The sequence below is a fragment of the Amblyomma maculatum genome, chromosome 3 (assembly GCF_055883805.1).
Source record: "Amblyomma maculatum isolate TAMU_Amacu chromosome 3, ASM5588380v1, whole genome shotgun sequence".
Classification (NCBI taxonomy): Eukaryota; Metazoa; Arthropoda; class Arachnida; order Ixodida; family Ixodidae; genus Amblyomma; species Amblyomma maculatum.
In genome coordinates this window covers 154,812,708-154,955,188 of record NC_139346.1, presented here as the reverse complement: position 1 = coordinate 154,955,188, position 142,481 = coordinate 154,812,708, and the positions used below count along the sequence as shown (strand labels likewise).

At 45.5% G+C, this 142,481-nt stretch overlaps 7 protein-coding genes and 1 pseudogene across 11 annotated transcripts in view; 4 read left to right on the top strand and 4 right to left on the bottom strand.

Annotated features, from left to right (window-relative positions):
• Positions 1 to 34,863, top strand: part of LOC146196538 (NAD kinase-like) — a 51,232-nt gene extending 16,369 nt beyond the window's left edge. The window contains exons 1-12 of one of the 3 annotated variants that reach the window (XM_084598284.1): positions 19,099 to 19,289; positions 20,199 to 20,282; positions 21,137 to 21,266; positions 21,910 to 22,018; positions 22,799 to 22,884; positions 24,582 to 24,684; positions 25,261 to 25,361; positions 25,448 to 25,477; positions 25,975 to 26,074; positions 30,065 to 30,222; positions 32,744 to 32,826; positions 33,168 to 34,863. In XM_084598284.1, the coding sequence (XP_084454410.1) occupies positions 19,267 to 19,289; positions 20,199 to 20,282; positions 21,137 to 21,266; positions 21,910 to 22,018; positions 22,799 to 22,884; positions 24,582 to 24,684; positions 25,261 to 25,361; positions 25,448 to 25,477; positions 25,975 to 26,074; positions 30,065 to 30,222; positions 32,744 to 32,826; positions 33,168 to 33,333 (1,173 nt within the window). In that variant the 5' untranslated portion in view covers positions 19,099 to 19,266 and the 3' untranslated portion in view covers positions 33,334 to 34,863. Of the gene's footprint in view, positions 1 to 19,098; positions 19,290 to 20,198; positions 20,283 to 21,136; positions 21,267 to 21,909; positions 22,019 to 22,798; positions 22,885 to 24,581; positions 24,685 to 25,260; positions 25,362 to 25,447; positions 25,478 to 25,974; positions 26,075 to 30,064; positions 30,223 to 32,743; positions 32,827 to 33,167 lie in introns of those variants that run through there. The other 2 variants (XM_084598282.1, XM_084598283.1) reach the window with 2 other exon arrangements.
• A 2,608-nt stretch (positions 34,864 to 37,471) lies between these two features.
• Positions 37,472 to 47,439, bottom strand: LOC146196537 (carbonic anhydrase 3-like). The gene is made up of 5 exons (XM_084596373.1): positions 47,333 to 47,439; positions 45,582 to 45,730; positions 42,266 to 42,355; positions 39,207 to 39,431; positions 37,472 to 37,866 (listed from the first exon to the last, which is right to left on the bottom strand). The coding sequence occupies exons 1-5, from the start codon at positions 47,340 to 47,342 to the stop codon at positions 37,657 to 37,659; spliced, it is 684 nt and encodes a 227-aa protein (XP_084452499.1). The 5' UTR covers positions 47,343 to 47,439; the 3' UTR covers positions 37,472 to 37,656.
• A 7,618-nt stretch (positions 47,440 to 55,057) lies between these two features.
• Positions 55,058 to 87,857, top strand: Snr1 (SWI/SNF related, matrix associated, actin dependent regulator of chromatin, subfamily b, member 1). 2 transcript variants are annotated; one of them, XM_084598280.1, is made up of 10 exons: positions 55,058 to 55,245; positions 55,364 to 55,469; positions 59,355 to 59,481; positions 66,054 to 66,185; positions 70,524 to 70,661; positions 71,493 to 71,620; positions 73,788 to 73,954; positions 76,369 to 76,559; positions 77,802 to 77,933; positions 87,579 to 87,857. In XM_084598280.1, exons 1-10 carry the CDS (start codon positions 55,165 to 55,167, stop codon positions 87,616 to 87,618), a joined length of 1,242 nt encoding a protein of 413 aa, XP_084454406.1. In that variant the 5' UTR covers positions 55,058 to 55,164; the 3' UTR covers positions 87,619 to 87,857. The 2 variants fall into 2 exon arrangements, with proteins under 2 accessions (XP_084454406.1, XP_084454407.1); XM_084598281.1 differs by lacking the exon at positions 66,054 to 66,185.
• On the top strand, positions 81,435 to 83,738 carry LOC146196536 (uncharacterized; annotated as a pseudogene).
• On the bottom strand, positions 87,542 to 88,802 carry ox (ubiquinol-cytochrome C reductase complex subunit oxen). 2 transcript variants are annotated; one of them, XR_014706122.1, is made up of 3 exons: positions 88,552 to 88,802; positions 88,045 to 88,184; positions 87,542 to 87,708 (listed from the first exon to the last, which is right to left on the bottom strand). XR_014706122.1 is itself a non-coding variant. In XM_084598279.1 (2 exons), exons 1-2 carry the CDS (start codon positions 88,696 to 88,698, stop codon positions 88,149 to 88,151), a joined length of 183 nt encoding a protein of 60 aa, XP_084454405.1. In that variant the 5' UTR covers positions 88,699 to 88,802; the 3' UTR covers positions 88,022 to 88,148. The 2 variants fall into 2 exon arrangements, 1 of the variants encoding a protein (XP_084454405.1); XM_084598279.1 differs by lacking the exon at positions 87,542 to 87,708 and having other exon boundaries at positions 88,022 to 88,184.
• A 211-nt stretch (positions 88,803 to 89,013) lies between these two features.
• Tfb4 (transcription factor B4) lies at positions 89,014 to 107,611 on the top strand. The gene is made up of 12 exons (XM_084598278.1): positions 89,014 to 89,206; positions 89,367 to 89,437; positions 89,836 to 89,942; positions 90,032 to 90,156; positions 95,773 to 95,835; positions 97,345 to 97,403; positions 97,639 to 97,713; positions 100,039 to 100,092; positions 104,546 to 104,614; positions 105,579 to 105,714; positions 106,462 to 106,498; positions 107,446 to 107,611. Exons 1-12 carry the CDS (start codon positions 89,197 to 89,199, stop codon positions 107,519 to 107,521), a joined length of 882 nt encoding a protein of 293 aa, XP_084454404.1. The 5' UTR covers positions 89,014 to 89,196; the 3' UTR covers positions 107,522 to 107,611.
• A 563-nt stretch (positions 107,612 to 108,174) lies between these two features.
• On the bottom strand, positions 108,175 to 110,823 carry Vkor (Vitamin-K epoxide reductase). The gene is made up of 3 exons (XM_084598277.1): positions 110,520 to 110,823; positions 110,263 to 110,372; positions 108,175 to 109,479 (listed from the first exon to the last, which is right to left on the bottom strand). Exons 1-3 carry the CDS (start codon positions 110,705 to 110,707, stop codon positions 109,268 to 109,270), a joined length of 510 nt encoding a protein of 169 aa, XP_084454403.1. The 5' UTR covers positions 110,708 to 110,823; the 3' UTR covers positions 108,175 to 109,267.
• A 5,920-nt stretch (positions 110,824 to 116,743) lies between these two features.
• Positions 116,744 to 129,500, bottom strand: LOC146196531 (carbonic anhydrase 13-like). Its single transcript, XM_084596372.1, has 8 exons — positions 129,455 to 129,500; positions 127,510 to 127,584; positions 125,758 to 125,922; positions 122,965 to 123,113; positions 120,550 to 120,642; positions 119,508 to 119,735; positions 118,145 to 118,266; positions 116,744 to 116,892 (listed from the first exon to the last, which is right to left on the bottom strand). Exons 1-8 carry the CDS (start codon positions 129,498 to 129,500, stop codon positions 116,802 to 116,804), a joined length of 969 nt encoding a protein of 322 aa, XP_084452498.1. The 3' UTR covers positions 116,744 to 116,801.
• Between the last annotated feature and the right edge of the window lie 12,981 nt (positions 129,501 to 142,481).

The following is a 142,481-nucleotide window of genomic DNA, read 5'->3' as shown; positions in this document are numbered from 1 at the left end:
CCTGCATCCAATTAGGTTGGTCGTTTAATTGCGTGCCCTTTATGAAATATATTCTATAGGCCTGACAAGGCGAGCAGTCAGACCTCTGTAACAGCTGGTCAGAGGGTGCAACGGCAGCGGCCACCTCTCGACGTATATACATATATTTCGGTCAGATTCGTCTGGGTTGCGCAGTGCACGAAGCAATCTGCAGTTTTCTAACGATAACATCTTCCTCCTGAAATGAATCACACCTTTCGGAATGCGTATTACCGATTCGCTCGGCACTTCGTCGTTGAACTCGTAGCAGGCGTGCCCCGCAGCTCTGGTTTGCGAAGCTGTAAAGTGTTGAGATAAGTTTCTCTCTCTCTCTCTCTCTAACTGGTTTGCAGAAGAGAGTTGGGGCAGGCAATCACTATAGGACTGAACATAAGTGGACATCGTCATTGCATTGAGTCTGATTGTAGCAGCCAGTTGAGCTTGGCGTTGCAAATGCAGCGTTGGAGCTTATCCTATGACCTGTCGAAATCACGCGTACACAGCTCTATCTGCACTTATACGGCCACACATAGTTCCTCCGTGACAGAATTTAGACCACTGTGAAAGGTTTTCTTACCTCAACAAAAAGTTAGCCATCAAACTGAATTATGTATAATGTCAAGAATTTGTATGTATCTGGCTTGTCTCGTATTAGTTAAATATTGAAAACTGATTTCGCTTGCTATTCGGCGGAGTAACAAACACTATAATTACTGTGATCTATATCAACCAACTGTTTTTCTACTTCTTTTTTCTTTTTTAATTTGTATCCTGCTACAGCGCCAACCGTTTACCGCAGCGACGTTTCACAATGATAAGAATTTCGTGATCTTTAGGCCAGGAAACGCGGTAACCCGTTGGCCTGTAAATTTTTGAATGACCAACCTTGCGGTGCAGATCTGTAAAGACTGTGTGATATGCAAGAGAACAAATACGTCCAGCCGGCCATCACAACGTGCAAATTTTGAAAAAGAACAAGGATAAGTTGACGCGAGAGATTTTAGTAGTCGGGGCTATCAATGTTTCTGGTGAACAATGTATCACTACGCCTTTTGCGTTTACATTGAAGAAGGAAATTCACTTCCTACGCATACCGCGACAGGACGATGGACTAAAGAAAGGATTTAGCTGCAGGTTGACGAAGTGAAGAGAAAAGACGTGTGTGGGCCTAGAATACTTCCGTTCTCAATGCAGATTCGTCCTTTTCTGTATGTGTTACTTCTCTGTCGTTCTCTGCTCTGCTACATTTCCTACCACGTTTGACCAACTATCTCAACGACCCACCGTATTATTGTATCGTTCCGTTCCTGGCATGCAGATTTCGCGTGCAGTTTCGCAACTACTTGCATGATTAAATAGGCCTATCGAGCCAGGCAGGTGCGGAGCGAAGGCGTGAACCACACCTTCTCTTCGCCGACGCTTTCATTAGTGCCTTTCGTTGTGCGATAACAGGGTTCGTTAGCGGCAGCGCCGTTCCCATTAGCGCTGCCAGACGGCGACCGTCGGCGGCGAGGCCTTGAGCCGTATTCGTAAATGGCGAGAAAAGCCGGTCAGCTGAGTAGGCTTTGCGAGCCAGGCGAACGTGTCGCTGCTGGCGCGTTCGGGCGAAGGGGAAGCGGAGGCTGACTTGAGCGACACGTGCCGACACCGCCACAAACCGCCACACGCGCTCACAGACGGCCGATCCCACCGCCGTCCGCCTCGCCTACAGCGTGGGGTTGCCGTTTCCTTTTAGGATGTGGTAGCTCGGAAAGACGTGGATGCGAACCCGCGTTTCCTGTTATAGCTGCAGTGAACTCGATATCTGCATAAATAAATAAATAAATAAATAAATATATATATATATATATATATATATATATATATATATATATATATATATATATATATATATATATATATATATATATATATATATATATATGAAGGAAAGAAGCCAACAGTCGGCGAGGCCAAGGAAAGCGTTGGGATGGTACTTTGTCTTTTTTTAATGATTACTTGGATAATCACAGAGATTAGTAATGTAATCTGTTTAGGGGAAAGATAATTAAACACAAAGTAGAAGAAAAACAACGTGCCGATGGTGGGAACCGAACCCACGACCTCCGAATAACGCGTCCGGTGCTCTTCCAACTGAGCTACATCGGCCGCTGTCCCCCCTGCTACTTTCTTGGGTATTTATGTTGTCTGTATACGAACCTTGAGAGTGTTCACCAGCGCCACCCTCAGCCAAGGCGGCGGACGTGGAACGTCCTTTGTTACCGCCAGCGTCACGTAGAACGTGATCAAGAGCGAGGGCGAAAGCTGTGCTAGAACCCTCTTACGCTACCTATGGCTTCAAGACTGCCAGAAGCGAGACCCCCGTAAGCTACAAGCAGATCAATTAAGGGGAAATGAAGGTGCTTGTTATAATACATGAAGGAAAGAGGCCAACAGTCGGCGAGGCCAAGGAAAGCGTTGGGATGGTACATTGTCTTTTTTTTTTTTTAATGTTAACTTGGATGATCACAGAGATTAGTAATGTAATCTGTTTAGGGGAAAGATAGGGAAAATCTGTTTAGGGGAACAGTTGGCCTCGCCGACTGTTGGCTTCTTTCCTTAATGTATTATAACGAGCACGCTCATTTCCCCTATATATATATATATATATATATATATATATATATATGGTGCACGAGGAACATTCTAGTCAGTGGCATCGTAATCGCTGCGCGTGTTGGACGCTGTCGCTGTGTTCACCGCTGATCTACCCAGTCCGGCTGATCGAGTCCTGCTGATCTGCTCGATAAACCCCATTTTGCATTTGGTGGAACTGCCGGTTAAGATCTATCCTCTCGCCCTGGAACTCCGCAGCCGCACATTACAGCCGCGCGCACGCACGCACACACGCACACACGCACACGCACACACACACACACACACACACACACACACACACACACACACACACACACACACACACACACACACACACACACACACACACACACACACACACACACACACACACACACACACACACACACACACACACATACACACATACATGCATACATACATACATACATACATACATACATACATACATACATACATACATACATACATACATACATACATACATACATACATACATACATACATACATACATACATACATACATACATACTGTCACGGTGGTAGCTTTTGCATTTCGCGCGCGCTTTTTTTGAAGTCCAGTAAATAATAAAGCTGTGTAAATGGTACTGCAGTGCAAACATCTCAGCCCGCTGTTTTCCACGACAATCAGCAAGTTCTGAATCGACATTGTATTTTATTTATTTATTGTTACCCTCAGGGTAAGGAACATTACAGAGGGGGGTGGGTGGAGTACAAGAATACAAAAAAATGCATTTATGAAGGCAGAATTTTAAACGTTCGGCCGAATTAGGTTTACGAATTATTAACTGTGATGCACTAAAAATATACTGCGGAAAAAGCCATACAATGTTCAACAGATTTCGATTGGAATTTCTCGCTTGCAACCCTCTCTGTTTTGAAACTTTCCTTACTTGTACTTGCGACTACCAGTATACTAACGGAAGCTACACATTGGATTGGGAAAGCTAATGAGAAAGGCAGAAAGCCTGTTTCTAATTCGTGTTAGACATGACACACGCCAGGATCAGTCCGCCCCTTATAATCATTCGAATGCCGAGGGTTCAGATTCTACCTGCGGGGTGTGGTGTCTTTTTCTTCTACCTTCTAATCATTTATCTTTCTGCCGTATAATATTTCATGTTCGATTTCCCCTCAATGCCATACAAATAACTAAATAGTCAGTTCTCTACGCTTACCATGAGGTAAGCGTAGAGAACTGTTGGCATCCGTCAAATATAGCCGAAAAAAACACGCGACGACAAATCAAGCACGAAAATAACTTCCACTTGCCACCGACCACTTGAAGCAATGAAAGACTAAATGTCTTTTTGCGTTAATAGAACATAAGTTAGCCTTAGGCGTGCTTTTCCCGCTTCACTTTGTGTGCCAAGCTGTCATTTTTGAACAGACCAGTCAGTCCCCTGTAACTCCGGCCAGTGGGGTATAGTTATTGGCTGAATGCTACTGCCGCGTTCTATTTCAAGTTGTCGCTACCTGTACATCGTAAAAATCGGTGGATGTTTTGAGGTATCAGGTTGAGGATGCATTCGTCAGCCGTAAAAAAATGACGATTCAGACCTGGTTTGCCTCGCCCCGCTGCAAACGGACTTTATAAGTGTCTGCTTGTAGCTATACGTATGTCGTGCATGTTCGATTTCGACACAAAAGGGGAATTACGCGCGAGATGGCGAAAAATGTTGCATTTTAAATAGGAAAAACGTATACCTGCCAGGCTCCCTTCGTACTTTCGCAATGTAAAAAGTTCGACTAAGTATAAAGCAAGGAGAGCTCTTTACTCCTTTCTTTTGGCGTCGTATGTGTTTCGGTGCTTGCGCTGAACACATGTTAAGCACGAGTGCAACGTGTCTTTCTTGTTTTATTTTACCACCACATTTATTTTCTGTTCTGTCAGACGATCACGTGATCGTTATCGTTGTGTATCTGCTACCTTTCCAAATTAATGCAGTGCCGAGACAATTCCTGCCGTGTGAACTTTTCTCCTTGTATTTCGTGAATGTTTTTCAACTTAAAGTAGAACTCTCAACGCTGAACAAGAGGAGAGAGTGGCAAGAACAGGCACTTACTAGCAAATGAATCCTTATTGAAGAGAGAGGGAGGAGAAGAAAAGGAGGGCGGAAGGCAGGGATGTTAACCAGAAAGAATGAATTCCGGTTGGCTACCCTACACTGGGGAAGGGGAATGGGGGACTAAAGGGCGAGGGTAGAAGAGGAGAGGAGGTGAGAAAGTCACAGTCTGTCAATCACCTTATTGAAGGGAGCGCGTAAAAATATAGGCGTATAGCGGTGATTCTACTCAGATTCACTAAACATCGCGTGGTGTAAAAGGTCTTAAAGAGGATAAAATACATGTGTGATAAGGTAAATCAACTAAATTGATGACTAGAAAACTTCATCATATTGCCACGTGGTGGTGACAATACCGTTGGCAACAAATGAGACGATTTCCATGGCAACAAACTGTTTATTGGGCTGACGTGCTTCCGCAAAAGAACTGAACAACTCGGCGGCGGCGATAGCAACAATCGTACTCAGCGGTCGTCGAAAAAAGGATGTCCGTTTTACTCGTCAGCGCTGAATTTAAAAGCGGCGTAGAAATGTCTAGATAAAACCGCGTTCAGTGACTAGCATAACCAGGAACATTGTAGGAATACAAGCGCGTGGCTGGAACTCTTCGAGATATATCTCGAATCATCTGGCGCAACGAAGGAAATGATAAAGCCGCGTCTCGCGGCAACGAGCATGAACAAAGAATACAGAAGTGATTCGCGCGGCAGGTTCACAATGATGAGGGCTCATGCCTGCGGCTGTCGAATAACAACAAATAAACGTCTGATTGGTTCGCAGCAATATGAACTGCGACGCGTATAGTAAAAGGCCAAAGGGGAAAAGATTGGTCATGCGTTCGTAAAAAAAAAGCAAAAAAAACGTGCCTTTGTATTAGATTACATACATTTTATCACTTTCATGACATTTTGCATCATGTGACGTTTACTGGACCTGAGTAGTACCATTGCTGCACGCCTATATATTTTACTTGTTCCCTTCAATACAGGTTCAGTTGCCAGTAGGCGCTTGGCATTGTCACTCTCTCGTCTTTGCCTGCGTTAACGCTTCTTCTCCGAGTTGAACATGCACCAAACATCCCAGGACAAAGTTGTACTTGAGCTCGTAGCTGCTTGCTCCAACGTCGGCGATGCTGACGTTTTCCTACCTGACCAGCACGATATGCTGCTTGACTGTTGGATAAGCTCGTAAATAACCACCGCTTGCTTAGTTTTTTTTTTCTTGTTTTTTTTTTTTTTTGCAACCATGTTTCGATTATTATATCTTCAATTTGGGCCAGAGTGACATGATAACGGATAAAGACCTTAGTGTTGAATTTGATTCAAGAAGTCCCTCTTTACCGGCGAATTTGAGCGCTGTACCATTTACATGCATGGAACGGATGCGATGGTTCTGCGTCTGTCACTGGCCGCATTCCAATGTGGCACAAAACACTTAGCGATGTTGATGAGAATACGTTTTTGAGGCTCCAAAAGCATGTAAGGTATCGGCAAGATATGGTTGTAACGACCTAGTTGTATGTTTATGAGGATATCACGAGTGGAATCTGTAAAGGGTGAAAGTTAAATACAGTTTAAAAATGCCGCCCGGCAGGAAGACGAGCATCAAGTATGCCTCCAGGTCGTTCTTTATTCGTAAGCCATGTTGGCATACTCTTCAGTTGACTCATGACTGCACGGATAACTGTAGCCAGCGGCGTCTATCTCCCAAAATAGATTATGTGCACGGCGCACATTTCTTCTGGTACATTTGGACCAAGTGGCTTGTACAGGGCGGCAGAACGAATAATTATGGACAGTGAAGTTACATTACACGCTCTGGCACGAAAGCGAACACGCTGCGTGATTTTCTGGCAGCTGATTATTTCATCCATCCATTAATGCATGCTACTGCTTCTTAATTGCATGGTTCATTAGGGCTCTTGGCTTTCGACAGGCTACCTTGAGATTAACCGCCTTTTTGCTCTTCGTGATGTCAGTGAAGGTGTTCCCTATCGAAGTACGAGCGCAGTTCATTATCGTAGAGGTCTTCTTTTTTATTTTTAGGTATCTTGTATTTTGTTGTTTTTGTTTTTTTACTCCCCGTTTTGCTTCAAGTGCGTTATGCAAAATTCCCCCCCCCCCTTTTTTTTTTTTGCATGTTCTAGCTCTCACAAAAAAAAACTTCACTGGATGTTACCAGCATTTCAACTAGTAAGGAATCCTGACAGCAAGGTATACATGACACCGTGACCATGTCGACTACGCGAACTTCACCAGGGGTTGCTCTCAGAAGCCACGCGCTGTTTCCAAACAATATTGGGTGACTCGATGCCAGCTCCGCCGTTCGGAGAAGTGACTTCTATTGCTTAGAACCAGACACGATGTCGGAATTGGTTAGGTTGGAAAGGTCCGCGGCTAAGCGTCTGGTGTCGACTTGTTGCCCTAAAATTCTATCAGAAGTAATATTTCGGCACCAATCAGTATTGTGGCTGATATGGTACGGCACGGTGAGGAGTGGTAAGGTGATATTGAACTTACCAACGCCATGCATGGTCTATAAGAGACGCCGTAATGGAGGCCTCTTTAATAAATAGACCATGTGCACTTAGTGTTAGATAACAAACAATGGCCTCGCACAGCAGACAGTGGTTTTTGCATGTCTCCTCTGTAGAAATGTGGCGGCCGCGTCAGGGATTCGATCCCGCGTCCTTGGTCTTAGCAGCCGAACGCTTTGTCACTAAGTCACCGTATACGGGTACCAGCAGTATCGTGGACCGAGAAGTCGAACCTCCCGAAGGGTATTGTAAGGCTACAACACTGAGCCTCCGCACGAAAATGTTGTAGATGCCTCCAAAGGCAAAAATGACGCTGGACATGGATATATATGCGCCGAAGCTCTCACGTACGCGCCTACACAGGAGATGAAACCCAGCCTGATAACCACTGTGTCACGCCTACTTTATTTTCCGGTCGGCCCTGTCGCAACCCGGAAGGCGCATTGCTGAAGGGCTGCGCGCGCTTCCGTTGGCGTACCACAGAATAAATTTCATGCCCCTTAGCAACTATTTTTTTAGCTGCCACATTTAAGGCTGGTTGCACCACTTTAGTGGCGACGGCACTTGCTAGCGCGAGCTCGTCGTCGTTCATAACTGAGCGCGCCGTGCTTATAACCCGAGACAATTAACGTCCTCCAAGTGCTGTCACATATTCCCGAAGATGGCGGCGAGAAGGCTGGTCCTTGATCATAATGGGCCCTTCAACGCACGACCTCTTCGTTCCGAAGCCAGGTACACCAAATGTTGCCTCCTCATCAGCTGCTGATGTGACGAATGCAAAGGCTCACGTGTGCCTTGAGAGTGAGTCTGGGTCCAGTATATATACGACCACGTCAGCGACAAACATCTCGGTTCATTTCGTCTGGGTCAGGAAATTCGAGAAATAGTACGCACTCTGCTAGGAATAACGGTTTCTGCCTGTATTCCAAGCACGCCTTTCGGAACGACCATTCTTGTCCAGCTCGGCGATTCATTGCGGAGCGCATCTCGATTAGTATGTGATGCATACGGGGGTCTTTAGATTCTGCCCCGATGCCTCTCCATCATCATCATCATCATCATCATCAGCCTGATTATGCTGCAGGGCGAAGGCCTCTCCCATATTTCTCCACTTAACCCGGTTCTGTGCTAGCTGCATCCACTTGACCCCTGCGAACTTCTTAATCTCATCCGCCCACCTAACTTTTTGCCGCACCCTGCTACGCTTTCCTTCCCTTGGAATCCAGTTTGTTACCCTCAGCGACCATCGGTTATCCTCTCTTCGCACTACATGTCCTGCCCATGTCCATTTCTTCTTCTTAATTTCCACTAGAATGTCGTTAACTTGAGTTATTTCTCTGACCCACTCTGCACGCTTTCTATCTCTTAATGTTACCCCTACCATTTTTCGTTCCATAGCCCTCTGGGTTGTCCTCAACTTAAGTAGAACTCTCTTGGTTAGCCTCCACGTTTCAGCCCCATAGGTGAGTACAGGCAAGATGTAACTGTTGTATACTTTCCTCTTGAGCGATACCGGTAAGCTGCTAGTCATAATCTGCGAGTGCTTGCCAAATGCGCTCCATCCCAATCTTATTCTTCTTGTTATTTCCTTTTCATGGTCCGGATCTGCGGTTACTACCTGTCCTAAGTAGACATATTCGCCTACTACTTCCAGTATTTCGCTACCTAATGTAAACTGCTGTTCCTTCCCGAGGCTGTTGAATATTACCTTAGTCTTCTGCATATTGATTTTCAAGCCTACCTTTCTACTTTTTCTGTCTAGGTCATCAATCATTATTTGCAGTTCATCCCCCGAGTCGCTTAGCAAGGCAATGTCATCAGCAAATCGCAGATTACTGAGGTATTCTCTATCTACCCTTATCCCTAACTGCTCCCATTCCAAGTCTCTGAATACTTCCTCTAAACAAGCTGTGAATAGTACTCCATGTCTGCGTTTTTAATTAGTGTTTCCGAAACACGGCTTTATTAATTTTGTTCGAAACTTCATGCAAATCGCTTTGTGCATGCTCACTAGACACGCCTGCAAACTTTTCGCGTAGGATATAGCAGGTGACGCACGGCCGATTTGGGACGTCCAGGATTGTAAGCGACGACGTGCATGAGTTACCTGAATTTGCTCAGAAGTATTTAAATCTTTACATACGTTTTTCATTACTCTCTGCCACGGCTGATATTTAAGACTATTTCGATCTTGACGACCTCCAATTCTTCGAGTTGTTACATACTGCTGTCGAGCTCTTTCTTATTAACACTAGTAAGTTTCGGGCGGAAAGGGCTATGCCGCATCATATCAGTAAAGTTTTTCGCCTTTAACTGAACTGTGTTTCAATTAAAGAGTTGATGGTTACGCAGGTTACTAAGAAGGTCTGAAAACAAAATGAATTAAAAAAGATAAGACTGTTAAACCAGAGTGATATCGAAAGCAACGATATTGCTGCTGCAGGTTTCTGCCATTGTAGTTCTACGTGGTAGTTTTTTCTGCGCTGCTGTCGGTACTCCCTCGATGACGACATATTTCCTGCGCACTCCCAGTCGCTTTGGTGGAGCAACTGCTGCTGCATACGTAGTTAGGAGCGAATCTACTTCTCGTGACTCTGGAGACGCTGTATGGCTATAGTATTTTATGGATTCAACCCAGAGACTTCGGCTTATTTTTCAGTTTTGAATTTTCGCGCCACGGACACCGGACCTCCTAGCGCTACTTCTGTGATGTTGCTGCTACACGTTTCTGTCATTGCAGCCCAAAATGCTTGTTGTAGCTTTTATTAAACCCAGTGACTTCGGGTTGTTTTTGCATTACGATAGGCACTCTGGCTGTGTTCAAACCTGAGGCGTGGAGGTCTATAAGCGTCTGCACAAAACCAAGCGCAGCTTCCAACTGCCACCAACCCATCCAGCGTGCTCAATTATATCATGCGATCAGCGCATCTGCACATTCGACGATGTCACGTGACCTCAGCCGCCACACCCCCGGCGAACAATCAGCGCTCGGCCATGCCACCTGTCAACACGATCATGTCGTTTGGTCTCGTGACATCATACACTTCGCCGACATGTTACATGACCATGACCGCGACCATGTTATATGACCGCGTGGCGTCATCCTCGTCTCGACCATTTGGTGACTTCTGTGATTAAACATAGGCCGACATCGCCATGACGCGAAGTCTATGCTAATTGAAACCCACAATTTTCAGTCGTTCCTAACTATGACATAACAGAGCCGACGAGCAATCCCTTTTATTAGAAGGATAATTGTGGCGTAACAGATGCGGTAGGGTCTGTGTTTTTGAGGTTGTACACCTGCATCTCACTGCAAAATTCTAGGGCTCTAAATATTGTAAAAAATATCCGTGTTCATAAAGTTAGTCTAGCCGAAAAGTGGAAGAAAATAGTCGCTGATGCGTTGCGCGTTGAATTCACTACGTTTTACAAAGGACGTACGTACATTACATTGTGCCCTAATTTATGCTACGTTTGGACTAACCCACAGCAGGAATGCCTGCATGTCGCGCCGTCCTTTCTTGCTGTGCGTTTATATTGTTACTGAGCGGTATTCGCTGGCCGTGCTGACGAAAAAGAAGTGCGACAGACTCCCAGAAGAAGAAGACGCAGACGAGTGCTGTACTGTGCGAGTGCTGCGCTGTGATCATCCTCAGTGGTGTGGACAACTGCCTTACTGTGAATATTTCCCGTAACATCTCTTGGCGGAGGTCAATCTTTCGATCCAGTCACAAGCTGGATCTCCGCAGCGGCCGACGCATTATTACCACCAGTATGACTACTGACGCCGCTACATCTACTGCCGCCGCACCTGCTCTCGTCATGGCCCATCCCCGTGACCCCGGAACCTTCTGTGGGACCGACGACGTTGATGTCGACGACTGGCTGGCTCTATACGAACGAGTCAGCAAGCACAACAGGTGGGATCCCACACTTATGCTTGCTAATATCATCTTTTACTTGACTGGGACAGCGCGGGTGTGGTTTGAGACCCATGAAGAGGACCTCACATCTTGGGACATCTGTAAGCAGAAGCTACACGACCTCTTCGGAAAGCCCATTGGCCGTCACCTTGCCGCGAAAAAGGCGCTCGCTTCTCGCGCGCAAACGTCTACAGAGTCTTACATCACTTACATACAGGACGTCCTATCCCTGTGCCGCAAAGTCGACCACGCCATGCCTGAGGAGGATAAAGTCGGTCACATAGTAAAAGGCATTGCCGACGATGCTTTCAACCTCCTTTTATGCAGGGATTGTTCCACCGTGGACTCTGTACTACAAGTATGCCGACGTTTCGAACAAGCGAAACAGAGACGCATATCGCATCGTTTCGACCGTCTACCGAACACGGCTGCCAGCTCTTCCTGTGTCGATCTTCCGCCTCCTCGACAGCCAACTAATGACACTACTTTGACCCGCATCGTCCGCCAAGAGCTCGAGGCAATGACTCCTGCAGCTTCACTCTCGCCTACCCCCGACAATACCTTGGCTACAATATCACTCATTCAGGCTGTTGTTCGCCAAGAGGTTGCCAATATGGGTTTTCCTTCTACCTGCCGCACCGACACCGTGGATTCAGGACCTGCCCCTCCAGTAATTGCAGCTGCCTCACCTACCGCCGGTTTCTCGCCCCGATATCGGTACCGCAATCCGAATGAGTGGCGTACCCATGACAATCGCCCCATCTGCTTTACTTTTTCCCGCGTTGGCCACATTTCCCGTCACTGCCGTAGCCGTTGGTACACGCCATCTCGTCAATTCACCTACGTCGACCGCCGCGGAGACTATGCCCCTCGCTATACCTCACCTCGCCCCGACCAGACCACTGTTGACCCCGGTGTCCCTGCTCGTGATGCCAACCGTTCACCATCCCCGCAGACCCGACGCTCGCGTTCTCCTCTTCCTCGCCGCCGTTTGTCCCCGTCTTATTCCAGCCACATACCGGAAAACTAGCCAATGCAGCTCCCGGAGGTGACGCTGCATTTGTGACCCGGACTGAAAAACCTCTGCTGACCCCTGCCCTACAAAATAATCGCATCGATGTCCTTGTGGATGGTGTTCCCGTTTCTGCTCTCATTTATACCTGCGCCCAACTGTCCGTTCTCAGCTCCTCATTTCGCCGTCGCCTCAAAAAAGTCCTTACTCCAGCCGTCTCGCCCACAGTTCGCGTTGCCAATGGAAGCCCTGCTGCCGTGGTTGGCATGTGCACAGCGCGAGTTACCATTGGTGGTCGTCATGCTCCAGTGTTGTTCACCGTCCTCCAAGAATGCCCCCACGACGTTATCCTTGGCATTGACTTTTTAACAGCCCACTTTGCCCTCATTGACTGTTCTACCGGCCTACTTCACTTGGACCTTCCGCTCTGCTCTGAAGACCCCTCCTGCTCACCCCGCCTTCGATCAGCACAGTTCTGCCGCCTTCCTCCTGAAGCTGCCGTCTACATCCCTATGTCACCATCCCCACCCGTCCCAGAGGGCGACTATCTCGCGTGTCCGATTACTGATGTCATCTTGCAGCGGCACATCACCCTTCCTCATCTGATTGTGCATATCTCCCAGAACCGTACCACCCTCCCGGTCCTTAACTTCAGCTTATCAACTCAGGTTCTGCCCGAGGGAATTTCACTAGCAGAGCTGTCGCTGATGACCGATTGTGCCATTTCAGCTCTGACTACCGATAATCCAAATGCCGTCCCTGCAACACCTCCCTCGTCCTCTACATCGCGCACTGATCCTGTTAAAAGCATGATTGCAGCTGATCTCCAGCCTGAATTCGCCGCAGAGTTAAAACAGCTTTTGCTCACCTACAGTGACCTTTTTGACTTCGGTACCCGCCCGTTGAGTCAAACCACAGTTGTCAGTCACCGCATTGACACCGGTGACGCCAGTCCTATTCACAGGCGGCCCTATCGTGTTTCGCTTGCCGAGCGACGCGTCATCCAAACAGAGGTCGACAAAATGTTGGCGAACGACATAATTGAGCCTTCCAGCAGCCCCTGGGCATCCCCTGTTGTGTTGGTCAAAAAGAAAGATAACAGTTGGAGATTCTGCGTTGACTATCGTCATCTAAATAAGATAACCAGAAAAGATGTGTATCCTCTTCCGCGTATAGACGACGCGCTTGATACTTTGCACGGAGCCAGCTACTTTTCGTCCATCGACCTTCGTTCCGGCTACTGGCAGATCTCTGTCGACGAGAGAGGCCGTGAAAAAACAGCGTTCATCACCCCTGACGGTCTTTATCAATTCAAAGTCATGCCTTTTGGCCTTTGCAATGCCCCAGCAACCTTCGAACGTATGATGGACTCTTTGCTCCGAGGCTTCAAGTGGACCACTTGTTTTATCTTGACGATGTAATAGTTTTCTCGTCTACATTTGAAAGCCATCTTCGTCGCCTTTCTACAATCCTAGCGCTTTCTCGCCGCGCGGGACTGCAACTAAACTCCAAAAAGTGCAGCTTTGGTCACCGACAAATCAAAGTCCTTGGTCACTTGGTTAATGCTGCCGGCGTTCAGCCTGACCCCGACAAGATTCGTGCCGTCAGAGAGTTTCCCCCTCCACGTTCATCCAGCGATGTTCGAAGCTTTATTGGCCTATGTTCTTATTTCCGAAGATTCGTCCCGAATTTCGCAGCGCTAGCTCGTCCTCTCACCAATCTCCTAAAGAAAGACGTTTCATTCTGCTGGGGGCGTGAACAAGTTGCAGCTTTCTCGGAACTTATTGCTGCTCTCACAACTCTACCCGTCTTGGCCCATTTCAACCCATCTTCCAATACTGAACTCCGCACCGACGCAAGTGGCCACGGCATTGGAGCTATACTTGCCCAGCAACAACACGGCCACAAATGGGTGATTGCGTATGCCAGCCGCCTCTTATCTACGTCCGAACAAAATTACTCTATCACAGAGCGAGAGTGCCTGGCACTTGTTTAGGCTATTACAAAATTCCGCCCTTATTTATTTGGCCGGCACTTTACTGTTATAACAGACCATCATGCCTTGTGTTGGCTTTCCTCCCTCAAAGATCCTACAGGCCGTTTGGGGCGCTGGGCGCTTCGATTACAAGAGTATACATTTTCCGTCGTGTACAAGTCCGGCCGGCTTCACCAAGATGCAGACTGCTTGTCCCGTCATCCCGTCGACTCCCCTAGCCCTACCGACTCTGACGATGACGCATGTGTCTTGTCTGTGTCGGCCTTTTCTAACATTGCCGACGAACAACACTTACATCCTTTGCTCCATTCCATTATCCTCCGTCTTACCTGCGACCGACCTGATCCATCTTTTGCCTTATATGTACTCCACGAGAACACCCTATACCGACGCAATATGCGACCAGACGGCGCAGACCTTTTGCTCGTCGTTCCTCAACATCTGCGTTCCACCATCCTTGACCAGTTTCATGATGCTCCAACAGCTGGCCACCTGGGTGTCTCTCGCACGACAGCCTGCGCCGACGCTTCTACTGGCCGGGGCTCTATCGCTCCGTCCAACAATACATTGCCGCATGTGAATTGTGTCAGCGTCGAAAGAAACCCACAATTTTGCCTTCAGGCCATTTGCAGCCGATCCCCATACCCACTGATCCGTTTTCCCGTGTAGGTGTTGACCTTCTTGGGCCCTTTCCAGTTTCAGCCTCAGGGAACAAATGGATCGCCGTCGCCACCGATTATGCTACGCGGTATGCTATTACCAGAGCCATCCCGACCAGCTGCGCCACAGACGTCGCTGACTTCCTCCTAGAAAACGTGATTCTACATCATGGTGCCCCTCGTTAACTACTAACTGACCGTGGCCGCTGCTTTCTGTCGCGAGTGGTTGACGAAATTCTCCGTTCGTGCTCCGTCCGTCACAAATTCACCACAGCCTATCACCCCCAGACCAAGGCCTCACGGAACGCCTAAACCGTACCCTCACAGACATGCTGTCCATGTATGTGTCTGACGACCACCGGGATTGGGACGTTCATTTACCCTTTGTGACATTCGCCTACAATTCATCAGTCCATTCTACCGCTGGATACTCCCCATTTTATCTGTTATTTGGCCGACACCCGTTACTGCCCTTCGACACCTCACTACCCGCGGCAGACGCCACCAGTACTTACGCCAGTGATGCCGTAGCCCGCGCTCATGATGCCCGCCGGATAGCTCATGCCAGGCTCTCTGCATCCCAAGGCTCTCAAAATTTCCGGTACGACAGTCGCCACCGTAATGTCCACTACAGTCCTGGGTCACTCGTCTTGCTGTGGCTCCCGTGCCGTCGCGTGGGCTTGTGTGAAAAACTTTTGCCCCGGTACACAGGCCCCTACCGAGTTTTGCGGCCCGTGACAGACGTCACATACGAAGTTGAATCTGTGCCTACGAAATCCTCGTCCAGAGCGCCATGCTCTGAAATAGTGCATGTGTCCCGCTTAAAGCCCTATTATGCACGTTCTGTTTCACAAACGTAGAACGCACCGGGACTGTGCTTTTCCCGAGGGGGGGTAGTGTTACTGAGCGGTATTCGCTGGCCGTGCTGATGAAAAAGAAGTGCGACAGACTCCCAGAAGAAGAAGACGCAGACGAGTGCTGTGCTGTGCGAGTGCTGTGCTGTGATCATCCTTAGTGGTGTGGACAACTGCCTTACTGTGAATATTTCCCGTAACAATATGTTGCCGGTGAGCATAGCTGACTCAGTGATCAACGTCACCTTCAAGTGAAACTACATCGACCGGTGAAGCTTCATCTGTGTTCAAATGTAACAGGGTCATGAAAATTAGCTGGGCTGCATGCTTGCACGTTCCGCCGACTTTCGTCGCCTCTAAACTATCGCCCGATTCTTGCGGAGCCCCAGGATTGTATTGTTCGCTATTGCTTCATCATGGCTTTTGTTACGCCTCGCGACACTGTCAACAAATGATACATACCCGGACTGCGCTAACCTCTTACTTTTTTTTTTCTTCCACGTGGCGAACTTATTTTCGTCGTTCGTTTCATGGGAGCTAGACGCGGAAACGTGAAACATAACCGCGTCTAGCTTTTTTATCCGCGCCTAGGTGATGTCTCTTCACCTTCGAATTACTGGCGCAGGGCGGAAATTTCCTACGAACATTTTACCTTGTCCTGTTTCTTCTTGTCCACTTTCACTTAGTTCACGTAGTTCTTGGCTACGCTTGTAGCTTCTGCGCGTTGCTTTCCTCTCCATGAAGCAGTCACGTTGAGGCGATAGAAGTGCGTTTTCAAACGTCGCACATTCTCCCTGTTGCGCATGCAACGGGCGTAGGTTCAAAACCCGGGTCGACCGAGATTCTTCGCGGTATCTTTTGTTTTTTGGAAGTGTTCTAGTTCTGTTGGTGAACGGTCGAATGAGGATTGGCTGTTAGGGATCGATAGACCTAAGCAGTAAGCCGTTCACGGCCAGGGGTCAGCAACCCGCGGACTTGACTTGCGTACCACAAAGGACGCGCTCATTACGCGCATACGCAGGACGACGCACCTGATGCGACGACGTCCTTCGAGAACTGGACGACGGAGAAACAGGAGATGTATCTCACGAAGCGGTCTGTATACATAGAGTCTGACCCCTTTTAGAGAGAATGTAACATCGAGGAAGATAACAGAAAGCTATCTAGTCACTATTTACGTAGTGAAGTAGCGCAACGGCACAAGGCTAAGGGAAGAAAGGGACAAACAAATGTTTATTCCAGATGCTATCCCCATACACACTTTAGCACCCTTGGCCTTGTGCCGTTGCGCTGCTTCACTAGGAAAATATGTCAGGCCAACTCGCCCACCAGGTGATGTTGTATAGCTAGTCACTTGTTTTCCAAATCTCGATCTTTCTCTCAAATGATCAACTCGACCCATATTCAGTATATTTATGTACACAAGGCTGTAATGACAACAGTGTATAGGCGCCCTGGAGCAGCAACATAGCACTAGAAGGCTATTTTACCGCACGGATCAGCACTACCGCGTCATCAAGACTGCAAACCACGTTGGTGAGCAAGAGAGCTCACTGCATATATGGCGACGATTCCGGTGCTTTGTTCAGCAGATAAATTAAGATTAACAGTTGTCTAGACAGTATTTTGGCTGGTCTCTATGATGACGCGAGCGTCGGCAATCAGAGGCGCAATGAAGCGCGCTTGTTGTGTTCCGAGAAGGCTTTTGGCGCTATGCAGAGTTATTTTTTTTGTACTTTGGTAGAGCGGTTCGGAACCATGTCGAAGTTATGAGAGGTGTAACATGCGCTCACTGACCAATTGGTTGGTCGTATTTCTTCTTTCGGTCCTCTCTGAATCTGGGCGGGATTTTTAGGGCTTTAAACTGAGCCCGAAAACCCGCCGGAGTTCTGTTTCAAGGTGCGATATGAAGTCTCTCACTTAGGCAGTCCTAAACCGTTAAAGGTCGTTATTCATAAATTTCTTTTTAACTGCTCAGCCCTTTCGTCTCCAAGACCTAATTCGCCGTCCCTGGCAAGTTCCGTCTGACTGGTGCATCTCTAGTGCAAAAGCTCCTGTAGCGAGGATATAAAACTGCGAGAGTCGAACCATGTTAATGTTTCCGCCGCGGTGGCACTCGACTTCTGTGCCCGAAGATGCGAGATCGAATCACGGCCCCGGATGCTGCTTTTAGACGGAAACGAAATGCAAGGCGTCCGTGTGCTGTGGGATGTGAGTGTACTTTAAAGAACTCTAGGTGATCCAAATTTCCGAAGCCCTCCACTACAGCGTCCATCGCAGCCTGAGTCGCTTTGGGACGTTCAACCCCATAAACCAAAGGAAGCTGTGACAATGTTGCGGCTGAATGTATCTTCTCGATGGAATCTCTATATTGGGATCTTGATAACATTCTTGTTTCTTATCAAATAAAAATGGATGGATTTACGAACGAACGAACGAACGAACGAACGAACGAACGAACGAACGAACGAACGAACGAACGAACGAACGAACGAACGAACGAACGAACGAGCGAACGAGCGAGCGAACGAGCGAGCGAACGAGCGAACGAACGAGCGAACGAGCGAACGAGCGAGCGAACGAGCGAGCGAGCGAACGAACGAGCGAACGAACGAACGAACGAACGAACGAACGAACGAACGAACGAACGAACGAACGAACGAGCGAACGAGCGAACGAGCGAACGAGCGAACGAGCGAACGAGCGAACGAGCGAACGAACGAACGAACGAACGAACGAACGAGCGAACGAACGAGCGAACGAACGAGCGAACGAACGAGCGAACGAACGAACGAACGAACGAACGAACGAGCGAGCGAGCGAGCGAGCGAGCGAGCGAGCGAGCGAGCGAACGAACGAACGAACGAACGAACGAACGAACGAACGAACGAACGAACGAACGAACGAACGAACGAGCGAACGAACGAGCGAACGAACGAACGAGCGAACGAACGAACGAACGAACGAACGAACGAACGAACGAACGAACGAACGAATGAAACAGTCTGGGAAAATATAACTAGTTTATATATAGCAACCTAAAACAAAATTACAAGCGCTTTGAATGCCCTTTGACGGGTGACCGCCCTGCAACAATCCGAGTCCGTTAGTCCAGTGCCCCCATTAAACTCTCTATGCCAAATAGGAAGTAGGGCGAATAAAAAAAAAAAGAAATGCAAACACGAACACGCTGGCCAGCGCGTCGGTGGTCCGAACATCGGGCCCGAACTCTATCGAGCGGCATGGCGGGGAACGCCGCTGCTCTGTCGTTGACGTCCAAGGCCGCGGTCGATACGTATGCGTCCCGTGCTGGGGACCAAGGTTCCGGCGCAGTTGTGATCAGGGCGTCGGGCTCGCAGCTTCGCGCGATTCGTACGCGCGTCAAGCTCTCGGCGGCAGAAATTCACGTAGCTATCTCCCGCCACACCGGAACAGCACCGAACAGCGAATGCCGGGGCAGAGCACGCGCTCCATCGCACTGCAAGAAGACGACGACGCGTCCAGCCGACCTCTTCTTCTGCGCTCGCTCAACTCGACGTCATGGACAGTCCTGACTCTTGCTGGTGAACGTCGCACGGTTTTTGTCTCTCATCTTCACACTGTCGTGCGTTTGCCCGTGGCCCGCTGGTCAGCCTGTAAGCTTGTAAACCCCGCTCAGTCTAGCGCAGAGGATCGTTCGGGCGCGTCCGCCCCGTCACATTCTTTTACCGTCGCGTCCGTATCGCTTTGAAGCTGTCATGGGAAACCTTCGGCCCTCTCGGCATGTCAGTCGCCGTGCTAGCTCTGGCTCTCTATGCACTACTGATGGCCACGCCTCGAGGCCGAAAAAGTGGAGCCCCACCTGGTAGGCCCCTCCGTTGCCTCTGTTTTGCCGAATCGTGTACTTACCTGAGTAACACGTTTGCGGCGTTTTTAATGCTATGCCGACAAGCCTCAGGTAAATGCACGAGCACCGTTTTCAGTAGCGTTGCCAGCAGCATCGTAGTACATTTCGAACGCGGAACAGAGAGCGAACCTGTAGCGCATTCGTATGCGTTCTAGCGCTTCGGGAATTCCTGCTTTTCACTAAGCCCTTGGTCAACGTTGTTGGTCTCTTGCCTGCATAGTTCATAGCGGTTCCAGCGCCATTTATATGACCGAAAGCATACGCTCTTTACGAAAATGCTTGCTTGCCTGTGCAGTGGGTGCTTCTCAGGAAATGTTTCCACGGACTTAGTCTACGATACCACATTGTCGTGAAGTGAGTTTTCGCTTAATCTCATGCTTCAACTCGCAGTTCTCTAAAATTTTTGAGCGGACTCTCTCTCTCTCTCTCTCTCTGAAATAATGGTTGTGAATTCTTTATTTTTGCCTTGTTCCGTGACAGCCGATCGGGGTGACAACGGAATACAGACGGCATGGAATGCCAAGCTGCACATGCTTTGTGAGCATGTGCGGCTTCATAGTTGCATATTTTCCGTCTCTCGTCGCAGGAGGACCCGGTCACTGAATGCCCCAAGTCCCGTGTACCAGTTCGGACCATGCGGCCGAATCCTCAAGAACTCAGCCATGGTCATGTGAGTGCAGACACCATTGATATATAGGAAACTGGCCTTGTGTCTTCTTGTGTCCTTGCAGCCAAGTACCTATTCGGACCTGATGTTCAGGCATCCAAATATTTAACTTACGTGCGCGACGGCCGCATTTTTTGTGCTTCTGCGCTTTAGTGCGCACAAAACTTGCCGGAAGGTCAATATTAAGTAAGGGCTCGGTGAGCATTTGCTTGTACTTGGACATTTAGCAGGTTAGTTCATCTGTAGCGCTCAGAATCATAGAAAATGCTGCCGTCACACACGCCACTTAAATATTTGGACAGCTGTTCCTAAAGTGACGACAAGAGGAACCGAAATGGTGTATCTAAAGAATAAACGCAACTACTTCGAGGGTGCTAGAAGCGAGACTTCTTTTCTTGGCATTGTCACCATCTGTGCCCAAGCATTAATGTCGCAGTTGTTTGTGTACCGGTTTCGAAGTCAAAAACTTCTTCTCGCATGATCTTATACCAAGAAAAAAATTTCCCACTTTTTCCAGTGCGCGGAAACTTCGGTCAGGGTGAATTCGTGTACGTTCCTGACGTTGTCAGAATGTGCATACGTTGTATTTTCGATCACCTCAATTTTTACGTCCCTGTTATTATGTAGAGCAGACGGGAACGGTCTGGTCAATATTAAAAATAACAACCTTCTATTTAATAACTCATTTGTCTGTTGACAAAATGCTGCGGCATAACTATTTTTGAGCTCAGCATAGCTGCTCAGACGTCTCTGGCGGCTTAACAGTATCATCTCACCTCCTGTCTTAACTCCTCTTAACTTTTCTGTCGAGAGTGGTTCACTACACAGGAGCGTTGATAGCCTTCTGTCGTCGCCAGGACCATTCAGGACCCCGCGGGCCAGCGGCTGACGTGGCACAAGCCGCCGCTGTCGGTGCTCGTCATCAAGAAAACCATGGACGCTACGGTCGTCAAGCCCTTCAACGAGCTCGTCCAGTGGCTCATTTGGGTGAGGCACGACCTTGCAGGTCTCTACACATCAAGCGTTCATTAGGACTATGAGTGCATCTACCTACAGCTAATACCATCGCTATTCTTCTGATTTGTCCCGTGTTGGAACCCCAGTACTTGCAGGCGCGTAGTAAATATGATATGATAACTCGATATGTATTCGCACGTGATTTTAAGCTCTGATCGGACATTGCCGTATGAGGCTGACCACGCTTCAAAACTTTTCATACTCTCACCTCTCTGGTGATGCTATCGCGTAACCTATACAAGAAGATAAGGTCGAAGGCGTGAGGCAGATTTTGCTGGAGAAATAGCGAACACACCGTGCAGAAAGTTATAAAGGCATGTAAGAGGGCCCTAAACAACTCTGATTTTCTACGAGGCGAATTCCTCGCACTTATGGTGCGATAATCTAAATCCGTTCAAGTTATTTTCCTCGTACATTTTTCGCGTCCTGTAGACATTGATTGGGCATACAGGTAAAGCTGAGCTCGAAACTGCAACTTGAAGTAGTGAAACAGCTTGCTGCTAGACAAAATGCCTTCGCCCAGACAAAAGCGAAAAAGTTCGGTATGCTGGCTCATAATTTATTTTTACTTCCTCGCTTCTGTTGTTTACGCTGGTCGACTCTATCAATGCAGGTCAAAAATATGGTTGTCTTCGTTGAAGACGCCATCTTGGAGGACCCATTTTTGAAGAACAACAAGTCGTTCCTTGAGGTCAAAGACAAGCTCTGCACCTTCAAAGAAGGTACTGCTCACCACCTAAAGTTGCGAACTGGACTTAAAAGGCAATAGCGCGCTGATGCTAGCGAAAGTGCTGAAGAGGCAAAAGGAACTCGCGAATAAAATATCCACACAGAAAGCTCACTTCCCATTTTGCCCAAAAATAAATGTTCTTATAAGCTAGATCGTTTTGTAATCAGGCCACGCTACTGTACGCTTCATTCCATCTTTCAAACTATATTTAATAACGACGTCCGCGATTTCTCGCCGCCAGTTCAGAAAAAAACAAAAAAAACAAAAGGAAGAGACAAACACAGCGGCAGATTTTGGGCACTAAAGGAAACGACCAACTCTAGGCTTATTTCAATGTTACCCCTATGGCCCATACTGTACCTGTCTGAAAAATGACGCATTGATGCGTCAGCGTGGAGCAACTCGCCTCCACAAGCCAAGCAAACCAAGACATTTCCCGATGCAGTAAGCGGTTGGTAGTAGCCGCAAAGAGATGCCCATCAAGTTTATTCACCCTTTCAGTCGTCAATGTTTTTTGCGGTCGGCTGGAATGTCGAGACTAGCGTACGTTTGTTTTTCTTGTCACTATGAACGAGGGTCAACTAGATGAGCTCACTGTTTCAACACGGTCTGTTGTAACTCGCTGCAGACTCTTGATCCCAAGAAAAGCGGTTGACGGAGTGGCTAACGCGAAGGTCACCATCGTTTTCGCCCTCCTAAGCGCAGGTGTGGGGATACGGGCACGTGCAATCGCTCAGAGTGCGGCGTCGCTTCTTCTTTGTCTTTCCGTCAGGCAGGGATGAACTCACAGACCGGATCGACTTCATCATCTGCCTCGGCGGCGATGGCACGCTGCTCTACGCCTCATCACTTTTCCAGGTAGAGGGCTCTCTTCGGAGGCAACAAAATACTTCTTACGCGATTTTGTGGCGCCGGCTGCATGAAAGATTAATTCTGATTAAATCTTCTCCATTGTAATATCTCGCAATTATAAACTTCCTCCTTTACTTCCTACCGAAAAGAATATAACGTAAACGGACCCGGCTCAAGCATCTAAGACGCGCAGGAGGATCGAAGCGAGAAGTATAATGCGCCGATATTGCCACGCTGATGTCACAAGATCAGCGCCGTCGTGTACTTTCCCTAGGGAAAAAACCCTATGAGTCACACTAACCTCATACAAATTCTCATACTAAACTGATACTAATCTCATACAAATCTCATATAATCTCATACTAATCTCATTCATCATATGAGAAATATATGAATTAATGAGATTTGTATGAGTTTAATATGAGAAATCTGTATGAAGTTATTGTGACTCGTATGGTTTTTTTCACTAGGGTTCACCTTTATACCCCTGTCACACGGAGAATTTCGATCCTCATTGAACTCTATCTGCATTCAACTCAATGCAGATCGAGGTTGTCACACGGCAACTTGTCACAGTGCAATCGAGCTCGAGCCTGCTTGACTTCAAGCTGCTCCCTTAATCGATCTCGAGATTTCAAGCACACTAGAAAGCGGTCATCGACACCCTCGTAGCGCACATGAGGAAAATTTCTCAATGCTCATTGAAAACGGCCGTGTAGCATGGGATGCTTCGATCCTTCTTGAAAACCTCAATGCAGATCGAGTTCAGTGAGGATCGAAAGTGACCGTGTGACAGGAGTATTAGATCTCTCTCCGCCGCGTTTCTCGTTTTTGTCACCTTCCAAGCAGACCCAATTAAGTCGACGCGCCACCTCCCGGTGTTACTGCGAATCAAAATGCAACAGAAAACCATGGTTCCGGAAAAGTGGCAATGATCTTCCAGGGCTTTTGAGTGTGTCGCTATGGGCAGGCTCAGTGAAGTCTGCTCTCTTTTGTCTGCTTTATTCCTTGGTTCGAACCATAATAAGGGACGTATGAGTCGGCTGATATGCTGCTCTCGATTAATGCACCCTAATGAAAGATAACTGAAAACTCATGTTGCTGAACGGGCGCATTTTCCCTTGCGATGTAGTACGCTGGCTTCGCAGTAGTCTCGTGTGCACTCCTCGTTATGAAAACAAAGCGGCGGGGAAGATACAGAAGCAGGGGGCAGAATGGCACACAGTGCCAGTCGAAATAAACTACAGAACTGTGTCAAAAATACGACAAAATGTCCTGTAGTTCTGTCGTAACCATCAGATTTTTCTGTAGTTCTGTAGTACTTTTCTGCAGTTCTGTAGTTTTTCTGTTGTACATTTCTGTTGTACATTTCTGTTGTCTGTAGTTCTGTAGCACTTTTCTGTTGTAACTACAGGAGTTCCTGATGTTACGACAGAATGTTACAACAGGTTTCCCGTCAAAAACCGCACAGAAAAACCGCATCAGAAAATTTTCTGTAGTTTTTTGCGACTTACCACGCGCGGAGGCGCGCGCGCCTCCGCGCGTGATAAGTTCCGTGGCGGAGAATTCGCGCCGAGCGGTTTGCACCTCTGTATTCAGAAGGAACAACTTATGTACATATTTTTATGTATGTATGCATTTGTGTTGTCTTCCGCTTTCGTCTTGAACCACAAGGTCGTGTTGTTACCCTTTTGTTTTGGCAGCAAAGCGTGCCCCCCGTCATGGCCTTCCACATGGGCTCCCTGGGATTCCTCACGCCCTTCGACTTCGACAACTTTCAGGACAAGGTCAACAACGTGCTCGAAGGTGTGTTCGCGCTTCTTTTTGAAATAATGTATACATGGAAGTAATGTCGAAAGCCGCGTTGCGAAGCGCGCGTGACCACCAGTGTCTTCGCCATAGGCTTAGGAAAGCTCGGAAATAGGTTCGTGAATTACTGGCTACACTTCATGCCGCCAGCTTTGATCTGGCGTACAGTTTTCCAACTTATTAGTAATGTCACAGGAGCGTTGACCGGGCTGTCTTTCATTGTCCCCTGCAGAACTGCACAGACGAAATGGGTGATTAGCACGCGCAAACGCACAGAGCACTCAACTGCTCGCTACGCGGGCTATTGAGCAACGGATGACAAGCAGATGAGCAGACATGAAATGGGTGCTACGTCTGCAAAACATCCGAGCAGACGACGCTGCAACTGACAAGCACTCTTTGCGCATGCGCGTGCTCTCATCCGCTTCTCCTCAGTGGTCCCGCATGTAACTGGTCGACGCTGCTGTGACATTGTTGAATGATTGCAGACTTGTAGATCAGCCGTCTGCATACCTTGCCGATTGTACCCTGTATTTGCATTGAATGGTGAGCAGACGATTTCTTCCCACGCAGGGCACGCTGCTCTCACGCTACGCAGCCGGCTGAAGTGCAGTATATACCGCAACGAGAGCGACACCAACGACAATAACCTCTGCAACAACTCGGCCTGCCTGGTAGGTATCAGGTGCTCTCGTTACGCATACTTGCTTCGAGGACGCAGAGAAACCTTTTCGGCAAATCGCATGTGCTCTCTTTGTAGGGGAGACTATCCGGGCCCTGCCAGCAGCACGTACGTTTTCTAAATTTGACCTGGCTACGCACACATTTTTGTGTCGACGTCGATGACTCCGCTGCGCGATGTGCTAAGAGTGATTGCTGCTCTCAGCATCTATGATTTTTTTTTGTTCCGACAATCTTATGTTCCTTTTCCGTATCTGCGCAAGCCATCCAAAATAAATGTGCTGCTCCCTGCGCCAGTGCGGATTGCTTCAAATCACTGATATTAAACTTCTTAACGAATACCTTGAGGGCCCCAACTCTACTCTGAAACTTCAAGATTTGAAGCCGCCAAGGTTTAGAAAAATATGTTGAACTCTTAACATATTGAATGACTTCTTTTCCGGCCGTCAGAGAGAGCCCGCGAAGTTTCAGCTGTTTCCAGTGCCGTGAAATACACGCCGTAATGAAGCAGACGTCATTCTGTGTAGCGCGCTAACACGCAACGTATGAGCCGGACCAAGCTTAAGCACAATGCCAATTTTCGTCGTCTCCGTGCTTGTTGCGCAGGTTCTTAACGAAGTCGTCGTGGACAGGGGTCCGTCACCCTACCTGTCCAACATCGACCTCTACCTGGATGGCAAGCTTATCACGACCGTCCAGGGCGACGGTGAGTCTGAGCAGCGGTCACAAGCAACTGTCGCCCATGATCACCTAATGAGCAGTCCTTGAAGTGGTCGCTTAATTTCACGCAAAAGAACAGCATGCAACAGAAGGAAGCATAGTAACGTGTTGTATGCAGGAGAGTAACGGGCAATATTACGAAATTAAATCTTGAGAGAGAGAGAGAACAACTTTTATTTAAAATGCCTGCAGAATCGGTTAGGCTCCCTCCAAGCAGGGAGGACAAGCTTTTACCGTGACGCGGCCACTACGTCAGTCTCGTGCGTTGTGCTCCTTGAGGTCTTGTTACGTCCCTCGCTACTTCCGCGGGTTCGAGAGGGCCGCCGCCCCCTTCTTGGGGGTGCTGCCCCCCCTCTCCTCGGTTTCGCTCGGTCGCTGCCTCTCTAGAGCTGCCGAGACCTGCTGGACGGCCTTGAGTTGTGTCTCTTGATCACAGCTCCTCGTTGCAGCCTCTAGCTGCGGCGGGATCGTCGTCTTCTCGCTGGCTTCGCGCGGATTTACGCTACAGTCCCAAAGGATGTGAGCCGCGGTGGCTCTCTCCTTCGCGCACAGTCTACACATGTCGCTCGCGTGCACACTCGGACACATGTGCTTAGCTAGCACCGGGGTGAGCAGGGACCCCGTCTGTAACTGTCTGTATAACACTGCCTCCTTCCGGGTAAGCCCCGGGTGAGGTGGCGGCATAGTCTGTCTGTTCAGTCTGTACCATTTCACTATTTCGTTGAAGGTGGTCATCTTGTCCTTGGCACTGCGCCGCGACCAAGACTCCGAGTCGGCCGTGCTTGCAGCCGCGCGGTTGGTTAGTCCTCGCGCGGCCGAGTTGGCCGTCTCGTTGTGGTTCACGTTTCCGCGTTCAGACACGTCACTGCCCATGTGGGCCGGAAACCACTTGATCACCACAGGACTTTTGCGTCCGATGTCTTCGGCCTTGCGCAGTATGCGCGCGGCCTCACTGCATACCCTACCCTTGGCGTAGTTCTTCACTGCCGTTCTAGAGTCACACAACACTGTAGTGCATCCAGGGTCGGAAACGGCCAAGGCGATGGCCACCTCCTCCGCCCGGTGCGCTTCTCGAGTCCGGACGCTCACCGCGGTCTTCGTTGCACCCGTCGATGCCCCGACAACCACCGCCGCGTATGCGTTGGTGTTCCCTCGATACTCCGCCGCGTCCACGTAGGCGGCGCCTTCTTCTCTGGCGTGGAGGTCTACGAGAGCCCTGGCCCTCGCCAACCTCCGCTCCCTGTTGTGCTCGGGGTTCACGTTCTTCGGGATCGGGAAGACCCTGAGCTTTCTGTTGATGCTATCTGGTATAGGTACGTCTTTCTGCTGCTTGCCTTCCCTCGGTTCGAGGCCAAGGTCCCGCAGTATGTCTTCCGGTTCTCGTTTCAGAGAGACGCTCGAGTTGCGCCATTCTCTGTGCTTCGGCTATTTCGTCCAGCGTGTTGTGGACTCCCAGCGCCATGAATTTTTCGTTGCTCGTGCCCCCGAGGAGACCGAGTGCCGCTTTATACGCCTTGCGTATGGTGGCGTCTATCTTGTTACGTTCACTCGGCCTCCAGTTGTGGAAGGCGGCCAAGTACGTTATGTGGCTAACTGCGAAGGATTGAACGAGCCTAGTCAGGCTCTCCTCCTTCATCCCCGCTTTTCTGTTGGACACCCTCTTGATGAGTCTCATTGCCGCAGCCGCTTTGCCCGCGAGCTTGTTGACCGTTTCACCGTTGGCTCGGTTTCGCTGGATGAGCAGCCCAAGTACTCGAATCTTCTCGACCTCCGGTATTACTTGTCCTCCCGCCGTCTTGACCGTGATCTTGGGACGCTCGTACTTGACTTCCATATTCTTTCTTTTCCTGCCCGATCCTTTCGGGGGAATCACCAGCAGTTCTGACTTGGCCGGAGAGCAAACGAGTCCAGACCCGTCCAGCTGCTCCTCGATGGCGTTGACCGCTTCTTGCAGCGTTGTCTCGATGTGTCCGTCGCTTCCTCCCGGTACCCATAGCGTAACGTCGTCGGCGTAGATGGTGTGCCGGACTCCCGCTACTCTTTCTAGCCGGGTGGCCACCCCGATCATCACGAGGTTGAAGAGTAGCGGGGAGATTACCGACCCCTGCGGAGTTCCGACGCTGCCCAGCTTCTTCTCTTCGAGCTGCAGGTCTCCCGCACAGATTTCGATGGTCCGTTCCGTCAGGAAGTCTTTGATGTACTGGTATGTCCTCCTGCCCATGTTTAGCCTGGATACTTGGGCCAGGATAGCCGAGTGCCTCACTTTTTTAAAGGCGCTCTGCAAGTCCAGCCCGAGTACGGCTCTGTTGTCCGTGGTGCCCGTCGTATCGTCGATGATCTCGTTCTTCAGTAAGATCATGGCGTCTTGCGTCCCGAGTTTGTTCCGAAACCCGATGATGGAATTTGGGTAAAACTCCGATTCTTCCAGGTAACGCTGCCACCTGTTCATGAGAACGTGGTCGAGGACCTTTCCCACGCACGAAGTGAGCGAGATCGGCCTGAGGTTCTCTATGTTGGGCGGCCTGCCAGGCTTGGGGATGAGGATCGTCTTGGCTGCTTTCCATTGCTTGGGTAGCCTTCCTTCTTGCCAGCACTTGTTGTAGAAGTTCGTGAGCGTTTCGATGGCCGCTTCGTTGAGGTTCTTGAGCGCTCTGTTGGTCACTCGATCGGGACCCGCGGCAGACCTTCCATTGAGATCCTGCAGGGCAACTCTGACTTCCCAGGTCTGGATGTCGCGATCTAGCGTCTCGTTCTCTTTGCCTTGGTAATCCGGGTGTCTTTCCGTGGGGGTGGTCGGCAGGTACTTGGCGTCCAAGCGCCGCTTGACCTCGTCTTCCCCGTGTTCGCAGATTGCCTTGTGTAGGATCCTGGCCAGGTTGTTGTGTTGGTGGCCCTTGGTCTTGGTTTCGTCGAGGAGGTGCCGCAGCATGTTCCACGTCTTGCCCTTGTGCATCTGTCCGTCGGCTTCGTTGCAGGCCTCGTTCCACTGTTGGGTGCATAGCACCCTGCAGTGGACCTCGATCTGCCTGTTTAGCTCGGCGATCTTCTTCCTTAGACTTCGGTTGGTTCGTCGCTTCTGCCACCTCGCCTTTATGGACTGCTTGGCTTCTATCAGGTGGGCCAGCCGACTGTCCATCTTGTCTATCCGTCCATCTTGTCTCTAGCTCTTTGGTGGCTCCTTCCGTCGTCTCAACGACGTTGGCCGCCCATTGCTCGATGTCCGTATTGTCCACTTGCACCGCGGATAGCGCCTTTCGAAAGGCGTCCCAGTCCGCAATGCGATGCTTCCTTATGCCGGTGTTGCCTTGGCCTTCGAGCGGTACGACGACCTCCACGATGTAGTGATCGCTGCCCAGCTCTGGGCCAGTGTTTCTCCATTTCGCTTCTCTTGATCCTCCGTCAGTTTTGACGAAGGTAAGGTCCGGAGTTGTGTCTCTCGTAACAGATGTGCCGATCCTGGTGGGAAAGGCCGGATCCGTGATTAGGTTCAGTCCGACGTCGGTAGCGTCTTGCATCAGCTCTCTCCCCTTGACCGTCGTTCTGTGGTAGCCCCAGTCTTGGCTCGGAGCGTTAGTCTCCGCACACTACGAGCGTATTGCTCCCCGCGACTGAAATTTGTCATGAAGTTTACATCGCGCTAAATGAGAGCTTCACTGACGCATCTTCTCCTCCTAGTATACAGTCAACACCGAGCCTATGCCACCAGCGCTGGAATTTCTTGATTGCACGCCTCGGTCGAAAACGTCAGGCGACTCTCCCTTGCGGACAAAGTTTACAGGAAGCAACGCTTCCTGTGTTTCATCGATTCTCATTCTTTTTTTTTTAATTTAAGCATTGACGAAATTAGTCATCGCAATTTTCTTAACGATCCTTCTTTCAACTTCAGTTCTTTATGTACCAAATTTTATAAGCATTGCAGGCCGTGTGGCATGCATGTCCCCTTCACGGCGCTTGTGTGCGACCCCGCCTGTTGCAGGTCTGATCGTGTCGACGCCGACGGGCAGCACGGCGTACGCGGTGGCCGCGGGCGCCTCCATGATCCACCCCAGCGTGCCGGCCATCATGGTGACGCCCATCTGCCCGCACTCGCTCTCCTTCCGCTCCATCGTGGTGCCCGCGGGGGTGGAGCTCAAGGTGAGGCTTAGTTCCGCCATTAGGGGGATGGGGAATACGTGTACTTGAAAAGTGTGGTGATTGAGATTGAGGCTGCGGAGGCAGTTGAAGCTGTGATTAAGATATGTTTTGCCTGCGCTCCCTAGGCCTTAATTCTTCCTTCTCTTCTTTTTTTACTTCTTCATTGCTAGTCATTTTCACTTATTCTCGCACTTCTAACATATCCGTTTATGCTAGGACTTTGAGCTTTCAGCGAATTTCTCGTTACATCGAAGTTTCTCGTTATAACCAAGTTTCTCGTTGTATTGAGGCGTTTCTTCTCTTCCGCCTCTGCCCTACGGTAGGAAAGATAAGGTTCCTCCCTCTTCATTTTGTCAGCTCTCGGTCGTGGCGGGCGGCTCTTTCGAACGTATCAACAGAAGTAACGGAGGCTGCAGAACCACGAGGCCAATTTTATTTCAGTCGTTCAGTCGTGTCCTACTCTTCGTGACCCTATGGACCATGTCACGCCACGCTTTCCGGTCTCTCACTATCTTCCTAACATCGCATAACTTAATCTGCAGTGCCTCCAGGATGCCATCTAACCATCGCGTTCGCCGCCTACCCCTTCTCCGGCGACCCTCAACCTTTCCCAACATCAAATCTTTCTCCAGCGACTCCTCCCTTCTCATTAGATGACCAAAGTAGCTGAGCTTTAACTTTAGAATTTGACCCTTCAATGAACAGTCAGGGTTTATGGTCGACAATATCGACTGATTTGATCTTCTGGCAGTCCATGGAACTCTCAAGAGTCTTCGCCAGCACCACAATTCAAACGCGTCAATTCTTCGTCGGTCAGCCTTTTTCACAGTCCAACTCTCGTATCCATACATCACAACTGGAAAGACCATAGCACGAGTTATACGGATCTTGGTTGGCAGACTAATGTCTCTGCTCTTTACTAGGCGGTCAAGGTTAACCATTGCTCTCTTTCCCAGAAGCAGGCGTCTCCTAATTTCATGGCTGCAGTCTCCTTCCGAGGTAATCTTGGAGCCCAAGAAGAGAAAATCTGTCACAGCTTCCACTTCTTGTCAATCGATGCTCCAGGACTTGATAGGGCAAGACGCCATGATCTTTGTCTTTTTAATGTTCAGTTTAAGCCCAAACTTCTCACTCTCTTCTTGTACGCGCATCAGAAGTCTCTTGAGATCCACTTCACTTTCTGCCATTAAAGTGGTATCATCCGCATATCTAAGGTTGTTGATACGTTTTCCAGCAATCTTCACTCCAGCTGAAGACCCGTCCAGACCGGCCTTCCTCATGATGCACTCTGCATATAGGTTAAATAGGCAGGGGGACAGTATGCAGCCTTGCCTCACTCCTTTCTCGATCGGAAACCAATCAGTAAGACCATGCCCAGTTCTGACTGTGGCCTCTTTCCCTTCATACAGGTTCCTGAGGAGACAGATGAGGTGAATTGGAACTCCCATCTCTTGGAGAGCTTGCCACAATCTGCTGTGATCTACGCAGTCAAACGCTTTCGCATAATCAGTAAAGCAGAAGTAGATGGGTTTCTGGAACTCTCTTGCTTTTTCCATGATCCAGCGAAGGTTGGCAATTTGGTCTCTAGTTCCTCTGCCCTTGCGAAACCCAGCTTGCACGTCCGGAAGCTCCCGATCCACATACTGCTGCAGCCTACCTTGTAGGATTTTCAACATCACCTTGCTAGCATGCGAAATAAGCGCGGTCGTGCGGCAGTTGGAACAATCTTTGGCACTGCCTTTCTTTGGAATGGGGATGTAAACTGACCTCCTCCAATCCTGTGGCCACTGCAGAGTTGTCCAAATCTTCTGACATAATGTATGCAGAATGCTAACAGCGTCATAGTTGAGGTTTTGAAGCAACTCAGCTGGAATGCAATCAATTTTATTTAGTGAACGTTAATACCAACATTTTGAACAAAAAAGTTCCCAGAGCCTCGAAACCTCACAGCCTCAAGAATCACAATCATATATCTGGTAGATGGTAGTTGAGAGGTGACATGGTTTGAAGTAAGGCTTTATTCAGACCGGCATGATATTTCCGTACTTTGTGCTGTGTGATCTTTCCGCACTAGATTGGTGCGATGCCACCAACCTAGATTGGCTTTATATCATATCACTGCTACGGTTGCAAGATGGTTTCTTAAAGCAGTAATGTGAGGCCTAGATATAATGACATTCTATCTTTGAGAATTTCAAACTTAACGACCAAATTACGATTTCCTAGCGGAAATTAACGGTTTCCGATTTGTTAGTATAACCATGTATTTGGAGAGTATATTCAACTTTGCCATATCACTTCACTTGCACTTTCGGGGTTTTAAAATTTTCAACCATTTTTATACCGTCATTTGGAAAAGACTTTGGAGTTCTGGTATACGTTAAGGAGCTATTCAGCGCCCTGCTGTTCTATTTAATTTTGATACTTCTGGATATTAGAACCTGTGCGAAAATTCTGAAGAAAATCCGCAACTATGCGTAAATCTTTAAACGGATGTGATGACTCGTCAATATTTGTGCAGATAATGGTTTCACCCGAAGCGCGAAGTTCAGTGTGGGCCTCGTTCGACGGTCGTCTGCGCCAGGAGCTCCAGCACGGTGAAAGGTAAGGTTCGGATTGACCCACTCGCGACAGCATCTGGAATTCCCCCGATTCCATTTTTCAAGCCAAATATAAGAGCGCCAAGCACAACTGTCATCGCGATCCCCCGAGATGCAATCTAAGTCGGCTCTCCGTACCACTCTGCCCTTGTCTGTTGCCCGTCTACTGATCTTACGTTATCAATAATCTAGAAATTAGAAAAGAAAGTTCATGGCCAGCGTTTTTGACAACGCAGGTTAATTATCGGGGCGTCATACTTAGGTCGGTGAAGTGCAAGGACCCTTGTGGTTCTGCAATGATTATGATCCCCCTTCCCCGCCCCTTCGTTTTCTGCCCCGCTGCAGCCTGCGGGTGACAACCTCCATCTACCCGGTGCCTTCAATCTGCGCCCAGGACCAGATTTCAGACTGGTTCGACAGCCTGGCCGAGTGCCTGCACTGGAACATGCGCAAGAAGCAGAGGCAGCTGGTCGACATCACGGACGTCGAAGCGTCCACAGGCGCGAAATAACCCACCGGAAATACATACAAACGCGCGCGCACACACAACCTATACGCACCGACACACACAGCGCACATACAACTGCACACATAAAGCAACGACCATGCATCCTCGCACTCCCCCTCCCCTTTTTTAACACATTTTCTTTCTCTTTGTGTGCTTTTTTTTTTTTTACTTTCAGTCGCGTATACGATTCTTATACATTCGCGATCGCATTTTGTCGACACATTAGCTTTTGCCTACCGATGATTATTTTCACGATTAATTTCTTTGCGCTTCTACCGTTGTGTCGAGGCGACTTGTGACGTAAAGATTTGACGAGCTCAATAGGTCATGTAGTTCGCCGCCTTTGGCACCGAAGGTGCAGTCGACTAATGGCGAGGAAACGAGTGGATCAATCTCGGAATGTATCGTTACAAAACACGGCTCTTGCTGTGTGCTCAAGAGATTAAGAGACACTAAATTGGCGCAGTCACTAATCACTGCTGCGCGTGCGGCTGAATGAACAACGAGGAGCGCAAAGAAAGTGTGAACCTTTTTGGCTGATTCAGCTGGCATAGGTGCTGCCTTATCGGGGACAGTGGGCTGTTGGTGCGAATTAGTTTACGTTATTGAACTCTGCGGCTGACTTAAAGCACTCGATCACACGAAGCAGTGCTATTTTTTAACTAGGGGTCCAATGTGACCGTTTCCGCCCACCTAAATGTCTTGGCCTACGAGAACTTCCTTTAACATACGTCTGTCGCTGTCCTGGCGCGGAATAGCACTACAGACTATAGGAGACTCTAAAGCGGCCTTTTTCTTGTTTGCCGTTTTTTTTTCTTATTTTATGTGGCCCTGAAACATCGTGAGCAGTTTGTGTTCGGTAAAAAGGAATTTTTTTTCTCTCCCAGGTAAAGTTAACACTAATGCTGTAATATAAACATATATTTTATGTTTAAATGCGTACGTATTCCTTGCAAACACATTTGTCAGCTTTCAATGGAACGCCATTGTGTGCCTATATGACACATTTAACGTTGTTAAACATATCTGCGTGAGCAACTGCTTCCGTCCATGTGGTGCTTCAAGATAGTGACTACTTGTAACGCGTACGCAGGTAAAGCTGCCGTTACAGGATTGTTTCATACTAACTCAGAAATTTATGCCCGTGGAATCAGTTATAAGTTGAAACTGCTGCAGTGGCGTATGTGCTATAGGGAAGAGTCTGAGAGTGAACTGGCATGTTGTTAATGTAGCTACTGGCCTGTACTGCGGGTCGACTCTGCACCGTGTGAGCTTTGCATTTGTGTTATCACAAGCAGTGTTGCTCGCTCGTGAAGAACATGGGTATGACTATTGGCTTTTCGATTGATACTTGGCGGTCGTACACTGTATCTGGCGGTCATGGAAATGATGACTGGGTAGGTACTAACGAGCGGAGTTTCAAGGAAGCTTACCTTAAACAACTTGTACCTGATGTTTAAGCGTTAAAGTTTGTATTTTAATGGTCAGAAAGGACCCGATGCCTTGTAAATAAAGCAACACATTCCTGCTGTTTCCGTTACGTTGACTGCTTTCTTTTCGCTTGTGTATTTCTTGCATCGACCAGCGAAGTGGTCCGATTTCGGAAAACGTTCGGTACTACGGGTTCCAACAGTAAAACATGCTTTGTCCATGCGTCTGCCGAAAAGTGCAATTTCGCAGAACCTGAACTGCTAATTAGCAAAGCAGCAAAAACATGCTTTATCCGTGTGTCGATTAGCGAAGTGTGCTGCCAAGGGAAAAAAAAGAGTAAAATACATGCTTTGTACATACTCCGACCAGTGTAAGGGTCCAATCCTGACGAACATGCGCTGTTTATAGGGTAAAGCAGCAAAACGCCTTTCTCATGCCTCGACCAGAAAAGTGGTCCAATTTTGCAGAACGTGCACTGATATGAGATAAATCAGCAAAAAAAGAATGCCTTGCCCATGCTTTGACCGGCGAAATGGTCTAATTTTGCAAACTTGCGCGGCTGTGGGGTAAATTAAGCAGCAAAACATAAAATGTCCCGGCATGTAGTGTTTTCCGCCGCGGATTCGAGCACCGATTCACTGTGTGGCCATTTTCAGTTTTCTTTCTATGAAAGCCAGTATATTATCTAGGCTTACGCCCATTCAAATGCTGACTATCGCATGCTGAAAGGGAGAAAGCTTTGAGAATTAACGATGTTCTTCACTTGTGCAGTGCGCAGCGATGTAGCCCGCACTTTTCGTACCGCTTTCACGAATGTGAAAAGTTCTCTGTTGTCACAGCGGAATAAAAAAAAAAAGGAAAAGAACGCGACAAGTTAATGCTGAAATAAAATCTCGCAAAAATATGCTTTTCAAAGTCCGGCCAGCCATCTTCTTCCACCTGCACATATATTATGACGGCTAGATTTCACATGTATGCGTTTTTGCAAGGATTCATAGGTTCAGTGACTACATAATCTCCCGACTACCAGTGCATCTGTTCCTTTGGAACATTTAAGATTGAAAATCTCGCAAGCCTGAGGTTTCTTTCATGCGACAGAGCTGTCGCTTGCTTCAGTTAAATAGCTCCATCGATCTGGTCTAGCGGTCTCGTCATTGCGTCCGTTCTATTTTGAACTTTAAAAGATTGATCACTTTGTGTGGCCCTGCCGCCCCTTTTCCTGTTTGCGGAGGTGGCTGCTAGATGACCCTCTTTAACGGCACGGTCTAAGTTTGTCTACCGGCGTTGGTCTTTTCCACGCAGCTTCTACGCTTAGCCGTTACAACAGGAACGCGTCATCCACCATTCAGGGCTTGCTACCGGAGACGAAACTCCTCATTATGAATAGTTCTCGAATTATAACTTCATTCTGCTTATGCTCAATACTTTTCCCGTAAACAAAACGCTTAAAAATCTATGCATCTAGCACTTTACCATATTCAGTGCCCTATTTTAGGAGACCGTTTGTTCAAATTCAGATCAGCTAATCGCCTAATTTGCGAGTTCTCTACTATCTTTTGGGGGCATTTTTCGCAAGCCGCTTGTGTCTTGGCCAATCCCCTGCAGTAGGTTCGCACTATTTTTATTGAAGAGAACAATAGCTGGCAAGACCGTTACGATTGTGTAACGCCAATGTTTAAGCGTTTTCTGCAGATTTTTGCTTTCTTTTTGCAAAGTCGGGGAACCCAAGGGCAATTCATGCTCACCCAGGGCACAAGTAAACTTCTCTCGGAAGAACGCTTACTTATACACTTGCTTCAATAGCTGTTTAGAGCGTACGAACTTGAATCCCAGTATGAACCTCGGTAACATGAACCATATTTGCAGCCTGAGGTGATTGAAACTCAGTTTGAGCCCGAACGAGCATAGCGGTGTTTGTGACGCCTATTCAGCTTACACAGCCCTAAGCCAGTGGCCGGGCTGGGTACGCTTCTGCTCATCCTTTATTGGCGGTGGTTTTCGAGACAATTATCTCTCCTAGGTGGAAGTCGAAGCCATTATGCTTTCCGGATAACTTTCTGCAGCCTCGCAGCCAAGGCTATTCGAGAAAGAGAATGAGAGGAGCTTCTGTACACTTTCTGAGGGGCGGCAGGAGGCACCATGTGTCCACAAGCTCTTCTCCAGCTATCTCCCTTCACCCCTCATGCACCTCTGACGCAAAAAATAAATAAAGAAAGAAACAACCCATTCCCCATTGCATGGTTTGGTTTGGTTTGTGGGGTTTAACGTCCCAAAGCAACTCAGGCTATGAGAGACGTCGTAGTGGAGGACTCCGGAAATTTCGACCACCTGGGGTTCTTTAACGTGCTCTGACATCGCACAGCACACGGGCGCCTTGCTTTTCGCCTCCGTAGAAAAGCTGCCGCCGAGGCCGGGATTCGATCCCGAATCCCTTGGGCACAGTAGTCGAGCGCCGTAACCACTGCGCCACCCTGGCATGGGGTTCAAATGCGTGTCTCTCTTCGTGCCTCGCCTTCACTACAGCAGAACCACAGAAAAACGTCCGGGACTCATTGCCTCCCACCGTCTCGTCACCAAGTGTGGAAAGGGAGCTTCTACTGTTTCCACTGTGACATCCGCCAACAGAGGCAGGGGGCGCTGCGGAAGCCGATGACGCAAAGCTGAGGAACTAAGAGCTGACGCTCTAAAAAGCAAATAATTTATAGGAGAAAGAACGTCAACACACAACACTCACAAAATAAAATTGGGGCAAACTCAGCAATTGCGGCATACTCTTCTGATTCCGCAATCCCGACCAACCATTTCGATGCAACTCCAAGGTGGAGCAGAAAACTGCGCTGATGATGGACGGACACTCCAAGAGATGCGTTGCAGTCTCGCGCTCTGGATTAGCTTTCACAGCTCCACAGTGGTAAGAGCTAGGCCTAGCAGCAACAGCGGAGCGATGAGCGAGTGTGGTCGTCGTGAGTCTGCGAGACTGTCGAAGTACTTGAAGGAGCGGTACACGTCCCGGTCACGCGCGTCGAAGAGGGGCCTCAGCTGGCCGGCCATGTGGTGGACGCAGTAGTTGAGCGACACGTACATATTGCGCCGCAGGACGTCCATCTGCGACGAAGAATAGGGCAGCATTGGAGTCGATTTTCCTGATTCGTGGCGTCTGTCTACTTTGCGTTCCTACACTTTAGCGCCATCGTTGGGAATCAATAGCAGCGCATCTTGCTGTCGTGGTGAGTACTAGAGGGGGAAAAAAAGCGCCCGTTCCTGCGTTTCGCTTCGTCGTCGGCGTTGTCCCTCGTATCCAGTTCCGCAGCCGGGCCTTGGGCAGCGCGCGCTATTTTTACTAAACTAATCAGCTATTTTTAATCAGTTAATATTTTATTCAGCTATTTACTAATCCTAATCAGCTATTTCTTAATTATTTCCTTGAAAGAAAACGTGTCAATCCAAAAGTTGTTATACGCCTTCAAAGGATGCTGTCACGTGACCAGCTGTATTTTTAAATCATTCGCTAAGTGCGTACAACCAGCTTCATCGTAGAGAACACGGCACAGAAAAGCGGATTTTGTTATCTCGGACGCCTCTCGGGGCTTTAAAGTGAAGCCGCAGTCACGAGGAAGTTGTTTTTATTGTGCCAGGAGTCGCTTTCGGCTGGTAAAAAAAACATTACTGTACTCAAACGCTAGCTTGATGGAAACAACGTAGCTAGCCGTTTTTCGAGAGGAGCTATAACTTCTGCTTTTTGACACTTTTTCCCTCAAGGCAATAATTAAAGGTAGCTAATTAGTCCTTACTAATTATTGAACATTTGTGAACGAAAAAATACTGCAGATTAGCATACGCGACTCTGAACAACTCCTAATTGATTTGACTGTGCTAGGGCTCACCGTATATTTAAAACCTTGGTTGCATTTAGGTGGACACCCGGTATATATATATATACAACGCACGCGCGCGCACACACATACTAAAATGAAAAGCCAACAGTTGATGAGGCCAAGGAAAACAAAGGATTGTTCTCTTTTTAATTTTTGCTGTGGACATGAATATTACACCGATGTCTTTCAATCTTGAATGAAGCAAAGTGTATAAGCCTGGATATGCAAGTGTTTTTCCCTGGAGTCAAACTGCAGTGTTTTCAAAGCCACCGTCATCTTCGCTGTCAGCGTAGCCATGTGTAGCTAATGGGCCAACAGACCGCCACGGACCTCAGAAGTACCACGGCCGCTCGATGGAAGCGCACTGCCATCGAGCGGCCGTGGAAGTACCCTACTGAAGCTTTCTTGCCGCCATTTATTCGGTTAGCTTTGTGAATGTCAGAACCCCTGCTGTACGAAATTTATCTTCAGCAATTGACTATGTGCTGTTTAATGTGGCGTATCTGTTAATCCCGTTGCGCCCTTCCATTCTTACTTAACGAGAGGACACTGGCGAGCGCCAATACCTACCTGATCTTCGCCTATCGTCGCAGCTCTGGCCATGACCAGGGTCGGTATACGGCTGGTGCAGGGCGGAAATGTGAGCGAGCCCGAGTAGACGTAGTAGTGCTGCGCATGGGGCGCCATCAGCGCGCTCAGCCGCAGCTCCAAGGTTGCCCGAGCTCCCCACACACCGCGCAGCTGGCTCGTGCTCGCCACCAGAGATTCCATGCCCGCCACGCTACCCGGCACCTCCTGAAGCATGTAGATTGGAGGGTTTTAGCGCAGCGAGTACTTTACACTACTATTATGGTGGCCGCCAGTGCATCGCATAGCTGGCCGCCTGCGCATGCGCATTTAAGGCCAGCGGCCACTGAAACCATCGAGTTCCTTACAGTAACTAGAGGGAAACCTGAGGGCGCTGCACTTCAGCCACCATGGTCGCGCTAAGAATCATGGGCTGGTGTGCTACTTGTTGCGGGACAGTCGGTTTTTCTCGGGTACGTGGAGTGGCGTTACTGCGATGTTTCTGTTTCGTCATCATCATCATCTGAAGGTGCGTACATAGACCGCGAAAGCCATAGTAGCGAATGCACAAAACCAGACGTCGCCAATAAAAAGGTTCAGTTTCCCAAAATGCCACTAAAAACTTCCTTAAGTGATTCCACAACCATAAATATTTTCATAACGTTTTTTTTTATTTCAAAGTTTGCCTATTGGTGCGAAATATTGGTATTTATGCTGCTCAAAACTAAGCCAATAGGAGAAAGAGCCATCGCTTATATTGGATAAATCTCACACTGACATGCTGTTTCTCTCTCTTTTTGCAATTTATAGTCACAATATTCAATCTTAGGGCATTATTTACGGTAGAAAAACGTTTCTCTTTGCATTAGTTTTGGCCAAAAGTTGTAGTTCTGCACTCGGTAGCTCTCCGGCCCATGATGCTTTGAGCGCCCATAGTGGCTGAACTGGCCGTCTGGAAACTCCATGTAAACTCCCATAGACGGCAGCACAGCTTTCCCTCTAGGTAAGAGTAAGAAACTCTATGACTGAAACAGATCAACACATAATAAAAGGCACAGGCCCGGTCAGGAACGTAATACGCTGCGTATTTTTGACGTTGTGAAACAATCATAACCCCCGTCACCATCATCGACTGCGTTGACAGCTCGAGAAAAAAAGGCCGTCTCCCAGGCCACGACTCCTGTTTTGCGTCAGGCACACCCATTAACGTCTTTTTCAAAACTATCCGGCCTGCCCGTAGTGCTTCCCACGCAATTAGAATTGTTATGTTCAGTTCAGTTCAGGCGTTCAGTCGTGTCCGACTCTTCGTGACCCTATGGACCATGTCACGCCACGCTTTCCGGTCTCTCACTATCTTCTTAACATCACATAGCTTCATCTGCAATGCCTCGAGAATGCCATCTAACCATCGCGTTCGCTGCCTACCCCTTCTCCGGCGACCCTCAACCTTTCCCAACATCAAATCTTTCTCCAGCGACTCCTCTCTTCTCATCAGATGACCAAAGTAGATGACGATAATAGCGACGGTGTATGTTCCCATCGGGCAGGTTATTCTCGCAGCAATAACATCACCGCTTCGCACGCGCCGCCACGAAATACGCTGCCTTCACAACGGCCTGGTTACTTCGAGCAAAGACAGTATAGTTACACCCGCTCACAGGTTGTAATTTTAAGCTGTGCAAATTAACTGGCGGATTGTAGAGTTGTTTTGTTTCCATAACTGCCTGTTACAACGTATGATGCACAGCACTGTTCTGACTGTTACAAAGTTTATAGCGCGGCTATTAAACATCCGCTCTTTGATTTTAGCGTTGTAAGTTGATGAGCGTTGTGACCATAGTGTGGTTATCGCCTCCTGAATAGTCGCCTTTGATTACAGTAGAAAGAGTCTAACTAGGGCATGGCGCCCGCGATTCGGCGTGGGTATAAGTGTGTTCAGCCAGCCTCTCAACCAACGATAACGAGAAGTAGGGCACATGCTAGGTATTGGTAGCGAATGCTCCATATAAACGCCCATACGTTCAAAACATGGCGGTTCATGGGCACCCCAGTGCCCCCTGAGAATTGGTTGGGCCAACTAACATTAGTGACGTTGAAACACGTCAAGACTAGGTGTAACATTGGCGCAAATTATAAAGTCATTTTTCTGGATGCACGCTGCCGTATTTTCGAGGCCGTTTTTCTGAAGGGCGCCTTTCTGCACTTGCAAACCTCTTTCATTCTATTTGGCTAGAATCCTGCTGTTTGAGTGCAGTTGGTAATCCAACTCAGCAGTTAGAAATCGGCACAGGAAGGAAGCGAACCAGCACCTCTTCCAAACGGAAAGGCTCAGCAAACCTTTACGGCATGAACTGTAAAGCACTGGCGTAACTTACAAAACTGGGAAACATCCTACCTATTGGCAATGATGCGAAGCAACTTTCATGCAAGACGAAAAGTCCGCAACAGGCCCATTTTTAGACAACGGAGCTAACTTTGTATACTGTTCCTGGATGCACCGTCGCAGACAGCGTGACGGCAGAGATAAGAAACTGCTTCGTTTCCTCTTTCGCAAGTGCACCCAGCGAGGCCTGTAGTCACTGCAGCCTCACCAATACCGATGCAACATTAAAAGAGCTGGGGCGCAGCAAGGGTGATGCAACATTAAAAAGAACAATGAAGGGTGTTATTAAAATAGCTTACCTCTTGCCTAAAAGAAAGTAAAACATCTTTATTATTCTTAAATATTAAACACGCGCCCTTGGTTGAGCAGTCGAGTGCCCTATATGGTCTACCGCGGTGGAGCACACCGCAAAGGATATTGCGTTTTCGAAACTATAAAAACTGATATGGCTATTACTAATAATCAGGTATGAATCTCTAAAGACAAGTTAACGCGTATCTGTAAAAGTCAGAATGTTAACTATTAGAATTCAGTTAACAGTAGGAGATTAATAATAGTAATCTATATTCTGATGTTCGCCAACATTGTTACTACTGTGCCGCAAAAGTTGTCTTACTACATTTAAAAGCCTATTTATCAGATTTAGTGACAGGTTTTTCTGGACACCTGGTATACTTACCCGATAAAGGACGGACACGATGGCAGCGCCATAGTTATCGTGCAGACATCTGGTAGGGGTCGGCTTCTTTGAGGAGAACAGCAGCTGCAGCTAGGCCAGAAGCGTACAGGAAAGCGTGGTGCGATGGTGCTCAAGTCATCGTACCTTAAAACTGTTGATTACGAAAAGTGTCTATGCAGAGAAATGCAGTAAAAGGGAACAAGTCGCACGCAACTTCCTACTTGTGTTTATAGACAAAGCGAAAACTATTCTATTATGAGTTGCGGCTGTGAACAGTGTATATTTAAGCTGCGATTGAACATAGGGATCATAAATTCCTATCTGCTTGCTTCTAGAGAAAGCTCATTAATAGCGTAAGCATTGTATGGCTATTTAGGCGGGTTTCGTGTGAGCATGACCTTGTCGACGCTGTAAAGTTGGTATATCGGAAAAAGAATGGTACTATAGGTACTAGAGACCGGAAAGCGTGGCGTGACATGGTCAATAGGGTCACGAAGAGTCGGACACGACTGAACGACTGGACTGAACTGAACTGAACTGAACTATAGGATAGAGCGGCAAAAAATATGTGCAAATGACAATGTTTGATGTGATTTAGTCAGGTAATAAATTAGAGCCAATAAAAATAATAATTGTTTCACAGAAAAGCTTACGCGCAACGTCTGTCGCACTTGTTTTGTGGACACATTACCCGCGCCATAAAAGAAGGGAGGAAGATGAGAGTGAAAGCGGAAAGAGTGAAAGTGGTGCCGTAGTGGAAGGCTCCATAGTAATTTCGACCACCTAGGGATCTTTAACGTGCACTGACATCGCACAGCACACAGACGTCTCGTCGTTTCGCTTCCATCGAGACTTAATTAGAGCTAGTTAAGTGGTTTACAGAAAAGGAAAGGCCAAGTATCTGTCACTCGCGGAAGAGGAACTAGCTGGTATATCGAAAAAGGAAATGGTGCCATTAGAGAGCATCGAGGAAAGATGTGCAAGTGACAAAATGGTTCGTGTGGGTTAATAAAGTAATTAATTAGAGACAATTCAGTGGTTTACAGGAAAGGAAAGGCCGCCCAGTATCTATCACTCGCGGAATCCCGCTGACACATCTCGCTGACAAACAGCAACGCTTAGGCTTACGCATTTCTCCGGTGGAGATTCTACAGTGATCTCGAAAAAAATTTATATGCAGATAAAATAAAATAAATTTGCCTTACAGTTTCTTGGGTTGAAATCTATAGAGATTGGTACAAGGCTAATTAAATTTGTATGCACACACTAAACATAATCTGCTGATTTAATGGGGGATGCGAGTTAACAGAAAGGAAACGCTGACGAGAGCCTGCTATTTTGTAGCTCGAAATTTGAAAACCTATGCCAAAGACTGTCAGTGTTTTTTTTTTGTTTTTTTTTTTTGTTTTTTTTTACATTCGAAATGCCCGCAGGTTTTAGATAAGACGGTATTGCCATTTGCACCAGTGTGAAACCCGTAAGCATCTACAATTATGATAAAATAAAGCTTCGGCCAAACAAGCTCAAGTCCTATCAATTAGATGGATGCGAAGAAATGCGAAAGCATACGCTTATTCGACTCCGCTTACGTAATAATGATGGTACAACGGACACTTTAGGTAACTTTATTTGGCTATCCACTGTTACCAACCTTATCATCGTATGCAGGCGACGCCATTTACAGTCCATTTTCGCATTAAAGCCCAAGGGCAAAGCTGCAAAGAAAGTCGTCATAACCTCCGAAGCGACTAGGTTATCCGTAGTCTTCACCCTCTCTGTTCTCTATTTCCTCTTCCCTAAAGGTGGGAGTGGCTTACCCTCTTCCCACATTGCCACCTACCCCCAGTGGCAGAGGGCAAGAGGCTTGGATATCCTCCCAAGCCACTAGGCCACCCGTCGGCTCCTGTGCACCCTCTCTCTTCCTTTGCGCATTTTTTTAAGGCGAAAGCCTTCCTAGGCTCATGGTGAATATCTCGCGTCTGCGAGGTGTGTCCTCGAGATTCCGCGAGATGTATCAACGAGACGTCGGAATAGGTTCTGACGTCAACATAATTTTCTCGGTAAGGACATCACGATAGGCTGTGACGACAAAACCAAATGAAAGAGAGTAATGAAATTGTAACGTGTACACAAGCATGGAATAAGATATAGGAAACTTAATAAGGCGGAAACTTGGGCGAGTTGGAAAGCATTTGAACTCATCTTTTCTAGCGCTTCTTTAACACACAAGGGACATTAGATGAAGGAGGAACACATAAGAACAGGACGGACGCTAAAATGTGAAGAAGGTGTGGCTTCTAGTCGTGGAGAAAATAATTCGTCAACAAGACATAATTTCTCATAAGTGTAGATTTTAATTTTTTTTTCTTAGAAGCAATTAACTTCCTCAGAATGGCGGAAGGACGCCTAACTTACTCCTTACCACCTGTAGTTTGCCTGCACAAGATATATTAACCATGGCTTAAATGACTCCACTTGTTTACGTTATTGCAAAATTCGGACGTGCGAAAAGTCTGCCTGGGACCTAACATCGTTCCTATTTCGTTCTTCCTTAATATTAACGTTAGAAAAAATATATAATTACACTGTTGACATATTGAATACTACGTGCGCAATATATACAAAAACAAAAGTAAATTAAATATATCAAATAATTAGGCAGTTTCATTTCTCGTGGAATTACCCAAGTGTAATACGGTAGTTTTTTTTATTAGTTTTTTTTTTTTCACTCTGCGAGATAAATTTCGCTCTAAACCCCGCAGCTAAAAACAAATTTTTATCCGTGCCTGTCTTTATACAGCAAGATACATCCGACCGTATACAGGGACACGTGTCCCTGGTGTGGACAGAAACCGACAATTTATCACATCACATGGGCCTGCCAGAAAATAGATGCAGAGCCGATAATTCACAACGCCACACCGGAGCAGTGAGAGGCCGCGCTGTACAGTTCGGAGTCGAAAGACCAGCTTTGGCTGATTGAACGGGCCAGCAGGGCAGCAAAGGCCGCGGGAGTCCTGGACTGAGGACCCAACCACGGGAGCTCTAGATTATTTTTCTTTTTTTGCATTATATAAAGTTTTTTTCTCTCTCTCTCTCTCTCTCTCTAAACTCCGCCACCTGTTCATTGTGGCAGGTGGTTAGAGGCTTCAGACATAGTTGACAGTTTTCGCCTATAACTGCTAATGCTTTCTCATGAGCTAAACTGACATTCGGGGAGAGAGTACAGAACACATGCGTTAGAAGCCTTGTCTTCTGCCCACACAGTCACACACACAGTAGTGCCAGTGCAGGCGCGACATACGTATTCAGTCACCTCTGCGACGTGCTCGAAGCCATCAATGCGGTGCTCTGAGCCACGGCTCGTGTGTCGTCCAAACCGCAGGATAGCCCGAGACAGGTTGTGGCGGACAGCCAGAGGACCCCCGTAAAGGCTCACCGTTCCGTCCACGAGGGTCAGATAGACTGCACGTAAGAAATGTGTTGTAGAAATAGAGCGATTTGGGCGAGTTGGTATCGATCCATAGCATCAAATAGCGCGAGAAATAACGGGGACTGAAGAAAGGACGACACAGATGAGTCTAAACTCCATGGGGCCTCGAAGCACGCGTCCTGCCCGCTCGGATCCCCCTCCTTTCTTTAGTCCCCGTCTTTTCTCGCGCTGTTTATGCGATAGACTACATTTTCAGAGTGTGCATACAAAACACATAGTTCAGATTTGCTCTTGTAGCGATTATATAGAGGAAGAGGAGAAACGGTTGCTTGGGAGGAACCAAGCAATTAAGGAGCCCTGTAACCTTCGCTTTTTACTTGCCTCGATCGATCAGCCTCAATTAGCCGGTTGGGTTAGGGGCGAATACAGCGCCTCCTTCCCTAGAATGGCGAGATAGGGTTGCGCGTAGGCCCACGGGCACAGATATTGGTATATGTCAGCTGTGGGGTCTTGGCATCTGATGAAGAAGGATGTGTAGGGTGTGATATGTTCAGTGTGGCTTTGCGGGTGATGTGTACGAATTTGTTTCGGGCTGCCTTCTGTCCGCGCTTTTCCTCGTGTCTAAGGTGTGGCGGTATGGCAGTTAGCGGCGTCTGTGTTCTCTGTGGTATGTGGTGACAGCGGTATAGTAGTGAAGTACACGAGGAGGACAAAACCATGTCATTGTAGTATGGGTCTGGGGGTCGAGCAGTGGAGGCCGGAGCTTCAGTCCGGTTAACTACCTCCTAGCTACACCTCTCGATCGAAGTTAACTGTCAGAGGTAAACTACGTGTCTTATAACTGTGTGTCGTACGTCGTACTACAGCGAACCTGGGTCGGCCAGGCCTTATTCAGAGAGGAAACGAGAATTGGAAGAACGTGCTTTGGAACTTCGCTCACAGAACTGTATGAATTACTGCGGTAACATCCAAATAAAAATCGTGGATTTAAATATCTGTAGCTGGGCATTATTTCCTATAGCTGCTTCGCGGCCGGCTACAGACTTGAAATGACAGGCGGTGAAAGTTTTATTGGCCGTTAAAATAATGATGGGGGAGGGGGACAGCAAGAGCTAATGCAACCACGAAATTATGACACAAACCTCGATGTCAGTGCGCCAACAGCTTACAATGTCATCGCATTGCCAACACGTAAAGTAATTAGTTGTCCCTGTGAGATTTTAGTCTCCCATTATTGTACTGCGTTTGAAAGTGACACAGAAGATGTAAATTTATACGGGCCGCTGCTTGAGCCTCGGGCGCCGCAGCCTGTCATGATCAAGGGTCTTATTGAGGTCTACCCTCACTATTGCTTTAGTGTCCGTTTTGGACACCGATGCTCTGCGTGCTACAGGCCAAATAGAAAACAGTGTCTCGAAATTTCCATGGCCTTTCATATTTATAGCAAGTTACGGAATATTATGGTCGTCGGCGATTTGTAGTTGTTGCGAAAAGTTTTTATGACTGATAAGAACCATTTAGATGGGGGCTCGTAGACACTGCCTCTCTTGCCGACCTTATTTGCTTGGTAGTTGGTCTGAGGGACGTAGCATCCTGTGACGGTGGTTATGTCAAAACAGCACGGCAGTGCTCACTGGCATGCATGCCATTCTCGACGACGTAGTTGTAGTGGTTCTCGAAGCCGGCGAAGTAGAGCGGCTCGAACTGCACGAACCGGGTGTCCAGGTGGTGCACGTGTATAGGCGACTGCTTCGCGATGTCACCGCACTCCTGGTACCTTTTGGGCCAGTCGTTGTGCTCTGCGAAGGGTGGCGGGAAACAGATCTAGGCCGCGACATTGAATCACGCACCGCCATCGTGGTCAAACTAACGGGCCAATCGAAAGGCGAACGCAATGCTAAAGCAGTTTTGCTTCATGTACAGCAGTGAAATATGTAATAGAGTGGTTAACTATCATTTACGTCACATTTACGTCGCAAGGGAGGACGACTTCTTCGCTATCAAGCACGCAGATCACATTCACGGACGGGCAACGACATCGGCCTCACAAACAAATTTGGTATAGCTCTGTACGGTCAGAAAGGCAAGATTTAGTCTTAAGTAACAAGTGTTATGTCACTCAACACTTGTCACTTGTACCGTAAATAAATATTGAGGCCTAAGAAATCGCCTGTACCCGTACGAAAGAGAAATTGCTTCATAGGTCCCAGAGAAGCTATTTATCGGCAGACAAATTGCCTTTTTACTTCAATATTTTCTTATGGTCTGGAGTGTGACCACGAATAATTACCTCCCTTAATCGAGTTTTTCGCATCTATTGTTCATAACATAATTAAGGTTAATATTTCACGCAAATTTTATTCGTGCAATTGTTTTCATTGCGCTTTCTTTTATTTGGCTGATCTTTCGGATTCTGGATCATGTATAGCTTGAAGCGCGCATGTCGATAAACAAGGGAAGGAGATAAGGCATCTGGAATTCGGCCGTCATTTCACATCCTCATAACTTTATCACCGAAAACATAATTTGGACAGTCCCTCAGAGCTGCGTGTAGTACTATACTTTTATCTAAATGTGCTCTTCACTACTGGTTCTTCGATAAATTTTAATTCAAATCGTTTGAGGGTTAAAAGACGGCCTTAGGTGTCTCGGTTTGAACCAAGTATAGTCCAACCGTATACGCGATGTTTTTCCCCATATCGCGCACATGGCGGGCAGCACCCCGTTTTGCAATAATGCGACGGTACCACAATGCTGCAGAAGCATGGTAGAAGTCTGATAAACTGCGACGCACCCAGCAGAACATATTCGGCCTTCCCCTTCATGCAATCCGATTTCGTGTGAATCCACCTGAATCCGTCACAGTACTCTTCGTCGACGTTGTCTGCAAAAAAAAAAAAGAAGAAATAGCGCGCTTGCTGCACTTATTTGCCTCCTTCACATTGCACCTTACGACAAAACCTGATAAAGCAACACGTAAGGCAGAGCAAGGTCGCCTGACTAGACTTGCTCACCAATTTTCTCTCCTCCCAACAACCTACATGGCAAACATTTCAGCCGGGCTCACCCTTGCAAAAATTCGTCCTGGTCACGTCATTGTGCAATCTTACACATTTTTTCTCGAAGATTTCTCATCGCGGGGAGTCGCGTTTCCGTCAGAGCATGACAAAATGCACTATGAAAGAAAGCATCACAAATGACGTCGAGAAACGTACTAGGGGAGTTCGTGACGTCGTGAGCACGATCCAGTAACGCGAACATTAACGGCAAAAAGGAGAAAAGTTCTGCAAATGACAACATCCTGCCATGCACCATCCTTCTTCTTCTTCTTCTCCCTCAGTGCATATGTCACATATATGTCACATACGTGGGTATGTGCTATGGCACATACCCACAGTGGGGAATTGGCCAGAGTTCATTGAACGTGTATGAATAGAATTCATGATATCGATTTAGACTGTGATAAACAACTTATTAATTAGAAATTAGTGCTGCTAAAACAATTTGGATAAATTTTGAGGCACTGAATATAGTAATCGATGAAAGAAGGTTATTGAAAAATCGTAATTAGGAGAGAGAGAGTAAATAGAATAGAAAGACAGGGAGGTTAACCAGGCGATTCCCAGTATAGGATTCCCGACACGTGGGGAGGGGAACAAAGGGAGAAAAAGGAAAGAAAGAGCGCCAAGGAAAGCAGTCTATAATATGTCCGAAGATCTATAGTGAAAGGGGGTAAAGAGCGTACACTTAGTCTTGAACTCAACTCCGAGTCCTTTAAAAACGTAAGGAGCGCATTCACTGATTTCCTTTGTGATGAAGTAGTCATCCAAATGGCCCAGAACCTTGGCTTCAGTAAGAGCGCGAGAATCCAAGCAGCATCAAGTCCAAACTGAGGGCAGTCACAAAGTATGTGCGCAATAGTTTCAACACACCCGCACTGCTCACACGTTGGAAAGTCTGCCATGCCAATGAGGTGGTAATAGGCGTTTGTAAACGCCACTTCTAGCCACAGGCGACACAATATTGTAGCATCACAGCGGGGGAGGCCGAAAGTTATCTGCAGTTGAAGTAACTAGTCAAAGTGGTGCGAGCGGGACGTCCAGCCTCCAGGAGTAAACCATGATTGTCTAGTCATGTTTCGGGCGATCAGTCGAAGGTGCCTTGCTGCGTCGGCTCTTGTCAATGGTATCTCGATCGACAGTGTTGGTTGTATCATGAGCAGCGTCGTTGTATCGTGACTAATCGCCCGAAACGTGAGCAGCATCGTCAGTTAAGTTGTGGCCAACAATTCCACTATGGCCTGGTATCTACTGGTAGATTATTTCGTGACCCTCTTGTAATGCCTGGTGGTTCAGATGTCAAACCTAGTTTCTCATGGTCGCCATGGCTCAAGACCGATTGAAGACATTTCAAGGCAGGTTTGGAATCACAGAACACGGCCCATTTTTGAGGAACTTTTCAGAGATATACTTTACAGCAGCACGAATTGCGGGGCAGTTCTGCTTCCAGTAGAGGTAATCTAATGCGAAATTAGATGGTAAATGTTTGCTTGTCTCGCAGGAATGACGACGCGCATGAAGAACTATAGGTTGCCGAGCCATCTCTATATACGTGAATACGGTACCAGTAGTCATTGTGTAGCATGAACAGTGTCAGTTGCTGAAGGACTGGCGTTGATAAGTTCGGTTTCTTCGATATCCCCGGAATAGCAAGGCACACAGTTGGGAGCTGCAGACACCACAGTGGCGACGGAGGTCGTGCTGCCGGAGTGAACTGTTTTGGGATGGAAGACTGGTGCGTTGCTATATGATTTTCGCAAATGCAGAATGTGGTCTCCGCGGAGGCATCTGCGCAAGATGATGCTGTGGAACCCTGGAAATATGTCGTATGTGCATTCGCAAAGAGTCTAGAACAACTTTTATGTTGAAAGCGGGTAGTCTTTGGCGAGTGCAATACTTCCCAGTGTTGATGCATGCGCTCCGAGGGTGGCCCAGGCATGTGCGAAGGGCCTGACCCTGTACTTCCTTGGGGGCACGCAAATTAGTCTTGCACGTGTTTGAAAGTAGGGGCGTACTGTACCTCAGGAATCCTAAAATAGGGATCTGTACAACTGCAGCATTGACTGTACCTACGAGCCCCATGATTTTCCGCCAAAGAGTAAGTGAACGATGGATGTTAGCTTTTTTTTTCCATAGGGTGCAATGCGGGCTCCATAATAGATTGCGGTCCATCAGAATCCCTAAGAAACGATGAGTTTTGTAGTAAGAAATGTTGCGAACGTCGATGCATACCGGATATTGATTCATAGATTTGCGTGTAATGCCACTAGCGCTCACATTTCCAGTAAAACGCTGAGATCTTGCTTCTAAAGATAAGACGAAGTTATTGTTGCTGGCTCGCGTATATGGGCGCGTCACAGAGGAGGCCCTAATGCAGATGTCATCGGCGTACATTGATCTGGACGGTGAAAGGGAGGTTCTCTGGGAGGGCAATGATCAAGTGTTAGATTAAACAAAGTACGGCTGAGCGCACCACCCTGAGGCACATCACGGTGGATATAATACGCTGGAGTCGAGGGACCTTCATAATGAATAAAAAATGATCTTCTTGTCAGATAACTCTCTATCCACACAAACATCCGACCACCGATGCCCACAGTGTCCAGCGCATCAAAGATGGCTTCATTGACAACGTTCTCGCAGGCACCTTTGACATCATGAAAGAGTGCCACAGACAGACGTTTCATTCGTTTCTGTTGTTAAACCGTGGACACGAGGTCTACGACATTGTCAATAGAGGAGCGACCCTGCCGAAAGTCGGCCTTTGCTTTGGAGGCACCACTCAAGGCGCGTCAAAACCCATCCATGACCTTTCCCACGCAACTGGCCAAAGCTATTGGCGTGTAGGATGTGAGCTCGAACGGAGATTTCCCTGGTTTTAGTAGGGGTATCAGTCGACTAGATTTCCATTCCTGTGGAACAACAACGTCGATCCAAGAATGGTTATAATGTTTGAGGAGCTTTCCTCGGACGTCGTTGCCAAGATGGGATAGCGCAGCGTATGTGATTCCGTCTGGTTTTGGTGAAGACGAACGCTTACATCTTGCAAGAGCAGAGTCGAGTTCCTCGCGAGAAAAAAATTATTCATTGCTGATTCCCGTGAGACAGGAGGAACATTCTGGGAAACCGAGGTAGTCGCTGCAACGGCAATTTTTTTACAGAAGTCAGTTGCTACCTCAATCTGTCCGCTATCTTTATATACAGCCAAAACACAGAATGGCTGTCTTTGCTGTGGAGACATACGAAGGCCCCACACAGTCCACCAGATGGGGGATATGGGCTTCCGGGGGTTCAATTGCTGGCAGAAAGATTTCCGGCGCTGGTCCGCCAGTCTAGCCATTATTCGCTTGATTTTTTTCTGTATACGTGTAGCCGCTCTCAGATCAGTTAAGCATAGGACATAAGTTTGCTAAGTACAAAATACAAGACGAAGAAGTTGCGATTCACGAAGGCATTTGTGCTTCTTAGACACGCGTCCTATGAGGCGGCGGGTGTGATCGACATCAAGGGTTTGAAGAGCATGAGTGTTCAATTGGTTGGCTTGAGTATGAAAAGACCAAGTGCTTGAAGAAGAACAACAAGGGAGCAATGCCTTCATCTAACCATTCCAGTTCTCCTCTCCTTCTGGGAAAGCGTCATGGGGTATGCCTTAAAACTGATGTGCGATTCTATTCATGATTATGTAATTTCATCAGTCAGATTCATATGCTAGATGGGACTTCAGTGCTTTTTCTTTTCCTTTTTATTTTTTCCAAATTTTGCTTAAACACCCATATTTGTCTGAATACACCAGTCCTTGACCATATATATTTAAAATCTACAATGTACCCTGGCCAATCCCCGCCGTGGGTATGTGCCATTTTGACTGACGACATCATCATCATCATCAATGCTCAAACCTGTTTGTGTGCTGCTCCATAGCTATAATTTTTTGCTACCGGAAGATTTGTTTGTTAGCGCTGCTCTGTCTGAAGCACACCCACCACTAAGGACGGGCTCCCGGAGCAAGATCGCCAAACCCTTGTGATCTTAAGAAAGGTGGTCAACACCATTCGACCTTTACTACTGGCTCTGCAATCCCCAACTGCTCGCAGCGTCTTAGTGGTGCTGGACTCCCTCGGTTCAGCACTTCAGGATCTTTAGCCTACAATGGCTGGTAAATTTCCCGCGTTTCGTGAGGAAGTCAGAGGCGCCGCGCTGTTCCAGTGGAACGCAAGAGGCCTGAAGTTGCGAATCTCAAGTTTTTGGCAATGCGTCTTCACCAACTACTTCCCGATATTGGCCATCTGCGAGCCTAATTTAACTAAAGCAGTCAGGCTCTCCGGGTACGAATCTTTTTTCACTCCTACATGCGGAGAGCGCAGCAAAGTCCTAGTGTACATCCGCACTGACATGATGTATGCTTGCTGCCCAGTCCCACCGCACAATGAAAATCAGTACACATGTTTCACGGTGAAGACAAAAACGTTACAATTCACACTGATTGCAGCATATGTGTCTCCCTCCTCACAACTGGATTGCGAAATATTGAAGGCCATCATGGAGTCAACAAGGGCTCATTGGATCATTATTGGTGATTTTAACGTCCACCACTTGCACTACCGTACCTTCACCTCTCCCGTGCAGGAACCAACTCTGTGGGCGGTCTTCTCCTCCAGGCTCACAAATATGCACTTGGTATTCATTCTCATGCCTCAACTGAAAGTCTTCTTCAAACATCTGCATCCTCAAACACTTCGTACTGATGTCGATCACACCTTCCGCCTCATAGGACGCGTATTTAACAAGGTCTTCTCCGCCAGGTTCACAAATACGCACTTGGTATTTTTTCTCATGCCTCAGCTGAACGTCTTCTTCAAACCGGCATCCTCAACACCCTTCCTGAGATAGTAGAAACTCATCTCACCTCACCGTATGTCCGACTTGCCGGGACCGTCACTGGTCGGCATATACTTAAATCTCCACCCATAAACTTTAATCCGGTGATTGAATTCAAGACCACTATCCGCTATGATATTCACCAACACCTACACATTCCGCTTTTACCTAAGGATATGCACTCTCTTCAGCACCCACAACGACGTCAAAAACGGGAGGAAGCCCTTCAAAGACGATTTTCCAATTCCAAGGACTTGCTTTATGTCAATGCGGCGGAATATTCCTTCGGCCGTTCTTATGCCCTTTCAGCCGTCGACTCGAACGGCCGCCCTAAAACGGCTGCCACCATATACGCCTCCTATTCAACGGAAGAGGCAGCCCTTGCTTTTGCTCTGACCACTCCCCATATTACTACCATTTTCAGTTATTCTAAATCAGCCATCCATAATTTCCGCGAGAGTAGGATATGTCCTGTTCAGCCCAATCTTTCCTCCTAAAACACTCTCTATCACCCTTCTTTGGACCCTCGCACACACGGGCCTAAATGGCAACGAGATGGCTCACGCCTGCGTCTGAGGTTTCATTCTCCGGCCACATGCAATGGAGGCCACATTCGGCCACGTGGCCCCGCTTTGTGCGTATGACCGCCTCTTCTCCTGCCATAACAAACGTCACCATTACCGCCTCAGTCAACTTGTGTATCCCCCGGCACACCGCAAAAGCCCTTGTTATCGCGAGATTCTCTTGTGCCAGCTTCAGACTCGCACATTTTCCACTCCTGCCATCCGCCCCCTCATTCACCCAGCTATCTGCCCCTCCTCAGCTTGTCATTTCCGCCAGGCCAGAGTCAATCTTGACCGCATCATATGAGGCTGTGCTCGCCACCCCCCACGACTTAATATTCATTCAAAGGAGCAGTGGGAGGCTGCCCTGCGCTGCCCAGCGCCTAGCTGATCTTCACGACCAGGTCCTGAATTGGGCTGAGAATTCGGAGGCCCACATAGAGTAGAACCTCCGTCCCATCTCCACTAACTCTTTCCCCTATGTGATATATAAAGTTGTTACTCACTCCCTCGCCTTAATGAAGAAAGGGCCTTAGTTGGATGGCATTCGAATAATTTCGACTACATGTATCTGCATGTCGTGCAGATCGTGGGGACCGACCGTTTACTTTTCGCCTCCATGGAAAAGCTACCACCATGGCCGTATTCAAACCTGAACTGCATTTGAATCCGTTCTCAACTGCGCCGATCCCACACCATCTGTGAGTGGAATAAGGACGGGCGGAAGAGATGCAGTAGCAGAAATAGAGAGCTAATTTTCTTGTCAGAAGCATTCCGTTCATTCCGAAACCGAAACTTGTCGCGCTTAAAAACTATGCAAGCCAAGTCAAATCGAGCTTCCTGAGCCGTTGGCGGCGTCCATTAGCGTCTTGCGCTTCTGAGTCTAGTTGGCGAAGTCAGCAGCGCAGTTGAAATCTCATTGCTTTTTGTATTGTGATCGGTGAAGTTAACCCAGAAGCGTTCAAAATGACGATGAGAACATTTGGAGACAAGCCGACTGCCTTCCAATTGGAAGAAGAGGGCGAATTCTACTATATTGGTTCGGAGGTGAATAGGCTTTGTGCGATGATCCGAGTTCCATTCACCGGCGTTTGCGCTTGGCGAAAACTGTTCATTGCCATCTTGTCTAGTTGCCACCGTCTCATTGCTGTCATTCATACTACAGGTGGGCAACTACCTTCGCATGTTTCGTGGATCCCTGTACAAGAAATACCCGTCACTCTGGCGACGTTTGGTGACTGTCGATGAACGCAAGAAAATCGCCTCTTTAGGTAACCTCTGATCCCATTGCTCATTGCATGCACACCAGCTTTTTGTGCTTGTCTTACAGATGGCACAATAAGCGTTTGGGCAAAACTTTCATTGAAATGTGATGCCTGGTTGCAGCGAAACAGGTTTGCGCTTCCCTTGGCGACAAGCAGAGGCTCAGATTCGGGGAAATGCTGTATCGTTTTGTGTGAGAAATTGACCGCCAGCTTCGTGCCATGTCTGTGGAGGAGCAGAGAGCGATTTTGCACTGGGTATTTAATCTCGGGACAAAGTTCTGAAATTGCCGAAGAAAAGAGTTTATAGAACAGAAAAAGAACAAAGTAGGGTGCCGGTATCATGTATATTGAGCTTTGATTGAGTCCGCGCCTTAGTTATTTTCTGTCATAGAGACCATGTAAGAATACCTATTGTTGCGCAAAAGTGACCACATCGGGAAGTTTTGGAGTGATCATTGCATTCACCCATACAGATTTCCACACATTAGCCTAGAGCGCTAGAGCGGCCACTCTGTTGTGCGCTTGTGACATTCGTAGCTGCCTGCCTAGCTCCATATATATATATATATATATATATATATATATATATATATATATATATATATATGTGTATATATATTAAAGCAATACAAGTTAGCCACTATTCATCATACGACTGTGCATGCTTATTAACTCTTCCTTTACTGCGAGAAAATAACCATTTTTCATAGGTCTCGGAAGAAACTTTTTTGCCATCACAAATAATACAGCAGCACATATTTGCAGCATACATAATTGCACCTAATAGAATGCTCTTTCCAAAAACATAAGTTACAAAGCAAAAAAAATTATTAGGGACCACGCAAAAAAATTCGAAGTTTGCCATTTCTGTGGCGAGTTGATAAAAATAGCATAGAAAAGGCATGATATCTACAGATGCATTAACAATGAAAATTTAGAATATACATTTTCAAGATCAATTTCCTAGGAACACTGTGTAAAAAAATAAGCTATCTGTGCAGCACTGTTTTTCAGCTACATAAAAAAATCTACAATTGAAAACAGTCTTATTTCTCATGCTATGTGGTGAAGCAGTTCCTGGTTTTTCATAAGGCACCAAACCAAAACTGCTGCAAACTGACTGTAAAGGCCGGGTATACATGTTTGCCATGCGGCTGACCTTTAGGAATGCATTTTTGTGGAATAAAGCCACCCAGACTTGTAGTCAAAGCTCGCTAGTGAATAGCTGGCACCATTTTTGGGTAATTATCACCACTCAATGCTGTCAGATAACAAAGTCGACAATATGATTCAATATTTCACTTGCTGGAAGTCTTTGGTCGCAAATATTTGGTGTTAATGTTGCATTACCACGAGGAGGTAGGTATTTTTTTTCAAGCCCTCTTTTGCAACAACACATGCACAGTTCTCAAAAAGGTCCATCGAAAACCAGAATGTCACCACAGCGGGAGAATGTAAACTTGTTCTTTAAGTGCAGTGCCTAGACTAACCACAGGATGGGCTGGATGCACGAGAAATGATTCCAGCATGTCAAAATTGACGATTTAAAGCATCGATTATCTATGATCGATTTGAATAGGCATGGTAACAAAAGAGTTAAGGTTCTGCTTCGAGCTCAAGGCCACTTGTAAATTACGGCAGTCACTCACCACTTTCTATTCGTGCACCTCACCATCCTTGTGTTCCATTTGAGGGCTGTAGACGGTGCGTGGACAACTGTGCTGTTATATTAAAATTTTTAGAAGCTTTACGGTACTCAAGGTACCTATTTTTCTATGCTTTAAATATATTTACAACTGTTCTTTGTAACTTTCCATTTTTTTACTCATGCATCTCGGGGTGTTTAATCACAATAGCCCTTGCTTCTTGTTCATGTTTCATGGGGTGGTACATACCTTGATGACTCGAAGCTTTTTGTGAAGCTAACCACAGAGTGCGCTGCTCCTTTTATACTTTATACATTTGTCGAACTTACGATGTACAGCCCATAACATAAACAAGGTAATATAGAATTGTGGTTTGGCATGAAGTATTTTAAACTACATATATATTTTTAAAAATTTAGACACCGATATGTGGTACGTTTTAAAGCCTCAATAGGGCTCCGGGTGATGCGCACTTGTCTTGATACCGGGTTTTGATCTGGCTGCATGTGAAGTGCTTTTGATGGTTTTTCTTTAAGAGGATTTATGATGTGTTTGTACAGTGCATAATTGTCATGTTGCACTCACATGGCCTGTAATCTTAACAGATAGTGCATGGCCATAACAGTTAACACGCACTGCTTGGGCCTTCCCAAATATGCTGGCTGAAAACTTTATGGCCTGCCTTTCAGTGTGCAACCCATCTTCCTGTGGCGGATAGAGAGAGCCTTTGCGGTTGCACCTCTCTGCACCACTTAGTTTCCTTCCCCTGTGTGTGTGCGTGTGTGTGTGTGTGTGCGCGTGTGCATGTGCATAAACATGTGGGACAATTTGTCCAGTCCTATATTTTCCATCCACTCTGTTGTTCATTTTCAAACATAAGATTACCTATTGCTTCCTTTCTGCATCAATAAAGTACAGGGTCGTCCATTATTAGTGCAAACACGTGAGCAGGTGGTCACTTTCTTTAAAGAGCCAATACATGCGACCAGCTGAACACTGGAACCATGCTAAGCGCAGCTTCCAATCACCTCTGTGCTAGCAAAACTTAGTTCTGATGTGCGGCCTCTTCGGGCACAATGTTTCTTTAAAGAGAGAGCAAACCTGATTGCATGTTCACACTACGTTTGTTGTTGCAGGTGTACATCAATGAAGGAAATCTGTTTTTGGAAGCAGGTTTTCATTTTAATTGGCTGCTATGAAGGACACTGAGGACAAACTAAATTTGGGGTGTTTTGATAAATTACTGCATTCTGACAGCAGTGATGCTACTTTCACTGAAAAGAGAGCTTTTATGAGCTAGAGAAGACTGAAAAATGGAGCATGGGTATTGTGGTTACTACACTTTTACAAAGCAGGGCATTTAATACACCTGAAGTAACTGGCATGACCCTAAATAAGAGGTGTGAAAAGCACAAGTTTGACTACAGCAGTGGGAACACAAACATCTGCAAATTTAGTTCATAAGGTTCAGCACTCACCTTTTTATCCTTTTATGTACATATATATTCATCAGCTGCATTTTAGATCCTATTACACAATATTATATATCATAGTAGCAGATTTTTCACTGCAGTCTTTATATCTTAACCCGAAATGGAAAAAAAAAAGATACAAGTGACAAAGATGTTCTACAGATGCTTAGGATTGGCACTGGCCCTTAATTTGGCTTATTGATCTTAAACAGATTATGGAGCAAGCTGGCAGTTCTAATAGCGATAAGTTGGTGTCTTGAGCAACTCGGGAAGTTTTAACGGTCCTGAGCATGTGCAAGTGTGACGCATGTGGCTTGGTGAAGGAAGTACTTGCTGACATACTGCTCGCATCCTCTTCGCATGCTTTTTTTCTTTGCCATACACGTAGGAGACTGAATGAATAATCACTATAGTCTCGCTGGCATAGCTGTTTGGCATAAGTGGTGCAGGGAGGTGCCGAAAGCCGCTGCGCTCCCGCCTCTCTTCCCTTGTTGTATGTCTCCGCCACAGGTGTTGGGCTGCACATTTTGGCCACCAACGTATCCCTTCTGAGGGTTTCTGAGGTGGATGAGATAGTAGCTGGAAATGATGAGAAGTACAAGGCCGTGTGCGTGAGCACAGAGCCCCCTGTGTCCAGGTGAGTTGCCGATTTCCTGACCCCGGATTTCTTTTCCTTTTTCCCTGCCCTTCTTTTCTCTCTCTCTTTCTCTCTGCTTGACTTGTGTGGATCCTGGTGCCACCACCACCACTGCTGCTGTTGGGGCCGGGTACAGGCTTGGGTCCACACAGTCTCGCAACAAGCATCAGCCTGCTTAGATCCGTTGAGGTGGATGAGATCTTTGATGGCAAAGACGACAAGTACCGTGCCGTCTCTGTGAGCACGGAGCCTCCAGTGCCGAGGTGAGTTTGGGCCTTGTGGTTAACCGTGACGTTGCCGTCAACTGGAGTCGTCCCGTCCTGTGCTTGTCTGCCCTGGTCATCTCTGCGTCATCGTGCTTGTACCAGATGCTCCTGTGATCAACTGCACGTGTACACAGGCTGTGAGAAATGGTGGTGCTTTGTTGGAGCAAAGGTTTATTAGTGTTATCTGGTGGCCATACCTTATGTGGTAAATGCTGGTTCATATAACGGTGGTGGCTGTATGGCAGTTTGCACAATTTTATCTCTTTTTTTATGTGTGTATGAATTAGAGATGGGTTGCTCAAGAGTGAGCCGGATCTTTTGAGCGGCTCTTTCAAAAGAGCGGGTGAGCGGCGCCTCACTAAAAGTGAGCGGGCGGCTCTTTTGGTGAGCCGGTTCTCTCGTTCAGTGATCAGATTCGTGCCGAACGGTTCCTTGTGAGCCGGATCTTCTCCATGGTGCGACTTCGGTGCCATCTATTAGCGATGCGAGAAAGCAACTGCCATCCCGCATGGCCTCCGAGATCACCCCCGCACGCGTGGGAGCAAAACGCGTTCGCGGGGTTATCTCTGAGGCTATGCCTCCTGCCCTTCCTTGCAAACATCCCCTCGCATCCCCTCACCTTTGGCTGTCTTTTGAGCCGCTCTTTCAAAAGAGCGAGAATGTGTGGCGGCTCATTGAGCAGCCGCTCTTTTGGAGAGCCGTCGCTCAGTGAGCGGTCAGGAATCTTGAGCTGCGGTTCTTTTGAAATGTGAGCGGCGGTTATTTTGGAGAGCCGTCGCTCAGTGAGACGTCAGGAACCGTTCTGTCAGAGTCGAGTCTTCTGCTTGCTGTGACTTCAGTACCATCTGTTAGCAGTATGAGAAAGCAATTCCATTGGGGAGGCATGGGTGGATCAAAGTCTGCCGTCTGCACGATCCTCTGGACGCCGTCGACTACCATCGGTCGGAGCACGGTCGGAGCACGGTCGGCTGCTTCGCCGCCGTGTAAAGGCTCCGCGCCGGCGACCTGGCAGCTGCAATGCTGCGTGTATGCTTCGGGTGGTCGTCGCCGGTTTTGTGCACCTTTTGCTTTGCTTTTTATGCTTGCTATGCGTAGTTTTCTCAAGCTGCATTACAACAAGGCGAATGTGGAATGCATAGCCACTTTCACAGCCAGCCCAGCAGAAAAAAAATATCCGCTTACGAACAAACAGCATCAACTCCAGTGCGCCGTGTGCTCTAAATGGGAAACAGATGTCTTGGAGAATTAAAACCACATGTCCCAGCCCGAATTGCGAGCGATGGGGCTTGAAGTAGGCAGAAAATGAATGAATGAACGAAGTACGGTTGGCGTGTGTATGTGGCGGCAAAAACAGGAAGAATGAGCAAGTTTGAGTCAGGGGACAGGGGAAGAAACCTGTTGCCAGGTAGAAAGGAAGCAACGGGAGAAGCCGGGGGGCTGAGAGTCGTGGGCCTTGAGAAAAACTGCCGCAAAGTTGAACAACAGGGTTATAAGAATATACGAAAAACCAATCGGCTATAGAAAGCAAAAAAAAAAAAGAAAAGGGGCAGGGGCAGGGGTGCCAAAAAGGCGCAATTTAGAAAAGGACTAACGTGGACTCAAGCTACAAAGCGCACGCTGCATTAAAAAAAAAACTGTGCATTTACATTATACTTCAGGCTCCTGCTGAATTCATTGTCTCCGGGAATATAAGAGGGACCTCGAATCAGTTAATCTGTTTTCTCCATAATAATAATTCACTATCTATCTGTCTATATCGTCGCTATATATATTTATTAACACTCAGTCCAAATGAGATTTTGGGCTATTTTTAAAAATTGATGCCTCAAGTATTTATCAGGGATAATTCTCAGTGTGGTTTTTTGATGGTCAATGTTATTCAGATAATAATATTGAAATACTAGGGTAAGAAATAAACGAAATCCTCTCTTGGGGAATGGGTGCACCTCCAGTAAATATAGTGGACTTAAAAAGAAAGAATCACATCTAAAAAAAAACGGGTGTTGCTGTTCACTGGGATTTTGTAGTCACCATGAAGGGAGATAGAATGGAGATGAATATTTCCACACTTTCGTTAAGTTTCGGGAGGTCGAACTGGCGCGGATCAGTGAATGAGAGAGATAGAGAGACAGAATCGTGTTTCTTTTTGTCGAATAGAACACTGCTCGCTCCTGAGCAAAACTGATATAAGTGAGCCGGTGAGCTGTTCAAATGAGCCGGCTCACTTCGGTGAGCTGAGCCGTTCTGAGCTGCTCACTAAAGTGAGCCATTTTGCCCACCTCTAGTGTGAATATTGCATAGGCTAGTGTGTTTTCTAAAACATATGCTTGCTGAATTTAATTACAGTGACTTTTTTTTTTTGCTTTTTGTGATGCTGTCTTTGTCATAAAACTGTAGCCTGCTGATGTGCTGACTGCGTGCAATCTTTGCAGCTATACATTGTGCTTATCGTTGTGCATATCTCAGCACCATGACTTATGTTCACATCCACTCACACTCATGCACACTTGTTCAACACTCGTTCACATTCACGTTTGCTCACTGGGAAGTTTGCAGTGCATGCTTTTATGTGGATGTGCCCTTTTAATTTCTTTTTTTTTTGATTTCTTGATTACAAGGAAGAGCATGGGAGATTTACGGTGGCAGCTGATGACGCTTGTGGCACCACTAAGGGAATTATGTGCTAGAAAGTTTTGGACAGTGCACAACGCCAATAATTGTCTTTGAAATGACTTCGGGTAATGCCTAGGCATCAATAATTAGTGTGCATTTTTAAAACCATCACATCCTTGCTATCATGCTTGGAATTAGAATTTGAACGAATATCGAGCTGGATTCGGTTTTAAAATCCAGTTTGAAGTCGTGTAAGCTCGGGACGTTTTAAATAGAAATCTCTGCTTTCTTACATGATGGGTTAATCGCATTGCCCATGATTTGTCCTTGAGTGCTCATGGACACATTGGATACACGTGGTGACTATGAATATTACTGGTGACATGGGAATTAGTGTTTTTTAACATATTGAATGCTACCCTTTTTCCACGAAAAAGATAATGGCTTGCATGGTGGACTTCTCACTAGCGTGTTCCACACACTAGTGCAGATTTGCCTCGCAGGAAAGAGATGCAAGGCTTAGCGGCCATTGCCAGTCTTTCTCAAGCCGTCTTTTGGGCTTTAAAGCATAGATAAGAGCTGGGGTGGCCTTGCCAAGCCAGAGCAGGTATGCATAACTAGTCTTTGGATATACCCGCCTTGCAGTACACTGTCTGCGCTGCACTTAATCCCTATCTGAAGGACACTTGAGAAACAGGCTTTGTGTTGTTGTCGCTCAAGACCTGTGTGTGGTGACCATGTGGGCATTTCTTTGACATAGAATTCGAACTAGATGCCCTACCATGGAGGAAGGGAACGGCCAGTTTGGTTGCCACTATACCCACTGCCAAAAGTGCCGCTGCATTTTGACATTATAGTCAAGAAGTGAGCACATCTGGTGCGGATTAAAATATCCAGTATTACCATTTGATGATAACCTTGAGCTTTGTATTATGGCCGTGTGTTAAAGCATCCACCTTGCATACGAGAGGTGCTGGATTCGATTCTGGGGGGCCACCGAGTGCCCACCGGTTTTCCAGTGGGTACAAGATTTCCCCTAGCCTTGGTGCTCTGTTCCTTTGGGGTGGAAAGTACAGGAAAAAATCCTTTGGCCAACAAGATTGACAATGTTCATTATATCTCTTAGTATGCATGCAAAAAATGCAAACCAGATGCTTAATTTGTATCGGAGGGCACCTTCGAATACATGATAGAAACAGGAACCTCTGACATGGCTGAAAAGCATTTTTAGTTTTCGCGACGTTACCGGGCTTGAGCCTAGCCAGTGTAGCTTGTGGGTAGGGCTAAGTAGGCAAGAGTTTCCTTGGGCAGATAGTGTTGGCACTGGACCTAGTCAAATAATTACTGTTGGTGCAGTGCACTGTTATGAACGTACTCAGACACAGAAAGCCCCAAACGTTAGTCGCAGCACTCGGGATCTACATTACGCTGCAGTGTCTAGAATATACCGGGACCGAAGGCGTCGAGGGGGCACTGAAAGCAGTGACTGCCAATGGCTGCCGCAAGGGGTGCTGTTGACGGTGTGCGGAAGGTTTTTACAGTGGCTTTAGGAATGCGCACATTGATATTAAACATGCCCATTCTTTGCAAAGCCACCTTACCTGGACATTCTTGCAATGCGGCATTTTGATGAATAATCACTCTCACAAATGAACGCACATTACATAATACACGCACCAGAGAAATGACATGCACCAGAAAAATTACGCACTCATGCACACGGCAATGCCAGCTGCACAAGCGATGGTGTGTGCTAAGAGAACGTGTCTGCTAAACGAGACTGTCTGCTGAGGGTGGAGGCTATGGCCGTTCCTTTTTATACTGAAAAATCATAAAGTTCTAAATTTAAGCCATGGGAAAAAATGAAATATCAAACCTTTTGTGCCAAATATGTGTTGATTTAAAATGATGATGATGATGCCTCAGCACACTTACTGTGCGCAGTGTCTTCAATTGGTGACTGGTGGCAGTCATTGCAAACGGTGCCACCCCTTTCTATGGGAAACTTCCGCCGCACGGTACATTAGCCAATGTATCCTAGGCAGTGTAATTACGCTAATGAGTGCTGATAAGTGGACAGCCGTTCTAGCAGTAAGCATTGCAACTTTGCGCATATGAGCTTGAGCAATATAGGAGAGGTGACAAGAGAGAACCACCCTTTTCGAAGTTAAACTGTTAAATTCAGTCACAGCCCGCCCTTGGTTCATTCGACCCGTGAAGGGTTTGCATATACTGGGTAGCAAGACTAACAGAAACGAAATGTGGCCGTTTCTGCACAAGGAAAATCCTCCACTTTGCTCGTCCAAAAACACCAGATGCTACCTTGCCCTTGAGTCTCCTGCTATTTTTGAACATATTCTTCTTTGCATGTGGTTGAGGGATGACCACTGCGTGCAGTATCTTCAGTTGATGGAAGGCATTGCTTGAAATCGGCAAACCAACCCACTTTTCCATGATTGCACAAGAAGGAGCATTGTTCCCTAATATCTCCAGCATTTCCTTGCGAGTTCCCTGCGGTGTGTCCTTTTTTTTTCTTTTTTTTTTTTTTTTAGAGGGTATTGAATTACTGCTTATTTTGCTAAGTTCTCTATTTCCACATTTCAGCTTTGCGATCTTTAAACTGCTTGACCTGGAAAAAAAAAAATCCAGATTGCTCATGAGACCATTCAAATAACTGAATAAGATATTGCATTTTGTTGCAAAACAAGACCACACTAGAAAAGTTTTCGGGGGTGGCTGCAAATTTTTTAGGTGCCCCTCGTACCTAGCAAAATGTCTGCAGTTTTAATGCGGTCACGCTAAAGGTCCCATTCCCCAGCAAATCTGGAATCGGCATGGTGAACTAAAATTCACAGGCATGGCTCTGTCTTGTGGTAGCTAGCAGGTTAAATAGCCATGCACTAATTGGCCATCAGGTTGTGTGAGGTCACGAGACCACCGTGACATGGTCGAATTGGCAGGGGCTGCCAACTCGGGCATTTTATTTAAAATGGGTGGCTGAGATGGGAATCGAACCTTTCAGGGCCCTTGGGCAATGAGTAAGAGATGTAACTTCTGGGCCAGGCAGGCACGTCCGCATGGGTTGCTAAAAGTGGGGCTTCACGGATATCTTTGGGTGATCTTCACATAACTGGGTAGCTTATTACTGTATGCTAATGGATATCTGTGAGGTGATGCAGGCATGAATTAGAAGGATTAGAGATCAAGCGAGTAGAAAAGTGGATATACGAGTATCCGCAAGAGGAGCTGCAAACGGGAGTCGGAACAATATTGTGTCATATCGCGTCACAGAAGTGTGATCTTCGTAATTTATAAATAAGAAGTTTGGCTGCAAACAAATACGTGGAGGCGAGGGTTTGGTTTTCGGTTTCGTTTACAATATGCGTGGACACTAGGGTCTGGTCAGTAGTACTTGCGAGCGGCTAGTTGGCTATACGATTCCGACGACTCTCCGAGGTCGTCGGAGACTGTCTGGATACTCTGTGTAAATTGAAGGGCTCTTGTGAAGCTTTATGTTTGCTATATTTGGGACTCTAAAAAAAGAAAAAGAAAGACAACTGACCCTCCTGCTAGTGTATTAGGAAGATTTTTTTTTTTTTTGGCACACTATATTACATATACTTGATTATGTCAGCATTTTACTGGAACATGTTTAAACTGGACATTACGTTCAGGGGCTTGGTTTTCAGATGACTAACAAACGTTACTGAATATGTTGATTTGATGTATTCCGCATGTTCTCAGTTTGTCCAGAACGCATTGCTTAATCCCTAGTTTATGCCATAGAAGCATAAAATCAGGCCTTGTGAACCAAGTTCTAATGCACAGAAATGTTGTAGCACCACAAGACAACTAGTGCAAGGATAGTGTTGCAGTGTGAAAATAACTAGCCTTTCATAGCTGCCTTTCTCACCGGTGCACTGTTCTTGTTCTCTTTTTGTCATTTTTATATGAAGTGGACCAGGGTTTGTCATTAAAACTCAGTCTTGCAAACACATCAACAACCCAAATGGTGCCACTCATACACACAGGAGACAGCAAGCTAAATTTTCAGTTAAATTGGATGCTAATTCACACACAACAGAGAAGTGAGTACAGGTTCTGTCACCTTTCTTTAAGCGGCCACAGTCCGTCTTCTTTTGAATGCTTGGGACTTGGGTTTGACGCATGTAAGACATTTCTTAACAACTCGTTCTAAGGTGGTTGGGATGTCTCTAATAAGACTTTTTCTTAAAGCCTTCAACGCGAAATTCTTTTTAACTTACTTGCACTAAGTGTATCTCATGCTCTTGTTGCTTTCGATGTTTGAAAAATAGCATCGTAGCTGCATTGATTTTAAAAAGAATTTGTCTGGAGGAAATCTAGATGGAAATGCACTACTATATGTTGCAGCCCCGTTTTGGCCAAGTTAAGGTGAGAAAAATTCAATTCCTTTTCTTGTGTTTTAAATGTTATTTTAGGATCTCTAAGCATTGACTGCGTCTATTTCGCTCGATGCATTTGGTCTAAAAAGTGTGCAGTTTTAACTAACAAGCAGAAACACTTTCCGCATTGCCTAACTAGCTGAATTTACATTTGAGTTCATTTGCATAGTCTATGTTGAGGTGCTGCACACTTTTACTGTTATGAAACATATGGGCAGGCTTGACTACACATTACTTTTGTTTAATGATCTACTGCCACCTATGATTTCATTTGTAACAACATCTCCTATTATATGCTCTAGGCTTTGAGCAATGACAAATTCTTCCTTAATGCTTATTTCTTGTTTTGTTTATAACACACATTTTCTATGGTATCTTGTGATAGAAAGTCACGTGTAATCACTCAGACACAAATATTTTTTTCTGCTACCTTCAGAAATTCGGCAGCGCCAAGTTGAAGAATTCGAAACAGTGCTATGAGGAATCTAGTCTAAATAAGTGCACCAAATGCTCCGTGATTTTGCAGAACTCGAGCTGTAGATGCTGGGTTGTGTTTCATTGTTTTGAGCACCACGTAGTGCAAGTTTTCGCACCATGTACTGGTACTGGTACAAATGTTTGGCTTTGGACCGGGGTTACTTCATGTAAAGCTGCATTACTCGTCAACTGGGCAAACCGTAAAGCCCTCTCATTCTCATGTCTTGGAGTTGCTTTCAGCATCAACATCTCTTTTTTTGGCAGCAAGCATCTGTAGGGTGCAGATGGGTGGTAAATATATTATTTGGCACTGTTGTGGAACCATTGATTCCACCTGCCAGTACCTACACAAAGCAAATGGGTTGCTCCGACATTGTTATAGTATAATAACATCCTTGCAAGATTGCAATAGTTTTCTAGCCTATGTATCCCATAAACTTTTGCTGACATACCTAGAAATCTGCACTTGCCAACCTTGAAATGAAGCCATGATAACTGCTACATGCAGTGCACTTAGCAGTTCTAGCTCGTTTGGCATTCATTATGGTTTTTTCTTGGTGTAACTGGAGTCGTCAGACTGCATGCAGCAGCCTACTCGATACGTAGAATTAATGAATGACTCGGTCTAGCTGCTGTTTTGGTTAATCTTACTGAAATTGGGTTTTTTTGCATTGCAAGAGTGCTTTCACACCACCAAACCCTACATGAAGGGAATTCAATACTATAAGCTGTCAACACTTATTCTGCTTGACTAGAATATAAAATGGCCTTTGTCATGATGCAGCGGTATTCTCTTGTCGTGTAATGGAACTAAGGTTGCTTGAACACTATTATAGACCTTTGCAGTGAGGGCTCCCTGGGCCTCTGAGGGGATGAATTTTGACAACTCCCTCGCCTGTTGCAAAGGTCTATAGGAAGATACAAGTCAAAGAATGAAACACAAAGTATCCCTCAAAGGAGACTCTCAAGCTCAGAATTTATGCCTAATCTGTGATTGATTTGATTGCCCCTGTTAGACCCTTGTGATATCATGTTAACTGCAACATCATGACAATAGGCCGATACTATTCGCTTCAGTAATGTTGTATTCGATAATGTGAACTGATCAGCCAACTGTGACTGGGGAGAGGACACATTAACAGGTTTGTGCACTAGAGGCCACAAATTCTTTAGACCATGAGCTATCCTGTCTAACTTGACTTGGTTATTCTGTTTAGTATCCCGTGTAGTTTCACCAGTTAGCTCCTTTCTGAAGTGTAGTCCGTTATTGGCAAGCGCAGTTTTGCAAATTGGTAAGTCGCACAAGTGTTCTAGTTGTTCGGCTGCTGATCCCGATGGTGTAGATGTTATCCCGGTGGTGGACATATTTTCAGGAAGGCAAGATACAAAAGCTCCCTTGTGGTGGTGCAGTGTCAGCAGGCACAATCTAGAATAATCTAGAGCCTTGGTTTGCGGTGCTGCTCAAAACCTATGCGTCGCTTTAGGACTGAGTATTACAATTTGCATTCTTTTGCTGAAGCTGTTTCGGTTTGTACTTGCTTTAATTGCATAATAATTTGTATAGAATTGGTCCTAACTTGAACCCAGATACTGGTGGACACTTAAACAAACAACAAAGTAAAATATGCACAAAGTTTTATATCTTAAACATCAAGTGTGCCAGAGTGCAACACATTGGAATTGATTACAAGAGGTACACAAGAGCAGTAGCTACAGGTTCTTGCTCCTATTTTGGTACACTCCTTCAAGATAGGGCTGAAATTGTTCGCGATTTGACAATGTAACGACATATTCTGGAAATTTATTCCAGTATTGTGCTGTGGACTGAAATTGTATATATTTGAAGCAGTCTTATGAAATTTTCAGCTTTGTAGTACATCTGCTGTGTTTATGACGAGTGATGATTTTTGATGGATCATCTTTTATGTAACACTCTTTGTTGACATGTATCAGGTGTCCATTATGTCATAAAGTCGGTGCATCTGCTTCTGTTTCCGTACTAAGCGTACGCTTAGGCAGAAAGCAGGGAAACAGAATCTTGCCATCAGTAGCCTAAATGCACAAAGCCTTATGAAACCAAAAAAGATGAATAAATATGTGTGAACAACAGCAACACGATATACAAACAGCACCGCCAGACTGAAGCTAGTAGTACTGCAGTTCACTTAACTGAACTGCTGAAAAACTTGTGTCATTAGACTAATTTTTCTCCTTTTATTTTGTCTATTTATTGATAGTTTTATGCATTTGTCAAATAACGTGTGGTGTTTGCATGAAAAGACAGTGCTGCTATATAACACATACTGTGGAGCATTGATCACTGTTATTTTTCTGTTTTCATACATCAATAAATGCGACATATCGTAAATTGTATATCCTAAAGGAACATAGAACCACATTGACACACCTATTTTTCCCAAGCATTTCACCACAGAAAAGCCAAGTGCCAGGCCAGTGCACTTGTACCCATTATAGAACCGATGGCTACCTGGCAGAACTGAAGATTGAACCCAGCACCTTCTGAATGTGAGGTGGATGCTCTATCTCAGGGCCGCTGTTCCATTCATGACAATTGGCCTCTGATAAAGTGTTCATTGCGATATTTTGATAGAAAGTCCACATATGTCTCACTGACGCACCTGAGGTAGGTAACAGGAGAGATGTAAAGCATTAAGCTGCATATTCTTTTTCTACCGGTGAGGCTTTTGCAGCATTGTTTGCAATTTTGCATTGCAAATGGGAAATTCTCTGGCACTCTTACAAAAGCCTGCAATATCAGCTAAAAGAAGCACTGAGAAGGATTTGCCACCTAGATTTGTGTTGAGTGACTTCACATGATTTGGTATTATCATGCCAGACCATTTTGCCTCCTTCTTTTACTAGCTGTATTGCAGGCCTGAGTGTGCTTTAGTTATAAACAAAAAATAAAGTATGTCACCAAAAAAATCAGATAGGTTTGTGTCATCGAGCTTTCAATTTGCTAATGCTGTGCACTAGGCTCAAATGTATGTTTGGCCATGGGGGCCTCACTTTGTTGAAGCGAAATTCAAAAGTTCTTGGGGGCTGAAATATTCATTTAATAAAAATATCCCAGCATGCAAAGCAAGCCTAGCATTCCCACTATGACACCATTGTAGCCTTCATTGTATGACATATGTAGCCTGTGTTGTAGGTGCTGTACTTATGTACATATTTCATAACACCATATTAATAGCAATTCTACTTGTTTTCTTCTGTCTTTGTGATAATCAAAATGTTTTCATGCCACCGCAGTCAAATTGGGAAGAGACAAAGAAAACAGGCAGATCATTCCACTTGCAGTTTTTTGTGCTTCGTGTGCATACCTGCTGTGCTGATATTTGGTATCAAGGTTGTTTGACTGGTGCTTGTGAGGGTCACAAAGTTTCAGTGCAGTTTAAGTTATATTCAAAATTGTGGCACTAAAACGCAAGGTGAGCCAAATTCTTTTTCCTTCTCTTTTCTTAAGTGACTTGTTTTCTTTTGTGCATTGCTTTGTCTCATCAGGGAAACCAAGTCCAAGCGTGGCGCCACATGGATGCCAACTCTGCCAAACAGCTCCCATCACCTCGATGCCGTTCCCTGTTCCACGCCAGTGAACCGTAATAGAATTGCACACAAGAAGATACGCACGTTTCCACTCTTGTACGTTTCTTTGCTGTTGTTGTGGATTCAAACTGTTTTCTATGCTTGTTTTGCTTGTGAGCAGGAATTTCTCATCTCATCGGCTTCACTCCTTCGAAACTCGAAAACTGAAGGAGAGAAAATGGTCACCACTAGGGTCTAGTATTCATAGTTATACCAGGTGTCCCAGCTAAATGTAACAGAATGTTCTGAAAAAAAAAAAAATGGGTAGTCCTAGGCTAGCTAGTCTAGTGAAACCAGCTGAGGGCTGTTTAGAGTTGTATAGCCTAGTCTGCAGTATATTTTTCATTCTCATCAGTTAATTTGTAAACACTAACTTGCTAACCTTTTAATTATTGGCTTTAGGCACAAAGTTTCCAGTCAAAAGTTTAGATTGTCTAGGAAAACAGCAGGCTGCAACATTTGCACCAGAGTAAGAAAGCTGTCACGTGACGAGCTGATGGCATATATCTCCTGCCCAGTAGGCACGTAAAGCCCCATTGGGGAGAGCTTTATAGCATCTTGTTGCAAGAGGGAAGCTAAGGGACAAGAGATTGGGTGAAAGATTAGCAGCAGGATTGAAAGAGTTAGATTACCGATAACATAGCAGTGTGCAAAAAGTGAACAAATACTCTGGACATGTGAATGCTCAGCTCAAACAAGTGTACTATGGCAGATATCGTGGTCATCGTATTGAATTTTTTTTTATGTTTATTGTTCATGCAACAAACTAGAAGCATTTATATGGAACCCTGAAGCGTGTGTTTTATTGAATACCGAGCTTTACCTAACATTGACGCGCATCTTTGAAAGATTACAGTACATTTGACAGAAAGTTGTGGGCCCATTCAGGTACGACGACTTGGATCCGGCAACACTGCACGAAAACTCTGCTCAGCCTGAGGTGCTTGTTCCCATTCGCCTGGACATGGAAATCGAAGGACACAAACTGCGCGACACATTCACTTGGAACAAAAATGGTGGGTTTGTGTCAGAACTAGTTTCAGATCCGATGAATTGCTGTCATGTGCCATGTGCCCCCCTTCATCAGAGAGCAAAGAGCCCAATGTGTTGGCTTCTAAACCGTGTAGTGGGGCTCTTGCAGCACCCATGTATGTCCCATCTTCCTTAGAGGTGTGTTGCTTCCACGTTCAAGTGATTTGAGACACGAGGTGAGCTACGTTATGTGACCTGCCTTATAAACAGTGCTTGAGAAGTAACTGGTCTCGGAGCATGGAAATGCTGTGCAGTTTCTTAAATTTAGACAAATGCAGGGAAAGCCTTCCTTCCCTCTCTCTTAGTCCCATCCTACACTATTTCTGTGATGTTCGAATTACAGAATATGAAGCACGGGAGCAATGAAAACTGTCAGACTGGTAGGTCTGCTTAGCATTACTTGGGATTAATTTTATTCACATTTCCAGAGCAGTGTACTCGCTCTGTAACAGCGCCTGAATCTGATGGGGAGCACCCACTCAAAATCTGCAGTTTGAACACTGGTGCGCCGGCTGGAGCTAGCCAGGATTGCTCACGTTCTGCTGATGAAGAAAGTTCTCAGTGCGCGTCATCTCCTATGGAACTGGAGGCTGTAAGGTGACAGAAGGAAGCCTGCGGCTAAATAAAATAGGTCATCTAGACACCCATTTGAAACTGCCCGTCTCAGCTAAGCACTTCGTGGAGTAGCCCTGACTGCTCCACAGATCTGTCTTGGCTCGGCAATTGCTCTAATCTGCGACGGGAATAGCTGTTCTTTTGAAAAGAGCAGTAAAAGTTCACAAGAAGTGTTTCATGTCTACTTTTGGAATTTAATATTTATGGCAGTGATATTTATCCTTCGTCCCTGTTCTAGCATTCTTCTGAATGTGAGGTCTATGTTTTGTTGTTGTATGTGGTTCTTCCACTCTGGAATTTATATTCTCACTGCTTGATGCCGTTGCTCAAATGGCACATTCATGCCTGGGCATTTGTTGTCTGGAGAGAGCCACTGCTTGGTTTGCAATCGACCTGGAAACGAATTTTGCCTGCGGAAAAGACTGGCTGCTCGCTGCTAGCAGTTAGGAAAACGAAGAGGAGGTTATGCTAGTCCCCTCGCCAGTCGGCATTTTGACGACCCTGCAGACATGCAGGCAGTGTGGATGGATAAATGCAAGCATGGCATACTTATGACGGCTGCGAATTTCTCTACCTCTTTGTGCCAAAATGTAAATGTATCGCGAGACCTTGTTCAAGGGTCACGGTTCCAACTTGTCTTCTGAGGAGTTGCATGCTGCTGTTGCAGTCTTTGTAAAGACCCTGTTCAGCATGCAGTCCAGCTTTGCTTGTCAGACAGTGTTGCCAAATTTGATGCAAGGCGTGAAGCAAAAGAACAGCAATAATATTACTAAATAAGTTTTAGTCAAGAATCTAGTTGTCAATTGCACCTTCACTTTGGTGCAATATAGCAAGTTGTTGCATTGACTGCCATTTAAGAATATCGAGTGTGCTTTTAGATGCTTTAACTTGCTAGGCCGCACTGCCAATCTTTTTTTGATTGCATTTTTTGGCCCGGGGTTGCATTGCATCATGTTCAGTGCCATGGTTTCAGCCGTTCGCTGCTGAGGACAAATTGTTTTTTTTAATTGTAATCTTTTCGGTTAAACTGGCATGCTTCTGTGGTATAAAAACTGCAGAGATAACTTTGAGAAGTTCGATTTCTCTAAAACAACATGATATCAGTTCTTGTTTACATAGTAGTAGCATTTGCTGCATTGTAAGGCAGGTGCGCTTAGTGGTATGTAACAAGTTCAGCGTGTTTTGTTAAATTTTAAACCTGATACTTAAGCGCATTTGTTCCTCAAATACAGATAGGAGATAAAGTGATTTAAATGTACAGCTAAATTTAAATTTGCCTCTGGGCATATTTCCTTCCTGATGAAAAGCACTTTTCAAGGTCAGTATTAAGTGTTTAAGTCATCTCAGTACTGTGCATATCCAAATACTACTGTATAGGCACAACTGTGATGTCTTTCATAATGGCAATCAATTCTTTAAGTCTTCTTAGACTGCTTGCCACTGTAATAACCTACTGCCATTGCACCCATGTTTCTCGAAGAAATGTGGCACCAGAACATTCAGCCTAACGGCAGTGCCTTGTCTTCACCCTTGCAGAATCTCAGATTACCCCTGAGCAGTTTGCTGAAATCCTGTGCGATGATCTGGACCTACCACCTCTGTCATTTGTGCCAGCCATTTCTCAATCAATACGCCAACAGATTGATGCTTTCCCAACTGACAACCTTTTGGATGACCAGACTGATCAGCGTGTCATTATCAAGGCAAGTTGCATGCTTGGATAGCTGACACATGCAGTGATTGCTGTGGAGATTCGCGCATATTGTGTGCGTGACTGCCCGCTTTTCTTACTGGCATTGAGCGCTTGCAGACGTTTACAGTCTAGGTTCTGCATCAATTATTGATGATTTCCAAAAATACTAAAGGTTGGAAGGTGCATGACTGCGAGCTGATGATGCCATCTGAAGTTCAACAGTTGAGGGGCTTATACCTGCTGCGATCAGTGTTGCCAATTCAAAAATAGAAAACCCGCAACAGGAAGCGCCCGAACCCGCTGAAAACCGCTAAATTCAATATTTGCATAAAAAGATAATTTTTCAGATCAGTGTCTAAACAACGTAAATAATATCATGAATATAATAGGAGGCATCTATTTTCCTTGTATTTAGAGACTTGATTACAGATACTTTCATTCTCAGGAACATCCTGCCTGCCTTCTACGGGTTTAAAGTTGATTGCAAACTTTTTTGATTGCAAACTTCTCACTGCAGGCAAATTCATTTTCATAAAGATGCCATATGCTTCATCATGGTTTGCTGAGCACTCTGCGGACGATTGTCTGCTCCTATGACAGGCTCTAGGCAGGATTCCAGCGCTACTGACAGTGTACATCTTCTTATCGTAGCAATATTTTAGGTTGCCTTCGTGAGCTGTTCATAGTTTGAGAAGCATTTACTCTGCTTTCAGAGTTTGGCTCGAATAGTTATGACCTGTTTTGTCATTTCTCATTAGGATCCTTGTTGATGTATGATAGCGTAGAGATGATTGAATTTGTGCCCAAATTCTGCATTCAAAGAGAGCAGCATCATTATGCTCTTAATGCAGTGCGCGAACCTGCCCAGCTCGAAGAAGGTATTTTTATTAGAAGCATCCCTATACTTTTTTGCTTCGTTCTACAATGCAACTGTGCTCTTATGGTTATTTCAGCTGACGAGAGTGGGATTCTTTCATTGCAGTTGAATGGCACTGACTTATTCTCGTTCTCGTGACAGACTCGCGAATTACGAGAGTAACTGACGACTCAGACTACACATAGAGCCTTCATTTTTATTTGGAACTTCCAGTGCCCAGTCTTGACACTTAGGGTCATGCAGCCACTCTTTCTTAAACTTCCTCGCATACTTGACAGGTCCTAGTCCGCAGGACTGCACGCTCGGCAACTTCATACTCGACAATTGTTTTTAAAAGCGCCGCATAAATGAATTCAAGGCATATTGGTTGTAGTTGAACAATTTCTTTATCTCTCTCTCCTTCGCCTCCCAATTCCTCTGGACTACTTACGACAACTTAGGAGCACAATGAACTTACATTACGCTATGTGCAAAACTTTGGCTGAATGTCTTCAATGAGCGGCCGCTGTGCTCTGCACCTGAGTCGCATCTCCTGATTTCTTGTTTTCCTGAGTCGACCCTTGTCTCCTTCCGTCCTCACAGGGCCCTCCTTGCAGCTGCCCGTGTCCGTTGTTTTCCACACTCCTTTTCTGGCAAAGGCGAAGAAGCTCCGCTTGATCCCAGGAAGTTGTGTGGTAGTTTCAGTGATCCGCCGCCATTCTCAGGCGTGGACCTAGGCCAACTATAATGCCACCATTCCAGGGGGCCGTGCACTCAGCGGAAGCCCACGTTCACTTCGGTTCTTCGCCACTCTAGAGACACTCGTCTGCTGTCCCCCTCTGCGCTGGGGTGGCTTTCGTCTGTGGTCGCAAAGTCGGGTGTGCCACGCAGGAAACACAGACACAAGCAGTCCCTGCATCTGTTCTCGGAGCTCATTTCGGGGAATTCGTCCACAACAAACGTTTCGAAATTCGCCATCTTTACATCTCAGTGCTGTCATGTATTCTTAGCAATGTTCTCTTGAAAAAATGGGTATAAGATTAACAAACATAGCCTTTTTTAAGTAAAAATTGAAGAACTGCCAAAAACTACAAAAAAAAAAACGCCAACACCACCTAAAAACTGCAAAAAAAGTCCACCTCCTGCAATGCAACATTTTTGCCCGTTAAGCAGTCGACGAACCTGCTAAATATAGTGGGAAAACCACTAACTTGTCAGCACTGGCTGCGATGGCTGAGTGACTTTGGCAATCCAAATTTGATGGTGGTGAAATGTAAAAATGTCCGAGCGTTGTGTGGTGTCACCACAAGTTAATGAAACTCAGGTGTCAAAATTAACTCAAGACCTTCACTGCGGTCTTCCTCATAACCTATGTGCCCCAGTACCATGATGTTAAATACACTAATGGTGCCAGCCAGTTAGCGTAGCAAGCCAACCCATATTCCTGGCACAGGTGTGCTCTATTTGCTGTTTACATGACTAGTATTTAGCCCACCTGGGCATCAGTATGGTAACAGCACTGACAATGTGGTGTAGAAGTTACTCGTGTTCCTTTCACATTTGTGCAGCTAAACATTCATGTGGGCAACATCTCCCTCGTCGACCAGTTTGAGTGGGACATGTCTGAAAAGGAGAACAGCCCCGAGCAGTTTGCGCTGAAGCTCTGCTCAGAACTGGGGCTGGGTGGCGAGTTTGTCACGGCCATTGCCTACAGCATCCGTGGCCAGCTGTCTTGGCACCAGCGCACATATGCATTCAGGTGAGCAAGACTGGTTCTTCATTTACCTATTCTTTGTGCAGTCTAAAGCAGTCTGAAGGTTTTCACTGGCATCTTGGCCGAACAGTGCCCATAAATTTTTCCGGGTGTGATGGTCACATACTTTGTAGTTTGTGAAAAAAAAAATTAAAAGAATGGTGGTGCACAGTAGAGGAATGAGACATTTTAGCTTCACACAGTTTGTAGTCATCTTGTCTCTTAGTTGCTTCGTGTTTGATGTTTCGTTGCTTTTGTCTAGGGTTTGGACTTTTTGGTTTAATCAAAGACCAAAAGAAAGAAAACAAAAATATCTGCAGAAGTAAGCCATAATCAATTTTAACGCATCAAAAACAAGGCTGCATTTAGAAGTATACACAGAAAAAGTTGGCCAGATTTTTAAGAAATAGAAGCCGAAATGTCTGTTCTCTGTTTACTTCGTGCAAAAAATTAGAGTAATGGTGCACAGTAGAGGAACGCAATAGTTAAATTCACACAGTTTGTAGTTTTGTGTCTCCTAGATGGTGCATGTTTAATGTTTTACTGCTTTTATCTAGGGTTTGGAATTTTTGGTTTAATCAAAGACCAAAAGAAAGAAGAAAAAGATAATACCCACAGAAGTAGGCTGTATTCAATTTTAACACATCAAAAACTGAAAGCTGCAATTAGGACTAGAGACCGAAAAAGTTGGCCAGATTTATAAGAAATAGAAGTCAAAATCTCCGTTCTCTATTTATATTCTGCATTGTTGTTTTGCCTCATTTATATTGCAATCTTTTCTGTCATGCATCATAACTCTAGCTTAAACCGTCCTTTGATAACATATGACCATTAGGTGTCAGTACTGGGAACATTTCATTTTTCAGTTTCCTTTAATCGCTTTTTGTTTAGGTTTCTAAATCCTCACAAGTGCATTAATTATCATAATCTTGGAGAAAAATAAGCTCAAGAGGGTATTAATTTCATTAGTACTGCATTACTTATGCTGGTAGCTTTTAGAACATTCTGTGCCTAGCATTGTAACGAGATATCGGCATCTTTATGCAGAGTGCCAGCACACTCACATGGCCATGGCTGCATTCTACTGCACTAATTTTTTTATTTTCACCAGACGGGAAACTTTTGCCCATTACTACACCAGTGCTGAAGTGCAAGGACCTTTGCCGTTGCCAATCACTGACACACTATGCTGTAAGGTGTGCTCTAGGTACGAGGCTGACTGTGTCGCATGCGTATGTGTGTGTCCAGTGAAGCACCGTTGCCAACCGTGGAGCTTCCGTTCCGGACTCAGACTGAGGCTGATCAATGGTGCCCATTCCTGGAGACCCTGACTGATGCAGAGATGGAGAAGAAGATTCGAGACCAGGACAGAAATACAAGGTGAGATTTCATGGACACAGTGTATTGCTGTGTGGGGCCTTTTATATACCAGGTCAGCAGGCTGGCTGAGCGAAAGCTACACTGCGATAAGTTTTCAAGCCGTCGGCATAGTATCGTGTTACTGTGGCACTGTGTAGAAAAAGGAGAAGGAAAAGAAAAAGGAGAAGAGAAAGAAGAAGGAAAAGGAGAAGAAGAAGGAAAAGAAGAGGAAAGACAACTCTGCTATAAGTTAAACCTTAGCATAGCCAGGGGGCCGTAGCTTTCGCTACATCATTAGGCTTAATTGTATTTAAACTACAGTTGAATCCCGCCACAACGAATACCGCCACAACGAAATTTCCGCGACAACGAATAATTTTTTATTCCCCGCGAGTATCCTATAAGAATTAATGGCCTAAATTTCTCTGCACAACGAACCATTTTTGCAGAGCGTTTCCGCTGCAATGAAATTTTTGCGTTCAAAATCGAAACCGAAACTAGTTTTATTGGCGAGAAGTCCAAGTCAAATCCAAAGCCACATTAAGCATGAAATCACGTGATTGCAGTTCCGCCATTTTGGCTTTGTGTCGTGGTCGCGTTGTTCACTCGCTGCCTTTCTCTTCGACAACGACGAGTTTTCATCCGCAGGACACGATGGCAACGCAAGTGAAAAAAACGCAAAACTCTTTCCCTTGAGCAAAAAGCTCAAATAATCGCCCAAGCAGAAAGCGGAAGGAAGAAAGCGGCAATTGCTGAAGACTTCGGAATTCCTGCAAGTTCGCTGTCAACGATTCTAGGCAATAAGGACAGCGTGAGAATGGCACTTGCTTCAGGCACATCCTCGAAGCACAAAAAGGTGACGCGGCCCCTCCATGAAGAGTTGGACAAAGCAGTGCATGCGTGGTTTGTGGAAGCACGAGCCAGCAACGTCCCCCTGTCCGGAAGCATCGTCCAGCAGAAAGCCTTGAACTATGCATGCCTACTTGGCATTGATGATTTTAAAGCCAGCATTGGCTGGCTAAACCGTTTCAAGGCCCGCCATAACATCGTTGGAAAAGTGTTGTGCGGCGAGTCAATGTCAGCAGACGTGGACGGAGCAGCTGCTTGGAAGGCGAGTAACATGGCCGGAATTTTAAGCAACTTCGCGCCTGCAGACATTTACAACGCCGACGAGACCGGGCTATTCTACGAGATGTTGCCGGCTAGGACGCTCGACTTCAAGGGGCAGCGCTGTCACGGCGGCAAACACAGCAAAAAACGCATCACAGTGCTGCTTTGCACAAACATGGATGGCTCGGACAAGCGTCCGCCGTTAGTCATAGGCAAAAGTGCCAAGCCGCGCTGTTTTAAGGGAACTCGTAGCCTACCTGTGCAGTACAAGGCGAACAACCAGTCATGGATGACCCGCGCTATTTTCACCGAGTGGATGATGGCATTCGACCGCGACATGAAGCGGCAGGGCCGTAAAGTTTGCTTGCTTTTGGACAATTGTTCAGCGCATCACTCCGACGAAGTCAAGCTCACTAACACGGAGCTGAGGTTTTTCCCTCCCAATTGCACGTCTGTCTTACAGCCTCTCGATCAGGGCGTGATTCTTAGCCTGAAGCGCGCTTACCGCGGGAGGTTAATTCAGCGGCTGCTTTTTAACACTGAAACCGGCCGAGACACGAAGGTGGACTTGTACGTGGCACTGCAGATTATGTCTGCTGCCTGGAGCACACTGGGGCGCTCAGTAATTGTGAACTGTTTCAGGCACGCCGGATTTGCCGAAGGTCGACCCGTACACTCTGCTGGCCTAACACCAGGCGTTACAGACGACGACGAAGAGGCGTCACCGGCTCCGGGGATCGCGGCCGCCTGGAAAACGCTGGGAGAAATAGGAACCGTGCCGCCTAATCTCGAGCTCGACGAATACATCGGCGCTGACGCTTGTGTTGTTGTTCACGAAGATGTGAGTGATGAGCAGATCATAAAAGCTGCCCGGAATGATAAGGACTCTTCCGATGAAGAAGACGACGACGTACAGGAAGCGCCGGCTGCGGCAACCGCCGTACAGGTGATGGACGCTTTTGATGTCATCAGGAATTTCGTTGCTGTCCGAGACGACGATGTTGCAATGGGTTTGCTGACCGAGTGCGAAAATCGCGTGACGGCGTTGCTCGCCGTGGAGCGTAAGCAAACCAAGCTTACAGATTTTTGGCATTAAACGCCTTTGCTGCTGCTTGGGCAATTCTTTCTGCGTTTCACGTCAAATTTTTGCGATAACGAAGTTCCGCGAGAACGAATTTTTTTTCGTGCACCGTGAATTTCGTTATAGCGAGATTCAACTGTACAGGTAATTTTTTTGAAACATGGTAAAATGCACACAACAAAAAATATTGCTAGCGAGTGATGGCAGGTAACGTTAAGAGCGGTGCCATCTGTGAAAAATGTGAGCTGCGCAAAATTGTCTGGTATTGTACCTTTTATCATGTTACAATACATATTATCTCATTATCTTATTTATAAACTAACTATAAACTAATAACTAAAGAAAGTAAAAGAAAATGATCAGGCAAACTTTAGAAGGAAATGAACATACATAGTTGTGACAATTCTAAAGACACCAAACGAAGAGACTGCAGTTGCACTTAAATTAAGTCTTTATTGTGCTGACCTAACAGTGTGGAAACAGATGTGTGTGGTAGAAATCATTTCAGATAAATCTCTGAGAGGAAATGATAAAGGCTGCACTCTGCAACACTGAGCATGAAAAAGAGCACAGGATAGTTCTACGCAGTACAAGCAAAGAGGTGGCATGCAACCGACTGTTGAAAGCAACACATAAAGACTATTCATTATTGATATAAACAGCGCGAACACGAAAACAAGGGACAAGAAACACGAAAGCCACAGTACATGCCACAGTACAGTTCGTGTTTCTTGTCCCTTGTTTTCGTGTTCGCGCTGTTTATATCAATAATGAATAAGTACCAACTCGCCCAACAAAGTATCTTGGTAAGACATAAAGACTACAATGGTTTGCAGCAATACAAGCTATCAATCGTACCCAGTGCTTAAAGCCTGGCTCCATCAGGAGGGAGGGTCTCGTGGTTCGAGCACAGGTGGCAAGAGAAGTAAAGAGGGAGAGAGAGAAAGTGGCTGGTGGCCTGGCTCGCAAATGGTTTTACAGAAATTTAAGGGGAGACACGGCTCTTTGGGACCGAAAATCGGTCAAAAAACCCGATTTTGTATCTTTTCATTTTTGGATTCCTGACATAATTCTTCACCTTTGAGCAAATTTTCATTTAAATCTGATGTGTAATTGCGCAGTAATGTCGATTTAAAAATGTGTAGTTTCCAAAAGCGCCCTTTAAATTGAGGACAGACAGCGCTAGTTTCGACAGCGTGCCGCGCAAAAACGAAAAGCCGCACCTATGCCATCTTGGTCTTGTTTGAAAGCTCGCGCGTCCGGCTTTCCATCCTCTCTCAGCCTGCCACCATGTGCCAGCAGCAATGAAATAAAACAAGCGCAAAATTTTCTTCAACGCGCGTTCTTATTGGTCGGTAAAAGCACGTGACCTGAATGGCATCATCTGATAGGCTTAGGCCCATTGACCTGGCATGAGAGCTGCACATGTCGCCATTTTGAGCGAGTCCTCGCTGACGCTATGGCACGGAACGCAGCTATGCCCGGGGGTCCGAGGAAGCACCATTCGGTGTATGTTTTCGGCCGGAGACGAAGGAAAACGAAGAGGAAAGTACGGGAATCGTCTTCTTTTCCGTCTGAAGTCAGCGATCGACGAGGAGCAAGTGCGGACGAACAGCCGCCCGATAGCCGCGGAGAAGCAAACAATGCTTCGCTGGACGACGCATCACTGAACAGTGCACCCATCACTTCTGCGGATCGTCAGCTGCACGATAGCCGCGGAGAAACAGAAAATACTTCGCTAGACAGTGCACCCAACGCCAACGCGCTTGCGGACACCAGGCTCTCCGACCAACGTACGGACGGGCAACGCACGGATGGGCAACCGCCCGGCTGCCGCGGAGAACCAGACAACGCCCCGCTGGAAGTTGCATCGCCGGACAGCGCATCCAACGCGTCTGCAGTCTCCGGCCGAGTGAGAGTTGACTCAAAAAATGTCACCAACAGTGACGTGAGGGAGGCAAGCGCACGTGAAAAGGCTTCGCTCGAGCGGCTGGGTCAATGGCAGCAACGACGCGTAAGATGGAGCCATTCACGGAACTGAGCGGCGCGACAGCATCAGTCATAGACGAACGTAAGGCAGCGTTTACCGCCGTCGACATGCGTTTGGTAAACTCCCTCCTTGGAGCTTTGCGCTGCCAGACTTGTCAAGGACGCGTGGAGATGGTGAGAGGAGACCGCGAATACGGCCTCGCGGTGAAACTGATGCTGATCTGCGAGCGGTGCGGCGAGATAGCGACTGAGTGGAGTTCGCAACGGGTACGAGGAGAAAAGAAATGCAACACGTTTGAAATTAATATCCTTGCCGGGCGTGCGATGCTCGCAAGAGGTAATGGCCAGACAGCCATGAACGACATTTTCTCAGTGATGGGCCTGTCTAGCCGAGGTCTCCACAACAAGACGTTTCAGCGGCATTTAAAAAGAACTTTGAACCCCGGTGCGACGCGTGCAGCTGAGACTGTTATGGTGCGGTGCGCAGAAAAAGCGGTTGCAGCCTATGACAACTTGTGTTTTGGACACAAAGGAAACATTGCTGTTTGCTTTGATGGCACCTGGATGACGCGGGGCCATTCTTCGCATATAGGAGTAGGTGCAGTGGCGGAGCTATTTACCGGCTACATCCTGGACTATGTCGTGCTTTCAAACTTTTGTTTGGGCTGTGAAGTTGGACCCAAACCTGACTCTGATGAGTATGCTGGGTGGAGGGACTCCCATCAGTGCCAGAAGAACACTGTAAATCTGGCCAAATGGAAGTTGAGGCTGGATTGATCTTGTTCCAGCGGTCTTTAGAACGCAACAAAGTAAAATACACAACCATGCTGTGTGATGGTGACAGCTGCACATTTAATGCTATAAAGGATGCAAAGGTGTACGGCTTCGTGGATGTAGAGAAAGAAGACTGCATCAATCATGTGCAAAAACGTATGGGTGCAGCGCTTCGAAACCTGGTCCAGAAGCACAAAGGTGAAGGCGTGCGGGGCCTTGGCGGGAAGGGGAGGCTCACAGCAGACCTCATCAACAAGCTGAGTGCCTATTATGGTCGAGCACTCAAGTCTCACTGTGGTGATGTTGACGCCATGCAGAGAGCGGTAATGGCAACTTACCACCATGTCACGTCAACTGACAGCTGCTCTGACCACAGCCTGTGTCCAAGTGGCAAGGATTCTTGGTGCCGTCATAATGCGGCAACAGCAAAAGGTGAGCCACAACCAAGGCACAAGTATAACTTGCCAGCGGATGTGGCAAAGGCACTTTTGCCTGTGTACGAGCGCCTAGCAGATGGAAAGCTGCTGGAGAGGTGCAAGCGAGGAAGAACGCAAAACTCCAATGAATCGTTTCACTCTGTCATCTGGAGTATGATTTCAAAAGAGCAGCATTTCTCCCTTTTTGCTGTGGAGGCAGCCGTTGCAGAAGCAGTGCTACGCTTCAACACTGGAACTGAATATGCAGCAACAGCCATTCTTCAAGAAATGAATGTTAATATAACAGACTCTGGCTCAAAGAGAGCCAAAGAAAAAGACTTGCGTCGCACCACTGCTTCCAGGAATAAACGGGAATTATCACTGGGCCTCCAGATGATGGCAAAAAAGAAGCACCAGTCTGGGATGCACCCAGATTATTCTCCAGGTGCATTCTAGTGATTTGAGGAGCTTTTGCTTTCATAAAGGTGCTTGAAACCGTTTTCTTCGTTTTCTCAAAACTACAATTTTGACGCACTAGCAGTTTTGGAGTGAATATATTTTTGCTTGTAGTTGTGCTAGCGTAGTAACTTTTTTTCCCTGAAGACAGGAACTCTTACTCTCCGTAGTAAGACTAATTTCACTGCACATATTGGTCAGTAACATTTTTAAAAAAGATACTTTGTATAAGGCAGGTGCGGGAACTTTTGTCGCAATGGGTTTGGCAGCCCTAGCTTTAGACCTAATTGGCCTAGGAGGCTCATTCTTGTTTTACTGCATTCCTTAGATGTTAAGCTTTACTTTGGTATGCCAAATTTTATCATGGCATCAATTGTTTAGAAAATTATCCCACTCCCAATGAGAAACATAAAATTGCAAATAATTTGAAAACTATAGGTTATATTGAAATAATAAGTGCAGATTTAGAATCAGCGCATAAAACTTCATAAAACAGCAAAGTTCCATAGCAATCGATCCGCACGCAAATAAAAATAATTGTCCAAAGAGGGGCGTCCCCCCTTAAGGGGAGAAATAATGTTGTTAGCATCGAGATACTTGGACATGACTAGCAGCAGATGTTTTTATAATATTTGAGAGATAGATTGCAAAACTGAAAATGGACGGTAATTTTCGTGTTTGTTTCGTGCGCCTCCCTTGAAGAAAGGAATTACTTTGGCTTTTTGCATTTCTGAGGGGATAACACCACTAACTAAAATATGGTTCAGCAATGTTACAAGCACACACTTAACAGCGCCAAAATTTCTGCTTAATTCATCTACAGAAATGCCGTCTATGCCACGTGATTTATTAATTTTAAATTAAAAAGATTGGGTGCAGCGGTGGCGTAGCGGTAGAACATCCGCCTCGCATGCAAGAGGACCGGGGTTCAAATCCCGGTGCCGCGCAATTCTCCACCGGATGAAAAAAAAAAAAAAATCCGCGTGTCGATGGAATTGCATACACAGGTTTGGGGTGCGACCTGATGCCGGTGAACACCTCCGGCAACGCACTCCCTCACCAGAACAGGAGTTGGCCACCCTGGTGCAGTAATTGGCCGCAACCTCCTATGATAAGCTCCATAAAACCCCGGCCCTCAGTCACCAGCGGCTGCGGAACAACTGACCACGGCGGCAGTCAGACCTGTGACGCAGCAGGGGGTGCTAAGAAAGAAATGGACATGGGCAGGACATGTAGTGCGAAGAAAGGATAACCGATGGTCGCTGAGGGTAACAAACCGGATTCCAAGGGAAGGAAAGCGTAGCAGGGGGGCGGAAGAAAGTTAGGTGGGCGGATGAGATTAAGAAGTTCGCAGGGGTCAAGTGGATGCAGCTAGCACAGAACCGGGTTAAGTGGAGAAATATGGGAGAGGCCTTCGCCCTGCAGTGGGTATAATCAGGCTGATGATGATGATGAATCATTTTTCTCCTTTTCGGGTTTTAGAAAATATGCTAATAACGTCTCTTAAAATTAGTGAGGAAATGCCGGAACAATAGAGAAGGAATTAACATTCTGACAACCACTGACAAGAAAAAAAGATGACAGCCTGCTTAATATTCATGGAGACCTTATTTAGAAGTCTGCTTTCTGGCTGCAAAATATGCATTCAGCTTAGTAACCCGGACTAATTGCGTGCAGTCTAGCTGGGCCGTTGTAGGACAAGGTTTGTAACTGCCTGAGGTGACACTCCTGATTTATTGAGTCCTTTAGCAGTTGCTAAGAATATTTTTCTTGCTAAGCAGACGTGTTGCAGCCTGGCTCAGTACACAGCACAGCGCTTGTGTTGTGTACTTCCTCGTTCGTCTCCGTTTGCGCTGTATTTTTCCTCAAGATGAACAGTAAAAAATGCATTCATTGCAGAAGAGAAGTCGCTGCAGATTGACCAGTGGAATATGGTGTAACTTGATTTCACAGAACTGTTACAGAAGAAATTTGCACTGCACACCTTTCAGTTTCAGTGTGGCAGCTAATAAATGGATTAGTAGTAAATGCGGTGGTTGGTAATAGCATTAAATTTTTTATGCAACGAAGAGAGCGGTGCCTATTGTGAATGAATATTTTTTCCTCTCATTACTGTAAACTCAACCTCAGTCCTTCTACTTTAAGCAGTGATCAGGATTCGGGACACTCATTTTTTTTTCGGCGCTCTGTTCCTCTTAGCTTTGGTGGCAGGTTGCAGTTGCTAGAAACTTTAAAAGTAGTTGCATTGCTGTTTTAATGCGTAAGCATTAAGTGTGTATGTTTGAGGTTTGGCGCTCCCAGAAGTTGTGTACACTATTTCGTTGTAGCCGAACAAGTTACCAAAAAAAACAACAAAAAAAAAACGAATGATTGTACTAAAAGACAGAATATGAAAGAATCTTGTCTGGGAAATTGTATGGGCAAAATTGAGTAACTGGGTAATTAATTATACCCAGAAATGTCAATCAGACGTCAAAATAGTGATGAGTAATGGCGACATCCGGATGCGATGTCACGCTTCTGGTCACGTGATGTGTGGTAAAGTCACGTGACGTGTGGCAAGGGTCATGTGACCGGAAGTTGAGCATTTGAGAAAAAGAATGCAGAAATAAAATGAGTAAAATTGATCGAGAAATGTGTAAACTGTTGTTCAAAGAAAAAAAAAGAAGCTTGCTACAAGGCTTACGCATTCCTCCAATGCGAATACCGCAGTGGTCTCAAACTTCTTTTGCTGCTGTTATGGGCCATTCCATGAGCGTTCTGAATATTTTGAGTTGATAACGTTACATTAATCAAATTTTCTTTTAAGTACAAAGAACCATTTTTTTTAAATGAGCATAATTCTAAAATGGCAGTAACAACGAAGCTGTTGCTGTGTTTCGACCAAAGTGTGACGTGGATATTGTCTAAAAGCCCGTACCCATAGTGTGAATGTTGATTGGTTATTGACTGTTAATGATATCAGGGATACTGTTTTTATGAAATGACCAAAAACAAGTTCGAAGTTTTGTCCTTCAGCATACACCGAGCAATTATTGATGGACATGCAGCTTATGTCTGCATAAACATAAACTTCCTGTAGAAGTCTCCCCGATTGAGGTTACTAAATTGACTCATTTGCACTAAAACAAAGTATATTGCATGGCTACGAAATTTTCCACAAAAGATCAGAAAACTGCGGAGAATACACCTTGACAGTTTTAGCAAAATCTTTAGCAGTACAAAAAGCCCTTGGGGAATGTTTTCTTGCCTACCACAGTGGTCTTCCTGTTTGGCTGTGGGAACCAAGATGGAAAGAATATCACATCCCAACTGAAGTGGTCGCACTGGGGTGGAGGAGAATTGGAGGAAGTGCGCATGTGCTGTGTGATGTCGGTGCTCAGTAAAGTTCCTACCAGTTGATTGGCTGCATCCAGTCTAAACAGTACTGTAGCATAGTCTCTGTTTTGTGTCCGAAATTCGGCATCAACGCATGCATTTTACATGCTAGATCACCCAATGGCAGTGGCACCTGTATTTTGTTAGCTTTGTCTAGCTTGCAAGTTTGTTTCAGTGAGCATACCTTCGCGATTAAAATGTGGCACCCTATTGAACAGGCCACACTGCACTGTAAATGATTTAGTAAATATAAATCTATAAATTTTTAGTATTGACTGCCGATTCGTTGTCTCCGGCATAGAATGTGAGACACTGCTTGAAGGAGGCCTCCACAGTGTATGTGGTTTAGCTGTTGCATCAAAAAAGAAACTATCAGCAGTGCACAACCAGCTTTAGAGGCTGATTATAGCATGAAGCCACTCATATTTAAAAAAATACTGCCATTGTCTTTATTTTTTCCAGGCGCATGAGGAGACTTGCCAACACTGCGCCAACTTGGTGATGTGGATAAGCACGTCTGCAAGGCTGTGTCATCACGTCTAATCATGCTCATCATTTCTCGCTGTCGGCTGTTTTCTGGTGGTTGTTGCTTCTGTATATATAAAAAAAGGGACACACCTACATAAACAATAAAAATGGTGTCATAAGATTAGCAGTGTTTTGTCATTGTGACCTTTTCAGTGTAATACTTCAGATTCTTGATTTAAAGGCCATTTGCGAAATAAAAAGATGAAAAGGCTCCTCCAGTCTCATTCTCACGGTTGGCTTCCTACTGCATTTCAATCCTGCTTGCATGTATGAAATTGAGTGCGGCTTTGCTCGAAGGCCTGAATAGATTTAATTCTGTGGGAGATATATGTGCATGAAGCACTTCACACAAGCAATACAAAATAAGGTAAAGACAATGCAATGTGAATATCACATTTACTGAATGAAGACGGTGAACTCGGCAACAGATGTCCTAGGGGTCCATTCCTTCGGGATGTATGGCGGGTACTTCTTTCTGAAGCCTTGCACACATTTACATGACGCCTACTCGTAGTTCTTCTTGATATCTTTCCATTGCTTCTGCAAATTGAAATCAAGTGGTTAGAAAGCTATAGACTATTAAGTTCTCACCAACAACACAATCCACAAGAGTTCCATTGCAACAGAACCCAACATGCATGTCGAAACTGCTACAAATTTGCACAGGTCAAAATATGACTACAGGAATCTTGCCCCACGACAAAATTTTTCCTGTCACGCTCATTCCGCACAATACTGTTTAAACCACGCGGCATGTCCAATGTGCCAGCAGCAATTGAACTGCAAATAATAAAAAAGGGAGAAAGTAATGTACGCGACCAAAACGGAAAAGACGCGCGCCTGCGGACAGTCTTTTCAAAGAATATAACAATGAAGGCAATGGTTAGGCTGGAGCATTCGGACTTACGCCCTTATTCACCGTGTCGAAGATCGTGTCCGCAACGACATCCGACATGCGCTCTAGAAAGACTGCGCCCACAATCGTCGCAAGTGCGAATGTTGACGTCTTCTTGAAAATGCTGTTGTACACTGTGGCCGCAAAACCGCCCGACATCGTGGATATTCCAGGCTCACCACGCACAGAAAAAGATGAAGCAGCGGCGGCGACCTCGGGAACTCGTCCTTGCGACTGCGAGACTCCAATGGCTACAGTTGACTTGGCTATAAGCTTGAACATTTGTAACAACCTATAAAAAAAAAAACTTTGGCGTCTTTTTAAGAAAAATAACCTCAGAAGTTTCTAAATGCACTAACTGTATAACTAAGCGTAATAAAGATGTAGGTATTTTATCAAATTACAATTCAATTAATTACTTGGTTGTGTCACTAGCGCCACTAGCACCACATTATAATGTTGCGCTTGTTAACATGCCCGACCATTCGCCGGTACTGCTGCCAGGTCGCGCCGCGCGGAATTAGCTTTGTCTGCTGTATGAGCGAACCGAAAACGTCTTATTTAGGTTACATTGCTGTTTAGGTTAATGAAGTACAGTGACTTTGATTATTTTCAGTTTCTTAAGCGCACAACCGCAGGAAACTTACATTTGTTAATATGCCTTGTGGTACAGTATATTTTACGTGCTCTTTCCAAACTTCATTGATAGGAACTTGCATCTAACCCAAACATTTTTTTTTTGTTTGATTTTTTGTTTGTTTGCGGTACAGTCCATGTGACAAATGATTATAATGTAGTTCTTGTTCCCGTGATTTGCTTTGAAACAGAGGACGAAGGGAGCCTGTTGGTAACCATTATTGACACGAACCCGTGCGCTAGTTTACTCCAGAATGAAGAGGTAAGTGTCTGCCTTGTTCATCGCAGACTGATCCTAATAACAATTTCATGCGACCTCTCGGGGTCAGTGTTGTGTAGAAATAATAGTTGGCGCTAAGGTTTTATGGCTAAGCTGTATTTTGACACTCGAAGCTGCACACTTTGTTGTCAAACGTATACTGCCACAGAGTGCTTCAGAAATAAAGCAAGTCTGTGTGCCCTCGGCGCAGCCCCAGGTTACCTTACCTTGCTTATAATCATTGATTATTAATCGTAGGCATGAGATTGGATTGACTGCACTGTATCGCCCCCCCCCCCCCCCCCTTCTTTATTTTTCCCCTTCTTTATTTTTCTTTATATCTTTGCGCATCACGCTGTGCTGAACACTCTACGCGAAGCATTATTGGTTGGTTATTCCAGGGCATCGTATCAAGATTTCTCGACGCGGCTACCGTGTTTTGCAACTCGCATTTGATGCTGAATCCGTGCAACAAACTGGCGGTCATCGCCTGTCACTCTCACAAAAGGTATTGCTGTTTACAGAAAGCGAAACCTGTTCGCCACTTTGTTGCGGGCAGCTTTGATTTTTCTCACCCTGCGTCTGTTTGAATTTCAGCATGTTTCTTTATCCAAGAGCTCAACCCTCTGCCCAGGAGAACTACTCGGTGGACGGACAGTACGAACTTTTCAGCGAAGTTAAAAACGCTGTCAAGGAAGGCGTTAAGGAGCTTGTGTTATCGGGTAAGTTATCGCGTGACAGTAAGACGTTGCATGTTCCACGAATTTGGGGATGGAGATTAAAGGTGACGTCACTAAGGAAATCGTGTAGAGAATTGTCTCAGCTATTTATTTCAAGATAGAAGATTACGCTGCATATTCATGCCTTTGAACACACTGTTCTGGGCTGTTTCCTTTGAGAATACTCAGCACATGGTCATGCTTTTATCGTCAATAACAATGCCAATCCAGTATTTTATTCCAGTATTTTAAATTGGTTGAGAAACCACGATCCCGGCATTAATAGTGTCACCTCACAACAGAATAAGCAAAAGTTATTACAAACTGGGTGTTGTAAAGTGGTGAGCAGCTTTGTCTAGAGTGCGCCGACGGCGCTCTGTGGAGCTAGTTAGCAACATCTAAGGTTAGGCTCTGGGTTTGAGCTATGTGTCCCTTGCGCACATGGTAAATCAGAGGGATGCCTGCTCATCGCTTCCTTGTTCATCCCTTGCCTTGAGAGTACCTTTCGTGCCTCTAGGGTCGCACTGCCTGCATTTGTGAGGATCTGACTGTCGCCAGAGCGTCGTGATGCCGCTGTGTTTCTCGAGTGTAACGAGACGGCCAGGCAAGCAAGCACGACTGATAGTGGATTAACACGCGTTCCTGCATACGCACCATTCGCCGCCTATACTTTATCATGGAGGAAATCAAGTTCCTAGAGCTGTATGCATGCCAAATGCTGTGTTCCTTATAGCTGATAACCCGGTCCAAAAATACGCCATCAAACAATATGCCTGCAACGCGTTGTGCATGGTCGTAACCTTATACGGACAGGACGAAAACAGGCGCCAAACAACCCACTCGACCCAATTCTTGCACCCTTAGCCTGGTGTTAGTTTAAAAAGCGCGATCATCCGCTATCACTTGCAATTGCTTTTGAACTGAGCGATCACCCGATATCAAATTGCACTGTCTTGCCTGCCCACTTCGTGACTCGTGCAAAACGCATTGGTTTTCCGGCTGCTGCATATCATAAGCGCGGCTGGGCGGAAATGAGGCCGAGAACCCACGAGCAAACACTGATTTATTTTGGCCGCGCATGCGCACTGGATGTATAACTCGAACCCAGGGCCTAATGTTAGCACTCCGTGGAACGCCGTTGGCACACTCTAGACAAGGCTGCTCACCACTGTACATCAAATGAAAGCACTAGTAGAGATGCCACTGGAGCCTTTACTCCAGAAATTTACCTTACTCTAGGGCCATTCACGCCACCTGAAAACATAAAGCTTTCCATCATATGCGACTCCAGACATTTGTGGAAGCCTTCACCTCAAAACCATGGTTTCTGCTCTGCTGTGGACATCTTTTGATGCAGTGCACTCTTCGTGGGCTGCATGCTTACACCTCCATCTGTAGTTAGTGGGCAGTAGTAGTTGGATTTGTCATCTCACAGGAGAGACTGTGGCTAAGCTCAGTGATTACAGATTTGCATTTTTTTACGCAACGGTATTAAAGGCCCTGTTCTTTTAGGCAAAATTAGTTGCCGGCATTGTCAGTGTTGTGAGCAGAAAATCATGAGCCTGCCTCTAGCAGGTTACAGTTGGCAGGTCACATGGACGGATAATGATTGGTTGGTAAGGTCGGCAGGGGCTGCCAACTCAGGTAGCTCATTTGAGACGGGACTTTGAGACAGGATTATACTTGGGAACTTGGATCCTTGCCAGGCACACTACTGTTGTGCCATGCAGACACCTTTGTATGCCATGGTTAAAGCGGGGTCTTACATAATGTGGTATCCTACAATCTCATGCTAATAAGTATGTGTGAGATGGTGGAGGAACAAATTAAGGTAGTGGTTCTCAGCAATGGACGTGTTAGGGAGCAATCTTGCGCCGACTCCTGCCACAGTTCACTGAGCAGGTCATGGAATTGGGATTGAGTCAAACTGGCCTCTAAAAACTCACTCTTGATAAGCCAGCGCGCCGTGGCCTTCAGAAGTTGTGGAGAAGAAGCAATGCATCGGTGTCCGATATTACTAGAACCAGTTTCAGTTTGAAAACTCTCCACCTCTGCTGTACATCTGTGGCGCTGGGCTGCTTTCCGGAGTAGGTGATGCGGCAGTTGAAACAGGCTCCTGGCAGATGCTGTATAGCAGCAGCGAAAGCTGGTGCGTGATGGGGCGAAGTGGGTGAATGGAAACATCTTCAAGGTAATAATTCATCAGATACAATAATGCGAATGTCGATTTTTACTTTGCAGTGTTGCAACTGTGGTAGCTACAAAAAGATTATAGAAATTTGGAGCAAAAGCATGCAAGCAACAATTCTGAAGTTGTAGCAGCAGCACACGGGATGTTTGATTGCTTCGGGCAGCGATGATTTTCACAAATAGAGAAGACAATACTTCTTGGATATATTCTGCTTGATTGGTGCGAACAGACGTACAGGTGATTTTGAACAATTTGCTATATTTATAGCCCTTTAAATTGAAACAGGTTTTCTACAGTATGTTGTTCAAAAACTTCGAAAGCAAGCTTTACAATTCAACAACATTATCCTGCAATAATTTGTAATGCATGAATTTTTGAGCGAATCAGTGCTTGAGCGACCCATGCTGAAAACTGTGCCAGGCTGCTGTTGTGTTCTAATTCTTTGTCTCATTTATTGTGTAAATAATTGTATGAAGTCGTTTTCTTTGCTAATATTCTCAACCCTCGTTTCCGATCAGTTCGTTTCTGCTTCAACCCTGTGGCAAAGCTACCCGTGAATCACAAACATTCACACGAGCAGAAAGACAGTGTTAAGTTGAGGAAATGGGGAGCAACGTGACTGGTTTGCAATTGCATGCTGCCAGTGTACACATGCTGACTGGTCCCGACACTGCCAGCACGCATGGAAAGCAGCCCGCCGCCACCTAGTATTTTGCATCAACTGGCGTCCCTAAAGCGAGTGTTACACCATGCGCAGTCAGCATGCACACTAACGCCGCGCGGAACCAGCACATGTTAACGGACTGCGAATCATGCTATGTTATAGCTCCCTAATATGTGTCGCATAATGTAATAAAAACAAGCCGAGGGACAAACTTTAGCTCCAAAATTGTGGGGGGGATGGAGGAAGGGTGAATGGACACACGAGGCGGCATTGTATAGCCTTATAATTTGCAGTAACCTAGATAGAAGGGTTGAGCTATTTAAAAGGTAGCTGAAAACCCATTACAATGAAAGCATCCCAGGAAGCAGACATAATTTTGCCATTGGTTTCTCTCCACAAATGAACAGAAAGAAGCACAGGACGTTGCGTGCACAAAGGAAACTGAATGAGACGCTTGTAAATCTGTCCCGTGTATTTGCACACTCGAGCAATACACACTGCTTTCTCTTTGCAGTCTCAAGCCCACAATGATCGTGTTTCTCTCAGGGTTGTTCATAGCCCTACACTCAGAAATGCAGAAAATATTGGTGGTGTTCAGCACATTTAAACCTAGTTCATAGAGTGTAAGCTATTTTGTATGGTATGGCAATGACTAAGCAATGATGTAACTAACTATTCATCGATGTATCACATGGTTCACTCATTAAACTTTACATGCTCATTTATACTTAACCATTACTTAATTATCTTGTCATTAACTGTTAACTATATTATATATACCCACACTCAACAAACTGTACAGTGATTTATACATATAACACACTTGGCTTAGACGACTGCTACAGATATTTCGCCTTTACCAGGCTGAAAGCAGGGTATGCATTTGATTTCCAAATTTGCACCCTTGGAGCTGTAGAGTGTAAGTACTAAAATATATGTGTGCACAAAAAAAAATGTGCATTACAAAAAAAAGTGTGCACACACCTGCACACGTGCAGTGCCTCATTGTTCAGGATAGCACATGATGTCAGGCAAGTTGATGCTGTAAACAGATGAGCACGACAACTTAAAGAGTGATGTAAGCGAAAACAATAATGGACGAGCGCACTGTGTACGTCTTTTCTTGTTTTTCCTCTTCAAGTTATCGTGCTAAGTTCTCCCCACTGTGCACAGACTTATTTCAGAATTTTCTAAAAGTAAGGGGCCCTGTTGGTGCACACAAGGCCCGTCAGCGCGCTTTAAGCATCCGTTGACTGTCTCGTGAAGAGAGGCCTTGAGACATGAAGGCAACTTCTCTTGCATGGCTAGAATGCAGACATGCGCATGCTATCAAAATGAACTCATAGACAGAGATAATAAAGTTGTTTCCTATTCTTTTCGTGTCATCACAGGTGCAGTGGCAACTTTGCACAACAAGTTGATTCCATTAATTATCTCAACTTGGTGAACAATAAGAAGGAAACAAAGGAAGCAAAAGAAATACAAGAATCACACTAATCCCAAAAGCCACTAGATTCCACAACAAGCGAAGTCAACGCTTCGAACTGCTGCACGCGCTGCTGAAACACATGCAGCAGGTGTGCTGAAGCCTGGTTCCACTGCAGTGCCACTCGCTACTCGCGACGCTCCAGAGTTTTTAAACTGAAGCTGGTTCTAGTATTGTCGGAGTCTGTATGCATGCTGCTAGAGGGGATTCGACTCTTCCCAACACCGCGCCACACGTTCGTCGGACATTCAGACACTTTGCTTTGCCGGCATGTTGTACAGTGCAGCCAGAGCTCAAGTTTCATCGATGTCGCATCAACAAACGTCGCATATAGACGCTTTCTTCATCTCTCTCATATGCATCCTCCATTTCCACACCCCTCTCGCATTTCCTTCACTTTGAGCAACTAAAATCTGCTTTGAACCTTCGTGCTTTTAGCCCTGCAAAATTGTGTCTAGCCAGGCCAGAGCTATCGCACGTTTCTTTTTGTTGTGTGGACATGGGTTTCGCGGGCCCCGAATATCACTTTGTGGACCCCCAGTTGAGAAACACTGAATTAAAGGATTAGTGATCAAGTGAGTAGCAGAGGGTATGTACATAAATGAGGATCTGCAAAGGAAGCCACAGACAGGAGTCATCCACGCTGTCGTGTCATACATTTAAAAGCAGAGCTTAAGTATCCTCTAAATTTTTTTGTCACAGCGGTGCTTGTACATTAGTGCTGTTATAGTGGGTATTCAGGTATGTTAACACATGCATAGTTATAGTAGGGCAGCAACAGCATGCTAATTTAATAGTTTTGAGCCTCGCCCTTGGCTTCTTCTCTGTTCAAATGTTGTTGTTTTCTGCTTTTGGGTTTCCTTATACTGTGTTAATTATAACTAATTAATATTTTCATTGCGACGTCATATGCTGTTTTTTTTTCTCTTCGAGGTTTTTCCTATTTTAGATGTAACCTCCCCTGCCCCACCCCCATGCATGTAATACCTACAGCCGTGATGGCCTTTAGGTGTATTTTGTATAAATAAATAAATAAAAGTATAACATAACATGATGAGTGTCTGAGTATTGATATTTTGCTGTTCCTTACTATGGCATCTTGGACAGCGTGTAGCTAAATTTTAGCATGGGGTTCTATGTTTCAGTTGCTATAGCAAAGAGATGTATGTTGCTTCTTTGATTATGCTGCAATTAAACAGATCAATGCCTATATGTGCTTTATACTGTGCATGTATTGCTCTGCATTATGCCTTTTTTGTCTCTCTTTTTTATTTTCAGATGAAAATGAATCTCGTGTCTCAGAAACATTGTTGACAGGTGGGCTCAGCCTTGCCCTTTGTCGTATCCTTTTCAGAATTTTATTACTGCTGCTTTTGGTTGATAGAACCAAAAGGCTTTTGCTGCTTTTCAACTGCTTATGATACTTCTGTATATAACACAGTGAGGTAGCTGCGGACACTGCATGGAATGATCACATCAATGGTATCGCATCAATGGGGGCACAGCCATCTTATCAGAAAAGATATCTGCATCATTCGCATGCAAATTGGCACTGGGCTGGAGTCTAAAATCGCGGAACTTGGTGGTGTTCAGCACTGCAAGTCCAGCGCACATCAGAAGCACTCTTGTCCTAATTATTTTCTTTAGTCTAGAGATTAATGTTTTGCATTATACAAGTGTATCCTACTGCTTGTTTAACTTTATTAAGGTTTTCTCTTTATGATGGTCCCAACACTGCAGTCGCCAAGGCTGAGGTTCCTATATTATGGAATCACTTGGAAAATGGTTGGATAGCAAATAGTTGTCCCTTAATCAGCACCGGCACTCTTCATAATGGCTTGTTCCGATCTGTCCTTATAACAGGTGTGTCGGCAAATTCTTTAAAAAAATTCTAAAATAGCGAATTGAAGTAGACAAAAAATATATATGCAGGAACAAACTCTCAGCCATGGTAGATGTACTCAATTTTTCTAATTACATTGTTAATCAGTTAAAACTTTTTCATTGAACTTTAAATTTACAGTTTGGTGGTTAGTGCCACTGGTTAGTTTGAATCTGTGGACAAGTGTAGGCTGTATCAATTTCTGATATGAAGAAAAACTGATTTTTTAAAGCACTGCAGTACAAGGAAGCATGGCACTTTCTTTTTTCACACAGAACCAAAACTGAGTGCATGAAAGGGACAGGAAACTCGATGGAAAGAGCATGTCTGCTGATGACGCTATGCAGTGACTGTGGCGCTGAATTTGAACTGCCTGCTCTACTGTTCTGTGCCAGGCACTTTCTTTCACTCCACACTCTAAAAAATAGGGACCACACAGTTGTTTTCTTGACAGTTGTTTTCCTTACACTAACTGGCAAAGTAAACCAGTGTTAGTAACTTGGCACAATATAGCCTGCAGTGTGAATATGGTGCTGTAGTAACTGCAACACATCATCAGAAGACGTGCTGTTTCCAGCAAGCTTTTAGTGCATTTAATGTACCCAGTTTTTGTTCTTTGTGGAAAATAGTGTTGGATTTCATCATGCTGCAGGGTTTTAGACGTTTTTCTATGTTTCAAACACTGGTACAGCATCATGTTGCCCATGGCTTTGAACTTCCCACTGACACTAACCACCCAGCTGCGTTAATTAAAATGTTGATTAGGAGCTACGTAATTAGAAGAGCAAAATACATCTGCTATGTTATTGTTTTTTTTTTTCAGCTCCCAATATCTTCTGAAATTTTTTTAAGTGTTCGGTGAGACATCCGTTGCATCACACTTTGGGGAAGTTTTTCGGCCTTTAAAAAAAGACTCTGATAGCATACTTGTATGGTTGCAACCTCTCCTTAACTTGCAAATGCCCCAGACATTAACCGGGTAGAGAAAGAGACAGCAGGCCAGAAAAAGATTGCATCTAGGATACTGGTAAGTGTTATTGCGAAATCAATACTATGCCAGGTCTAACCGCTCATTGCTGCGTGCCGTGTCTGTGTTCTGTGTCCTTATTTAAACAGAAGAAGAAGACGACGATGACCCGCAGCTAATGCTTTCACTCCATATTCAGTTCAGCGTTGAACCCTCCTCATTTTTTGTTGTCATTTTTTCTTTTACCTGTATAACTAATTAACTAGTAATTACAAAATTTTTGCCTCCCTTACAGGTGCTGTCTGCATCTGGCGAGAGTGCATCGCAGTACCTCAACTTTATGAACGTCTTCTTCACTGCACAGAAAAAGGTTGTTTATTGCTACTCTCAGTTTCACCCGGCTTATGATGCTTACTGACTCTCTCGGACAAAATTTCTTGGGCTGATATGCTGATGTGTATACTTGGAGGCAGCTTTCTGTTGCTATGCAGCCAAGGCTAAGGGGCAAGGTTTTTCTCATAATGTTTACTGCACTAAGTAGTTCAGGCATATCTGGCCACTGTTAGGTTTCAGCTTTGACTTTATGTCAAATTCGCAGTCTTTGAGCTGCCACTTGTGTAGAACTGTCTTTCTTTACAGCACTGAAGGCCTTTGGAAACAAATTCGTGATTACGAGTGCATTGTCAAAACAAGCACATTGTGAAAGCATAGATAAACTGGCTAGGGAATGCAGCAGACGCGGCCTGTGTACACTTCGCGGAACGCCCAACAGCGCAGCGCAGCTTATTGTACTACAGTAGCACCCCTTTATAGTAAAGTCACTTGGACTACAAAAATTTTTACTGGCACTGACATGGCCCTGAAGATGCTGTCTAATAATTGAATGCCTACTTAGTGAACACATCTCGTTACTGTTATGAAAAAAAGCACTCTAAAATACCTTCCGTCTTTCTTTTATTGGCTCTTTGTGCAATTTTATGATTATTATTTTATTCAGTTATAAGATTTATTTGTTTACATCTTGTAGAAGTACCGGCCTTCTTAGCATGAATGCAGCATGGCTACAATACAACTGAGTTTGATTTCATGTGAAAACCAAGGCCTTGCATGTTTATGTTGTCGTCTTCCATTATATTTGTCACTTAAGAGGCAGTAGTTGAGAATGCGCGACACAGTCAGGCTGGCTCGTGCTTCGCGCTACACGGTGCTGCGGATGTTCGCCTGTTTCTCCCTTATCTACTTCTCACAGCACTTTTACTCCATTTTACTTTCGAAATGGACCATGTCACCTTCTTTCCACGTTCGTAGCCAGCCTTCCTATATTTATTCTTTTTCCCCTGCGTGCCGCATGCTTTTCCTCACTTCTCCTCCAAACTATGTAAAGTTGGCTTCTCCTCAGAGCTGGTACTGGTGGTAAAGCCTGTTAAAAAAATATAGTTTCTTATTTATTTATTATTTTTTTTTTTTTAAAAAGAAAATTTACCTCGCGATAAGTAGCACGAGTGCGGCGATACCATTTTTTGGGAAGTCGCCACGGCCTTGCATACTTTACTAAAGCCATTTTTTTTTACATCAAAAATCACTTTACTGTAACGACGCGGAATATAAATGTACGGCCATTTATTGAAAATGAACTGAAATATCAGTTTCAGTTTACTTTATCAGAGTTTTTACTAATCTCTGAGTTTACTATAAGTGGGATTCTACTGTAGTGTTAAAATGCTCTGTATTAATGTTGTACTAGTTAACATTGCAGTATAACATTTATATATTAATGTTGCCAATAATTTTGTAATGGAGTAATAATATTCCAAAGCACAATCAGCAAAATTTTTGGAGGGACTATATAGTCTGCAGCACAGTGATCTGGTGTGTTTCAGCTTTGTAGCGCTGGCTGCATAACCACAGAAAGTTGTCCCAGAGCATAGCTAGCTTGTGAAAATTACGAAAATGATGTGCTTTTCGAAAATATCTTTTTTAATCACTGACAAGTGGTATTGCCACATTTCAGCAATGATGTTTACCCAAATGTGAGGGCAAAATTAGGTGTACAATGATGTAAAATGCAGAGAAAACAAAACAAAATACAGCCTGTTCTGTGCTGATTACTGTATTTGTGTGCATAAATAAGTGTTTAACCAAAAGAATTTGCAGAGTTTATTTGGAAGGTGCATTTATTGCACAAGATAATTCTTATCAAAAATTTGCATTTTGACAAACAAGATTATGCAGGTGTATCCATTGTGTAATAAGTACAGAACCTCTTCATGGTCAGGTATGCAAATGAAAAGATTAAGTATCAGGATCATGCAAACACAAAATATTAGAGGGCTTTTTTGTTTTAGTTTTGGAAAATGTTTGATATTTTCTTTTTTTTGTCTTCAACCTTGTTAACCTCATTTTAAAGCTCTTGTATCTTCCAGTGAAGAGAAAGGTGCATTGGGGGGGTGCCTTTAGTGATTTTCATTTTATTGATTCAATAGTGTTAGCAGTCATTTAGCTTGGTTATGTAGCGGTCACTGAATTGTCTACACTTCCATTGTACCAAATGCTTCAGAAGATGCTGTCACGCACATAAAAGTTGTTTACAAAGGCTGTTGTGGTTTTTCCTACCTTAACTGCATAATGTTTGAAAATGGCTAAGAATGAAATAAGTGTGATTTGAGCTCTCTTTCCTAATGAGTGTTACTTTCAGAATGTCATCATCGACGCCTGTGTTCTTGAAAAGGACTCTGGGCTGCTGCAGCAGGTGAGATTTTTGGCTGTACCCTAGAGGTATGCACGGGCTCAGGCCGCCCTGAACGCTTGTACCTGGCCTGCCCCTTCGGCCAGGCTTGGGCTACTCAAAAGCCCTCTCCCCGGCCAGGGTGCATTTTTCTCTGGCAGGCTGGGCAGGGCCGAACACATAGATTCCGAGTACACAAAACTTTTGCGATACCAAGAATATGGCAACGGTGTGCTAGGCATCTGGAATGTACAGAATTAAGTGTGTTCCTACCTCCTCCCCCACATGAGTATGTTCCAGTTCGTTCCTGATGTCGATTCGCCTTTCCACTACGCACCTTCATCGTGACCCCGCCGGGGTGGCGCAGTGGTTACGGCGCGACTACTGTTCCCGAGGACGCGGGATCGAATCTCGGCCTCGGCGGCAGCTTTTCGATGGAGGCGAAAAGCAAGGCGCCCGTGTGCTGTGCGATGTCAGTGCACGTTAAAGAACCCCAGGTGGTCGAAATTTCCAGAGTCCTCCACTACGGCGTCTCTCATAGCCTGAGTTGCTTTGGGACGTTAAACGCACAAACCAAACCAAACCTTCACCATGAACAGATCTTTGCTAGCCGTCAAAGGCCAAGCTGAAGGACGGTTATGGGCTGTCGAGTTTCGACTTTCCTGTCTATACCTCTTTTGTCACACCGGCGCAGGTCCTTAAGCACCTGTTTCGAGATTGATGCCATGCTGTCACCTCTCACAAATCTCTTATTTAGGTTCGCTCCTTACCTTGACATAGCCTCGGTGGAAGCGGGACAGCTCAAAGCATCGGCTGTGCTTGAGTTTCCTCTTGTTTTTTGGCACAGGCAACACCGCGGCGGGGCTTTGTCATCTCTGTGAAAGGCACATGGTGAATGAGACAAGCTTACTGAGGTTCTTGGTCACAGGATCAACCCCTTGCCTCAGAGTTCGAGCCTGTGTGCATTTAGAGAAGGAAGGAAGCCATGTACCCAAAGCCTACTGTGCTTGCTATGAAAGTACTAGTAGCATGAAAGTACAAGTTAGAGCAACAAAACATCAGCGCAGGGATTTACGATTGATGAGCGCCCCATATGCCTCAGTCCTTTATCACTGTGTAATTTCTTTTTGCATAATAACTTAGAATGATAATTCTCTAATGCACTTTGTCATTTCTCATCCTAAATTGGAGAATGCCACACTTCAAGATCTTAAAGCACTCTCTATCCTGAAATTATTTCTTTCCATATCGTTCCTTCGGCTGAAATTATAGCGAGCTGGGCCTGGGCCTTAAGTCTGAGTACAGAGCTGGATTGGGCCAGGCTCGGGGTGTTAGTGTCGGGCAGGGTGAGGCTCGAGTTCAAAATATAGGTCCGCACACACCTCTAGTGTGCCCTACAGTGTTTGTGTACCATGTGCCAGCATGTGATAGAGAGACTTAGGAGCTAGTTTCACCCTGAAATTGCTACAGCTGGTATATACAAGAGGTTATCAAAGGGTTTTACGACTTGCATGTAAAAAAAACTACTAGGGCTTTGAAAAGAGGTATATTTCCACATAACCTAGCGTAATACTAATGCACTTCTTCCATATTCCTGAAGACTTCCAATACCTCAAAAAGAAAAAAAAAAAACTATCCTTTGTTATTAGGCCACACCTCTGTGGCAGTTTGAAGTTAGTGCATGTCGTTAAACCTCATTCTTTTGGTAGTTTCTTTAGATTTGGAGGTAAAAAGTCATTGGGACTCAGACTGGAAAGTAAAGGAGGGCGGCTGAGCTCTTCAAAAGTCCTTTGTAGAATGGCGGCCTCGGCAGCACGAGACCTGTGTACCGGGACATTGTCATGCACGAGAAGGATGCGCCTTGTCTCTAATTCTTGTCATTTCTCCACAATGGCATCATGAAGTTTTTGGGCACTGTTTTCATGGTATTCCCCTTTTGTTGTCCTGGTTTTTCCTTATAATCAATAAGCAGGGTCTCCATTGCATCCCAAAAACTGTCACCCTTCTTTCCTTGAGCTTTAGGGCAAATTTTTTCAGTGATGAGAACACTGAATGATTCCGCCGCATAGATTTCTGTTTTTTTTTCTCGGTCGCGCTGGTAAAACCCCCTCTCATCCACTCATAAGGCACAGAAAATAAATCCTAGATTGCTTGGAATGGTGGCGCATACCTGCCAACTCTTTAGAATGTTTCGTAAAAGGTACAAAGTTGAATCCGTCTTCTAATTTTAGAGATCTTGCTTTAAATTTTACAGATAATTTTATTCGCAAACATTTTGTTTTAAATTCTGTTAAAACCACACCACTGCTGGTGTCACTTTTCACAGCCCCAAGGGAGGTATAGTATGCATCATCTGTGGAATCGTCAAAAGCCGCTGCGACCTCTTTCCTGTTACCATACAAGCTGCCTTTGCTGCATCTTTGGTTGCATGTTAGGCCTGTCATATTAGCATCACTTTCTTGTTTGTGTGACCAGCTGCCACTCCCAACGCAGTTTGATAACATTTTCAAAGCTTCAATCACTACTCTCAAGTGTTTTTGAAACTGTACACGTCAGAATTCGTGCTTCGGGACAACTTCGGTTCCTGCGTCACATGTACCTGGGATGTGAACATTTCACTTAGCGGCAGGGCTGACATCAAGGTCAACATTGGTTCGTAAAACGGCAGGGATATATGCTAGGCTTGGAGAAACAGCCATGCATGGCATGATTTGTACGAAGTGACAGCGACATAAATGTGATTCGTTCAACACACCTCTTTATGGCACTCTAAGGCGAAATCCTTACTTGTCTCATTAGCAATGGAACCCGGCGTTGCTGTCCACAAGTCTGGAAAATTCGACATGACGTTGTCGAGACAGTCACGTGATCGCAATAGTCCATTCGACAGCTAATGAGTGTGTGCAGTGTACTGACAATCAAAAACTTTGGATTATATTAGTTTAATGGTGGATAACGTTGGGAGGTAGATTATGGTGGACAACTTACGTTACGGATAGATTGCTCTGGATTATAGGATTTGGGATCTATTCGCTGGATGACAGTTTGTTCAAAGTGAACACTGTTGGACTAAGTTGGATTAGTTTAGATTTAGATAAAGTATATTGGATTGCATATATCAAGGGTAAATTCTGGCAGATTGCGGTGGAATAAAAGTAGTCAATGCATTCCTTTTCATAGTTTGAAAGTACTAGTCCTCAGTACTCTTCTTAATTTTAGTGCAACACGACATCCGCATAGTATTGGTGATCACACTGTAGCCATTATCTGTGAAATGTACTTCAAGTACAGTGAGGGAATTAAGATGTAATTAGTTCAGGAAATGGCCAGCAAAACAAGGCTTTTTTGCTAGATGCCTTGCTACAATGGGCATTTCTGATCCTTCAAGAGAGGGTTTGCAGTAAGACTATGCAGATTTAGCCCACCCTTCAGATATACTATGTGAGCAAGACTAGGGGAGTCTAAAGCTGCCTTCTTTGCGTTAGGACAATCTAAGGAGAAGTGGAACATCACAGGATCACAAACCTGATTCTGGAAGAGGTGAAGTGCTGGAATACACCTCTTGGACGCCTGGTGGCTATGTCAAGCAAAATCAGTGACAAAATAAATTGCAGTATAGTGGCAGTATTGTGGCATTTTGCTCATCAGTCGCGAACAGAAGTGCTGAATTTCAGTGCTAAAAAAAGGTACCGGATGTTTTGTACATCAGGAGGATGATAGGTTATAGCAAATAGACGCAAATGCATCAATTTTTATTTTTTTTTCATATGAACAAATTAAGAATGAGCACATCACCCACGCTACCTTTGAGCGGCAAAAAACGCTAGTCGCCATCGCAGTCCAGTGCATTTCTTGGCAGGCCGCCAATTTCATTACATTGAGGTACGTCATATTGAGGTTCGACTGTAGTAGCACTGAAGTCAAGGCTGTGGGTGGTCTAATGAACTACAACTTCTTTTTTCATATTGTGAGGATATTTCCAATGTAATTTGAGACTGCTACAGCTAAAGGAGTTTTACGTAACTAATTAAAATATTTTTTTCCCCATTTTGTTTTCAATAAAGTGAAACAGATTAACAAATTTTATTTTTTTTTTCGGAAAGGAAAAACGGTGTTTTCAGATGTGCTGTACAGCGTTATAGTCCCAAGATTTCTACCATAAGATTTCTGCATGCTGGTAGAAAATGCGTGTCATTTCTGGCCTCGAAGATGTGCTTGATGTGTTAAGCGTTAATAAAAATACAAGTGATATACTGTGTTGTTTGAGCAAGAACTATTGTGAAATTTTTGTTCTAGCTTAGTTCATTTTGATCATAAATATGAGCAACATGGACTTGTTTCTACAATAATATAGCCAAGCAGTCTTCAGATATACATCTATTTGGGCAACCTATGGGTTTTACAGAAAATGCTCACTCCTTTACCATGCACACAGGCACGAGATTTATGCTTTGGATTATGTTCTTTTTCTTTTTAGGGATGTGACATTACCGGTGGGAAATACATGAAGGTTCCAAACCATGCAGGCCTACTTCAATATCTGCTTGTAAGTTCTATATGAATGTCCTGTGACTTCAAGAGCAAATTTTCCTGAGGGCGACTGATAAAACATCTCCTAGTTTGTCTTCCATCTTATGTCCGCAGGCTATGCAGCTGTGCCGTTCTTTTTGCCTGTGCAAATAACCATTAAAGTTAGTCATTTCATGACATCATGCCACACAATTTATATGAGCAATGCAGCATTTGCTGTATTATATTAACTGGATGTTGAATTGCACTGTCAAACACACAAAAGTTAAGCTTGTGTCCAGGTATTTCTCCATTTTAATGAACAAACTGAATTCACTACACTAGCGGCATTAGCCAATCAACTCGTGTACCACGGTTTTTCATTTAACATTTGTGACGTGACCTGCACATGACACAGGGCACCACATCCACCCATGCTAGAAAATTTCAGTTAGCCATTTTTTTGTTTCAGAATTATTTTGCTCATTAAGTCAATATTTATTTGTGACAACTAGGAGAGGGGACTCTTAAAGGGGCCCTGCAACATTAGTCAATAAAGTTACGGTATGCCAGGGATCCCCCTTCACTAATATCTTCCAGCAAGAATGTTTGGAGGAAAATTTTTTGACCGACTGTAGAAGTTTGCATAGCAAACATGGCATATGCAACAAAAGCTGAAGGCAAGGGACAATCAATTTGATTTATTTTATACCAGTGAATTGCAAATCAAGCGGAGCATTGCGAATGATGGCATCATGCCAAGCTTGAAACAGGCATTTCAATGCAAAATATAACCGGCTAAGTGGTGTTGTGAACGAAGGTGCTATGTACAAATGACTAGTCTGTTTACTGTGTTGTCGCCCATAGATTATTTGTAAACAGGCTATAATTACTATCAGCTCTGTCTCTTGCACATGTGACCATCACAATTCACATTGTTGATACCTGAAGGACATAGAAAAGAGCTTTTCAGTTCACCATCTGCGTTTCTTTCCTGGCAGTGGCTGTTCCTTCCGGACAAGGCATCTAGGGATTACCTGGTTTTTCCACCTCCTGTGCATGTTGATTACAGGGCAGCCTGCTTTTGTCACAGGAATCTCATCGAGATTGGCTACGTGTGCTCAGTATGCCTGTCCAGTAAGTATGAATTCGTTGTGCGCTCCGTGAAGTTTGGAAGTCTCGTACTTTAAAATGTAGTACTGCGGAAGATTACAAAAGAGTCCATTGTTACACGTACCACTAAATTGTCGTTTACAGTCACAGCATGACAGTAGAGTTAAATCTACAGCATGGGCTTCTTGAGGTTTTATTGCGGAATGAAGAGCACAAAATAGATATGAGAACAGGTTTGCAATGCTATGTGTTGTTTGCTGTCCTGTGAAGAAAAGTGTTATCAGATGCACCCCTCTTACTGAAAAGAAAGTATGAACCCGAGATTCTTCTGCATAAGCTTTCAGAATTGTTCATTCAGTGCATCAGTTTTATGAAGAACAAAGCACTTTAAAGAGGGATTACGAGTTCATGGGTAGAAAGGCAAAGGGGGCAGCCTGTGGTTGATTGTCCTATCCCACTACTCAATTGATTTTGAGAACGGTAAAAAAATTTAGTTCAGTTTAATATTGTCTAAGAATATTTTAGTGCAGTCTTTGTTTTAGTTCACAAATATACATCAGTCAATACAGGTTGTAAAAATGGCAATTAGTAGTATTAATCACTAGCTTTGGCCTGTTCCATGCGTGCCATGTTTGCTATGTAAGTAGTTTTAATAGACAGCATAAAAATGATTCTTGTTTACCCAGTACAACATTCAGCTTTGCAGGACATGAACAGAACTGGCCCGAGATAAAATATTTCAGTATTCATGACACTACTATTTCTTTTCAGTTTTTTGTGCATTCAGCCCCATCTGCTCTACATGCCAGTAAGTATGCTTTATTTCCCGTAAAGCCTGTTGTACGCTTCATCCATGTTAGCTGTGAAAAGTGTTGTGAAAGGCGTTCAGAATCGGGGCATGAAAAACATTTTATTGGCAGTCTATGTTACAGAACATTTATCTTGCATTTGCAGGGTTTCTTAATAGGTGTGGTAATAGAGATAGGTGCTTGTTGGCTGTTAGGCTCATGCTGTAGTGAAATGCAAAATGCAACTTTCAAGTCTGTCTGTCACCATCTGTCGTGTGCATATAAAACCAGCGGTGTGGGAGTTTCAGGATGCGTTATGCCATGACGTCACTGGCCACTGCCAGTCGGAAAAGCAAAGCATACGTGAAGCTTGAGCAAAAGATTGCCGCGCTGGCGTAGGTAATGTGAACGTGCGACAGCGTCCTAGTTTGCAAATGCTGGGTGATGATGATGCCGATGGTGACATCTGGCAACGGCTTTGAGTACTAGGCGCTGTGCTCACTCTTTGCTCACATAGAGAAAAATGATCCTTTTGCGTCCGTTTGCTATCACCCATTATCCTCCTGATGTACAAAAAAACATCCAGTGCCCTTAGCACTTTTATTGCTAGGATTTCTTGCTTGAATTCGTAATTTAGAAGTTCCTATCTACTAGCGGTGTTGCACGAACCTGTTACTTTATTTGGGCAGCTAAAACACGGGAACCTCGACGTAACAAAATTCGTGATTTAATGAAATTTTCAGCTGCAATTAAGGCTTCGTTATTTCGATGTTCAGCTATATCCTGCTATAATTGTGTGTGTTGATTAAACCGATTTCAACCGATATAATTTTGCACAGTTGTCTGCATCTATTTTTCCTAGGCATAAAAGCATTTTTCTTTTGCTGACAGGGGTTGCTCCCTTGTGCATTTTTTTTAGGTAGTGTATCCATCGGCATGGCGTTTGAATTCATCATTTTTGTTGCAGAACTGCCTTCAAGTTTACTGGTCCTCTTCCTCCTCTGCTCAAGAGTAAAAAGAAGAAACAGAAGCTAGGAATTTAGTTGCAGGGACATGGTTGAAAAGAATTTAAAGCAGCATTACTTGGAAATACAATACCACTAAGACCACGAATAAATCATTTGCTTGCATCATTTGCTTGCAACATCTGCTTGCTTACTTTTTCGAACTAGTGTGTATATTGAAAATGCACAACAGGATTTAAACTATGAGCAGCAAGCCATCAACAAGGTACCAGATGAAGCGACTCTGCATAAAAGGAGCTTCAACAAGAACTCTTAGAAAGTTAGGGCTAAAAGTGCTCCACATGAAAATGAAATGCCCTTGTGCAAAATGTACACTTCAATTATGGTAGAAGATCAGTTATAAAATTTCCTCAGCATACAAAAATCATCCTGGGTTATGCAAGTTGCTTAATTTTGTAAATTATTAGCAAATATATTAAAGGCTGAAATGGCATAATAGTTTTGTCAGCCAATGTCGGTGAAATAGTACCTGTTGTTTAAAGTGAATATTATGAGCTGAAATATTACTGAAATCTATCACTTTGTGCTGTTTAAAAAACAGACTGTAGCTACATGAACAAGGCTTCAATCCTCCTGTCCGTACAAGAAACTTTCCTATTATTGGACAACCTGACATTTCCAGTACTATTGTAAAAAAATAATGTATCTGCAAAAACAAAAATAGGCAAAAATCTGAGGAGACCTTTATTTGGACTTAAGTGCAGGTACACAAGTCTCCTCACAACATTCAGGTCACAGGATGTATGAACACACATTTTAAAATAGACAGTAAATATACATCTCTGAATAAAAATTACAAAAATATTGAACATAGTGTTGTACTAGCCAATAATGGGCTTGATGCCTTACGGCCACATTAATATCTGGAAGGAAAAAGCCTTGTGCAAATCGCAAGCCATGCACATCCTTATGACAGCAGAAGGGAGCTGGAACTCCACTGCTAATCATGATCTGTTCCGAAGAGCGATGTTAGAGCACGGTGCAAGATATTTTCAAATACCACACCAAGCAGCACATCACATACTTTATGTCTTGCGACGATGCAACTTTGTTGACAAGAACACACTCGATGCAGTAGGACACACCTCTTGTACTGAACACACAAACATGACGGTAGACAATGACTGCTCACTGACTTAGACCCTGTATGGTACACTAATGTGACCGAAAGCAGGAGAAACTTTCTTGATCAGCTGTCATTTCCATTTTTTCACAGCAATGACACGGACGCATCGGAGATTAACAGATTGTATGTAGCTAGACGCTATGCAAAAGCATTGCCTATCAAGGTTTATATTCCAGGTTGTTCTCCAAAATGAACAGCGGAATTGTGTTTGCCATGCGCAGTGCACACCCAGTCTAGAAGGAAGAAATAAGGTTAACATTTGTGTACAACACTGAACCACTGTAGCTTTTTCTGTCACCCAGCACTGCGTTGCGCATACAACAGAACCAGAAAGTAGCTTTGACCTTAGAATATGCAAATGATGTCCATGGAGAGCATTTGAATCATGACTTTGTGGCCAGAAAACTGGAATAAGACACAGGTTTCTTGCGCACCTTATGGTTGCATGCATTGCAAAATACGCGGATCTGATATGACACCAATACATAGAATTGTACACCAAGTATGCTCCAAAGCAAGCACAGCAATTCTCTGCCAGAAGTGTAATTGCACATGTTTGTGCTGCTGTTCTAGTTGGCTTTTGTCAAGCATGGGAATGAGCCAGCTGTAAATAGACGTGCAATTTGCTTGTCAGAAAATTAAGCTTTCTTCTTTGTTTTATCGACGTCCACCTTTTGCCGACATATGCTGCCAGCCAGAAGCAGTGCGTTGCATACATATGTTGTAACACAAACCACACACAGGTCGTACAGAATAAAGTAGAGGATGTATGCTAGGTAGACTGATGTGATGTTTGACAGCACGCACAGAGCAAAATGCACTTGATCCCAGCATTTTCCATCAGGCATGCCTGCAAAAATGAAAAAGCTTATTTTGCTGCAAATGATACCCTGAATGCCACAAGCCTGGCATATTCTGTCACAGTGCTCGCAAGAACTTTCATGGCATATATTACAAATTATGAATTCCTTATATCTGCAGTCTTGAAGTCACAGCACAAACTACTGCTGAGCTTTCTTTGAAAGAGACTGAACACGTCTAGTCCAGAAGGCAAAACGTGCTTGCACTATGCAATAAAACTAAGCAATCTAATAATTCTAGTCTTGCAATACAAGCGGTCGACGAGTTTTAAGTTCGACTTGTCATGGTCACTGCACTGGTTAGTAAAATATTCGATCACTATGAAAAAATGAGCAGAAAGAGCGAGAATCCATAAACACATTTCGGTTCATCATCAACCACCTAATTGCGCCTAGTATATACTCGCTGCAGGACAAAGGCCTCTTCCATATCTTTCTACTTAATCCCATCCTGTGTCAACTGCGGCTTATCCTTACAAACTTTTTATCTGATCCGGACACTTAACTTTCTGCTGTCCCATGCTACTCTTGCCTTATCTTTGTATACACTGCGTTACTCGGTTATACTGCCTTCACAGTACATGCTTTGCCCATGCCCATTTCTTCCAGATTTCGACTGTGACGTCATTAACACGCAAATGTTCCAGCTGACCCAACCTGCTCGCTTCTATAGTCTGTTAAACGTTGGACCCGTAACTCGCTGCGTTGCCCTCAATTTCAGGTGAATACTGGTAATATAAAGCCGTTTTCTTCAGGGATACTGGTATACTTACCGCATATGAAAACGATGCAGTAGAATATAATTCCATAAACGCTGTTTGGCTGAACAAGTATGGAATCGGCACTTACGAAACGTTGAAAAAGACCCAATCCTTTGCCGTACCTGAGATTGAAAATAATAGATGTTTCAACGTCAAAACAAATTTTCGTTTATCACAATAACTGCACTGCGCATATTGTCATTTGGCAAGACGATTATGGAGAATGAGGAAGGAGGTCGTGCTACGGCGACACGTTTCCGCATACGTACCTTGAATTGAAAGCTTTCGTGCAGCTGACGCGGGCACTGATATCGCACATTGGGGCGTACTTGGGATCATGCTCCGCGCGGGTTTCGACAACGTATGCGTAGACCGAAACCAGAACGCCTAAGGAACAAATAACAGCGTTGAACAGCTTGAGGCGACGTCGCCTCGCAGAAGAGTTAGCGGGCAACATTCTCAATTAAGGAAAAAAGCGAAGACAGCCTTGGAGGCTGGTAGATATGCGTCTACACGTGATGCCAAGACGCAGATCGCGTCAAACCAGTCGAGCAGCGGTACGCGTACAACAACAACCAGTGCCTCCTGTATTTTTCTGGTACAACATAAGTACGATACGCAATGTAGACCATCTAAAGAACAAAATGTGGGCCGCTTTGGTATGGTAGCCAGAACCATCTAGCGTTGAAAACTTGAAACATAAAGCGTGGTGTGGTCATAACGTGGTACAGAACACTGTATAACGTGGTTATGGTATGGTCCCTAGAAAAAACTTACGTGGTAGTTGAGAGTGATTTAGACATGGTGGAAATAAAAATTAGAGGAGGGGCCCTTACGTCACATTTTGAGAAACTGGAAAGAAGCCATCGTTACTTTTCCCCGCCGCGCGCGTTTCAAATCCAGCTCAGAAGGCGTAGAGAGGCTGGCGCGATCGGCGCTTGGCTTCTCGCCCGGTGATTTGTATTTATGCACGAAAAGCTATAATCAATAAATATTTGTGCGAGACAGTCGGCTGCTTTCAGTTGTTGCATTAGAATGCGTCGTCTTCGCGTTGTCCTCGCTCTCAATTGTGAAGCAGTCGAGTCTTGACCATCTTGACCATGTCCGTCGCTTCTGATTTCTTTTGCCTGCGACGTCATTTCCGTGAAATTTTTCTCGCTGGGCGTCTTTTTGACTGCAGTTTTTGCATTTCGAATCGTTTTCATCTCCAGTCTGTCTCAGATGATTTGGGAATGCGCTGATTCCCCAGGCGCCGGCTTAAACATAGATAGTTGAGAAGCCTGGGAAGCTTGGCTGCGGAGCGGAGATCCCGCCATCCAGTCATCCGACTGGCGGCTGGGGCCGTGAAGAAACAATGTAACTTCACTTTTCCTTAGTCCGCGGGGTAATTCCTGTTCCTGACCCGCGCCTCCGGCCTGCGGGTAGAAAGCCGGGGAATAGCAGGCTCCGCCTCAATAAAGTTTTCATACATACATACATACATACATACATACATACATACATACATACATACATACATACATACATACATACATACATACATACATACATACATACATACATACATACATACATACATACATACATACATACATACATACATACATGCATGCATGCATGCATGCATGCATGCATACATGCATACATACATACATACATACATACATACATACATACATACATACATACATACATACATACATACATACATACATACATACATACATACATACATACATACATACATACATACATACATACATACATACATACATACATACATACATACATACATACATACATACATACATACATACATACATACATACATCTCGCAGGCCGTTGCAAAGGCAGGGCCTCTCCTGAGCTTTCCTTTTTCTGTGGGTTAATATTTGTAGAAGTCATGGAAATCAAGGAGGTAGCCGCAACGGCGACGCCCTTAGTGTCAGAATTATCTTGGAGTAAAGAGAGCGTATGCAGAGGGTGGAGGCTTTAATAGTTGTCTGTACTTTAGCCTGAGAAGTAACGAACAAGTGGACCTATTATCAGATTTGCGCTAACACTAAATTTACACTTCAAAGCAACGTATGGGGGCTGTATTAATTAAGTAGTAGTATGTGGTTTAAAAATAAGCCCATAGGAAGGAAGCTTTTTTTTTTTTTTTGACAGCCACACGGAGGCACCTGATCGAGCTGCAACGTCAGAAATAAAATGGCAGTGAGCAGGGCTTAAAGTCGGGAGTCTCGATGGATCTGAGACCCCTCTCTACTATTCTCTAGTATTGACAATGGGTCTGTCTCAGACCATCCTCGCCAGGATTTTGTAGTAGGAACCTGAAGAGGGCAATCATTTTTATTTTCCTTCGATTTGTTCTGCTTAGTGGCGGTCGAAAAATTTCTTCTCCATCATTTCGTAATTTTTTGTGTGATTTTCAGTTAAATCATTGAATGTTTTTTTTTTGTTAAATCCGAGACAGAAAAGTAAATAGTCGACAGCGTTACACATAGGCTGCAAAGGGGTACCCGTGCCTTCACAACACGAATAAGTCGAGAGCTTTAGCTTCAAGGCTATGCAACAATTCACAATCAGAAAGAAAAGGCAAAATCCCCATCTGTAATCTTCCCGAGTGAAGGAGACTTCTAATATCCACATATCTACAAAATGGGTTTAAATAATTTTGTATTGCGTATTCATGGAAGCTTTGGAAGGTTTAGGAAAGATTCAAAATTACTTGCGCCATTTTGAATTTCTTTTTCTTTTCCGCCTCCAGGGCTAGATTAGTGCATATGGTAAGGTAACGCGAAGGTCGGGCTTGGCGGATCAGGTTTTATTGGAGACCTGAAGCCCTGGTCGCACACTGTAGCGAACCACACTCCGCGATGACGATGGGTATCTCCCAGAGAGAGCAGGATGAAGATGAAGCAGCACGTTCAGCCGTGTGGAAGATGAAGCTCCACACAGTGCTCACACTATTTCGCCCGCGCAGTTGAAGCGGCCGGCCTGGCCGCAATTAGTCCGCAGCATTGCGCCGAATAAAAGGCTTCTATGTTTACACTAAGTTTATTTATATGCTTATACTAAGCACTCGTTCACTGTCATAATGGTGCGGTAAATACTTATAGCTCTAGGGCGACCAAAATACTGTAAAATAGTGGTTTCACGAATAATACAGCATGTATTACAATTCCTGACGTTTTGTATCACTGTAAGACGCTTTACTTCAGCAACTGTTGAGCACGTTAGAGCGTGCACGGATCGTTTGTTCCAGGTCTGTGTCATAAACTCGGCAAAAAGCTACCCATACAATTTTTTTTTTTTTTTTTTTTTTTTTTATGGAACAGTGCGTAAAACAGGTTGCAATCCGATTTCTCTCTATTCCTCTCTCCATCTGGGCTCGAATCACTAGAGAGCCCCTTGCGATGGAGCCAAACATTAAAGATGAATTAAAAAAGGGGAGCTATAGGGAGATTTATTTGCTATCTAGTCCACAAAGAAGATATTAAACACGAAATATGAAACATGGGGGAAATACCTATCCGTGTCATACATATTTTATCTGGTGCCCTATATATATATATATATATATATATATATATATATATATATATATATATATATATATATTACGAAGTAGTTTACGTTGGCTTCCGTAATTAAAAGTTGAAGAGAGTAGACTAGACACTTCTTATAGACACATTAATTTGTTGTCGACGTTTCGGTCGGAGCCCAATATATATATATATTCATCCTGGTCGTACATTTTTCTTCAGGCAACACGAAGAGCTTCAACAGTTATTTTTTGTCTTGCGGGGATAGTGTGCGGCAGTCTCTGCAGACTTTATTCACAACGTTCAGGCAGATATGGCCCTCTACTCATTTTCTTTACGAGTGGCTTCATTTTTGCTTGGTTCTGACCAATCGGCTTACATGATGGCGCCGAGCACTAGTCCTCACAAGGGTCAACAAGAAATATGTTAGTTCATTCCCATACCCCAACACCAACAATAGAGTCACTGGTCTCGACTAAAGTAAAGGTAGCTAAAGTGAGCTAGAATATTTTCTCGGCCAATTTTGGTCTCGATACAGTGCTTACCTCGGCTTGTATGTTGGCGCGCGAGTACATGGATAATTTATGTGAATATTACACTCTGACAGCATTAAGGAGACTTCGTGTTCATGAGCTCTGTTTATAATAATTTTTGTGTGACTTGGTATCATATAATATAGACGCACGCATGCTCACATTATAGATCTGAATTAACATTGTTAAGGCATCAAACAAATGCCATTTTCTGTGCGCACGTGGAACAAATATGTAACATTTAAAGTAGAAGAAAAGCGCAACGCCGAATGGGCGTTTGCGGATAGGCACATGGAAGGAACCAGCCTAGAAGCGAAATTGGTTCTGCCATTATGGGGGACACCTAATGTGCGACCACTATTATTTATCAGCAAGAAAAATAGGAAGCTCCTGGCCCTACGGGGTCGGAAATGGTAGGTTCCCGCCATTTTCGGTGGGGGCCAGCCTGCCACCGGGGGTTGTAGGCAGTCATTTCACCCGCCACCGCTTCGGTGGCGGACGTCGGCTATTGCGACGCACGTCTATCTCTCCCTCTGAGAGTCCGAAACTTTTTAAAACTGCCCTTTAGATATAAGCAGGCTTTGTGGTGTGGGATGCAAACATTTCTAGGCTTATGGAATGAAATCCCGTGCGTGAGTTGTGCGCGAGATCTCTCATATTCCACAAGATTCCGCGAGATGTGTTCTAGTCTAGCGTTCCTGCCATCTACAATCCCACACTTGAACGTGCGCCAAGGAATGGCACAGAGCGAAGGTGTACCTTCCAAACACTTGTCAGGGAAAGTGTGACAGATACTGCGCCTTTGTTTTCCTGTAAACCCATTATCATTATATGTAGCACTGCAGCGAACGTTGATAAGAGGCAAACGATGAGAGAAAAGTGATAGGAGAGGAAGGGTTTGGTTTGGTTTGTGGGGTTTAACGTCCCAAAGCGACTCAGGCTATGAAAAATGCCGTAGTGGAGGGCCCCGGAAATTTCGACCACCTGGGGTTCTTTAACGTGCACTGACATCGCACAGCACGCCGGCGCCCAGCTTTTCACCTCCATTGAAAAGCGGCCGCCGCGGCCGGGATTCGATCCCGCATCCTTGGGGGAACAGTAGTCGACCGCCCTAACCACTGCACCACCACGGCGGGGCAGGCTTTCGGCGTTCTCTGAAGAGACATATAAAAGGCCGACTTTTTTTTTTTCTTTTTTATTGCTCCGGTCGCAAGGGCTAGATACATGGCAGAAACAGCTGCTAAACGAAGGGCGTAGGAACTAACGCATCTGAGTGATAGGATTAGCAGAACGGATCAGTGTCAGAGCGAGCCGAAAGTGCATGATACTTTAGATGACTTAGCGAAGAGACTAACGCCAGCTCCGAATCGAAGACGTGTTTTTTTTTTTTTTTTTCGCTTGCGCACAGAAGTATGTATGTGTGTGTGTGAGAGAGAGAAAGAGAGAGAGAGAGATCCCAGCAAACCGCAGATTTCCAGTCGGATTAGAAAGGCGCCGCCACATTGACTATAGGTCAGGCCTGTTCCGCAGAGTATCACCGAAAGCTGATGGCGCCAGATCGAACTTTAGACAGCGGAACTACGTACATACATCAAAAGTTCTAAACCTTGTAAATTTTTAGATGTTTTTTTTTTTTTATTTTTTCTTTTGAAGTAGAAAGATAACTTCTGTGACACAGAAATGATTCCCCAGAGTTGGCGGACATCAGAAATAATTTTATTCCTTTACAAACTTTGTTAAATAAGGTAGCTGGCCATTAGCAATAGCCGTACCAATAGAATTAAGAAAACGCAATTGCCCATTGCGCTGTGGCTGAACTAATTTTTGTCATTTCTGACGGAATTCAAAAATCGCGCCTGCGGAGCGCGTTTTATACGTCCATCGAAACTCGTTACGCTATGGCACATATACCACGTGATCTTCTGTGCCATATGCTTCCGTTGAAGCTGGAAGCAGCCGTGGGCATTGCAACACGGGTGGGACATTGAAGGTCACGTGGCACTCTCGCAACGGAGCGGTGAAGAGTCTGCTTCGTGCTTTGTAGGTACACGATTTTATAATAGCGCCAGATATGGCGAAAATAAGTTCAGCCAGAGCGCGAAGAGAAATCGTACACGAGCCTAGAGTCATCATAGATGGAAAGATCTCTAGACGCTTTGCGTTTCATTGCCATAGCAACATAATGACATTATTTTGATTTCCGAAAATAATAATTAAGATGTGGAAACAGAAGCATAACAGTGCGCGCCCACATCAAGCAAAACAAGAACTACATTTCGTCTACGTGGGATGGCAAAGAAATGATGAGTGTATCATTGTTAAAATGACCCATCCGTCTGTACTTGGCAGCACAGAACGTCACGAAAGATATTAGTTTTGGCGACCAAAGGGCGCACGTGGAAAGTTACACTCGATAAGGTAATTGGCAGAACGTACGAATTTAATCGAGTGGAATTTAAAGTCTGTGACGTCACTTTAGGCTCCGTATTATGTGCCCACCAGATATTAGGGCGGATGCCAAGGCCGTGGTGAAGGTCAGTCGTAATCTGGTAGGCGCAGAGCTGAAAAAAAAAACAGTAACGGAATGGTAAAATCAACCAGCAATCACTTTCAGCAGCAGTGGTTGACACAATGCGAGAAAAGGGTCGTAATTATGATTATGTTTTAGATGCATTACCTGATAAAATATAGCTACAAATTTACAAAAGCCAATACGCTAACTCCAAGATGCAGCGAAGGTGGGAGAGAGTGTTATTTGTATAAAATGAAGCGTGTTCTTACGCTAAACGTTTGAATGCGTCGCTAACTAGCCCAGCATTTTACACTTGTGCAAGAGATGGCCGCGTTCAAACAGGCATTCCAATACGTTAATTTGCAGTCACGGGATTAAAAACACATTACGAATTGCGTTAGCCGCTTCCTATAGCAGAACGCACTGTAGTGTGAAAATATCCCCGATTCGTAAGCGCAACGCGTTTGCATTCGAGTTTGCACCTATAGTACATGCCTGCAAGGTAGTTTCACGGCACAGTTAGTGTTATTGAGAAGAAGCCAGCTTGCAGAAGACTACTCAACTTAGCGTAGACAAATTCAGCAAACCATTTCTTTGTTGAGCTGTGTGTGTATCGGGAGTGCCCGGTTAAAAGAATAACTTGAAAAAAAAAAAAAAAGAAAACAGAACAAAACAAAACAAACAAACTGTTTTCGAATGTACATGGCGATGTACCCGCGCTCCATGCTTGCCACAAGCAATGCAGCCGTCCTCTCCGAGCACGCTCTCCCCGAGGGGGCTTCGCGTTTTCGTCGAGCTAGCTTGTCGCTGTATTTTGATGTATTTAGTACGCAATGCGTGTACTAAGCTTGAGCATAAGCCAGTCTTCCTCTTTACATTGGGACCATTTAGTTTTGACAACCTGCGTTTGAGATTAGGATCACCGTGACTGGAAACAAGCGGCGATTGTTGCATTATGCTAAATCGGAAATGCATGCTAATTTAAATTTTAAAGTCGTCGGCTGCTGAACAGGACCGAAATATGAATGGAGCCTCCTTTATATCAGTATTACAGATGCGATATGTACAGCCTTTGTTAAAATTTTAGAGCTCGGGAGGCTTGATTTTAAGACATGGCTTATGGCTCGTAATGCATTCCTAGTATTCCAAATCTCCTGAAAGTGAGATTTTTTATCCTACCATCTCTAATGGGAATCGCTTCGAAGATTGCTAAAGGAGCCCTACTACGCGACTTAGAAGCAAACTTCCTTGGTTCCAAGCTTTTGATGGCGGCTGTATACATGGCTAATTTTGGGGCCTACCTGAACGTCCTGTACATCATGCGGGTTCGTCCGATCTCCTGAAGGGGTCTCAGATTGGCCACCAAGGGTCTGTTGCACGAGAACACCTCTGGGAAGGCGAACAGTTGCCGGAGCTGCCTCACCTGCGAGCGTACGCCAGTCGATGAGGAACGTGAAGTCGAGGCATCACGTCCATACTGCCTCGTGGCATGTACCGGGAGATTGATCATAACCGGAGGATAAGAAAAGCTCGATGAATTTGTTCTGGTATGCCGAATTAGCGTATTGTTTCAGTACTCAACAAAAAGTTATTTTTCCGCATACACTGCATGATTATCTTCTACTCTTCCTTGTACTCTAATTTCTTTGCAGCATGCCAAAGGAAAGTACGCTTTGATATTTTCATATAAATCAGACCTCAATTCACGAAACGAGACATTTCTTGTGTTGGGAACAACATAGAGTTACAGGTACTCTTATGGCGAACGCGCGAGGAGGTGTTCTTTCTCTAAAGCCGAGTTCCTGCTGTCAGAGCTGGATGTGCAAGCAAAGTGGCGTAAGCAAAAAGGGACCTGGTGGTGAGGCTACGAATGTCTGTTATTTAGGTTTCGCAGTCGGGTCGGACGCACAAGGACTCTGAAGAGAGCGGCCACATGATCCTGTGTTCCCCGTAAGAGTGGACGTCTGTGTACAATGCTAAACTGGAAAAACTTGACTGGTTTGAGCTTCTCTGGACGCTGTCCGGAACTTGAACTTCGCGTGAGAAAAAAAAGTAATCATTATATACATAATCATACTAGGGAACGATCAATTTTGAGGTTCAGAATGTAAACGGGACTTTACTGTGCAGATCAGATAAACGCAATGCGACATGCTATTGAATGGAAGTTCTCTGCTTTTAATTAAACTGCTTTCCTCTCTCTTTCTACTGAACGAACCCGCTGACACATGCTGTGGCACGCAGGCCGCTGTCAACCTGTCACGTAACCCATGTCACGTGGGGTAAGTATCGACCAGTCTCTGAAGATCCGCTGAAGAAAAGCAAAAAATCCAGGAAGAAACGAAAAGGACAGGGGTAAAGCTTCAGCAAGATGTTGATTCAATATCCCGTTCAATCGACTGGGTTTCCTGACGCAGGTATGCTTAGCAGAATGGAAGCATGACGTTATGATTGATATAGCGCCGCGCTGTAACAAGAAGTGTCTTGCTAAATGTAATGTGACAGGGGAAGAGAAGTAGGAGATATACCCTCTCTCTGTTTCATTCTGGAGCAGAATGAGAGTTACGTGAGTTTCCTCCAAATAGAATGGCACTTAGTGGTGGCTGGTCGGAGTGAGTAATTAAAATGCTTGCACCTACGGTGGACATGCACGCGGCACTGTACCTGTTCCCTGCCGATGTAGGTGGGCTCCCGGAAGACAATCCACATCACGTTTTCGGTGCAGGGCGGCACAGTACGCGACCCTTCGTACATGTAGTAGTTTCGCGTGTCGTTGGGCAGGAAGGCGACCAGGCGCAGAGGTAGCGCCGGTTCGGTGCGCTCCAACGCGTACTGCACAGAACTCAGCGAGGAGATCAGGGTGCGCAGCAGCGGGTTTCGATGCCGCACCGTCTGCGCCGCAGGGTACCATCAAAGAGGGAGAGAGAAAAAACAACCGGTGTTAGATGCACACACTCATCTGCACACAGGCGATAGCTGTAGTGGCTATTAGACGTTCACCTATTGAACAGCGGGCATACACAAGTGACAAGGATGTAATGGAGCGAGTCGGCAGGAAACGTTTACAGGTGTGTATAGTAGAAAACAAATTTACTACAGGGCTGCGTTGAGATTTAGGCTCCTGGTACTAATACCAGCGGAGAGACCGTGCACATATCCGTCATACTTGCTGACATTTCAGGCGATTAGTATGCGGAACTTGGATGATTGCTTCTTTTTTGCTCCGAAAGGTCGCATTCCGTAAATCTTTGCTGTCGAGTGGGTACGCACTTTTGTGAGAGGCGGACACACACACGCGCGCGCGCGCGCGCGCGCACACACACACACACACACACACACACACACACACACACACACACACACACACACACACACACACACACACACACACACACACACACACACACACACACACACACACACACACACACACACACACACACACACACACACACACACACACACACACACACACACACACACACACACACACACACACACACACACACACACACACACACACACACACACACACACACACACACACACACACACACACACACACACACACACACACACACACACACACACACACACACACACACACACACACACACACACACACACACACACACACACACACACACACACACACAGGTACATCATGTTTCTGTGGGAAGATAGCGTTTTGGTTAGGTGATTATACCTTGAACTGCGTGGAGAGAGCGACATAAGCCGGAGGGCACTCCTTGCAGTCCACCCGCGCGGACGGCGTCCGCAGTCGAAACGTCATCTGGACCTGCGCCAGCGGAATTGCAAATTTTCGTCGACACTGTCTCCTTCGAGAGGAACTTGTGTCTCAAGCAAAAAGAAAGGGATCTTGCTTGGCAGGTGACAACGGCGGCAAGTGAGAATAAACATACTTATCTTATCTTACATACTTATCCATTGAGATCACCAACTAGCCCAACAAACATACATACATTGGTGATCCATTGAGATCACCGAAGTAGTAGTGCAGACAGACATGTACAGAGGGAGGAAGACAACTACATCTCAATGGATCACCATTCATCAACTGTCTCCTTCGCGCCTTTCCGGAAACCGCGCGATGGAGGGATTGTAAAAAGATGGCGATTAAGCACATTTGAGAAACATCCGTGAATGACTTACGTTGTTCGTGACAGTCGTTTTGACGTGCGAACTGATGCACAACGCTTTTCTCAATTGTAATGTGATGTAATAACTACTTTATTCTTCCACCATGCAGATAAGGAATTCCCCTAGTCCCCGTCCCCAACACGCAGGCCTAAGGGACGGAAGCCGAGACATCCGCGATTAGGAGCAGACAAAGAGGTCTTGGTTCTTCGCGGCTTCTTCCGCCAGGCGGATGGCTTGTTTCTGTGGAGCAGGGACCTCGCTCCGCAGCAGGGCTTCCCAGGCTTCTCTAGAGTTTATAGAGTTTTATGCGCTAGCCCCTGAAGAGCTAGCGCATTCCCAGATTAAGTGGTGGAGGTCATTTATCATTTTGTATTTATTGTTTTTTCTAACGCCCACCTGGACATAATATACCAAGACCGCGAGTTTACGAAGTTCCCAGCTTGCAATCTGCTGAGACACCTATTAGATCCAACCAACTCAAAATCCCAATCGGGAATTAGATTATCAAAAGCCAGGCGTGCGTTTAAATGTACAGACTCGGAATTTATGGACACACTAATCACGATGTACATTGGCGATACTCATAGCACACCCCTCTCAGAGTACGACGGAGCTCCCAACGAGGAACTGGACGCACCCATCATGGAGGCGGAGGTCAGGGCAGAAATATTGGCACTAAAGACGAAATCGGCCCCGGGCCCTGACGGGGTCACTAACAAAATTTTAAGAAACCTGGATGATGACTTCATCAGCGCTCTTACTGAGTATATGTAAGAAATTTGGACTAAAGGCCACCTGCCTCGGCAGTGGAGGTCGGCAAACGTAATTCTGATCCCAAAGTCAAGAAAACCCTCGAAACTAGAAAATCTAAGACCTATTTCTCTAACCTCATGCACGGGGAAATTGATGGAACACGTAGTCCAGACCAGACTGATGGGCTTTATGAAAAAAAAAAAACGACCTGTGGCCTCACGCCATGGTCGGCTTCCGACCGGCTTCCGATCGGGCATGTGCACGCAGACGTGATGCTCCGACTCAAACACGACATAATCGACTTGCAGTCTAGAGACGCCAGCGTGATTCGCGGCCTGGACTTTTCTCAATTGTCTCTCATAATGACCCCATGCCTCTTTTAACTGGTAGTGGGTGGAGCGGAAAAAACAACAACAAACTAATTACCTTCATCAGGCATACAGCTTAAATTGAAAAACACGATATGAGGAAGCACTAGTATAATTCTCAGGTGACGTTCGAAAGATGATTGATGGTCATTTGGAAGAAATATCTGATAAAAAAGGCACCTTTTTTAAAACGCACCACGACATTGCTGTAGAGTATGCACTGTAGTGATTAAGCACTTGTGGCAATCAAGAAGGTTTTGTAATTACATGCTAGGTGCGCTTCCAAGCAAGCCCTATGCTCATGCCTGATGCTTGGCCCGCATACTAGACCTGATTTTGCATCTACAGACTGTCGCATTACCTATAGAGAGATAAGAACCTCAACGTACTAACGCCAGTCCGCGCATGCCAGCAATTTGCTCGTACTGAAAAGCACATTTGACGCAAGGATAAGACACCATTCATAAACAAAAAAGCTGATGTTCCTAAAAAGAGGCTCCCTAACTCATGAAACAGCCTACCTTCGTTACTTCGCGGTCAAGCGCCTTGCACCTGATAGCACCCAGGACAGGTGTGAGGGGGTTGACCACGCCGCGACATTGTATCGATGCTGCTGCTTGGAGAGCCTTCTTTGAAGGGCATCTTCAAATACGTTCTTAAGCAGTATGCGACACAAAAAACGTCGCAGGAGAAAAAGAGAAGAGGGAAACGTGCACATTCAAAAGAGTAGTTGGTCTCTATAGGTATACAGTGTTTGCATATGTCTGCAATGCTGAAAAACATTCAAGATAAAAAATTAAACAAATCCAAACAGATGACTTATGGTTTTGACCACTCACCTCAACGGCGTAGCTGAGCGCGTCGATGATGTGTTCGCTACCGCTGTGGTCATCGCGGCCCCAATGGAACTCGGCTTGATCGAAAACGTACTCTTCCGTCAGGACGCCGCCCGTCACGATCGGCTTGGGCATCGAAGACCGCACCCGCACTGCACCCGCATAAGACTCAGCACCGCAGGTGTGGACAGCAAAAGGGGTGAGCAGCGTACGGGCACAATGTTTAGGCAATTAGACAATAGCATGACTGCTAGATACACTTTCCATTCATATATACGCCGCTTCTTTTTTTTTTTTTTTTTTATTGTGAATATCTATACCTAAAGCGGTTTGGTTTGGTTTGCGGGATCTTATGTCCCAATGCGACGCAAGTTATGAGAGACGCCTACACGTAAAACAATAATGTTCATATGTCAAGCATAACAATTTTGGACAATGCCAGTAGTTCATGCTCCTTTCAACCAACGGAGAATTACTGTGAAAATTTACAACGAAAGGGTGGAGAGGACATTAATTATCCTTGACTGAGTGCACAGATGAAATCATTTTTCTTATGCACTCTTGTGCACGTGTCCGTATGAAATCCCAGTTTTTTCCTCAAAAATAAACTTATCCTTGACTGAGTGCACAGATGAAATCATTTTTCTTATGTACTCTTGTGCACGTGTCCATATGAAATCCCAGTTTTTTTCCTCAAAAATAAACTTTAACCTGAGGAAGACCTATTGCTTATAATTATTTGTCCAAGCATATCGACGCGTGTCTTAATAAAGACAATGAAACCGCTGCCCAGCTGCACGATCTGCCTCATTAATGCGAAAGCATTAGTAGGCTATGTTGACACCGAAAGCGTCAGCAAAATGTGCCCCCGGAAGTTGGTCCTCTCGTGACATCATCACCAAGTGACGTCATCAGTCAGTGACCGGATGAGGGTTGTAAGTCATGGTATAAGGAAGTTCTCTCTCATCAGCGAGTCATGAGTCGTGTGACATGAAAGTGTCGAGTCATGTAATTCATGAGTCATGGATCACCAAGACAAAGTGCTGAGTCATGCTATGTGGGCAAGTAGATGTAGAAAGGCGTCGACTAGGAGCCACCAACGTCGCGCGAACGCTAATTCCTCCGTATTCTCTCAATGCAGTTTCTGTAGTGATCACAAGTTTTTTCTCGGCCAGGCAACCAGTCGCTGCCGTCTGCTCTCCCCGTTAAAGGTTGGTTTATGGAGTTTAACTTACAAAATCGACTCAGGCTATGAGAGACGCCGTAGTAGAGGGCTCCGGAAATTTTTACCACCTGGTGTTTTTTACCGTTCACTGACATCGCATAGGGTCGCTTAGGGTAACAAACTGGATTCCAAGGGAAGGAAAGCGCAGCAGGGGGCGGCAGAAAGTTAGGTGGGCGGATGAGATTAAGAAGTTCGCAGGGGTCAAGTGGATGCAGCTAGCACAGAACCGGGTTAAGTGGAGAAATATGGGAGAGGCCTTCGCCCTGCAGTGGGTATAGTCAGGCTGATGATGATGATGACATCGCATAGCGCATGTGCGCCTTGCTTTCCACCTCCATCGAAAAGCGGCCGCTGCGGCGGGAATTAGATCCCGCATCCTTGGGCACAGCAGCCGAGCGCCCTATGCACTGCACCACCGCGGAGGGGCTTTTCTCTGTTAAAAAAGCAGGCTGAATGTAACTGCGTACTTTTACAAAGTCTAACCGCATTTTAAAGTGCAGAATCTTGAACTGAAATTCGAGGTCCATGCACTTTAAAGTGCAATTCTGCAAGGCGGCCTTTCCACAAGACTCCGTTGAGCCAAACAAGATAGCAGACCGCGTGCTACATGACACGGAGGCTGGAGACGACCCCTGTGTGACATACGGCAGTGCTCTGCATTTCGCTTCATCTTTTATTTTTTATTTTTTTTGCACATCTATCTCGCTGTTATATTTTAGCATTCATAGAGATCTCCACCATCTTGAACCATGGGATATATGGAAAATCTCGCCTGCAAAAAGATACACAGAAGCTACTACTTACCGGAAAATATCTACCCCAATATTCACGACTGGTAACGGTGCCACCTCTGCAGTTGTCAAGCCACATCGGGCAGAAAGGTCTGCGCAAGCTAGAGCAGAGGACTATTAGCCGTTTGCTGAGCAGAGGGTGTGCCGTCAAAGGTCTCTTACGGATAGTGGAACTATACGTTCGTAGCGGCACTGACACTTGTTTGTCACCTTCTACTCGATCTGTTGGTACTGAAGGTATCACGCACGTAGCAGAACAAGGCGTCTAAGTGGATAGGTCACATTATACGCTTCTCGAGCTATGTATAACATTTCTTAAAACGCACGGAACCTGCGGTGCTTATTACCGAATGTGACGTCGGGCTCTCTCAGGCTGCTCGCACAGCGCAACTGACATCCGCAAGTTGCGGATAGGGTGAAAGGGGAAGGGGTATAAACACAAGCAGACGTTGTCATTGCACAGAGCGTTGTAGAGCTCCCATGACCTGGAAGAAAAACTGAGCGGCCAGAAAGCCAGTTTCAACAGTCAAGTTAGAAGTGGCTAGCTCACTTCTGAGAGAAGTTAATACTTTTTTGGCGTCATAAAAGCTAAAAAAAAAAAAGGACACGTTAATAATTCGCTATCCGTTATAAGCAACATGACCACCGCGGACACCGTAACCGTCGCGCCGCTCCCCACGCAGCTGCCGGATGTGTATCCAAGAAACGCGCAGCATGGCATACAGCTAGTGAGTGACAGCTGCAGCGTATACATCCGGAATGTGCATAGGGCATACACACGTGTTCTGCCCGTGTTGGAGACGACAGGGTTGGCTAGCGGTGTGGAGAAGTGCTTGAAGTGTAGCGGGGGCACCGTGATGCCGATGGACTTGTGCGGCAGCAGCAGCACGGGCGACTGCTTAGGGCCGTTGCAGCTACTCCACTCCTGGCCCCACTCCCGGGGAACTGCGTGAAGCCGCCGAATCAGTAAGTCATCACATCCGTTTCCTGCTATGTAGCTGACGTAGAAAACAGTATAAGCCGTAACAAGGCGCTAGAGAGAAAGTCTATTTTAACCTGCTGGCCAAGGGAAACGTCACTAAGAAAGGGCACTTATCGCTGCCAGTACGAAAAAAGTTCTAAAAACTTCCTTCCCGTCTTACGAAATAATTAGGCGCACAGAGCAACAGAAATTCATATTTACTGAAAAGGGACAATTTCTGGCTATATAGTGCTCTTGTCATCTTCGGAAACCAGTTCTGAGGACGCGCTTCATTTAGAGGCGAATTTATGTCATTGAGCGGTCTGGAAATTGTAATCAACAAGAGTATAACAGACGCCATCGCTACTAACCGTGACAAATCATTTTCAGCCATGAACGAAGTGTCAGCTGATTCAAAGGATGACCGAAAAAGCGTCTGCCTCAGTTTTTTTCTGGTGTCTATCGTAATACACTCACGCTCAGAAAAGGGTGGACATATAGTCTTATGTGGTAGTATGAGCTGTAATCACAAACAGCACGATGAAATTGCGAGCGCGGATAATGGGTGACTATATCTTGATGTAGCACACGAAGTCTTATGAGAGGCTTTGCGTAGCTTGTTTTTGTCAATCTTGGAACCTGTAATTCACCTTACGCAGTTCACGGATACTGTAGAGTGTGCAAACACTGCGTCCTGTACTTGCACAATTATTTCCTGTCTCCCCTGTCTTGACTGTATACGTTGGAGAACACCCAGAAGGATCTTATCCCTTGAAGGGAAACTTAACATATCTTGCGCAACTGCGCGATGCTGACATCCGCCAACAAATATACATAAATACTCCGCAATGAGAGCCAACAGCTCGGCTGCTACTTTCCGTCTGTACTTCAACGTGATAACGTTAAAGGTCTCACTCTCCAGAAAATTCGGCGCAGGTGCTGTGAGCAAAAAATGACGGGCATATGGCTCTGACAGGCGGTAGCTGGCAGGTGAAGTGGCCGTGCACTGACTGCATGTCCGGTTATATGACGTAACGAGACCACGTGACATGAACGGGTTGGCAGGCGCGGCCAACTCGGGCTACGCTTCTTAGATAGGAGGGTGAGGTCGGAATCCAGCCTTACAGGACCCTTGATAATAATGCTGTATCTTACGCTGCTCCTATAGGTCCCGCAGGCAAATTTGTACAGCTTGGTTGTAGCGGCGACTTATATCTAGGTAGGACGGTTTTTCACGTAATGCGGAACGTTACGACTGTATGCTTTTGAGTATGTGTGAAATATTAGATGCACAAATTAAATGATGGTGTTTAGTCGAGTAACAAAGTGTATGTACGCGAACCAGGATCCACAAGGGAAGCCGCAGACGGGATTCATTACTTTGCTCGTCATGCTCCTAAAAGTGCAGCTCAAGTGTCCCCCAATTTTTTTACTCTCTTTCGAAGTTTAAAGAAACGCAAAAAAGAACTGAAAAGAAAGCGTTAACAACTCTTCAGAGGGCTGAGAACGCGCTAGCCGTCAGCTTGGTCGGCGCGATTCGTGCGTCTTCAGTGACAGTACGGTATACTTACTGATCGGCTGGGGCCCGGGAACATGGCAACGGGGGACGTAGTAGTGCCACCTCTCGTGCACCATTCCCTGCACAACTTCAAAAGCCAAACGCGAGAAGGGTTCGTGAGCGGCGAGAGGGGGCGTTTTTAGGCAAATGGGTTTGTCGTGTGTCGCCACTCCCATCCATGTAGCCACGCTTTTTTGTATCATTTGGTCAGTATATGATGGAAGGCAAGGGGTCAGTGGACGGCCTATAAGGGTGAACTTAAGGCGATGGACTAATGCGTATACATATATACAGAATGAAAGGGAAGCTGAGAAAACCGACGTCTGGGACCTAATGTGGGCTGTGAAAAAGAAAAAAAAAGGAAAGAGAAAAGGGGGGGGGGGGGGGGTATGAAGGTAGGTGATGGGAGGGGCTGGACTGATGGGTGCTTTAACAATGACATGGTGCAGGAAAGCTTCACACGGACCCACAGGTTCGCTGCTTTAGCTTTGTACCCAGAAGCCTCCTTCTAAAGCAGTCTTCTTAAGGACTGATCCAGCTTGCACGTGCTAGATTCTTTTTGTTTTTGTTTTTTACAAGAATCGCGAGTGCGTTTATTTACTACAGGTTCTCTTGTTTAAGCACGACCGTTGAAACATTTCATGGCAGTGAGCACGAGTTCTGTGCAACAGAAACCGATGTCCTCGAAAAAGAAAAGAAAAGAAAGATTGAGAATTGCCGCATAAAACATTTTTCAGCTTCGCTGTGGTATTTAGAGTGTGCGGCGTAAAATCCTGAGAGAATTTGGATTGGAAAACATTTATTGTCATTATTGATCTTTACGTGCGCACTTCGGGACAGTGGCTGTCGGGTCTGGGTTCCCACCGGTAAAGAGAAGGGACTGGTAGTAACTGGTGGTAGCTCTTTTTTCCAGTTCCATAGAATGTGATCATATCCGACCATTTCTCCTCATTCTTTGCAAGTTTGCAAGTTGGATTGTATTATGCTGGGTGCATGTGTGTTTGTTCGGATTGGCTAAAGAAGGCTCGCATCTGGAGCCGACGGTTTTCCAAGCTTCGCTCTCCTTGTTCTCTCTTGGCTTAGCTATTGGCTTCATTTGGCTTGCAGACGTCCGCAACTATCTTTTGCAACAACTATTTCTGCAAGAACGACCACTCGGAATAGGCTCGTATAAATGGTTGTCGCTTGCTTTTACAAAACCTATCAGTGCTTACCCTATTGCGGTAAGGCACAGAATTCAGCGAGGGCAGTACTTGCCGCTGCTGCTGCTGTCAAGCCTGGAATTTCTCTTCTTCAGCCGGCACTAGAAGCAACGGCGTGACGGCTGCATCAAGTGATTTACTGAGTGTTCGCGCACTGGGGCAGCATTCTCCCACCTAGCCAAAATTATCGCAGCTCAGGTTGAAAGCTAAGAAAGGTTTTATGGATGGACCTGCTGATCACACCGATCAGCTTGACAAACGTGACATCACGATTGACTAAGTATCGAGAAGTCATGTTTCACGATGTGTCACGACATGTGACATGCCCCGTTTTAATTTGCGCGACTAAACCGGATCGGGTGACGCTGGGCAGCGCCAAAATGTCCTTGAAATAGTTATGACTGTAAAAAAGGCAGGAAAATTTCGCAGAACTGCAACACCATCTATTGTTAATTCACATCCGGGGCAAACGGGAGTATGTTTTGCTTTGTAAAAATCAAATGAATGAGTTAAAATGAATAAATTACAATTTTGCCATCAGGATAGAGTTAAAAGCGTTAGTGATGGAGTTTTATTTCTATTTTAATGAGATCATGTCCTCGTTATAGATGGAATCATGTCCTTGTTATAGATAGGACAATATATCAGCCGCTGGAAGGGTTGAGGGCTACTGAAGCTGCGCGGATTTGAGAACGCCTATATGAACTGCCGCTGCGCCCTGTGCCTATGAGAGTATGACGGTATTCGACAACGTACCAGCAATTTGCATGATAAGGACAAGAACGAGCCTTTTTCTGTCCATGGTGAGGGTCCGAGAAGGGAGACAGGCCGCACAATTTGGTTAGCAGCGCCGGTACATAGCCAGCTGACAAGCTCGACGCTAGGTGTCAGCACGCGTGTGCTCTGAAAGGGAAGCAGAAACAAAAGAAAACAAAACACTCAAGCGGTCAGGCCCACTTCGTCAGTCCAGTCACGTCCTTTTTAAAACCAGTGGCTCATCCTTTAACTGCTCCAGTTCTGCGCTAGTTGCTATCACACCATCCCCACAAAGTTTAGGAAACTTTGTCTGTCTGGATCCCCGCTGAATCTTGCCGAACTCTCCTTAGTATTCTGCTCTGCTACCCAAACGGACTATCGGCTATACGCACTGCGCGCCAAGCCTAGGTTCACTGAGTCTTCAATTTCAGCTAGGATATCAACGCATGGGTCTCCTTGGTTTCTTAACGCATCCTGCTCTCTTTTTTGCCTTTTAACGCTAAAACTCCCATTCCCGCGCAACTTCGTGCTGTCCGACTTCGATTCCAAACGTTTTTGTTGGCTCGTAAGTTTAAGCTCCATTGGTGAATGTTTGCTAGGGGCTACTGTCAAAACATTTTCTTCTGAGGATCATTGATGAGCCAATTTCCGTGGCCTGATAGTGCCCACCGAATTCACACCACCGCGGTTTTAGTCTCCTACTTATTTATCTCGAGTGGTTCGGATCTGCGAGTACTAATTGCCCAGCTAGCTAGCTGCCCTCCCTTGTGGCTTCCTCTACCTCACTATCATAAACTATTGTTCTCTTTAAAGAGTGTTGAACACTACTTTAGATTTCTTCATACTCATTTTTTAGACTTATCTTTTGCGTTTCGCGTGCTTTGGCCTGTGGTAATGTATTGCTGCTCATCCCTTGAGCAACAGTGTCAGTAGATCGCAGTTGCTATAGCTTGCCTTCCATTAACTGCCGTCTCCTGCTCTTCCCAATACGACTATTTAATACTCCTTGTTAACATGTAGCGAATAACACCGGTGAGATCGTGTCACTCCGCCTCACTCACGCTGAGGCAGATAGGAGGTATCACCTGTCGACCCCATCGGTCACTCCACTGGTGTTGTATTTCTTCAGCATATACATTCAGATGGCTGATGATGAGCCACGTAACACGTCAGCGGCAGGGGCTCGGCATACCAAGCTCGAAGGAATGCCACAATACCTAAGCTTATGATTAGTTAAGGCAGGTGGAGTTAGTGCAGTAGAAGGACGATGTACAAACACACAACTGTCGGCGCGTTCGGCCATCTGGTGCCATTCGGGTCACTTTCTCTGCTTCGCGCTATTAGAAGGCAGCTGAAAACACCATGAGAGAGAGTCTGGATATATGCGAACAGCAGCCACCTGCACCTAAGGGATGCCGATGGCTGTGAGAAAAGATGGACAACCCCACTCGAAGCTTAAAAACGATTGAACCACGTGAAAGATGAAGGCAAGGGTTAAATGAGGGAGTCGGAAAAGCAGTTATGGTTATCCGAGGTGGCATCTAATTTGCAATGCTGGCTCAAAAGGGTAATTGAACAATGCCCTTCTTTTACGCGCTCCTGGGAACAGGACAGGACGATGAAATTCGAAGGTGATTCCCGGTAACTTATTTTAGGCTACAGCAACGAGCTGCTGAATGCGTTGTATTTTCATTTCACAGATAATGTATTGGAAAACTTGTGAATGTCCACGGCCATGAGGGGTCAGATTGCAAATCACGACGATTGTCTGCCGATTTCGGGACAAGTAAAAAAAGAAGCAGAAAATCGTGGTTGCACGTGCGTTTTGGTCTAGCGCAGGTGAGAAACCGCCTGGCCGCAATTCTTACCTCCACCGGCGAGCTTGAGACGCCTTCATGCTGTGCACAACAGGACGCTGCATTATCCTCGTCCTCTTTCTCTTCGCTGCTTCTGTTGTGAAACGCTAGCAAAGCAACTTCACCGTTGTTCGAATGGTGCTCCCGTTGTTCGAGTTCAGATAAAATGATAAGGAAAGAGGCACGAATTATTCATTATGCAAAACGGATTTTTTATATGGTTGTTTATTGCCTGTGAGCATAAGTAGAGTTGTCAAGGAAAAAGAAAAGGTTAATACGCAGTGGCTGACTTGTGTTTGCGTCCGTCTCTCTTGTTCTGTCTGTGTTGCAAGGGCGCTGTAGTCTAAGAAAAAGAAAAGGTTTGGGGGTAAGGGGGTGTAAAGTTATTAAAGGTAGGCCGTTTTAAGGAAGCCAAGGAGGGAACGATGATTAGGCCCCAGCTTCCAAGTCAAGGGGGTAAAGCGCGGCGAGGAAGTTGTGCTGCACTCGTGTAGTGCCATCATGGTGCTCCCATTGTTGCCTGTACTAATTAGTGGGTGCTTGCTAATAAAATTAGTTACCTATTTTCACATTACTAGCACAAAAAACTAAAGATTAAATTTATGGAGGGGTAAAAATCGGAATAAGAAATGTTTAGCATTGAATTTTGTTACATTTGTAAATTTTGAGCGTTACAAAAGCTGACAAAGGTACACTTACGACAGTTTCGCATCACTTCGTTTGCTTTGCCTCCCGCGTTTTACCATGCGCAGCATGTACTGCTCGAGTTATTTGCACCGTGGTTGATAGTACCTCTTGTGCGCGCGTCGGTCAATCTCACTCAAGAAACTTGATTCTCGGAGTCTTTGGCAGTTTAGCTTCGGCTTCCAAGCGGAGTCAGAAACCACCAGAGAAGCCAACGCTTGTGCTTGACAGAGTCAGTGGGCCGTGTGAACGCGGGCTTACCGAAAGCTAAAGAACACAACCAACACAACAGTCCACTTCCACGTGACATCCTGTCAGTTGTTTTGCCCGCTAGGTGCAGTAAGCGCGCAGCGCGTCGCATCTTGATCCGCGCCACGCAATCTACCCCTCTCCCAGGAACCGGTTTCCAGTCCAATGCCACCATCGTTGCAAACCAAGATGCCGAAAGGGTCCAGGCATTTCGATTAATTGGTGAATACTGTTTTTGTTTTTTTGTTTTTTCACTTCAAGTGGGCATATCTCCCCAACTGCGTTTCTTTCTGTATTTCTAAAAAGATTCTCACGTCTCGCTCGCCAAAGCTCTCCACCACCTTGACCAACCTTCTAACTCACACAGTCGCCTAAACTTGTAAAACGAGCACTAGGGAATATTCAACCATCAATAATGAATTGCGCCGCATCGCCGTTCCACGCACGCTTGCTGCGATCTGCGAAATACGCGGTCTCCATATGGTCCCCATTTCGCCAACGTTGCCGGGTCGGTACGCAGTAACTTTCGCCATATTTGGCCCAAAAGTCGCATGGAAAGTGCTGGCTACTATGCGGGAAGTACCATGATGGCTGTGAACACGATTGGGAAAGGAGTGGAGAGGGTTTGAATGGGAGTGCAGCCGCCGTTTTCGCTCTTGTCTGTGTTGTAATAACTCTAAGGTCCAGTCAGTGCTGGGGGTGCATCTGTTATGAAGATAACCACAACATCAACAGTATATGAGGGCGGGTTCCTCGGCGTGAGACCCGCTATTCCTCGTGCCGAATTTTCATGGCTTTAGTGCCGAGCAAAGCTACAGAAAGTGGTGAATATACTTGGCTGCCTCAGTATTTTAGGAGTTGCAGAAATGACACCCTGAGCGGGGGTATAACTGTCGAAACTGAGGCCACCTCCGAGTGACGGTAAGAGTGAGATCAAACGCGACCCGGATCCTCCAAAATGCAAGCCCATCTGCAAGGGCTCGCAAAAAAATAAAAAAAATAAAAAGAACGTGAGCACGTCTGCGCCACGGAGCGCCGGTTCTTTATCGTGAGAAGGACAGTAGCATAATCTATACTGAGGAACCGAGGCATTAATTTAAACATTTGGCAACAATAATTTTATTGTCTTTCCTTATAGAAAGGAATTAAGGTCTCCAGAACAGCGTGGTATTACAGGAAAAACGGCGGTTGGTAATTGGCACCATCAATTACCAACGTGCCCATTTTGTGGAACGTTTCTTTCTCTCCTACAGACACAAACTGTCGTCACATCCTCCAGGGGAATATCTTTACAAAGAAATGTTTGTTAAGCAAATATTCAAAGCATGCTATTTTGAGATTTGTAAATGCCATTAGAACAACCCAGGAAGAAGCGAATGAAAAAGCATCGCCAATACTTCTTGTCACATCAGTGAGTTAATTAAAACTGCGACGAACTTGAAACTTTCTAAGCAACTTTACATGACAACAAAACTGACATTTCATATGTGTTAACTAGAACCACCTAAGGTCGGCACACAAAAAGCGCTAGCATTTTCTTTCGTGGCGAGAGCTACATTGGCCACAGTCTCGTCATTTTTCCGTGCCTGTTCGTGCCTCTCCGTGAGAAGAAGAGAAAGAACAAGAAGAAGAGGAAGGAGAACAACAAGAAGAAGAAGACTGGTAGAGGCGAACGACGGGGAACCGGAAACAATAGAACATTTCGTTCTGCTCTGCCGCTGTTTTACTATGATGAGGAAACAGTATTAGGAGAAGCCGTTACGACAGCTGGGACTTAATTTGAGCAGCCAGATCTTATTATCGTTCGCTGCCACCATGCTTGGGTGCAGCCACAGGTCAGTTTTTTAACGCCATTCAAAACTTTTAAATCGGATCAAAATGTCTGCCTGGCTAATATGCTTTGAATTTTTAAATCTGTAAATACAAATCTCAGTGTTTTCCTACTGCGTGCGTTGTTGATTATCCTTTTTATTTTGGTTTTTCATATTTTACTTTCTTTCGCTACTGCCTTGCAATCATTTTTTTTTTTTTGCGATGTAATTATACATCTCAAAAACAAATATCTCTGCACACCAATTCTTGGCTGATCCCCCTGGGTGGTTGTGTGCGAGGCTATGGTACGTGCCATCAAATTAGAGGAGAAAAACAACAACAACAACAACAGCGAGTTGCTAGGACACAAGGTTCGTTCGAAGGTTTTGACGGCGGTATACCCCGGTGTTCGACGTAGAGACGATGTCATATCACTAGTCTTCTTTCTTTCCCCGAATGACAATGGTCAATGACGAGAGGCAAGGGGTGCTCATACGCGAACTGATTCCCCTACGGCATAAGTAAAGCTGAAACCATAGAGTAAACTAACATGTGCAAAACCATCTCTTTACTTTGAAGCCGAAACTAAGCGCAGCCATGCAGATTGCTCTCGCATAACTTCAGGTTTAACCACAAGCTAAACCATAGCTAATTTTTGTCACATGATATACTTTGAAGTATCCAATATTTCCCAAAGTAAAACAAGAAGGAGGTCGTTTGACACAAGAGAACTGGAATATATAGCTTTAAAAGCACCGAAATAGGCCAAATACATATTTCTAAATCGTTGATTTACAGGAAAATCTGGTAAACATAGCACTGGACATCAAATTTAAACAAAACAAGAAGAAAAGACAAGAATAAGTATAGATACAGACTCAAGAGGAACAAGGAACACAAAAATACGTGGTCCGTGCTAGTGATTTAAGCTTTATTTAGAGGCAAATGTGGTTAACTGAGCTGCAGATTATATTAACTCGAAAAAAAAAAAAGAGTAAGCGTAGACAAAAACACAAGAGTAACATACAGAAATGTGACCTCTAATTTTGGAGTGGTGAATGTATTAGAAAGAATGAGATAAACCTCAGACTGTACTAGAGAAATCAATGGAATAGAAAAAGCACGTTGAACCTAAATATAGAACGATTCGAACCAGGAAGAAGAATACATAAGAAGATGGGTAGACCTTATTCCCAATTCCCACATGATTGATTGCGAAAAAAGAAAAGATATAGATTGAGCTGCCCATAACATTTCACTAGAAAAAGAAAAGCGTATCAGAACTGAAAAATATGTGAGCCAAAAATGATCGCTCTAGGCCAAAGGAGGCATGAAAACAATGCCCAGAACGTTTTTCATTCGCACTACTTCGAATCGCTGCGGCTGTCATTTATAACGCTGCCTAATCCAACTCGAGTCTTTTAGCTCTAAGTTAGAACGAATGTACAGGTGCGGCCATGATATTACGTAGTACGCTCTTGGTGTTTAAAAATTTCTCACTCTCTTCGTAGAGCGGATATCTACTTTGGTCCATACGCGAGTGCATTAGCAGCATGTACTATTGTATTTATACGGTAGTCCCTAATATTCTCTAGGCTATGCATGGAAATTGTTTTTATGTCCGAGGCATGCTCCGTATTATTATGGCCGGGACTGTACATGCAGCTTCTATACTTTATGCCTTTGAAGCCAATTCATTCCCTTGGTATGCACAATGCCTGACTTCGACCACTTTCTCTTACGTGCGAAATTGTAGGGTGGAACATCAAGAAGACGATATGCAACTGGAATCAGAGGCTCATAAGCGCAGAGGCTCCGCCAACACGTTAATGGTGCGACATGATTCACCGACTCCAAGTCCTTTTCTAGATAAGGTGCCTGAGAGGATCCCATACTCGGCAAGAATGGAGAGAACTTTTCCAGCGTTCAAACTTAGGCCCTCCGCAGCTTTCAATTTTGCAATCAAAGGTTTGCGGCACGTTCTGTTCACTTAAAGAACGTCCTTTGTACCTGGAATTAAGCAATTTTCTACCGCACGCGTTGATCGGAAGATGGATTGGCATCTATCGTGCATAATTTTCTTTGCAGTTACTTTCTCGCTCACTGTCAGTGGCAGATTGACTTTAAGGTGTAGTATTGTCTCCACCAGCGAAAAGCGAAAAATCCAGATATGTCCGCTTTCCGGGCATAGGAAGACGTTTTGCGAGGTTGAAGATAGACGTTGAGTGCTCTTGAATTCGCCAACTCAGTCATTTGGTCTTTCTGGGCATCATTATTGACTCCCGTCTAAAGTGGCGACGTGCACTCAATTGTCCTATTTATTATCTGCGCTTCTCAATGTGATTGGCAGAATCGCAAGTAAAGAATGGGGAACCACTCTTCCTCAATGGCGAGACTCGACGAATTGCTGGTTATTAGTCGCACGATGTACAAATTACCGTAAGTTTCCGTCTTGATATCACTGCTTGAGCGTCTCGAAATTTGGCACATAAGGGGCCTAAGAGGAGCATCTTTGTATGGACGATTTGCTTTTTTCCACAGATTAAAAAACGCAATGAAACAGGACACAATAAGAAAATAACACATAAGATGGGAAGGGCGCTGACTACCAACTTTATCGAATATAAATCAGATGCAAGATTTACACCTTTTACAATGAACCACGTGGTAGTTACCAGTAGAGCAATGAGAGACGACATGTCGCGAACACGTTTAACGATCATTACACACCTAGAAAGACAGGATGATGGCTGTAATCCAAAGTAAGCGGTTGAAACCACCTATATCATTACCGGATATTGATTTTACGGTCACTATTTCTCACTAGCGCACTAAATACAGTTCTCCTTTGGCAACGCGTTTGCTGGTCCTTGAACATTTTGAAAAATAGTGCGCCCTCCATTTTCTGATTTTGACTGGTGGATCTTCATGCAAGGTCAGAGAAGCTAGAAAAGCATTGGCTTTTCACATTCTTTCTCTGAATAATGGATGATCGGTACGCTTTACTAAAGTCGTGCCCACCACGGCAACCGAAAGCGTTGCTATTGAGACTCAATCTGCTGTGATCCTGATGGATACAAACTCTGTCCTTAAAAGGTTAGCTAAGGCACGGGTTCCCTACTGATGCGAGACGTTTTCAGTGGGTGCTTTCACATATAGGCATCATTGGCAAAGAGGTGGCGACCACCCGTAAAACGCTTCCCAACATATATTAGGAAAAATCCCTCGAGATGCCAAGAGACTCTTCAGAGAAACAGTGCTCAGCTACTGCAGTTCTCTCTAGAGTTCAGCCATGAAGCCATGCGTGACCACGGGACTAAAAACATCTCAAGCCACTTCACTTCATTGCATTCGCGTGGATGTATAATACGTGCCCGGCATCGTCTCCGATGTGTTTCACGTGTGGTCCACGAGGTGATATAGAAACTTATCTTACGTGTTTCCCCCAAGAAGACAGGAGCACGCCATAGTTCACTTCAGGACATTGTCTCCCCGCGGAAACCGGCCATGTAGGAAGGCGAGACTCGGATCTGGACTTGTGATGGCGACAACAGAACTGTCTACACACTGTTATCTGCTACTGCGTGCGTAACGATGTAGATGAGTCAGGATGGTACACGGAAGAGTGAGCTACAACCTGCCACTTGCGACGGTTGGCAGGTGCAAAGTGAAGTGAGGGACGTACTCCTTGCCTCTTCTAGCGGAGAGGAGAGAGAGACCGGAAGATGGCTGCCACGGACGGTGAGTGATTCTAACCAATTTAGAAAATATGTGTCATAATTCGTTACAGTATACAATCATCAATTCTGTGCGTGGTAATTCAAGGTATGTGTATGTAGGTAAAGTACTGTAAATGTGGTTATGCATGGAAGCTCACAAGTTTCTGATGCTAGCACACTGTCACAGCTAATGTCCTTCAAGTCCTTTCTAAATGCCCCAGTCTTCCGGGCCTCATCTCAGTTTCTAATGCACAAAACTGGCCGACAGGTATTGTTGTCGCCAGAAGAGTCGGAGCGCAGTCAAAGTGCGGCGCTAAAACCAGCTCACCAAGCGTTGGGAAACCGGCACGCCTGCACAAATCCAGTACTAGCTACAGGCGTTTCCGGAGGGTTTTCGTACGCGTATCACGAGACAATAAAACTTTGACGTCACCGACAATTAAGTATGAAGAATCTAGCTCGCCCTCTGTTGTATCACAGGCACAACGACGGCCGCAGGTAATTCAATCTGCGCTCGGGCAACGTGACGGCCCGCCTCGTCGTCAGCCCGCCCAGCACGGCAAAGAAAACAAAAAAACAAAACCCGTGTTTTCTTTTCCCACTGGCACGCGTCCGCGCTGGCGCGATCCTCGTGGCCAGTGTTCCGCGTCACTCGGACGAAGAGGTCGAGGCAGCAGCGAGGAAAAAAATGAAATAGAGAAAAGCGGAGGCAGCAGCAGCAAGAGGACGAAAGTGCGCGCACACAGACACCGGTGGCGCCGGTCTCGCCGCCGCCGCACCTCGCCTCGCACAGCCTGCACCGCTCGCAGCAGTCCGTTGACCGGACGCGAACGCGTACGTGCGGATACACACTGTGGACGACTACGACGGTTTCGACGGGTGGACACAGCCGTACGGCACTGCGACGACTATGGTCGGCCTCCTGGTACGCGGTGGGCCGAAGCCAATCGAGCCAATCGAAGCTGTCTACGCCTCCACGGACAAGCTGCTGATATTCGCCTCTGCTGGCGGCCGCCGCGGCCGACAAAGCGTAAGATTGCACTGCGACCGTACATTCCTTCTTTTTTTTTTTTTACTTTCTCCTTTTGTTGGTCTCCCCGCCTGTCTATTTCTCTTCCCGCAATCGTGAATGCGGCTCTCGCCCGCCGTGAAGGAGATATCAAGGTAGCGTGCCGTGTCACGGGTTCTGAACGAGCTGTCCGGTCACATCGAAGAATCGGCAAAGACTACATGCTGCTGTTCGCCTCATCATGAGCGGCCGTGACAAAACGAAGGGATATCTTGCGCAGTCGACGCTCACGTTGCTTCTTGGAAGCCGTGCAGGAAGAGAGCGGGAAACAGAGACGCGGTGTGCAGTATCTTGTGCGCAGCCTTATGGGGAGGAGGTGTATCGCTTTTTGTGCGTACGAAATAAGAGGGAGGTACAGAGACAGTCTTGTCAGTTAAGTAGAACATCGTGCTTTACTCAATGGTCACTCGTAAACATGCAGCGAGGGGGAATGTCCCGATATATGTAGAGGAACTGTATTTCCGAACTCTCGCTTCCTCACTTTCGTTTGCATTCCAGTTTACTCATGTTTTCTTTTTTATTTTGCATAATTCAGTCATGTAGCAGTGCAACACTAGAGCACTGCACGGGCTCGTTCCAGCCCGAAAGCCCGGGCCGGGCCTGAAATTGCTGTCTTGTCGGACCCGGGCTGGGATCGTGCTTGAAGCTACGGGCCTAGGCCAGGTCCAGGCTTGCAGTAGCGAGCCCAGGCTGGGCTGGAGCTAGTTGTGTATGGCTTTTTTCAGGAATGAAGGAACACCGGCGCGAAAATTGTTCAAATGGTTTATGATTAAACCACTACTGGTACATCTGTTAACGCCATGTGAGAAACGGCTCATTTGGAGACTGAGTTTCATCAGCGGAGCTCAGTGGTTTGTCCAAGTAACTTCGGACACGCACGCCTGGCGGCGTTCAACGACGCAGCGAAAAAGTTGGACGCGCGAAACCCTGCAGTGCTCTCCACCACACTGCTGGTCTTGCGAATCGCTGCAACGCATAAAACACGGCTCGTTTACATAAGCACGCGCCCACTAAAGTACACAGCACCTCTAGCTTGGCATATTTCAGCAATCAGTGAGTACATTCCGTTTGATCTAGCAGAAGCTGCTCTTGTATCTCCTCGAATTTACCACTAACGAATAGACATTTGAAGCCTGATAAGAGCCGCTGGAGCTCGGCAGGCAACCGTCTGTTCAAAGGTAGTCTTTGCCTGGCTTCGCATCCCCCCCCCCCCCACACACACACAAACACACACACACGGAAAAGAAGAAACATATCTACGCTACGATAAACGCCATTAAATAAGAGCGTTAGGAATCCCCGGGTATTCAAACACACACGTATATATATATATATATATGCACAATAAACAGTAACCTAGATAATTACACATGAAATACGGCCATGATCAAAGGAAACAAAGATTCGCGAACAGCATACCTACAAGCGCTAATTCAGTAATTCAGATAACAGAGAGAATTATTTACGGCTCGTAACGCATACAATATTATTGGTAAGATTATTATAATCTCGCTTTCGACATTGTGGCTAGCGTACGTGGAAGACGCATACAGAAGGTAGGCGGACAGTTCCTCGTGCGCTAGCCGATACATTCATATTTGTTAACCAACTTGCACAATTAAGAGTTTTGGTAGTACAGTCTCGCGGTCTTCCAATAAAAGAGCAATGCTTCATTCAGACTTTTGAAAATGTTTTTTCTTCTACGTGCCTGGAGTTTTTGCTGGGCGTTATTAGGGGTGCGGACTTTTTTATATAGTGTTGCGACTTGATGATTTATGATGGAATAGAAAAGCGTTCCGCGTTTCTTTTTTCGCCAAACTGACTTTGCCAAGCCTCGGCCGGGCCGAGTCTCGGAACAGCGGGACCGGTTCGGGCCTGTTCCATGTCAGCGTTGGCCAGGGCCGGCCCCGGGCTTCGAGCCGTGGGCCCGGGCTGGGCTCGGGCTTCAAACGATGGGAAGATCAGGCCCGTGCAGTGCCTTACAACATGCAATCGCAATGACGTTGCATTGCATCGTACCGCTTTTGTTGTAAGCTGCAGTTTACTGTTCCGTGCCAGAAAGCATGCACATGCAGTTGAATGCATTGCCGCTCAATGTACTACTGATATGCAATGCATACCACTGCCTATGCTAGAGGCAGACAGCACTGTTTACGTTTCAACTAGTACAATGAGATTGAAAAGAAACTGGGTCGTCTGGTTCGCTACAGCTAGGCTCACGCGTTTTCATCAGCGGTGACAAGCAGCGTCTGTTCTCCGAGTACTCTATGAACCGGTCTGTGGCAATAAAAAAAAAAAAAAAAAAAAAGAAATTAAATTTCGTGATTTTCTTGTGCGAAGCGCTTCCCTTTTCGTAGTCTCTGTATCAGATTGTTTCAACCTACCGCCGTTGAGGCAGAGGCTGTTTCATAGGTGCATAATTGCTTATAAAAATCCTGTATTCGGTAACGTTGCTCATAGTTTACTTTCCTGAAATTAAGGTGCACAGCTTTGCACCTCCTATTAGGAGGTAAGTTTTCCCTAATGGGCGGCATCTTTTAAAAGTTTCTTGTTCTTAATCACTTGGGAGCCTTGTCAGAAATTCCCTTGCCGCTGAAGATACGTTGACGTACCTAGAGGGTAACGGGTCGTCACTATCAGTCATATTGCGCAGCGTGCATTAAATAGCCTCATCATCTATGCTATATAGCTCCATTTATTGTTTGTATGGTAATGGCGGCATAGTGCCTTTATAGTAATGCTGCACTAGTGTTTCTTTTCAAGAAGGGCGCCGGGATAAAACTTCCTTTCTACAATAGAGCTTTTAGCGGCTGAAAATGCTGCTCGCCATTAACTTTCACGGTGGGTGGAGCTCATGGGAAAAACTGGAGACAAGATGAGCTTTTATTATATATTTATTACGTATTCTATAACCGCCCAATTATATCATCTGTGCTGATGACGTGAGTCACTTTTCTATCTTTCTTTCTTTTTTTTTCAGGTAGATCGTGTGCCCATTTATGCAGTCTAGCGAACAGCGCACTGTCAAAAATTAATGTTTGGGATCAGATGAACTGCCTACAACTAAACAATATTAAAGCGAAGACTGTCATTATTTCACTCCCGCCATAGACGTGTACTCAAATTAATCCCCTATTTTGTTAAATAACTCAGAAATTGAAGTGGTCAGAACCTTTAAATCACTGGGTTTATGCTTTTCACAAAACCTGAAAGGGGATTATTACGTGAACTACATCATTAATAAACTGTCTAGGACGATCGGCATTATGCGTCGACAACCAGTCGGAAAAACACTACGGAATATTTTCTATTCTTACGACAGAATTTCTGTGTGGTTTTTAACAGGAAACCTGTTGTGCCAGAGGAGATTTCTGTAGTAAACATCAAAATCTCCTGCGTTTACAACAGGAAAGTAAGACAGAACGGCAGAAAATTACAATAAAACTACAGAAAAATTTGACATTTACGACAGAACTATAGGATATTTTGTCATATTTTTGACACAGTTCCATTGTTCTTTTTTTGACTAAGCACTGCTACTTTTTTTTTCCTACTTGCGTTGACATACTGACATACTACAATTCGTTATTGTATTCTCTGTTAAGCCACGCCTTTCTTGTCTGGTTAACAACAAAAGC

Excerpts from the sequence above, each read along its gene's own strand:
- LOC146196537 (XM_084596373.1), bottom strand. Across the intron at positions 39,432-42,265 it reads TCGTGTCCGTCCTTTATCGG|GAGGTGCCGGGTAGCGTGGC; the intron begins GTAAGTATACCA and ends TACATGCTTCAG. Across the intron at positions 37,867-39,206 it reads CGACGATAGGCGAAGATCAG|ATGGACGTCCTGCGGCGCAA; the intron begins GTAGGTATTGGC and ends TCTTCGTCGCAG.
- Snr1 (XM_084598280.1), top strand. The coding sequence starts at position 55,165 with ATGACGATGAGAACATTTGGAGACAAGCCGACTGCCTTCCAATTGGAA. Across the intron at positions 55,246-55,363 it reads TCTACTATATTGGTTCGGAG|GTGGGCAACTACCTTCGCAT; the intron begins GTGAATAGGCTT and ends TTCATACTACAG. Across the intron at positions 77,934-87,578 it reads GACCAGGACAGAAATACAAG|GCGCATGAGGAGACTTGCCA; the intron begins GTGAGATTTCAT and ends TATTTTTTCCAG.
- ox (XM_084598279.1), bottom strand. The coding sequence starts at position 88,698 with ATGTCGGGCGGTTTTGCGGCCACAGTGTACAACAGCATTTTCAAGAAG. Across the intron at positions 88,185-88,551 it reads TCGACACGGTGAATAAGGGC|AAGCAATGGAAAGATATCAA; the intron begins GTAAGTCCGAAT and ends TTCAATTTGCAG.
- Tfb4 (XM_084598278.1), top strand. Across the intron at positions 100,093-104,545 it reads ACTCTGGGCTGCTGCAGCAG|GGATGTGACATTACCGGTGG; the intron begins GTGAGATTTTTG and ends TTTTCTTTTTAG. Across the intron at positions 104,615-105,578 it reads GCCTACTTCAATATCTGCTT|TGGCTGTTCCTTCCGGACAA; the intron begins GTAAGTTCTATA and ends CTTTCCTGGCAG.
- Vkor (XM_084598277.1), bottom strand. The coding sequence starts at position 110,707 with ATGTTGCCCGCTAACTCTTCTGCGAGGCGACGTCGCCTCAAGCTGTTC. Across the intron at positions 110,373-110,519 it reads ACGAAAGCTTTCAATTCAAG|GTACGGCAAAGGATTGGGTC; the intron begins GTACGTATGCGG and ends TTTCAATCTCAG. Across the intron at positions 109,480-110,262 it reads CTGCATCGTTTTCATATGCG|GCATGCCTGATGGAAAATGC; the intron begins GTAAGTATACCA and ends TCATTTTTGCAG.
- LOC146196531 (XM_084596372.1), bottom strand. The coding sequence starts at position 129,500 with ATGGACAGAAAAAGGCTCGTTCTTGTCCTTATCATGCAAATTGCTG. Across the intron at positions 120,643-122,964 it reads CGCTCAGCTACGCCGTTGAG|GTCCAGATGACGTTTCGACT; the intron begins GTGAGTGGTCAA and ends CCGCTGGCGCAG. Across the intron at positions 118,267-119,507 it reads CCTACATCGGCAGGGAACAG|GTGAGGCAGCTCCGGCAACT; the intron begins GTACAGTGCCGC and ends GTACGCTCGCAG.